General features: G+C 32.7%; 1 protein-coding gene across 1 annotated transcript; it reads left to right on the forward strand.

Moving 5' to 3' along the window:
* Positions 1 to 27,123: 27,123 nt before the first annotated feature.
* Positions 27,124 to 105,292, forward strand: LOC118195028 (uncharacterized). Its single transcript, XM_085827337.1, has 9 exons — positions 27,124 to 27,197; positions 46,220 to 46,281; positions 52,009 to 52,114; positions 53,190 to 53,313; positions 85,391 to 85,520; positions 87,958 to 88,037; positions 89,601 to 89,666; positions 92,999 to 93,271; positions 104,920 to 105,292. Exons 2-9 carry the CDS (start codon positions 46,224 to 46,226, stop codon positions 105,055 to 105,057), a joined length of 975 nt encoding a protein of 324 aa, XP_085683463.1. The 5' UTR covers positions 27,124 to 27,197; positions 46,220 to 46,223; the 3' UTR covers positions 105,058 to 105,292.
* Positions 105,293 to 127,794: the final 22,502 nt, after the last annotated feature.

Below are 127,794 nucleotides of genomic sequence, written 5' to 3' on the forward strand. Positions count from 1 at the left end.
GTAAATCTTGAATTCTTGCTAATTAAATCGTATTTTTTAGATACTAAGCGTGTATGTTGCCTTTCGACATCGAAATTGGCAAGTCGAAATCGTGATGATTTCTAATCTCTTACGTAAGAGGCGGAAGAACATGGATCTAATAAGAGATAGACTAACCCAGTGGGCGGAGCGCGCGTCACCGACATGTCGGCAAGAAAGAGTAGGGACGATCTGGTTTACTTTAACACTGAAACCTATGGCGTTTGTATCACATAACTCTTTTTAATTATTAAATGTGATCCGTTGTATAGTGATGAGATTATGAAAGCCACAGTTTTTTCCAAATAGGATTTAATATATATCATTAAAGCACCTTTTACTGCATTTCGCGCATTTTTTTCACGCGTAATTCTTGTGCAAACATCTTTACTTTGGTAAAAAGGTAAAAACTGTAAGCACAAAATTTATGAAATTAATTTTGCGTAACAATAAAGTAAAATTAAATAAGATTGATAGTAAGTGATGCTTTCAAATAAATAAAGTAAAATTAAACAAGATCTGAAACTTTTTTTAAAAAATTTAATGACCATTTTCAGGCAGTGATTTTCAAAACTATAATAACATTACAAAACAATCATTTATTTGATTTATATCATCATTAACTTATTAACATTAAAGTGGAATATTTATTTTAGTAATTTATAAAATTCGAAGCATAAAATTTTCTGAGTGTAATGAATGGAAAAATAAAAGGTAAAATAAAATCTAGAAGCATTCAGATTTTATATTACGCCCAAAAGGAACCCTTTTTTTAACGTTTTGTGTGTTACCTATAATTATTCAATATCATGTTCTTCTCCCGTAAACCACATATATTTGAAAACAGCATATCTTCAGAATTTCCGCACTGGAGATAAAACTTATTTTCCGTACAGTGCTCTCTGTGAACTCGTTGAGTTTGTTAATGAAAAATTCGTTAAAGTTTTACAAAATATGAAATAGATTAAAACAAACTCGAAATTCGGCCGTCCAGATGCCCATGTTCGGGTGGATGATTACATTATTTAAAATTTGAGGCTCTATAGATACTGTCGTTTCTGTCACAGTGCGAGAAACATACATGTATTCATGCAGATTCTTCATTATTTAATTTCTTTAAATATAATGCATGGCGATAATATTTGGTAACAACAATTTCCAAGAAGACACGGACGTTTGTAGTAAAATTGCGCAAAATGCCGCTTCGAAACTAACAGCCTTTCTAGGCTACTGCCCCTTTGAGTTAATAAATTAAATTAACGGTAAATAAAAAAAAATCTTATGCAGAACTAAAAATAAATAAAAAATTATCACTATAAAATACAAGTAAAATTAATTATTACGGTTAAATACAATTTTAATATTAGAATTAAATGTATAAAACTTTTTAAGGAGTCAAAAGTGTTTATCACTATGATGTCATATGAAATACAATTGAAATAAAATTTCTTTATAGAAATTGTGCTATAATACTCATATATAGAGTTAGTTTAAAGCAACACAAGAAACTCATATATAGAGTTAAAAAGCAGCACAATTTAGAATTTTAAACAAAACTTTCAAAAATTCGTTTTTAAATTTTTTACTTATTTACACCAATAAAAAGCATAAAATTGCAAGAGAAAATTGCTTGTTTAAAATTTTCTATTAGTGCAGATTTAAAATATTATTTTCTAAAAGAAGTACTTATAAATTTCCTAACAGCATAGGAAAAGCTAAAAACATATCCAGCCCTGAAAGCATGCAATAGCTTTATGATTATTTGGAACGTTAATTATGCTTGATAAATATGCTAAATTTTCAAAAATCGATCTGAATTTCAAAAATAAAAATATGGAGAAATTCTAATTTGTGAAATGAGGTGCTACAACCAGCTTTTTCTTGACAATTATACACGCTGAAATAGGCAACCACTGTTAAATTTCTGCAAGTCGTCCCTACTCCTTCGGATGTGGTCAAGGTGACAGCCGGGAACGCCTGAGACGAGGGAGAAAACCCATTTGGGTTAGTCTATTTCTTATAAGGTCCATGGAAAAGAAGTCATAGCCAAATGGAATGTGAGTTTTGATTGCCATTCCCTATTTTAATCGTTTAAAATTGCATTTTGGGATAAATTGATGCTAACTGATCATTAATTTTACCACAAATATATATTTTTATATTTCAATCGAAAAGTGACATATCACGATAATCAGAAGAATGCATATCTTATGGGCGGAAAATAGCGTAAGCTCTTTGTAAAATGTAAAAAGAAATCAAGTTTAAATTATCATTAATGCAAATGAGAATGGATAATTGCGCAAATCGGATCTCATCGAATATGAGATAAAAGGAAAAAGAATAACCGGAATAATCTTGAATCCGTCTATAACGAGCATTTCTTCTGTCTTCTTTCGAAAGGAAATGAGATTTTTTAAAAATAATGTTTAAGGAGGAGATATATTTCTATTTTTATTTTTTCTCCCATATTCGTAGATTGGAGAATTCATACCAACTTAGATTAAGATATTAAATTGACTAGGTATTTGTTTATTTGATCGTTTTGTTTATATTCGAACTCTTTATCTATTCACAAATATATTTTGGACATAACGCGTGATGCAGTTAAACCTCTTATAAAGAATACGGTTTATAACGAGCACCCGTATATAACGACTTGAAGTTTTGGCTGCATCCAGTTTCCTTAACAAATGTTGTTGTTTCATAAGGCTAAAAAAGTGATCCTCGAAATCCACAAAAATCGGATATAACGAAATTTATGGATGTTATAATGTTCCTCAGTACTTTGCCTATGTTAAATGTAGCGGAATCTTTAAGTAATAGTGTTAAATATTTGCATAGTCGCCTGTGGTAACGGCAACCGCCGGCAATAAAAGGAGGTGCTTTCCTTAGTGGCACCGCAGTTCCTTTTAGTTCGAGCCAGAATAGACCTGCCCGGGGAGAAGCCAGGGGATGAGAGATTCCGGTTTCCGCCCTGTTCCGGTTCCCGTCTTGTTGCGGATCCAGTCCTGTTCCGGTTCCCGTCTTGTTCCAGTCCAGTTCCGGTCCTGATCCAGTCCTATTCCAGTTCCAGCCGTGGCTGTTTAAGTCCAAAACACGTAGGAGCGGATGTCTGAATTCAGCGAAATGGAGATATACGCCGAAAGGGCTAGATGGATTCTGTCTTTTAAGGGAAAGTGTTCTTCACCGTGCCGGCATAGCTGTTACTTTAAAGCACTTTGAAGTTTTTCCACCCAAGATGTTAAGTTTTTGTTTGTGATGTTAAGTTTTCATCAGTGTTGAAGTTCCAGTTAAAAAAACCTTTAAGTTTTAGACAAGGTTTTTGTGTTCTTCAGAAAATTTTAGATTCGAAGTCAGATATAACACATAGGATTATTATCGGAAAATCAACATTTGGCATCAAGCGACAGGATATTGTCTGCAAGGTAAGCGACTTTTTTATTTTTGAATCATGGAAGCTTTAAAATTAGCAAGAACTCAATATAGAAGACTATTCAGTAAAGCTTGTAATGAATTTGACAATGAAGAAACTAAATTTAATCAGGAAGAAAAATTAATTAAAATAAAAGTTATTGCCGAGAAAGCTAAAGTTTTGTTTGATACTGAAATGAAAATACGAGAATTAATGTTTAAAGAAATTACAGATGAGACTTTACTTATTAAAGAAATAGATGAATCTGAATTATATTTTGATAGGTGGAGACTTCTGGAAAGTAAAGTAAAAGATCTTACTTCTGGAACCCCGAATGTAACTTTAATTGATCCGTCCTTTGTTCAGAATAAAATGTTACATTATCCGAAGATAAAATTGCCTATCTTTGACGGCAACGTGAAGAAATGGCTAGGATTTTGGGGGCAATTCCAAAAGATTGATAAAGATCCTACATTAGATAATAATGATAAATTTGCTTATTTAGCACAGGCTATGGAGAAGAATTCTCCTGCAGAGGAAATAGTTAAAAGTTTTCCGCCAACTGGCGATAGTTACAGGAGCGCAATCGAAGCATTGCAGACGCGTTTTGGTAACAAAGAATTACTAACGGAGATTTATATTCGTGATTTGCTAACCCTTGTTATTCAAAAACAAGGTACACGCTCTTTGCGGAAACTATACGATGAACTCGAATCTAATCTAAGAGCCTTGGAGATATTGGGAATAAATAGAGGCAAATATTGCGCGATATTATATCCATTGGTAGAATCAGCATTGCCGAATGAAGTCTTAAAAACGTGGGAGAGACTTAGGTTTTCGCGTAAAGGATCAGAAAGTTTAACCGGCGAAAACGCCCAGTTAAGAGAAAGGGAATCTGACCTTGAGCGCCTTTTATGTTTCTTGCGCGGTGAAGTTGAAAGTGAGGAAAGAATTTCTTTGGCAGCTAAATCTTTCAATGTTTTCGATCGATTGGCTCACGGTAATAAGAAAGGGAATTCGGGTTTAAAGATAAGAGAACCTCGCCTAAAACCTACGGCAGCTGAACTGTTTACTTCTTCTAATGAAGCTAGAAAAGGCTGCATATTTTGTTCCAGTATAAATCATGGTTCTGCGGAATGTTTTCAGGCGCGTAACTTATCGTTGTCGGAAAGAGAAGTTTTGGTCCAAAGGACACGCTCTTGTTATCTGTGTCTGAAATCTGGACATTCTGTCAGGAGGTGTAGATTAAAAACAGTTTGTTTTACATGCGGCAAAAGGCATCATATTTTTCTATGTAAGGGCCATTCACAAATGAGTGAGACAAGGGCAACGGAACAGCCTCCAAATCAGGCTGAAACACTTGCCAACATTTCTTCAAGGTCTCCTAAAGTTTTGCTGCAAACAATAAGAGTAATAATTAAAGGAGATAAAAAATCTCGTTCGGCTCGAGCTATAATTGATACTGGTTCTCAAAGGTCGTATATTCTGCAAAGCGCAGCTCAAGATATGGGTTTTAGGTATACGGTAAAGGAATACCTTAGCCACGCATTATTTGGCGGTACGACGACCAGTTTGTGTGAACATAAAGTTTACAAAATTCATTTATCTAATATGTCTGGCTCGTACAGTTGTAATTTTGATGCGTTAAGTCAGCCTGTCATTTGTAATAGTATACCTTTTATTGGACAAGGAATATGGCTTAAAGAGCTTGCTGACTGTGGAATAAGTTTAACAGATCGTTTAGAAGGACCCATAGAAATTTTAATAGGAGCCGATGTTGCAGGACGATTATTAACGGGGAATCGTAAACAAATTTCAAACGGTCTTGTAGCTATTGAAACAAAGTTAGGATGGACGGTTATGGGAAAAACCGGGGAGTTGAATAGTGAAGGTTCAACATTCTTAGTTACATCAATGTTGAATAAAGAGGCTTGTATTTCTGATTTATGGGCCCTCGACTCGCTTGGTATTACGGACCCATCCGAACAAAAGACTAAATTAGAATTGTATGAGGCTACCAGGCAACATTTTCTTGATACTGTAAAAATAGAAGATGACCGCTTTGTAGTGTCTTTGCCTTGGTTGGAAGGGCACCCTCCCCTGTCGGATAATTTTGAGTTATCGCTTAAAAGGTTGCACGGTACGATTAGGCAACTTGAAATAGATAATCTTCGCCAAGAGTATGAAAATATATTCCAAGAATGGCTCAAAGAGGGCATAATAGAGGAAGTACCCGTAAATGAATTAGATTTACCCCATCATTATTTGCCACATAGACATGTTGTTAAGGAACATAGTACTACGAAGTTACGGCCAGTATTTGACGCTTCGTCTAAAGTAAAGGGTTCTCCGAGTCTCAACGATTGTCTTGAAAAGGGATTAAACCTTATTTCATTTATTCCTACAATCTTAAATAGATTTCGCCAAGAAAAAATAGGGGTGATTTCTGATATTCGTAAGGCCTTTCTACAAATTGGCCTGAATTCTAGTGACAGAAACTTCCTCCGATTTCTTTGGATAAAGGGTGAAGATGGCTTGAAGCATTTTCGTCATTGTCGAGTCGTATTTGGTGTAACCAGTAGTCTATTTTTACTTGGAGCTGTTATTCAATATCACCTAAATTCAATTTTGGAGAGAAATGATGCAGATGTAAAATATTCTTCCAACATTATTGTTAAATTAATGAATAGTTTCTATGTTGATAACTGTGTAACAAGTGTCGGAAGTGAAGGTGAATTACAGCGCTTCATGAAAGTATCTTCAGATATTATGGCAGAACGAAAATTTGAATTACGGGGTTGGGAATATACCGACTGTAGTTTAGAAACAGAAACTATTGCGAATGTATTAGGTTTGTTGTGGGAAAGAAAAGGCGATACTCTTCAAATAAATGTTGCTAATTTACAAAATCTTTGTTTCGAGAAAGTTACGAAAAGAAGTATTTTGGCAATAGCCCATAAAGTATTTGATCCCATCGGTATAACATGTCCAGTCCTTATATTACCTAAGATGTTATTACAGCGTACATGGGAAACAAAAGTAAAATGGGACGAAGAAGTTAACACCGAAATTAAAAGTAAATTTTTGAAATGGGTAAAAGACATTTTTCTTTTGAAAAACATTAAAATTCCAAGGTGGATACGATATCAGCCAAAACAGTGTTCAATCCATGTTTTTTGTGACGCCAGTCAAGCAGCGTATGCGGCAGTAGTTTTTATTCGTGTAGAAGAACCTGAATTAGTTAAAGTACAGTTGCTTCAGGCTAGGTCTAGAGTTTCCCCTTGTGGTAAAAAGGAAAGTACTATTGTAAGATTAGAATTGTTAGCAGCAACTATAGCATCTCGTCTTGCTGCAGACGTTCTAAAAGACTTTGAGGCCAGAAGTATATTTTTCTGGACAGATTCAACTACTGTCCTTGCATGGATAAAAGGGGAAGAACAATGGGGGACATTTGTAGAAAATAGAGTACAGGAAATAAGGCTTTTGACACGTGTGGAGGATTGGAGGCATATACCTGGTCACCTTAACCCTGCAGATCTTCCAAGTAGAGGGTGTTCAGTTCGCCAACTCTCCCGGTCAAAATGGTGGGAGGGTCCGAGCTGGCTTTTAAAATCCCAAGAAAATTGGCCGAGTGCCGAATTTATAACTGATGAAGCGGAAATAGCCAGCGAGAAAAAAAAGGCAGTGGTTTCATCTCTAGTGTCTACTGAAAGGTTTAGTTTGAGTGAGCGATTTTCTAGCTATCGAAAAACAGTTAGAGTTGTTGGTTGGATTCAACGATTTTTCTTTAATTGCAGAAATAAGAAAAAAAGGAAAGGTGAACTCGCTGTTGATGAAATTGATTTTGCAGAAAAGGTTGTTATTCGCTTGATTCAATCGGAATCGTTTCAGGGTATAGAAGACGCACGCTTACAAGCTCTTAGTCCATTTTATGATGCGGGAATTGTAAGAATTAAAACTGGTGCGTTTCGAAGAGATGACACGTTAGAGTTAAGAACACCTATAATATTACCAGGAGAACATCCATTAGTTAGGAATTTAATTATGGAAGAACATAAAAAGAAAGGACATGCAGGTGTACAATATATACTGAATACCTTAAGGGAAAGGTTTTGGTTGTTATCTGGCAGAAGAACGGTGCGTTCTGTTTTGAGTAAATGCATTACTTGCAAGAGATATTCTGCTGCACCTGTTTACCACATATCAGCCCCACCGCCAATAGAGTGAGTAAATGATTCAGCAGTATTTCAGGTAACGGGTATAGACCTTTGTGGTCCTTTATTGTTGAGAAACAAAGAAAAGGCATGGATCTGTGTTTTTACATGCGCCGTTTATAGAGCGGTCCATTTGGAGTTGCTGACTTCTCTATCTACAGAAGTGTTTCTTCAGGCTTTTCATCGGTTCGTGTCACGAAGAGGTAAACCCACAACTGTGTACAGTGATAATGGAACTAATTTTGTAGGAGCTTCAAATGCATTTAAATTAATAGATTTTGAACAAATTAATCGGCAGGCAGCCAATGAGCGGATAACATGGAAATTTATTCCCCCTGGTGCTCCATGGTGTGGTGGTTGGTGGGAACGTCTGATCGGAATGATGAAGCAAGTCCTTAAAAAAGTTCTTAAACATGCTTGTTTAAATTATGAAGAAATGTACACGATACTGTGTGACTGTGAAGCGATTCTTAATGACCGACCGTTGACAGTAATTCCTTCCGATCCTGAATTTAAAGCTTTAACTCCTGCCGACTTTTTAAAAGAAATTAGAACTAGTAGTTTGCGGGATATAAAATACGGTATTAAATCAAGTAATTTACAAAGAAGATTTCAGTATATTCAAACTGTACGAGAAGCATTTAAAAATAGATTTCGTAAAGAATATTTGGGAATTCTCAAGGTTTCGCATAAAAGAGCTGAAAGGAAAGTTACTATTAAATTAGATGATATTGTTTTGATCGGTAGTAGTGACAAAAGACTTTTTTGGCAACTTGGTCGTGTCATAGAACTACTTCCAGGACCTGATGGAATAAATCGACTTGCAAGAGTAAAGACCCGAAATGGAATTTTGCTTAGAGCAGTTCGAACTCTGTATCCTTTAGAGGTAGCGCAAAATGATGTACCCGTGAAGCTGCAGAATGAAAAACAAGATTCTTTGTCTGAACTTAAACTCAACCTAGATGATAAATATGTCAGGCCTGTAACACGATCTGGTAGAACTGTAACTCTGCCGGACAGACTGGCATATTAAGGCTCTTTGGCATTGTTTTACTTTGATGTGAAAGTTCACTTTTTTTTCTCTTTTTTTTTTCCTTAGGTGGAAGGATGTTAAATATTTGCATAGTCGCCTGTGGTAACGGCAACCGCCGGCAATAAAAGGAGGTGCTTTCCTTAGTGGCACCGCAGTTCCTTTTAGTTCGAGCCAGAATAGACCTGCCCGGGGAGAAGCCAGGGGATGAGAGATTCCGGTTTCCGCCCTGTTCCGGTTCCCGTCTTGTTGCGGATCCAGTCCTGTTCCGGTTCCCGTCTTGTTCCAGTCCAGTTCCGGTCCTGATCCAGTCCTATTCCAGTTCCAGCCGTGGCTGTTTAAGTCCAAAACACGTAGGAGCGGATGTCTGAATTCAGCGAAATGGAGATATACGCCGAAAGGGCTAGATGGATTCTGTCTTTTAAGGGAAAGTGTTCTTCACCGTGCCGGCATAGCTGTTACTTTAAAGCACTTTGAAGTTTTTCCACCCAAGATGTTAAGTTTTTGTTTGTGATGTTAAGTTTTCATCAGTGTTGAAGTTCCAGTTAAAAAAACCTTTAAGTTTTAGACAAGGTTTTTGTGTTCTTCAGAAAATTTTAGATTCGAAGTCAGATATAACACATAGGATTATTATTGGAAAATCAACAAATAGCGACTTATCGCTGTAGAGGTAGTAGCGACTTATCGTTGAGTTCGAGTATTTATGAAAGAGTCTACAGAAGGGTTAAAATACTCTTTTATTCACTCGAGAAAGAATAACAGATGGTCCCCTTCTCGGGCTTACAAGAAAGCCTCTCCTCGGGATTTTAAACCAGGATAAGAAACTAATCTAATACTAAACTAAACAGACTTAGCCGAAGCTATACACAAATACCTAACGTAGTTGGTCCTTAACGTAGTTGGTCCTAGCCGCGATTATCAACTGGAACGTACAATATGGGCGAGCGCAGTAGATTTAAGAGCGAAGTAGAGAGACGGTAAACACGCCCCACTAAGGACTCCTAATCTCTCTCTCTCGAAGTAAGTTGATCCTTCCTTAAATGCTCCTTCTACACTCATGTCCATAAATTAAGGATAATTCGGAGTCACGCGGAAATCGAACTCTAAAATAAATATATCACCTGTAAAATCACTACACACATCTTCAAGAATCATATGCAAATTTCAGGAAGTAACCATATGACACCGATGGTACGTCACAATGGCGAGAGTGTAAGAGAGTGATATATAAGGAATACAGGCAAAGAAGTAAAATTGTTCGCAGGCGCTTTATAAGCATTTCAGTGCAATAACCGAATAGTTATGACACAAAGGACGCATTTGGATGATTTTTTACGTGGTAGAATTATCAGCTGTCTAGAATGTGGGCGTACCTAACTGGAAGTATCAGACGAATTTGGAATTGCCCAGAGTGTCATCTCTAGGCTTTGCCAACGATTCCAAGATGACTGTAATGTGAGTAGACGTTACAGCACAGGTCGCCCCAGAGTTACAACGCCGAATGAGGACCGGTATTTTTCAGTTACTGCCAAAAGAAACAGGCGGAGCACAGCCTCAGACCTGTCTCGTCAGCTCTCTTCAGCCACTGGTACGACAATTTCAAGGCAGACCATGTACAGCCGCTTAAAGTAGATTGGTCTATATGCTCGTAGACCTCTCAGATGCGTTCCACTTACTGCAGCTCACTGTCGCCTGCGGTTAGCCTGGAATAGAGATCATGCATTGTGTAACCGCAACAGTGAGCTTGTGTGATGTTTCCCGACGAGTCCAGGTTCAACTTGCAATCTGATTCTCGCCGGACTTTCATATGGAGAGCTCCAGGTACCCGTTACCACCAAGAAAACATCATTGAACGACACCGTTACGGTGGTGCAAGAGTGCTCGTTTGGGGTGGAATTATTCTGGGTTCCAGAACTGACCTGCATGTTCAAATTGGAACCATGACAAGCCAAATCTATCGGGACGTCATTCTGGAACAACATGTACGTTTGTTTCGGGCGCCATGGGCGCACAATTTGTGTTTATGGATGACAACGCCCGTCCTCACCGTGCAAACATCGTAAGCGAATGCCTTCAGTCGGAGAATATCACCCGTATGGACTGGCCAGCATTCTCTCCGGACTTGAATCCAATAGAGCACGTGTGGGACATGCTTGGCCGACGAGTTGCAGCCCGTCAACCTCCTCCTACATGTCTACCGGAACTTCGGAGAGCATTGCGTTTTGAGTGGTGTAATATCTCCCAAGATCATGCCTAGGCTTTGTATGGACTGTATTGCATCGTCTGGGAGACAAACAGTGTATTAACAATCATACCAATCGTGGAATATTGGTTTTTTGTAAATAGGTTTTTTTTTTGTAATTTGCTCCAGGGAGAAAAAATCGCTATTTTTTTAATAATATCAAACATATAGTACCTTTTTTTGCTCTTTACATTTTGTTTAATAAATAAGCTTTAAAAATAAGTCAAATTTGTTTTGCTTCTAACTCTTCGTTTGCGTGATTTTGCATTATCCTTAATTTATGGACATGAGTGTAGTTCAGTTGCATAAAACGCGATACTAAAAACTCATTCTGGTAGAGAATAGACAGTAAAGCATCTTTAAACTTAAAATAACTTTTACAAACTTAAAGTAAGCTCTAGAACAGGGGTTCTCAACCGGGTGGTACGCGTACCACTGGTGATACGCTTGAGAAAATAGGTGGTACGTAAAGAATCAAAGTATTTTTAACTACTAAATTGAAAAATTAAAACCTCAATATCCTGATTGAGGTTTTTCTTTGAAAATCGTAAATGTATGCGATATGAGCTTTGTTCAAGAGTGGTGGTGGTGGTAGTAGTAACTTTATAGTGGTGGTTTTCAATTTTTGTTTAGATGGTACGAGTTAGTTAAAAGGTTGAGAACCGCTGCTCTAGAGTGTCTTCGATTGAAAAATGTATTTTTCATAGCTTTTTCCAGAAATTCTATCCATTTTAAGTGAAAATTACTAACCTTTAAAATCATAAATGCTTAGTCTACTAGATAGCGAACATTCACCTTTATGTTGCTGTTCTTTTATCTTTCCCTTAATTTTCCTGAGTTCTAAATAAAGGCTAAGCACGAAACTTGAAATGTGTACATTTTGAAGGCTATATATTGGGAGATATACATTCTGAGGTAAGGGCCTGAAACATGTCTTCTGTGTTAATCTAATGTATTGTATGAGAATCGCAATCACACTGCACTGATCACTTTAAGTACTGTGTAGGTAAACTGCGGAAAAAATAGTAAATAAATACAATAAAATAAAAATAAAAATTCTGAAAGGTTTCAGATTTTAAATTACGTCCAAAGGTGCGTTCTTTGAGCATTTTGCCTGTTACCTCTATTTATTAAATATGACATTCTTCGTGCTTAAACCATAAAATTAAGTTCAAGAGCAATATCGCAAAATAGTTTTAAGTTGAGCCTATCTTTAGAATTTCCGATACAGAGACTCACGCGCTGGAGATAATTTTTTTCTTTTCTGTACAGCGTTGCCATCCCTCGCTTTGAAATCCTTGAGTTTGCTAATCAAAAATTCGTTAAAGCTCTACAAAATATGAAATTGATCATAAAGCAAATTCCAAATTTCAAATTTGGTCTTCCAGATGCCTATATTCGTAGCAAGATTACGTCATTCAAAATTCGATGGCTCTACGTACCGTGGTTTTATTGCAATATAATATATATATATATAAAATATGCATACATTTATGCAGATTTTTCATTACTTAATTTCTTCAAATATAATGCAGGACTCTAACATTTGGTGGCAACAGTTTGAAAAGTGAGACGGACATTTATAGTGACTCAACGCAAAATCGCAAAACGAAAACAATAGTCCTTCAGGGACAAAGCTCCTTTGGACTAAAAATTGGGACTCTGGACCGATTGACGAAATTCAGCTTGCGGTTTTCATGTTTCGAAAACAGGACTTAGGATATGTACTAGATTTATATATAGCATTATTCTAACATAGATATTTTGACGCAAAACAGGACGTTTTCTGAAATAACATGCCAATTTTTTCCATATTTCGATTCTGCGACTCAAATTATGCCAAACTGCCAAGTTTTGCAAAAATCGCACGAGTAGTTTTTAAAAAATTAGTTCTCAAAATTTTAGCTCCTCAATGTTAATTGAATTTTGATATGTATTTATTAATCTCTCTTTTTTTTTATTAAACGTACTTGATTCCTTCTTCCAGAATTCAAAAGTTAGGTTCATTTCAAACAAAATTTGCAAATTTTTTATGATTTATTTTTTTTAAATGATTATTTTTAAATAATATTTATCAATTTTTTTGAAAATAATTCTGAAGTATAACCTATAAAAGTTTTACCGTCTTCTTAAGGTAAGTGTATTTCTAAGCTTACCTGCAAAAAATTAGAGTTTTTATTCAAAATTTCCAATATATTGGCGAGGTTTTGATATTTGGCATATTTGTTATAATCGATAATAACGCCAAATGTTGCTTACGCACTTTGTTAAAATTATTTAAAAGAATAAGAGATGACCTATTTTCCCACTCCTATACAATGAAGAAAAGTATGTTGTTTCGGAAAAAGTTCGATTTTGTGTCAAAATATCTATATTAGAACAATTCTATATATAAATCTAATATATATCCTAAGTCGCGCTTTCGAGACATGAAAAACGCAATTTGAATTTCGTCAGTCCTCCCAGTAGAACGGTAGATATGGAACTGTCCCTTTTTATCTGGGGGGGGGAGGAGGGGCTCAGTGCATATGTGCGGGAAGATTGTATTGAATTTAATCTAAATTTTTGAAGCCTTCAGAAACCAATTTTCATGAGCCAAAAGCCATGTAGAATAATTTTTCCAAATTATTTCAGTAATTCTTTCAAAATCGTCCTCATTAGCATAAAGCACAGAATCAATCTTCTCATTTGTAGTCTGGAGTTCTCTGATATCATTAAGCGGGATATGGGAATTATTCCTATTATATGCACTGAACTATTCAACTTTCGCCTAGCACAGTTGATTGCGGAATTGTGAATTTTCGAGGGCAACATAATATTTATTCTAACATTAGGGTTATATCTATCAATTCATTTTAGGATAATTCAGCTCTGCGTCAATAATTATCGTTATCACTTGAGGGTCAAATGAAGATTCAAGTTTCATTTCCTGTTAATCTGTCGTATTTATTCCGGACATCCACGCTGAATGCCAGCATAATATTAATAATGGGAATTCATGTTCATTATTCTGAATTTTATGTATCTTATATATATGCGGCTAAGTGTTTGTCGCCGATAGTTTATTGGTTGTTTGCGTAACTGTAAATTGTTTTATTCTCCGTGCAGTGCAGCGCGTGACGAATATTATGAGGAAGCTAAGACGGAAAAATTAAAAATACAAGAGCACGTGCATTCTACATTTAAATAAATAAATTTAACATCTATATGTAATAGAATTCGGAAATATGCAACCGGCAAAAACGGCAACGATGGAAAAACAAATAAAGTGAAGTAAATAAATATCTTTATTATATGCGGCTTAAGTGTCTGTTTGTCGCCGATAGTTTATGTGTTGCTTGCGTAACTGTACTAGCCAATGGGGTGAGGCCCACCAGCGGCCGAGCGGTAAAGACGTCGAACACTCGTAGTTCGGTCCGAGGTGCGAATCCCGCGAACGGGCTGGCTGCATGAGCGTTTTTGTGGTTTTCCCCATGTGTAACGTGTATACGAGTCAGTTCCCCTTAGAAAGTCCTCCACGAAGGCATCCCTCCCTTTAGGCAGATAGCCCTCGTGTGCTTTGCCGTAATTGAATAATTCAATCCAATCCAATGGGGTGAAGTTGTCACGGCACAGGGTTGCCGTTTCAATTCAAACGTAGACAATTTCCTGTAAAACTTTCCTTTGCTATGACCATCCATAAGTCTCAGGGCCAAGTCTGCATTTGGACACGGTCAACTTTATGCTGCCATTTCAAGAGTTCGTGAAAGAACGGACGTAAAATTAAAAATAATGGATGGACTTCTGCAAGGCGAGCTTAAAAATGATAGAAAGATCTACACAAGAAATGTTGTGTACAAAGAAATTCTTTGACGTGTGAATTAACATTTTATTATTTAAATCACCTTTATTTATTGAGCTTAAGAAATGTATCACTAGTGGTTTCCTTCAATGCACTCTACTTTAAGCAGCTAAGCAAGTAGAAGGGAAAACCCCGTGGGGCAGTAAGCAAAGGGCGTCCTCGCTGCCTGGCTGGGCAATTCAGTTGGAATTAACAGACACCTTTGCACAAATCATTTTAATTACAATTTATAATATCTAGAACAGCGGTCATTTCGTATGACCGCTGGGCTTTCTAATGTTTTAATAAATGATAAACAGTTTGCCTTTATCTGAAATTAATTAATAGTCGCTCAGCAATTTTCAGAGCCTTTTCTTGGAAATGTGTTGAGCCTATTTTTATTAAAATTACCTTTTAACAAGGAAGAAATTAACACCAAATTAGAGCATGAGTTTCAAATGTATTCATCTGTTGCGTACATTCTCGTACATTATTTAATTAAAATTGCTATACAATTGTAGAGTCATTAAGCTATTTCGAAGCAGAAGAGATGAGAAATTTAGCAACGCCCTCGCCCGGACCCGAACGACGGACCTCTCGAATTCGCGTCGAGCATGCTCACCACTACACCACGAAGGCATGCTAAGAAGGAGATAGAGAAATACCTTATATATTCCCCCTTTTGAAGGGCGAATGGCGTTTAGGATTTGGCGACCAATCGCCAAATCCTGGTGGTGAACAATCATCATTCACTACCTTTTAGTTTGTGCGCCACTATAGAGAAGCAGAAGAGATGAAGCAGTGGCTTCGCCGGGACTCGAATAATATTTTTAAATATCAAGAAAAAGGGAAAAAAGTTTTTATACGACAAAAGGCTGACAAGACAATTTTTCTTGAAATCAAAATGTCTTCAAATTCTTCAATTCTTCTTCAAATTTAAATGTGGCGCCACTAAAATGTCTTCAGCCGGCCACCCGTGGCTCACGGGCCATGGCTTGAAAACCCCTACTGTAGAGTAATTTCTACTACTTGTTAATATCTTCAAATTTTTAGTTTAGTTCTTGTTATTTGAGTTATCGCCCAAGTGAGGCGTATTGTCTTAGAGTCAAGTCGTTGCATTTTGAATTTTAAAGTGTACTTTTAACCTTTCTCCTGTGTGTTTCTACACATACAGTTTTCACTTTAGAAGATAAACAAGTAGATCTTACATATGTAACATGAAAATCTAAAGAAACGAAGCTTTGCGAGAAAAATAAGGAAACAGGGGCAAGTCTATTTAAGACTAATTGCTAGCTCGCTAAATTGGAATCTGGCAACGGTTTTGGCGACTAATTTTTGTCGCAAAATTTAGCAAGAAATTTCGAAAATTTTCCAAACTTGGGGATCATTTGGCGACATTTTTGTCTGGTCTCTAGCACCGTTATAGGTATTGCAATTAAATAATTATAATTCATTTCCTATGCAACTGTAACCGTATTTCGCCCTCATATACCTTTCAGTAATTTAGAGAAGCAGAAAGTACTAGACATATATCGGCGGCCGGGTGAAAACTATATAAGACCTTTCAGATGGCAGGTTTCAGTTTTGATGACTAATTTTTGAGGTCTCGCAAATTTGGCGACAAAATTCGCCAAACTTAGCGACTATTTGGCTGAATGTTTAACCGTTTCCTGCATAACTGTAAAGGGTACTGTAACTGAAAAAATCTAATTGATCAAATAATGCAACTGTAACCATATCCGACCCTTATCTGCACTCGAGAAGTGGAAGGTTCTAGAAATCTCACGGCGCCAGGGAGAAAACTACATAAGATTGGAAAGAGCATCACTTTCTCAGAAGCAGTAGTTTAGTTCAGGTTGAGTTCGGAGTATTGAAATAACTCAATGTCAGCTTCGCTCTTTAGATGCGCTTTGCACTGCGTTGTGTTTAACCCATCAACGAGCCCGCCTCTCGGAACGAAATGCTTTGAAAACGGTCGCGTTGTTAGACAACAAACCCCTCCAAAAAAAAATCGCTTTCGTTTCCTGAAATCTCTCTAAGATGGCCCAGCCTAAGGCAGTATGTTTGCTTCCCCTTAGTGTGATGGATAAGCCATAAAATTGCCTCCCCGCTATTGAATGGCAAGAAGTACTTGTTGCGTTTAGTTTCGTTTCCCTCCTCTTTCTTTGTACTTGTAGCCTGTAGACTTGTTTCTTTTAACATGTGACGGCCGAATTTTCCGAAATCTTTTTAGAATTTTAGCTTCCAAGCTTATAAACTTTCAATTATTCGACATGTTTTATTGGGCAGTATTTTAAGAAAGATCATTACTTATTTTGTTACACAATTTTTTTACTATTTACTTATCTATTTTATTTAGTTTTAGTAGGCCAATTTATTTTGGGAAATTAAATTTTAATCCATTCTTTTACCGACTCAGTTTTTATCACATTATAAGTTCATATATGTTTACGATGAGAGTACAATATTTATCAGAAATTTTTGGAAAATTTGGCATATGCATTTATATTTTAGCGTTGAATTTTTTCCACGAGTTGTTCGTTAACAGTCGAGCTCATCTTCGTCTTTTCAGCGAGGAATTGGCAAGCAATAATCTTCCTAATATTTTTCGGGATTTTATAGCAATTTCTAGAATTTTGGCGGTTTTCTACAAATATTTTGGTAAGTTTAGCTATTATACAGTTGCTACTAATGTGGAATTTAAAGCCAAAAATGTATTCCTTCGTTGATTTGAGAGATCGCATTTCGAATTTAAACGAATTTGATACAATCTTACCACAGACTAGAAAGAATTATTTCTCTGTGTTGAATGGATTTTTCTCACTTTTCTGCATTTGATACATTAAATGCATAAAGCAGATACTCACAAACAGAATTTAAATAAATTTATTTAAATAAATTTCTATTTTCATTTAAAATTTGTCATTATTAGCACCTCCCGCAGTTTTATGCAATCATAGGATTTTCCGAATTCTATTAGGTCGTTAACATAATTTCAAGGCCTAATAGAAAAGTGATAATATGGAAAGACTATGTCTTGAGTACCAGTAGCCAAATATTTGTAATTAAATAAAAATAAATATTGAATACCAGCCGCTTTTTTATTTATTTTTAGTCATATAACAAAAGATAAACAAGAATACTATTACATCTAAGAATTATTTAGTAAATTATTTTGCTAATGTTTTATGAATGAGGAAACACGGTAAAAATGTTTTAATGATTGAATTCACCGTTAAAAATCAAACAAACCCCAAAATTCTTTTTTCCCATAACTTCGTAAAATGTTTTGATTAAACATGTTTTGAATGAGTTTTCCAATTCTGTTTTGAGTGATATAAATGAGGATATAAATATTATTAAATTAGGATATAAATATTAGGATATAAATTATTATTAGTAATAATTTTTGTATTATAACTTAGCAGAATATCGTTTACCGTTAAAAAATTATATCTAAAAGAATTAAATTTTGAAAAAGAATAAAAAATATAATTAACTGTTCCATTTTGTCTTCTATGCATCTATTTATATAAAAAAGGAATCTGGCTAGGGAATTTACGACTTGTATATGAACTAAAAATTGGTATCTTGACAAAACTTGTTAGAGCATAAAAAGCTTATATTCTGTGGTATTAGTGTATTAATCATACTTCTGTATGCGTAAATGCAGTTTATAATTACCAGCATAAGTATCATAATTGATTTTATTAAAACGACGAAAACTGAATGCATTATCAAAGTACGGCTCTTTATCCCGTTAAGTACTGCTTGGGTCGTAACCAACACGAGTTTTATTTTTGAAATATTATTCCAAATAAAACAGGAAGCGTTAAACTATATGCAATTTAAACAGTTTTACTTTTTTATATGCATACAATTGTTAAGTATCTTTAAATTGTACTTCACTTCTGAAACTTCTGCGGTATTACTTTTAGAACAGATCAAGGACTTTAAAGAACAAGTACATTTTAGTAATATGCAACGTTAATGATATAGTTCAAATGTTATTGAACAACTGTACGATTTGTAACTGGCACTGGAAAAAGCAAAATTTATCTACAACTTTCTCTTTCTTCTCAAATTCGTCTGATTAGCAAGAATTGAATAGATAATTGTAAACGTCTTTGTTAAAAGTAATAATAATCGGGAAGAATCCTTTCTACCCCTGCCTCCTGGGAAAAGAAAACGACTTGGAAGGGAACCTGACCTCCGCAGGCTAACTGATACTAAGGTTTCCAAAGACTCCAAAGGTCTCCAAAGACTCTCAAAGTCAATAGAGTTTTTTCATTGTAGAAATACTCATTATCTAGAGCTATCTTTTTTTCTAGCCATTGTAAGCTACAGGTATAGCGGGAAAAAATTCTCATTTTACATAATTTTCGGATAATTACATTTTACGTTAAATAATTTTAGATTTTGATTAACGCAATCTCTGAATATGACAGAATAATAGTTTGTTGTAAACATTGTAAATTTCAACGTTTTTTAAGTAAAGTTTTCAAGTAAACCAAACCAAAGATTATTAAATTAGTCTTATAATGTTTACTGTTTGGTTTTCAGTGTTCTGAATTTTCATTTTAAAAACATAATTTAAATAATCTTTCTTTACGCTAGTCGCTTTTAAAATGTTTACCTATGTAAACACTTACTAATGTTTAATGTAGCAACTTTGTATGTACTTAGCGAAAGACTTAGAGGAATTTATAAAGAAAACTAGTTCACATGGAAAAAATCACGAAATCTTCCCTACAGCCAACGTATTGACCAGAAACCAAAACCAGGTCAAAATACTTATGATCATCTCTTTTATCCACATAGCCATTGGTAAACTTTTCAAACTTATACTTGTTCTTATTGCAGTTATAAACAGAAATGTGAACACTCAGATACTGCGCTTGTTAAAGTTAGTACAGTCTGCGGCTGATTCTATATCTGCCGAGGTGTTTTCGAAAAAAACTTGAAAGATAATAAATTATGTTACCTGCTGAGTCATCGAAATATTATATATTTGTTTATTGAAACTGAAAATTTTATAATTTTCTATAAAACTGCAATGGAATTATTGCATTGAGTAATCTTCAGTGTGATGTAATTAGTGTCCTAAATATAAAAGTATGTAAAAATCAAATTGGAAATTGCAGCAAATCAGTCCCTAGAAATATGCTATACCTGTATTAATCTAGTAGCAATCAATTATTCATGAACATTATAGTATATATGCCATATAACAATTTGTCAGCAGTACAGGAAATAATTTCGATATGCGTGCCTTTTCTTTTAACATAGTTTTTCTCTCGTTACTTTTAAGATAAACATAAAACTTGAAATAGTTTTTCTTCCTTCAGCTTTCACTTATTTACTTCTTAAAATATCTCCACTAAAATCAGAGTGATATTATCAACGATTTTTCTTTATTATATAAATATTAAATTTATATTTTATAGTAAATATCTGAAAAATTTAACTTCTTTTAAAATGTATGAAAATGAATTAAATCATGTATTTTTTCCAGTCTTAATGATAAATTTTAGAATCATCAGTTATATATCCGTATTGATTATGAGAAATTATCTCATTCTTCTTTGAGCTGGAAATTGCTCAATGGAGCTTCTTCCAGCTAGAATTTGAACTCGGGGTGTAAGTGACAGTAGATCGGATCATCAGTCGGAATGACTATGGTTCGAATTCCGCTGATAGGATAACGGATTTTTCGTTTTTTTTTTTCTCGTAAAAACGCTATGTCTCTTCAATGGCACCCCCAACGAAAACATGTCAGACGATAATTCGTTAACACATGAATTATTCTGACAGTGCCTCGTGCTTCTTCTCTCTCGCCCTTTAAATGAAAACAAATAATAAGGAATTATGCCATTCTCACTATCTTGTTATAAATGGAAGTCCTTCCAGCTAGAATTTGGAAGACCTCCTTATTAGAAGCACAATGAGGGCACTGCTGAATTTTCGCATTTCTTGCTTCGAAAAAATTCCAATGTCTCTGCATGGTATCTTTCTGTTTGTGCAGCATTCGAAATTTATTCCGCTTTCGCAAATTTTTCAAATTTACTTTTTCTTGTATCGTTTTTCCATTTGTCGTATATTGATAGGTGAAACAATGCAGATTTCTGTCTATTTTTAAGTTTTCGTATCGGCAGAAAAATATACTGTCGCATTTAAAATTGGTTTTAATGCTGAAAATGATTTGATTGTTTGGTTCTATTTTTCCTTTTTCTTCCTTTAAAGATTTATTTTTCTTCCATATACTTATTTATTTACATTTTAATCTAATAGTCTCCCAAAAATTAAAGCGATAAAAAAGTTCTTTGATTCCAAGATAAAAGAAACTTTCATTATGCTTTGAATTTCTTCAGCAATCTTTCACCAGTAGGATTTATTTTCTTCTTTCACCTACTGATACTATGTAATTCTATATCTGAAATATATCTGATTATGTATGTGTGTGAGTGTGTCTAATGGTTTAATTGATATATATATGTCATAAATGATATATATATATATATAATCAATGATATATATATATGCATTCATATTTTAGCATATGTATATATTAGAATGCATATATATATATATATATTGCATTTTATAATTTCATTACACAAAAATTTTATACCTTAGGAAGTATATCTTTTATAGTAGATTTTGGGAATGCTTGAATTTTTGTGAAAAGGAAAGTCAAGATTTCTACTAATTTACCCCGTTCAGTGCTTTCTCTTTTACTAAGGAATTAACATCATAGGAGGGTTGTTTTTGCCCAAAGGTTCGGCCTTTCTGGGAACGGTTAGAGGAAACCGGAAAAGCAAGAAATAATTTTTCATTCATGAATTGACATCTTCAAGAAGCATTGACTCTCAGTGAGTAAAAGACAAACATCTGGAAAGATGTATTTAAGCATAAAATGGTTTTCGAATCCAAATAACATTAATTTAGAGAAATTTTTGTGGATGCAATATATAATATTGAGATAAAAGTAAGTAAAAGAGGGTGATGTAGGGTGATTTCACTGTTCGACTATTCGATACACTATTCGACTATGTTAGAGAAAGGCCTCAAACATAGTACTGTCTTCCCTGTGTTTAGATTTGCTAAATTTACTAAAGCACACGATATCTATCTACAAAGATAGAAATATTCTACTTCCGACGAGCTTTCTAAGAAACACTTACACGCATTTAGTTTACATGTTGAGAAAAATCATAAAAATTCCATGCAGTTGATCTATTTCGTCGCTGAAAATAGAAGCCAAGAAGAATCGATAGTGTTCTCTGGCTTCAGGCACCTAGATTTCTCACTTTGAATTTGGAACTAGAAATATAATTACAAATGTCTCTACTAGGGGAGATCAAAATTCATTATTTTTTCACACATGTAATATACTGTCTAAAATGTAAAAACTGGTTAAATACGTTTTCTCGTTTATAAATTACAGAAGATTTTTCAATAATTCCTGATATTTTAAAGGAAACTTTTGATGTATTTGTTTCCTATAACAGGTCTAAATAATCATTTATTAAAGCCACACTAATTTTAACGATCTGAAAATTAACAAATGAGTTGAACTCTTTCATAATTATAATAAAAAACTTAAAAGAATACCTCAGAAGTGAATTTTTTTTATTTCTTAATTTAGGTGCCTTGCGATCCAACAGTTATTTCCCCTATTAAACTACGGCCATATTAGTGGCCGGTAAATACTGGTAGTTCGACTTTTTACACCCTGACGAACGAATACGATGGCTGAATGGTATTTTTCCATGTTTTTTCCTATGTATAACATGAATATGAGACTTTTCTCGTTAAAAAGTCCTCTACGAAGGCATCTCTTTCCTTAAAAGCAGATAGTCCTCGGGCCCACCAGCGCCCGAGCGGTAAAGTCGCTGAACACTGGTAGTTCGGTCCGAGGTTCGAATCCCGCGAACGGGCTGGCTGCATGGGTGTTTTCGTGGTTTTCCCCATGTGTAACGTGTATACGAGCCAGTTTCCCTTAGAAAGTCCTCCACGAAGGCATCCCTCCCCTTAGGCAGATAGCCCTAGTGTGCTTTGCCATAATTAAATACACCACCACCACCAGATAGTCCTCGTGTGTTTTGCTGTATTCAAGTAATCCTAACCTTCAAACTACGGCACCTGTCACACTAAATCAAGATAAAAGGTTTCTAAACAAGATTTTTTAATCGGTCGGCGAGCCCCAGTGTCCAAGCGCTAAAACCGCTGAGTACTGGTAATCCTACATAAGTTCAAATCCTGGTGAACACGTTTGTTCGGTGAAAGTTTTCTACGTTCAATGTGAAGGAAATTTAGTTTTCCTTAGAAAGTCCTCCCTGATAGCTTCCGTCCTCTTGCGCAGATGCCAATTCCATTAAATTTTCTGCATTAAACACAATTGTAATTCTTTCTTTTTAAAGAAATCTTAGGGGAAATAATTGTAAACATCAGATTCAGTGCGATTATGAATTATTATTTTAAAGTAGTTAACATTTTGAGTGGGAAAAGCATTTTTAATACGCTCATAAACAACCCCTCCTCTAAATTGGCATTAAACTGTGTCGATTTCTACAACAATCTATATAAATACGTTTCCAAAAAAATTCTGCTAAAATATTAAAAGTTGTATTTGTAGAGCATTTATTAGTTAGATATGTGACTACCTACTCAACTTTTGGTTTTCATAACCTATAAGGTATTTTCTCCCGCCTTCTTAGCATACCTTCGTGGTGTAATGGTCAGCACGCACGGCGTGTATTCGAGAGGTTGGTGGTTCGAGTCCCGGCGACTCCTATTTCACATGTCCTGCTTCCAAATAACCTAATGTTTCTATAGTGGCACCCAAACCAAAAAAGGTGGTGGATGATGATTCTCCGCCGCAAGGATTTGGCGAGTCGGTCCCCTAATCCCCAGTCGCCCTTTAAAAGGGGGAGTATATACGGTATTTTCTCCCGCCCTTCTAGCATGCCTTCGGGGTCTCAGTACGCTCGGCGCGCATTCGAGAAGTCCGTGGTTCGCGTCCCGGGTAAGGCATTGCTCATTTTTCATGTCTCTTGCTGTTAAAAAAAATGTAATGTCTCTACAAACCTTCCATTCATCAGAATAGTAATAAAGTCATGAAGCACAGAGGGTAGGGGGGAAAAAGGAATTTTAAAGAAAAGATTATTTTTACGAAATGACTCAAAATTTCTTGAGACAGTATAAGTAGTTATATAACTCAAATAATTAAATATTTGACCTCTTAACTTTACCAGTATTTCTGTATAGAAATAAAACATAATTAAATATCTTTAATGAGTATCATAGATAGTGGAGCACATCGAGTGAGCTTCACAATATTTTCAAAAGCAGCCACTTTGACAAATGAACAGAACTGTCGGGAATCGCTTATGAATGTCACTTACACGTTTCATAATGCCAAGAATGTTATAAAAATAACGGTTATGCTATATCAACAACTTACCGATCTTTCCAAAGTGCTTAAAAATAGAGCTCTTCCAAAAATTGTATTCAATTCATTCACGGTGTTTAATCAAAAGCTCGTCGTCGATTTTTGAACTACTTCTCGATAAGCTATTGAATTCAAATTTTGTACACACACCGTTTACGGATGATAATAATTCGATTTAGAGTTTTTAAAATTTAATGTCGAAGAAATACATTACATTTACTAGGACATTTTATGCATATAATAACCTCTAAAATAAACACACTGTGAAGGATGTTAAACTTTAAACACATGAACATTCAGGGGCAGAATGAAAGTGAAGTTTCATGTTAAAAATAATAAGACAGACGCATTTTAAGAAAAATAAAATATGTCTCATTTTCCCTTTGTAACTATCGAAGTAAGTGGAAAAGAATGGTGTTGGAGGTGTTCGTAAACTTACAAAGAACCCCGTTTTATTACAGAAGATTTAAAAAAAATTTAAAAATAAAAAATTGATTTTTTTTTTTACTTTGACGTATATTATAAAATGAAAATCTAAGAGCTATTTACGTATACTATTATCGTGGGTAAGCATTTATATAATAATAGAAGAACAATTCCTAAGTTAATAACTTTTAAATTTATATCTCACGCCTCTTTCTTCTTATTCTTGCTGATAAAATTACTTAAAATAGTGAACTATATTTCCTAATACGTTTATGAAACCTGTCAAATTTCATTGAGGATGAACGTTTCACTTCTTCGAGTTCCAGAAGATTTTATGAAACTCATTTCGTATATTTAATTTTTCTTCCAGTTTTTCGTCTACTCTGATTGACCCACTTGGGACCGATCAGTTTAGGGTCTGAGTTCCAGTACACGCACATGCAGATATCGGCGGGACACCAAAATATCGTCATTGGTGGCACAGGTATAGGCCAGTCACATTAACTGAACTACCTGATTTTGATGTTCACCTTTAACGGATCTGAAGATCTCCCACCTTTCTTCCTTTACTATCAAACCTTTCGAAGGGATTTGAAGCTCGCCAGTATTTTAAGTGCCCCCAAGCTGCACAGATGTTGTACACTTACAAACTACTATACCTTCTCCAGGATTTGGCCCCGAGCTCAACGATATGGCTAACCACGTGACCAATCTGGGCGACAATAAACACTATTAGTTTTACTGAATTCTCTTCCTCATAACTTAAAAAGATTGCTACTTAGAAATTTCGTGGTTTTGCTAAGCATATTATAAATAGGCAGTTTCATTTAGAAGGGATTTCATGAAAGTAGCCTTTCATTCGTGCCGCATTCTATTGCACGTCACGGCACATAAAGGTTATCTGCTTGAAGAGAAAGATGTCTTGGTGGAGATTTTTCTGATGGAAATTAGCTTGTATTTACTGTACATAAGCAGAAATCCATGAAAAAAACGCTTCGGACTATATTTATTGAAAAGACAACCAGTGTTATGAACAAGAATGGTTGCAAAGATTCTTTGTCAGGACTTGTATGGCTTTTAGTTTGTTTCGGGAACCTTGCGTGCCCTGAATAGGAACAGGGAGTTTACTCAAGCTGTGTTCGGATATGTGTAGAACAAACAGCACATGTAAGAAAGGTTAACTTTACTCTTTATTCTCCACGATATTACAGGCGCTTCCGCACTTCGGGATACAAAGCCCAACCAGCGGTCTGAACGTAAAAATATAAAAACTACTAACTAACTAAAAACAAGAGTTAACTTCGAGTGCTTTACACAATTGACTAATACTAAGACTGGCCTTTTAAATTATTACGTATGTAGTACGCACACTGCCGAAACTACAATACGTTTTAAATAACAAGAAGACTAAAACTCTGGCCTTAAAGGCAGACAGCAGGTGATTGAAAACTCGTGAGGAATACAGTGGCAAAACGGCTCACTTTCTCTCTCTGAACTCTTGGTAAAAAGCCACAACTTAAATACATCGGCGTTAGGAAGTACAATTTGTATAAACAAGTTGACGCTGCGGCCCCTTCTGCCCTCGGTATTCGAACACTGAGTCAAACTACTAGTGTTCAGAAGTGTTCACTATTTAGCCGAAGATTTTTGAACTAGGCTTATGAATATGAGGAAGATTTCTTTGGAAAATTCTCCAGAAAATGTTTTTTTTAAGTCGTAGAATTCTCACTGACGTGGCCATAATCAACTAACCACCAAAGAAACAAATTAAATTATCTAAATTGTAATGAAGTTACCCAAAACATTCCAATACAACTCTTTTGGGAGAATGACTGGTTTTGTAAATAGTAACAAAAGAGGATTACTGCGTATGTCTTTCTTGGTTTTCAATTTGTAACCTAAATGTAAAACAATTTCCCTACTCTAACATCCCTGCCCTGCGGAGAAATTCCTGCCCTAACGCAGGTTGTCCTTGCGTGTTTCAACTTTATGTTTCATTATAATTTACAAAGTCAGATACGTTCCTGGAAGTTTTAATGATATCCTGCACTACAGTTGGGAAGCCTGAACTACTTCTGATCCTTGCACAGGATTATTTTGCTCCTGATGTACAGGGTCCCACTTTTGAATCACCCTGTATTTACTTTGCATACAAAGAGATAGATGTATTTTATACTATACGATAAACAAAACAATTACTAATCTTTAACCAAATGTTGAGTTACACTACATATTATTAGTTATGTAACTAGATCTAATTTAGTGCAAAATTACATCACATCTTCTCATTTTCTTCACAAGAAAAGAGAAAAGAGAAGAAATGCAGCTCGAATTCTCCTAAAATCAGCAACTATCGCTTTCCATTTGCTGATAACTCATTCCTCTGGAAGAGTTCAGGGCACATGTTTCTTCCCACGCTTCAACTGAGGTTTATGGTTGGAACGTAATGTTGATGGCTTCCTTCAATAACTGCTGGAAAAATTCACAAGGTCCAATAACATATGTGAGATAATGTTTGAGATATATAAAGTGCATACTTAGGAATCATATTTACGTAGTTGTATCAAGAGCATTGTGACAGGTAAGCTAAGATACGTTTTAAATTTATTTGCCTTTTTAAATCGTATTAATGTTTTGAAAAACAACAAATCGTGTAGTACTTATTAAGACCGTGAATGATAATAATACGGCATACTAATTCAATTTCTAATATAACATGCTTTTCATTTATGAAAATATGTTTTGTAAAAAAGTAGTTAATTCTTGCTGTAAAATTGACTGTAAATTATGAATGAAGGAATTAATTAATAGTTAATAATAAAATATTAGTTAATTCATTTTAAGTTTTCGTTTTTAATAGTACAAATAAATCTATTATTGATGCTATTTACTACTTAAAATAGGAGAAAACATATTATCAAATTATAAATTTTGCTTTTTCTTACATTTTGCTACTAAAACCATGAATGATAATAATACCGCATACTAATTCAATTCCTAATATAACATGCTTTTCATTTATGCAAATATGTTTTGTAAAAAAGTAGTTAATTCTTGCTGTAAAATAGACTTTGTAAAATATGAATGAATGAATTAATTAATAGTTAATAGTAAAATAGTAGTTAATTCATTTTAAGTTTTCATTTTTAATAGTACAAATAAATCTATTATTGATACTATTTACTACTTAAAATAGGAGAAAACATATTATCAAATTATAAATTTTGCTTTTTCTTACATTTTGGTACTAAAACCGTGAATGATAATAATACCGAATACTAATTCAATTTCTAATATAACATGGTTTTCATTTATGAAAATATGTTTTGTAAAAAGTAGTTAATTCTTGCTGTAAAATAGACTCTGTAAAATATGAGTGAATGAATTAATTAATAGTTAATAATAAAATATTAGTTAATTCATTTTAAGTTTTCGTTTTTAATAGTACAAATAAATCTATTATTGATGCTATTTACTACTTAAAATAGGAGAAAACATATCAAATTATAAATTTTGCTTTTTTCTTACATTTTGGTACTAAAACCGTGAATGATAATAATACCGCATACTAATTCAATTTCTAATATAACATGCTTTTCATTTATGCAAATATGTTTTGTAAAAAAGTAGTTAATTCTTGCTGTAAAATAGACTCTGTAAATTATGAATGAATGAATTAATTAATAGTTAATAATAAAATATTAGTTAATTCGTTTTAAGTTTTCATTTTTAATAATACAAATAAATCTATTATTGATGCTATTTACTACTTAAAATAGGAGAAAACATATCAAATAATAAATTTTGCTTTTTTCTTACATTTTGGTACTAAAACCGTGAATGATAATAATACCGCATACTAATTCAATTCCTAATATAACATGCTTTTCATTTATGCAAATATGTTTTGTAAAAAGTAGTTAATTCTTTCTGTAAAAATAGACTCTGTAAAATATGAATGAATGAATTAATTAATGATTAATAATAAAATAGTAGTTAATTCAAGTTTTCATTTTTAATAGTACAAATAAATCTATTATTGATGCTATTTACTTCTTAAAATAGGAGAAAACATATTATCAAATTAGAAATTTTGCTTTTTTCTTACATTTTGGTTTAAATATACATTAAACTTCAGTATTATTAGATATGTTCTCACAAAAATATTTATGAATATTTTATTTTTTGTCACTTATATTTACTAAGGAATAACCAAGATAAAGTAAAATGTCTATTAAATATACATGTTTGAATACTTGCACTAGCTATATTTCGCTGAATTTTTATCTTTTCATTTACAAAATTTTCCGAAAATATTTTATAAATCTATTATTGTTTTTATTTAGCAAATTACTACTTAAAATGATAAAAACGAGTGATAAACACTTAATCATAATATAATTTTTAGTTTTTTCTAACATTTTATGTTAAAAATATGTTAAACTTCAGGATTACTAGATATGTTCCCACAAAACTATTTATCAATATTTTATTTTTATTTTTGTCAATTATATTTATTAAGGAATAATGAATTAAATTGACTAAATTTTAAGTAATAAATTAAAATTTCTATTAAATATTCCTCTTTGAGTACAATAACTAGCTAATTTTCGTGAAATTTCCCTCTTTTCATTTACGAAATTGTGCGAAACAATTTTAGATACGTACATAAATCTAAACTTTTAATTAATCTAATTCTCAGTATTTCATAGAATATTGGTTGAAAGCTGGATAAAATTACTGTAGCAATATTCTAAGTTAAAGTTTTTTTTCGCAACAGAAAAGTTAAAAAAAAATAAGTTTTTCAAAAAATAAGTTTATTGTAATTCTAACACAAACGGAAGGAAAGACACATGTTGCCAAGTATGAAAACTAAATTCCGAAATTGATCTTGTCCCACAGCACTTAATAACAAATAGAAAGGTTCAAAAATCTTCTTTTGAATATTACCAAAAGTATTCTGATGAAAAACTCTCATTTTTAAGTTATTTAGAATAGTCTGCATACCTTCGAACACTGTAGCGAGACCTACTAGTCTGTAGACATCAACTTTCGGGTTTTTAAAATAGAAACTTCCAGTTCATGGCTTAGCGCAACAACAGCTATAATTCTGTTTTTAACGTCCGGAGACAAAATAAAAGTAATTCAAGGATGCTAAATGTATAAACCTTAAAATAAAGCAATAAATGATTTTTGAAATTTCATCAAAATTGACGATTAGAAGGTAGTCTGATATGTTAAATATCATGTACTGTATAACTACCGTATAAGTATTATGTACTAGTGAAGTTAAATAATTAATCCATTTTAAACGCCGAGTGTTAGTCAGATAAAAACATAAAATGCATTATGTCTTAGCAAAATAAGAAGTTTACAAAATTATGTGTGTTTGTTTTTTTCTAAAGTTTAGATCAGTCATTCTTAATTGTGACGTGTAGACTACCCCAAAGTTAATAATCAAGGGATTTTTGGAGCTAAAATTTAACTTTTTATTTGATTTTATAATGAATAACATAATAAAAACGTCATGTAATTTTGGTACTTAGAGACCAGGCTAAAGTGCACATAACAGAAATGAGATCTCCGTGTTTACAGAAAATACCATTTAAATTAATAATTAGAGGGTTAGTTGAATATAAATTATGTAAAAATGGTTCCGGATCTTTATTAAATATTATGTAAATTAATAGTTAAAAATTTGAACGAATGAGTATCATATGAAAGAGGTTCTAAAACATATAAAATTTACCGTAATAGTATTAATGGCTGGTAAAATATATATTATATAGCAGGAATCCTACAGTTTACTAAATGTAATGTAAATTAATAGTTAAGTTCCTGAATAAATGCACATCATAAATTAATGGCTAGGAACCTGGTTAAATAAGCAAAGGGGGTCCTCGAAATTATTAAAAATACTATGTAAATTATCATTTACTCGCCTAGCTAAATTCACATCATGTAAAAAGGGATCTCAAGCTTAAAAGTTATTGGTCTAGGTAAATGGTCTTCAAACTGGGTTCCGCGGAACCCTAGCATTCCGCAAATTAAAATAAAAATTCGTAAAGACACTTACAAAGCACTCACACCAGTGACTAGTATTTATTAACTGAAAAAAAAAACAGAAGAAAAATAAAAAGATTAAAAATGGATACATGCAGTTACACGTTAAGCTTAAAGGTTATTAGTCTAGGTCAGTGGTCTTCAAACTGTGTTCCGCAGAACCCTGGCATTCCGCAAATTAAAATAAAATTCGTAAAGACTCTTGCAAAGCACTCGCACCAGTGACTAGTATTTATTAACTGAAAAAACAGAAGAAAAATAAAAAGATTAAATGTAGTTACACGTTAAGCTTAAAAGTTATTGGTTTAGGTCAGTGGTCTTCAAACTGTGTTTCGCGGAACCTTGGCATTCCGCAAATAAAAATAAAAATTCGTAAAGACTCTTGCAAAGCACTCACACCAGTGACTAGTATTTATTAACTGAAAAAAAAAACAGAAGAAGAATAAAAAAGATTAAAAATGGATACATGCAGTTACACGTTAAGCTTAAAATTTATTGGTCTAGGTCAGTGGTCTTCAAACTGTGTTCCGCGGAACCCTGGCATTCCGCAAATTGAAATAAAAATTCGTAAAGACACTTACAAAGCACTCACACCAGTGACTAGTATTTATTAACTGAAAAAAAAACCAGAAGAAAAATAAAAAATTAAAAAAAGATACATGTAGTTACACGTTATCTTTAAAACTTAAAATGTGGTCTTCATATATCAAAAAAAAAAAAAAAAAAAAAAAAAAAAAATGTTGTACTATGCTGTCCAAATCAAAACAGGTTTCTATGGAAAAGGAACTGGATTTAGACGACAGTGTTAAAAGCTATGCAACAAAGAATCTTTTTAATTGGAGAAAACTATTAGATATTATTTCCCTGAGGAGTATCATGAAAAATCAGAAGGCTTTGAATGAAGGAAAAGAAAACACTTATTATTATAATTACTATTTATGTGTTCCACACTAAGGCACTACACGGAAGGGAGGAATGCCTTCCTAGAGAACTTTTTAAGGGAAACTAGCTCCTATTAACACATTACACATGAGGAAAACCACGAAAACCCCCATTCAAGCAGCCCTTATGCGAACCTCGGACCGAACTACCAGTGTTCAGGGACTTTACCTCTTGGCCGCTGGGAAGCCATCGATAATATCAATAGATTCGACATTAAAATCTACATTTAAGCAAGAACAACACATACATTTTTGATTGTAGGTTCATGCATGATATCTAGGTATTTCTTATAGGGGTACACATATTTTAACGCCATTCGGAACAACGTATTGAAGTGAAAAAACTTTCTCAACGCACAAGGCAACAGCAACAACAATATATATATATATAGAGAGAGAGAGAGAGAGAGATAAATTAAACGTAGGATATGAGATGTTACTGTAGATAACATGCATACAGCTGGACTTCTACAGTTTGTGTAAAACAAATGTAACCATACATCTGTCGCTAAATACTATGCAACGGTAGGTGACATCTGGAGCACGAGTTAATGCTATTAATGAGTAAATTACATTAATTTTATATTACAATTTGTAATAAAAATGCAAAACTTTTCTTCAGTTTCCTTTACGTAAATTACCTACACCAATTTGAGATAGTGGGTTGGCTCATAAGTTTTGACATTTGTTTTTTATGTTTAGATTTCTATAAAAATAAATAAGAATTGAACAACAAATCAATCAATAATGCATTCGCCCTGGTTTAGACGGACTGTCTTTTAATGGTCTATAAAGTTATAACTTTGAATTAAACTGAACATGCTTTTTGTGCTATGGTCTAGATTAACTTAAAATTAATTAATTTAGTTTAACAAAACACTATTCTAAATTAGATTTGAAATGTAAGCAGCGCGAGCTATATCCGAAGTTTTAACGTACAAAATTTATTTACACTTTACTACAGTTTTCAAGACTATAACTTACTTAAATCGGATAATCTTATTTAAAAAAGATGACAAATTTTAAACATAAAATCTTCCCAGGCTCAGATAATAAGATGACAGATATTTGCTGAGCCAATGATGTTTATTTTTTAATAATGGCATGTCAGTAAGCTCAAAAACGTCGTTTTTACAACTAAAAACTAATTACCATATTTACTTGTAATAATTCTTAAATAATAAATAATAAAGTATGGACAGATTAAAGGACCCTATATATATATATATATATATATATATATATATAAATCATATATATATAAATCATATATATATAAATCATATATATATATATATAAATTTAACAACATTCTTTATTCGTAAAAGGCAAATTAAAAGCAAATTTAAAGTTAATTTAAATGAAATTTAATGCGAACAAATAAATGATTAATTATTTTTGCGAACTAATCTACAATGTCATTTAAATTCTGAGAGCATATGTAAATCAAGTGCAAGTATCAAAATCCATGAATAAATATAAAATTCCAAAAATTATTTAATCCTAAAAAATTTATTTAGAAAAATGCATAAGTGAATGATTCTTGAGCAGGCAGGAGACTGACCTATCAAGGGGAAGTTACCTCCAAACCTAACTCTTCAATCATTAAATTCGTGTATCGTCATCCATGTAGACAAGGGTAAAAGTCAAAACCAAAAGTAATACCAAATGTGGTGAATTATTAAAAAGAAATTTAAACAAGTGGAAATTTGAGAAATTATCAATTAAAAGACAAGAATTAAAATTAAAGAATTTAAAAAATTAAAAAGTAAGAGTAGAAAGCCAAATTTTTAGAAAACCAAAGTTGTTTAGAAACTCTTGCTTACAGAAACTTCCCCTACACGAATTATACATATAATTCGAAAAGAAACTAGATATTATCTATAAAAACAATACATAAATTATACTTATATAATACTAAAAAGGCAAGTAAATAGTAAGTCTTAATTTCACTTACCAAATAGTTTTTTATCGGGGGGGGGGTGGAGAAGCATTGCCAAACTAAATTGATGTAAGTAGTGTGTTCTGCAAACTTTAAATAGAGGGCACGAATGTAAGGTTGAGTGTAAAGCTGCTATCTGTGATCAATTTATAAAATCCTATTCTGTAAACTTTTAAGTAATGTAAAATGTGCGTTCTGTTGTAAAAATGTGTAAAAAAAAATTGTAAAATACAAACTGTAACGTTATGTGAAAAAAATGTTGCAAATTATTAAGGAATGTAAAATATTAACGATGTAAAAATTGAAAAGTTTTTGAAAAAAAGTACTAATAAAATTATTTTGAAATAAAATTTAATTAGATTTTGAAAAACGTTCTTAAATGTTATATTTAAAGAAAGAAATTTATTGTAATATTCTTAATTTATTAAAACTGGGTTTCAAGTGGTTTAATTAAAACTTCACTAAATACTGGCCAAAAGTAAGGAAAATTAGAAAAAGATAAAAATCTTCACTCAGTTCGGACTATGATTGAGACTTTTGAAAAAAAAGTTGCCCATTTCATTAGTAAAAGGAAAGAATCCAGTATTGATTATATATACATATTTACAAATTAATTTTTACAATATTTACAAGATAATCCCTTAACTCTTCAAAATCTTCCATTACTCTTCAGTTAAGGTTTAAGGTAATGTAATACCATAAAGAGTCAAAAAATTACAAAGAAAGTTAATGCTTGCCTTGTAATTTAATGTTGGTAAATTTTACATGCTTTGCTTTCAGAGTAGTTGAATTACGTCATTTTTATGCTCCGATTAATGTTTTTATGCCTTTAATTAATCTTCACGGAACAGTTGTAGAATTATCAATTCAAAATTTTAAGTAGTGCTAAGCCTAACGAGCCACCATTTGTTTACATTTGAAATTTTTAGTAGAGTAGTGGACTAAGTCAGTTTATGTTTGGAAGCACAATTCGACGAGTATGCGAGAGTTCCAGAGTTCGAGCTCCGAGAAGGACGTTGCACATTTTTCACGCCTCCTGCTTAAAAAAAAACCTAATGACTCTGTTAACTTTCTGTAAACTGTCTTTTTGCATAGTAGAACCAAACGTTAGCTTTCAATTGTGTGCACCGAAATTTGGTCTTTCTGCTCGTTGACCTAATTTCTTGTTTCCTGGCATAAAAACTAATTTTTATTGTAAATTCTTTTTTTAATCTGATTTTAACTATATTTGGTATTTTACGTTTTTCTTTATTTTAGAATTTTAGTTTTGAGGTTTTATGTATGTATGCCTTGCCGCGAAATGAGAACTCAGTTGATTGAATGAGTAATATATCTCTAATGAGGTTCGGGGAAATAAGTTTAAATGAAGTGTAACAAAAAATGTGAATAATTTAATAGGCCTCGCAAGTCATGTGATGTCCATATCAGATATTTTTAACTGTGCAGTCCAACAATTATTTTTAAGTATTTTGTCTTCAAAGACTTCACTCTACTTCCTTCTAAAATTAGTATCAAATTAGTATATTAATTTCCTATTTAGGTACAGTAAATATAAAAAGTAATTAATATTTAATTGCATAGTATGTAATCGACTTGTGATGATGTGAATAACTGAGTGAGAAAACAGTTAAATTTTCACATGTTCGAGTCAGTAAATAAATAAATAAAATAAAAAAAATATCTGAAAGGTTTCCAATTTTAAATTACATCCAAAGGGGCGTTTTTTTAACGTTTTGTGTGTTACCTTTATTTATTAAATATCATGTTATTCGCATTTAAACCATAAATTTCAGCAATGTCGCAAAACACTTTTAAAATAAGCTTATCTTTATAATTTCCGATATACAGTTCCGCGCGCTGAAGATGAAAAGTCCACCCCCCCCCCGTAGATTGTTGCCATTACTCGCTTTGAAATCCGCGTGTTTGTTCATTAAAAATTCGTTAAAGTTTTACAAAATATGAAATCGATAATAAAACAAATTCCAAATTTCAAATTTGGGCTTCCACATGCCCATATTCGCAGTAGGATTACGTCTTTCAAAATCCGATGGCTCTATGTACCGTTGTTTTATCACAATGCGAGAAATAGTCCTACATTTAGGCAGATTTTTCATTATTCAATTTTTTCAAATATAATGCAGGACTCTAACATTTGGTGGCAATAGTTTGAAAAGTGCAACGGACATTTATAGTGATTCAATGCAAAATCGCAAAACGAAAACAATAGTCCTTCAGGGATAAAGTCCCAATGGACTAATAATAATTGAGAAACATAAAGAATAAAATAAACTAAAAGAGGATTTTAAAAGATATTCATGCGAAACAGTAAAGATAGGAAGGTAGAAGTATTTAAATTATATTATTTTTACAGCTATTGTTATTAAGCCTTAAGCTTCTAGACTTGGTTTCAAATTCTTTTTTGTGTCTTAATATTTTGAACAGGAAGTTTTCATAGCGTAGGGACACTTCAAATCTATCGAACCAAATCTCCTCTGGAGAGGTTGTGGTAAAGGAAAAGCGGATACGGGAACATCTATTTCTTTCCTGCCGGAATCCTCTGTCAAATTTAGTCTGAAGCTTAGTTAGATACTAAATAATACAATCAGATCTTCTTTTCTGAAATATGTCTTGAAAATATTCGATTGTTTTGAAATCATCAAAGATTTTCTAGGAATAAAATTCTGTCATGAATTGTCTAGCCAGAAAGTGGAAAAGAATATGAAATAGATTTTTAATATTCGATATTAAGGCAGTAGTGAACATTATTATGGATATTTCTGAATTACTGGAAAACGATTAATAACGTGATTAAATTCTAAATATTACTCACTTCCTGTCTCGGAGATTAATATCAGCGATTTCTGAACACTAACCTCATTTCAGTCAAATAAAGATATGGCCGCAAGCTGTCAAAAGGATCCGTTCAGCTTAAATGTATAAACGCGCGAAATTCATTATCTGTGTAACGATATTGCAATGTTTATCTTGCAGGAAGTGATAAGCTAAAGTAATTTAAGAATTGTAATTCCAGAAGTTGATTCTTGTAGCTAAATCATTAATAAATGAATTGAAATAACCAGATTTATCTCAAATGTGTAAAATATTTAAAATAGAAATATTTATTTAAATTTTTCTTAATCAGCATGAGATAATTATGAGTTATTCAAATTTTGAATAGAAACCTTACTTGTAGCAGATGGTTTCATGAATTCTGCGTGCAGTTCTCTCACAGTCTGCTGAGTTCGTAGTCTTATAACCATAAATTTAAAACAAAGAAGCGCATAATTAGATTTTAAGGAAAAAAATCTGAAACCTTTCAGTTTTTAGATTACGCTCAAGATTTAGAATCTTTATCTTTAGAATTTCCGATACATGAATATTTCAAGATTTTCTTTAGAATTTTCCATTAATGAATTCTGCGTGCAGCTCTCTCACAGTCTGCTAAGTTCGTAGTCTTATAACTATAAATTAAAAAAAAAAAAAAAAAAAAAAAAAAAACAAGTGCATAATTAGATTTTAAGAAAAAAATCTGAAACCTTTCAGATTTGGCAATACGCCCAAAATTTAGAATCTTTATCTTTAGAATTTCCGATACATGAGAGATTATCTTTAGAATTTCTGAAACATGAATTCTCTTACAGTTTGGAAAGTTTGTAGTCTTATAACCATAAATTTAAAACAAACAAGTGCATAATTAGATTTTAAGAAAAAAATGTGAAACCTTCCAGATTTTGCATTACGCCCAAAATTTAGAATCTTTATCTTTAGAATTTACGATACATGAGAGTTTATCTTTAGAATTTCCGATACATGAGAGATTATCTTTAGAATTTCCGATACATGAATTCTGCGTGCTGTTCTATCAAGTGTGCTAAGTTCGTAATCTTATAACCATAAATTTAAAACAAACAAGCGCATATTTAGATTTTAAGAAAAAAAATCTGAAACCTTTTTGATTTTACATTACGCCCAAGATTTAGAATCTTTATCTTTAGAATTTCCAACACATGAGAGTTTATCTTTAGAATTTCCGATACATGAATTCTGCGTGCTGTTCTCTCACAGTCTGCAAAGTTCGTAGTCTTCTAACCAAAAATTAAAAAAAAAAAGTGCATAATTAGATTTTAAGAAAAATCTGAAATCTTTCAGATTTTGCATTACGCCCATGATTTAGAATCTTTATCTTTAGAATTTCCGATACATGAGAGTTTATCTTTAGAATTTCCGATACATGAGAGTTTATCTTTAGAATTTCCGATACATGAATTCTGCGTGCAGTTCTCTCACAATCTGCTAAGTTTTTAGTCTTATAGCCATAAATTTAAAACAAAGAAGCGCATAATTAGATTTTAAGGAAAAAAATCTGAAACCTTTCAGTTTTTAGATTACGCTCAAGATTTAGAATCTTTATCTTTAGAATTTCCGATACATGAATATTTCAAGATTTTCTTTAGAATTTTCCATACATGAATTCTGCGTGCAGCTCTTTCACAGTCTGCTACGTTCGTAGCAACTATAAAATAAATAAATAAATAAATAAAAAAGTGCATAATTAGATTTTAAGAAAAAAATCTGAAACCTTTCAGATTTGGCAATACGCCCAAAATTTAGAATCTTTATCTTTAGAATTTCCGATACATGAGAGATTATCTTTAGAATTTCTGAAACATGAATTCTCTTACAGTTTGGAAAGTTTGTAGTCTTATAACCATAAATTTAAAACAAACAAGTGCATAATTAGATTTTAAGAAAAAAATGTGAAACCTTCCAGATTTTGCATTACGCCCAAAATTTAGAATCTTTATCTTTAGAATTTACGATACATGAGAGTTTATCTTTAGAATTTCCGATACATGAGAGATTATCTTTAGAATTTCCGATACATGAATTCTGCGTGCTGTTCTATCAAGTGTGCTAAGTTCGTAATCTTATAACCATAAATTTAAAACAAACAAGCGCATATTTAGATTTTAAGAAAAAAAATCTGAAACCTTTTTGATTTTACATTACGCCCAAGATTTAGAATCTTTATCTTTAGAATTTCCAACACATGAGAGTTTATCTTTAGAATTTCCGATACATGAATTCTGCGTGCTGTTCTCTCACAGTCTGCAAAGTTCGTAGTCTTCTAACCAAAAATTAAAAAAAAAAAGTGCATAATTAGATTTTAAGAAAAATCTGAAATCTTTCAGATTTTGCATTACGCCCATGATTTAGAATCTTTATCTTTAGAATTTCCGATACATGAGAGTTTATCTTTAGAATTTCCGATACATGAGAGTTTATCTTTAGAATTTCCGATACATGAATTCTGCGTGCAGTTCTCTCACAATCTGCTAAGTTTTTAGTCTTATAGCCATAAATTTAAAACAAAGAAGCGCATAATTAGATTTTAAGGAAAAAAATCTGAAACCTTTCAGTTTTTAGATTACGCTCAAGATTTAGAATCTTTATCTTTAGAATTTCCGATACATGAATATTTCAAGATTTTCTTTAGAATTTTCCATACATGAATTCTGCGTGCAGCTCTTTCACAGTCTGCTACGTTCGTAGCAACTATAAAATAAATAAATAAATAAATAAAAAAGTGCATAATTAGATTTTAAGAAAAAAATCTGAAACCTTTCAGATTTGGCAATACGCCCAAAATTTAGAATCTTTATCTTTAGAATTTCCGATACATGAGAGATTATCTTTAGAATTTCCGATACATGAGAGAATTTCTTTAAAATTTCCGATACATGAGAGTTTATCTTTAGAATTTCCGATACATGAGAGATTATCTTTAGAATTTCCGATACATGAATTCTGCGTGCTGTTCTCTTACAGTTTGGAAGGTTTGTGGTCTTATAACCATAAATTTAAAACAAACAAGTGCATAATTAGATTTTAAGAAAAAAATGTGAAACCTTCCAGATTTTGCATTACGCCCAAAATTTAGAATCTTTATCTTTAAAATTTACGATACATGACAGTTTATCTTTGGAATTTCCGATACATGAATTCTGCGTGCTGTTCTCTCCCAGTCTGCTAAGTTCGTAGTTTTATAACCATAAATTTAAAACAAACAAGCGCATATTTAGATTTTAAGAAAAATCTGAAACCTTTCAGATTTTGCATTACGCCCAAGATTTAGAATCTTTATCTTTAGAATTTTCGATACATGAGAGATTATGTTTAGAATTTCTGATATGTGAATACGATACACGAATTCTGCCTGCCTTTCTCTCACAGTCTGCTAAGTTCGTAGTCTTATAACCATAAATTTAAAACAAACAAGCGCATAATTAGATTTTAAAACCTTTCAGAAAAAAATTCTGAAACCTTTCAGATTTTACATAACGCGCAAAGGGAGGTTTTTTTAACGTTTTGTATGTTACCTTTATTTATTAAATATCATGTTCTTCTCACTTAAACCATAAACATTGAATTCAACAGCAACATCACAAAATAATTTGAAAAGAACCTATCTTTAGAATTTCCGATACACAGTCTTGCGCGTTGGAGATATGTTTTTTCCCGTACAGTGTTGTCATTGTTCTCTTTGAAATCATTGAGTTTCCAAAAACTCATAAATGCTTTATAAAATGTGAAATGGATAATAAAACAAATTCGAGATTCCAAATGTGGTATTCCAGATGCCCATATTCGGGTGGAGACATAAGTTATTCAAATTTTGATGGTACTAGGCACCGTTGTTTTATCGCAATGCGAGAAACATACATACATTCATGCAGATTCTTCACTATTTAATTTCTTTAAATATAACACAGGGCTGTAATATTTGGGGGCAATAACTTAAAAAGGGATTCAGCGTTTATAATTAATCAAAGCAAAATGCCAAAGCGAAATTAATAGCCCTTCTGATCCAGTGCCCTTTGGGCTAAAAATAATTCAAAAAGAGCATATCTTTAGAATTTCCGATACACAGTCTCGTGCGCTGGAGATAAAAATTCTTTTTTCCAGTATAGTGTTGCCGTTGCTCGCTTTGAAATCGTTGAGATTCTTAATCAAAACTGGGGTTTTAGGGGACCCAATCGGCCAATCCTAGGGGTGGAGAATCATCATCCTTTACCCTTTTAGTTCGGGCACAACTGTAGAGACATCAGGATTTTTTTGGAAGCAGGAAAGTTAAAAAATGAGCAACGTCTTCGCCGGGAATCGAACCGCGGACCTCTGGAATACGCGCCCATCATGCAGACCACCACACTACTAAGGCATGCTAAGAGAAATACCTTATAACACAAGTGCTGACTAAATTTCAGTGCTCTTATTTGTCCACATTTGGAGATTACAACCAAGGCGAGAATTTTCAACTTAATGGTCAATCATTTATCATCAGTAACTAGTACCCATTAGGTGACCTTCCTTGAAAGTTATAACTACTTAACATCCTATCTTTATCACTACCAAGTTTCTTAGTTAATGCTAATGAATACAGAAGAGGATTTTGCCATTTTCTGATGGCAATGACCTCAACGCAGCGTTCGGCCAATACTAAATCCTTTCTAATCATGTAGGTGCTTCGATATGATTAGAAAGGATTCAACAAAGCGATTCTTAAAATCTTATCTTTTTAATCTTTTAACAGCAACCAGTTCTTACATTACATTTACCATTTCCAAAGAAGCGGGCTAGTGGTAAAGTCGATGAATACTGCCAGTTCAACAAAGGTTACATTTTAGGCGAACGAGTTAGTTGCATCGGAGCTTTCCCCAATGTAAATACAAGCCAATTCTTCTTGCATGTTCTCCACGAAGGCATCTTCTTCTTAGGCAGATAGTCCTCAAGTGGTTTGACATAATTAAACAATAAGTCATTTCGTAGCTGTACATGACATCTGTTTTTAAAACATTAGCAGTAACTATTTTGCATTATTGCAAAATATTTATTTATGACTTTAATTCTGGACATCAATGTTGAAGTGTTTTCAGACATTATAGCTCTAACTACGTCATCGGACTTCCGTTGCGAAAAGTTCATAACTAGATTTTCTAAATTTTAGAGAATTAAGATTCACAGTATTTTTGTGACGGAAATTAGTAAAGTAAAAAAGGCAATATTGGCAAATAATTATTTTTGAGTACCTCATATCATTAGTATTTAGCGATTGTGATAAACCTGTGAATTTACTGCAAAAAACTATTCATTAATCTTTCTCCTGATATTTTCGTTATAACTAAATCAATGCAACATGTTCCGAAGTGCTTAATAAAACTACTGAAGAATTGCTAAAGAATTTTTAAGCAGATTTCCAGTTAAGACGACTTACTTTTTTTTCTTAATAAGTCTGAATGGGCATATATTGCTTAAGACTGAAAAAACGCTATTCAAGAGGCATCTTTTTAAGTCACAGCATTTCCTGAAATGAAAAAAATTCCATGAAATTCTGTTTGAAGTATGAACTAAGAGAGATTAATTTTACATACGAGAAACATGACTTAAGCAAGAGAAAAAGTTAGAAAGAACCAGAACCTTTTTTTTTTTTTTGCTGAAAAGAAAAGTGTAAAAGAATATGATCATTGCATTAAGGATATAAAAAGAAATGCGTTAAGAGCTACAGCTTTTATTGATCTAAAGTAAATCATCCTTTTAATATATAGCCATTTTTCACTTAAAGAATTGTTTGCACTCTCCATCATGGGCAAAATGACATAATTATATTCATTAATTGCTAACATAAATAAGAAATTATCTTTAATGCATTATCTAATTTGCTTGAAAAAACGAGAAGAATATTTTTTATACTCCACAATGTATGAAAAAGTACCTTATTTGCAAATTGATAAAATAATTTTTATAAAATTTAAATACACATTTTAAGCAGATTTTTATTTCTCTATTCATTAGAAAAGAAAGCAATTTATAGCTTTTAAAAAGGCCATAATTTTACATGCATCTGAAATTACGCTATCTTCAAAACTCATTAACTTAACATTTGAAGACTTACACGCAATGTTGAAGAGGTAATATAAACACTCAAAAACTTTTCTTTCTTTTTAATTTTGTTTTAATGTTTATTTATAGAACGAAGTATGCACATTGAAGTGTATTAGTATGTATAAATATTTACTTTCTTTAATCAAATATTTTCGGATATTCGTTTTCATTTCTGTAATTACTTCTTTATTTTATTAAGAACTATTTCCTACACTGATAAGTTTTCTTTAAGATTTATAGCAAAGTTTCTAATTTCTATTATTTGTTTTTAAATATAAAGTAAGACAAAATATTTTGGTACTATTCGGTTTTGAGGGCCGTAAAAAATCGCCAAGCTGTTGTTGATGCGACTGCTGCCAAAAATAATTGCGGCAACCCTAATAATTGCGGCAAGAGAGGAAGTATAATAATAAATAACTATCTAAGATTGATGTTTTAATTTAGATGAAAGGTTAATTTCATATAATACTTTTTTATTATTATAATTTATATGAAAAAGTCTAAACATGACTGAATGGAAGCATAAGAATAAATAACTATTTCAGACCATTATTATAATTTATATAAAAACTGCTAAACATAACTGAATGGATGCCTGCATCGCTATTTCGCTACCGACTTATCGCTAAAGCATAATTTCATCTCGTTGGTTGTTCAAACGTAATTTTCTATAATGAATGATGCCTTTTCTTTGAAAATATTCTCTGTAAAGTGCAGAATCGCTCACTTAATTGTTCGCCGCTTTTTACAAGAATAAAAACAATTGGATTTTTGTCAATTTTCTTTTACTTTTTAAGTGAAAATAGGTCGATGTGTACATAGATAATGTCAAGGATGTGCGCAGTGCCATTTTTGTGCAATTCTAGGATTTTTTTTTTTAAGAGAAAATAGGTCGATGTGCGTATGGATACCGAGTATGTGCAGTTCTTAAAAACGCGTCAAACAGTGGATGATTCTGCGCTTTACCCAAAATTCTATTGCCGACTTTTCGTCATAGGCAATTGCTAAATCCATAGAATATCAAAAAAGGATTTAAAATCAAAAAATTGTTTAAAAATTAAACTAGTATTTCAATGGCGTCTTATATAAAACTATATAAACTAACGCAATCTGAAATCAGCGCGTACGCTGGATTTGGCGCGCTGTTCAATGGTCGCTTTTGCTAGATTTGGCGCTTTTGCGCATACATTTTCGCTGCAATTTTTTTACGACCCTCAAAACAGAATAGTACCATTATTTTTAATGCATCGGTAGCTTCTTTAAGTTAAAAAGAATTGCTTGTTTTGAAATGTTTTCAAACGGACATTGCGAAGTGAAATAAATATGATTTATAAATTTTTGGTATGTCTTTTCAGAGACATGCATTTGGTAGCGATATTTACTTACATGCTTCCTTTTAATAAAGTTGTAATACGTATAAATGAATGTATACTAGTTTGCAAAATTAAAGCAATTTTGTAAATCCGCAGAAAATCATGTGAGAGACATAAAATTCAGAACACGATGTGGTATTTAAAAGATGAGGGAAGTATAATAGCGAAAAAATGAATAATTCTTTATAAGGTGTTTCTCCTTCCTTTCCGCATGCCTTCGTGGTGTAACTGGAAGCACACTCGACGCTTATTCGGGAGGTCTGGTGTTCGAATCCAGACGAGGCCATTGCACATTTTCTCGCCTCCAGCATCAAGAAACATAATGGCTCGATAAAGTGTATGTTACTGAATGAATAGAAAGAAGCTTTACTGACAGAATGGCGTTGATACATAAAACTATCTGGTCAAGAAGGAGCCTTATTAAGGACTTATGGCCAACAAAAAAGCCTTGGTAAGGGATATAACTTTCCCTAACTATAATAGTTGAGTTGCACCATCTGTGAATACTCAGCACCAGATTATCTACAAGTAAGAGCTTCCATTCGTCAAGCAGCATTGAGCCTCAGATTTAATAGAATTAAACTCACTTGGTTTACAATATAAGCGAGTCAAGTCAAGTTAGATTACAGTATAGTAGAGCATATAAGTCAGCTATTATATCGGAGCAACTAGCCAGACTATCGGCCAGTCTGCAAAGGGTCGCTCTTGCTTATCTCCTCTAGTAATTTAACGAACCAAAAGGCCATAGCTTTTGATTATTGATTATCTCTATCACGGGAATTAATGCTTTGTTAATTCTTTTTCTGGGATTGTGGTAAAACTATGTTTTTGTAACACCCATAGCTGAAACAAACGCCCATCAGGCCCTGGTACACTAGTCACTGGTACACTAGTAGCTCAGTGCAGGGCTCGAATCCCAGCCAATGATCTGGTTGCATGGGTGGATTTTGTTTCCCTAGGGTAACGTGTACACCAGCCAGTTTCTTTTAGAAAGTCCTCTACAAAGGCATTTTTTCCCTTAAGCAGATAGCCTTCCTATGCTTTGCTATAATAAAATGAACTAAACCAAATCAAACCTGAAACAAACTATTACTAATGTAATTGAAACAAGGCCTATTACTCAAGCCGATGAAACTGACACGAAATGAGCGATAGTTAGTGTAAATTACGGCATAAGTCTTTCCCACCTTACAAAAGCATGTAATGAAATTTACAAAGACTGTAAATAATTTGAGTATAGTTTGAACTTTTCATTTCCATTGACTATGTTACCGTTTCCAAGAATGATATGATAGTCAGTATGTCAAGACTATGTGTTCCTATGCATACTCTTGGTAAACATCAAGGTCCTGATCTCGAACAGTGAGCTGAAAAATATGCAACCGCCTTCGCAGGGAACAGAACCACGGACCTCTGGAATACCGGCCCAGTGTGCTACCGTTACACCACGAAGGTACGCTAGGTAAGTGGGAGAAATACCTTATATACTCCCCTTTTTAAAGGGCGACTAGGGTTTTAGGGAACCTAGTCGCCAAATCCTGGGTGCGGAGAATCATCACCCACAACCCTTTTAATTCGGGCGCCACTTGTAGAGTCATTAGGTTAATTGGAAGCCGAAAAGATGAAAAATATGCAACCGCCTTCGCCGGGAATCAAACCACGGACCTCTGGAATACCTGCCCAGCGTGCTACCGTTACATCACAAAGGCACGCTAGGGAAGTGGGAGAAATACCTTATATAGTACTCCCCTTTTTAAAGGGCAACTAGGATTTTTTGGAAAAGCCGGAGAGATGAAAACCCAACAACGCCTTCGCCGGGAATCGAACCACGGACTTCTGGAATACCGGCCCAGCATGCTACCGTTACACCACGAAGGCACGCTAGGGAAATGGGAGAAATACCTTATAAGTATTAACAAAATACCATAGAATTTTGTGATCCATCTTGTCTTGTTTCACTTCCGAAACGCATTAGCTTTAACATTTTATTTTTAGTTAGTTTATTTATTTATTTATTTATTTTTTTTTGCAAGTAGAAACGGCTATCGATAGCGTTTTCAGAGATATTTGCATCGCTTATAAAAATGAAAGGAGTATATTAATAAAGCTTTTTTCTTTTGAATCTAGTTTAAAGTTCTTTTTAATGCTATGCATAATGACCTCTAATTTTCAGCCAAGCAAAAAATCTTAGTTAGTAAATTCTTTACGAAATTTATGAAAGAAGTTTTCAAAGTTTACCTCAAACTGAAGTATTTCTTGTTAAATTATGAAAGAAATGTCATGTTACTTTATGATGAAAAATATTTTCTTCATACATTTTTTTTTTTTTTTTTTTTCTTTTCAGCAACATGAAGCTCCTACTTCTCGTTTGCTTTCTTGGCTTCGCCGCCGCCGACTTTCTTCAACGTAAGTTCTTCGTGCATTAAATTTACATTTCCGACTCATTTTTTACTTCGCCTCTGGGTTGTAAATGCTAATTCCTTGCTCTTCTGGGCATTTTATAGTTGCATTATGAGAAGAAAGAGATGATGAAATATTCATGAATCAAAGATTCTGATTTCCGACAGGGAGGGGGGAGAAAAGAGGATATTTAGATAAGATCCCATGAAAATGCCAATTATATTTTGAGAGAAATTTCCGCATATTTTCATTGCTTTCTGATAATTAGAAAAATAGGAAAAGACATATTTTAAATACCCAATTAAATATTCGTTTCAAAATTGGCGAGCTTACAGAAAATGGAAAAAGAGAAATTAGCTTCAGCAATTGGCAAAAATTTAAAAACCAATTATTTGATCTTGCTCAGCATTAGACAGCGTTGCTAATAACACTGTAATTATCTTTACATTGTTTGAGTAAAACCACTCTAGTTATCTTTGATTATTATATTAATCAAATTCAGAAGACTGCTGTAAAACATTTGGGTAAGTGCAGAATCGCGTACTTATTTCTTTGGCGTTTGTTTGGCGCTTTTTACAAGAGTAAGAAGAATTGGATTTTTGTCAATTTTCTTTGACTTTTTAAGTGAACATAGATCGATGTGTACATGGATAAAGTCAAGAGTGAGCGCAATGCCATTTTTTGTGCAATTCTGGGATGTTTTTTAAGTGAAAATAGGTCGACGTATACATGGATACCGAGTATGTGCAATTCTTAAAAACGCTCCAAGCAGTGGGCGATTCTGCACTTTCACCAAACATTTTCCTCTTACGTTATTAACAAATACATAATCAATAAACATGAACATTTTCATTCTTAATTACAGCAGGGCCCACCAGCGACCGAGCGGTAAAGTCGCTGAACACTGGTAGTTCGGTCCGAGGTTCGAATCCCGCGAACGGGCTGGCTGCATGGGCGTTTTCGTGGTTTTTCCCCATGTGTAACGTGTATACGAGCCAGTTTCCCTTAGAAAGTCCTCCACGAAGGCATCCCTTCCCTTAGGCAGATAGCCCTCGAGGCTTTGCCATAATTACACACACACACACACACACTTAATTACAGTTCTGATAAGTAACATATTAATAAACAGTTACCTATTAATACAGAATAACCTTAATTTAGAAGTCAAGCAACAAAAATCAGCGTTTACATTTTCAAATTTTCACAGGACTCATTTCGATGGTTTAACCGCTAACGAAATTTGCGCTTTTGCAGCTGAGGATGATGGTTCGGTAAAACCATCGAAACTAGTCCTGTGAAAATTTGAAAATATAACGCTGATTTTTGGTGTTTGACTTCAAATTAATGTTTGTTTGGCTTGTTATTGTGTCGTAATTACAGAATAACATATTAATACAGAGTAATCTATTAACTTCAGCTACTCATAAGCTGACAAAAATGCATTAATATAATGGGATATTTCATAATACTTCGAAAAAAGGTATATAGTTTCCTTCGGGTCTGCGTGGCGTAATTAGAAGTACATTTGGCTAGCATTCGAGAATTCCAGAATTCGAATCTCAGAGGAAGAATCGCTGAATTTTTGTGTTTTTTGGGTTTAGTATAATTCTAATACAATCAAAAATAGCGTCCAAATAAAGTGCTCTGTATCGTAATACTTCAACACAGGATTTGGTAATTAGATCACTCCTTTTCAGTCGCTTTTAAGTGGAGGAGAATGTAAGAAATTTTCTCCTTTCTTATGTAAGGCTTTAGCGGTGTAATTGGGAGCCTATAGGAGTCGAGAGCTTCAGAATTCAAATTCCGGTAAAGGCGTCGCTGATGTTTCATGTTTCCTTTCTCCCCCCTCCCGACAAAAAAAAAAAAAAAAAAAAAAAAAAAAAATTAAAATTTAAAATACAATAAGTATAAGGATAAAATTTAAATTTCTTTAATTTACACAAATTCTCTTGGTTTAGAAACTCCGATAAATAATTTTAAAAATGTGAATATAATATTATAGCTCTTAATATTATGAGATAGATATTTAGGCACGATTGATAAAAATGGAAACAAAGGAAACGGATTGAAACAATGGAATCCTTCGAGACATTATATAAGAGAATATAGAAAACTAACAGTCTGAAACCAACACGTGATAATTTTTGGAGAAGTTCGTTTAATACAATAAAATATTTGGATCGCTAGTAGATCTCCACTAAGAAATCTTCACCATCATAAAATATCGATTCTTTCCCTAACCAGTTCAAACTAGTAAAATGCAATTTTCGCCGGAAATCGAATTTAATTTATATTGATTAGTATAGTAGTAAGGCTTAATATTTGATCCCTCTGTTTCATAATCTTAGAAGCTTCAGTTTTTCAATAAAACTTTATTTGTTGGTGTTTGAAATTTATTTCTTTTCTTATTACAATTCTAACAGCCCTTTCGTTCGACCAGTATTGTAACAAACGAATTTATTTCTGCGAATTTAAGCTATTCTCTTTCTCGCTGGAACGGAGAAAGCTTTGGATTAATGTGAAAATTTTTCTTGAAAACCGATATATAGGTTCTAACATATGGCTGTCGGAAAAACAATACACTTAGCAAGAATTTGTCGATAACAATTGAAGTTTTCCAAAGGTTCAGAAATCAGAATAATGTTAAAACCCTTTTTATTGTATTTGTGTATTATAGGCGCATTATTTTAATGCACAGTTTCACTAGTTATTGTAACATTTCAGAAACCGAACACAAACATATGCGTTCGGATTATAGTTTCAAAAGCATTTCTCTCATTTTTACTTCCCATTACAAAACAAAGGAAGTATTGCAACTGCAAAAAATTTCGGGTACTAAAATATCCATTTTGACTGCTCTGAAAACCATATAAATGATGTTTCTGAGTGACATCTATACGTATGGACAAAATAAAGGACTCTATTACTCAAAACGGATTATAAAATGGATTTACAAGGGATTCAGAAGATATTTTTTGCGACATCACTACGTACGTACATACGTATGTATGTATCTCGCATGACTCAAAAACGAGTAGTGTCAGAACGTTTAAATTTTGTATATGGGATTATACACCATGTTCGGGTGGAGGATTACATTATTCAAAATTTGATGGCTCTAGATACTGTCGTTTTCGTCACAGTGCGAGAAACATACATGTATTCATGCAGATTCTTCATTATTTAATCTCTTTACATATAATACAGGGCGAGAATATTTGGTAACAACAATTTGCAAGGAGACACGGACATTTGTAGTAAAACAGCGCAAAATGCCGCTTCGAAACTAACAGCCTTTCTAGGCTACCGCCGCTTTGGGCTAATAAATTAAATGAACAGTAAATTAAAAAAATCTTATGCAAAACTAAAAATAAATTTAAAAAAATAATCATTATAAAATACAAGCAAAATTAATTATTACGGTTAAATACAATTTTAATATTAGAATTAAATGTTTAAATTTAAAAAAGCAGCCCAATTTAGAATTTTAAACAAAACTTTCAAAAATTCGTTTTTAAATATTTTAGTATTTTTTACTTATTTACACCAATAAAAAGCATAGAAATTGCAAGAGAAAATTGCTTTTTTGAAATTTTCTATTAGTTTAGATTTAAAATATTATTTTCTAAAAGAAGTAGTTACAAATTTCTTTACAGCATACGAAAAGCTAAAAATATATCCAGTCCTGAAAGCATGCAATAGCTTTATAATTATTTGGAACGTTAATTATGCTTGATAAATATGCTAAATTTTTAAAAATCAATCTCAATTTCAAAAATAAAACTACATAGAAATTCTAATTTGTGAAATGAGGCGCTACAACGAGCTTTTTCCTGACAATTAAACACGCTGCAATGGGCAACCAATGTTAAATATCTGCAAGTCGTCGCTACTCCTCCGGATGTGATCAAGGTGACAGCCGGCAACGCCTCAGACGAGGGAGAAAAACCTGTTTGGGTTAGTCTATTTCTTGTAAGGTCCATGCGTCAGCCATTCCAGTTCGCTTTAAATATCTCTAGAACATTCTATAACTGTACGTGTAGAAAAAGGCGGGAAAACCAAGTTGACTACGGGGCTGTGGATTTAATTCCACGTACTTTCAAATAAGAGACCGTCGCCATTAAAAAATGAAAAGAACATACAGTTAGAATTCTGAGTGTATTCTAGACTATGGAATTTTATTATTACAAATTTATGTATATATATTATTACATTTGGTATTATTAATATATATATATATTATTTACCTACTTAACCGAACTACGTAAAATTCGAGAAGCTAAGTTCTTCGATAATTGCGTTCGCCGGGTTACTGAGCGGAATCTTTAACCAGTTTAAATGTTAAAAAAATAAATGACCCGTATTGACAGACAAGTAATAACTCGATTGCTCCAAAAATAAAAAATCTATAGTTAAGACAAATAACGACGCAAATAACGATGCAGTAATCTGATCTCCTCTATGAGTTTCTTAAGAAACTTCCCGAGATAGGTCAAGAGAGATGTGTTGCGATACACATATACACATTATACGCGGATATGTGTAATGCAAACACTCATTCAAACATTCATTGCAAAGACTCAAACACTCATTGCAAAGACTCAAACACTCATTGCAAAGACTCAAACACTCATTGCAAAGACTCAAACACTCATTGCAAAGACTCATTGCAAAGAGAATCAAATACTGCAGAGATTATCAATACAGAGACTGGCAATGTATAGCTCAACCAAAAAAAGCGGAAGAGTGGTAAAAATGCTGAACACTGGTAGTTCGGTTCGAGATTTGAATCTTGCGAACGGGCTGGCTGCTTGGGAGTTTTCCTAGTTTTCTTTACGTGTAATGTATACACGAGCTAGTTTCACTTAGAAAGTCCTCCACGAAAGCATCCGTCTCCTTAGGCAGATAGCCTCCAGTGCTTTGCCGTTATCAAATAAACCAAACCCAACTGGCAAGATATAATTTGATAAGATGGATATCAAGACTAACGTTCATTACACCTTGAGTCCATCTAATTAAAATCCATGATCTAATTGAATTTATCTAGTCTAACTGAAATGATCAATTGATCCAACAGAACTAATTGAATTTGACATCTAACTGAAATCCACGATATGAAAACTGCTTTTTAAACTGTTAAAAGGTTAACTTAGAAGCTAAACAACAAAAAATCAGAGTTATATTTTCTCATTTTTCACAGGACTAGTTTCGATGGTTCGGTAAAACGATCGAAACTAGTCCTGTGGAAAATTTGAAAATATAACGCTGATTTTTTGTTGTTTGGCTTCTAAGTTAATATTTCTTCGGCGTGTTATTGTATCTTAAAAGGTTATTTATTACTATGATTATTTGAAATGCTTTTTTAAAGTAGTCATCGGGTCTTTTAATTAAACAGAAATCAGAAATCTCATTTTACAATTTACATAAATATACCCGGATTTAATTACGAATCACAATCCTCATCCTATATACGGAAAAAAAAATACTTCCCGGTGTTTATCCTTTTGGTTTTGAATAGATAATTCTTGTTTACATTACGTTCTGCCCTCTCGAGACCAGAGTCGGGATTTATGAAAAATTAGCATTTTCTGCTTTTTTGGAAACATCAAGTTCTACATTTTTCTGCTTCAAATATAACTGAATTGTTTGCATAACTAATAAACTTTATTTTCCTTTCGGTTTCATGTCAAGTTCTACAGATTTTTTCTCAGTTATGATACTTTCCTTTCGCAGAGGCTGAACCAGCCATTGATGAGTCCGTGTTGGCTTTCTTACAAGGGGCTGTTAAAGCTGGATCCCTTTCTGAAGCTCTTGGAATAAATGACCCCGAAATTGACCAGTAAGTTACCTTCTTTTAACAATTCCATAAATTGGTAAGACTATATAATATATATAGTCTATATAATATATATAGTCTTACCAATTTATGGAATAATTAAGAGCATAACAGAAAGAAATAATACTCTTAAATTAAAGGTAAATTACAAAACAAAATATTATTATTATTATTATTTGGTATCAGACAGTTTAAATAAAAAAAAACTGTTTTCACACCATTTGTTATTTTTTCAGCCTTTTCAATGCTGTTTTCCTCAACTTTCGATAACAAAACTTCTTTAAATACACTGATTTGTGTAAGAGTATTTTAAAATGCTTGTTAAAAGTAATGAATTTCAGAAAGTGAAAAGTGGAAATCAAGGTAGATGTAAGTTAAACTATAACAGTCTTCAACAAAATAATTACAGTAAATAAAACAATAAATGTTCTTACAAATAAAAAAAATTTAAAACCCATGAACAAGTTTAATTGCTAGAAATTATTGTTAACTAAAAATTTATTACAAATTTAATGTGAGAAATGTATAGATGATAGAATTAAAAAAAAAATAAATAATTGCATATTTATCTTTAGAGATATCTTTAGAGATAATCTTTATCTTTAGAGATAAATATGCAATTATTTAAGTTTTTTATATTTATCTTTAGAGATAAATACTTTAAATGATTTCAAAAAATGGAACAGGGAAAATTACTTACCAAAACTGTACTTTTCCCAAATTGTTATTAAATTTTAATATACAGTTCTACACAAAAAAGTTAATATTTATAAATTTCTAAAATGATTTGAATTGCAACTTTTGTTTCCAAAAATAATGCTAGTTAATTTTAATGTTATTAATTTTAATAAGTGCATTAAATACAAATAAAATTATAATGTTCCTTTTATATTAATTTTTGCAGTTTTAAAATTCATGATAAAATATTTTTAGACATGTCGAATTAATTCAAGTCTCCAATGATGTTATGATTAAAAATATTATTTTATTTCTAATTTGTTGCAACATAGCTTCAAACCATACAATATGTTATTATATTATCAAATTTTAGCCAATAAGGATTCTTTTTATACTGCAGAATGGCCGACGATGTGGAATCTGAAATTGGACGAACCATCCGTGAAGCACTAAAGGAAATGTTGGGAAAAATCAAGGAACACATCGAAAATGGCAAAGCTGTCGGTCAGGAACTTCTTGAGAAGGTCAGATATTCTTTCTCAAATAATTTCAGCATCAGGTTTTAATTACGACTTTTTATAAGCAATTTAGGGTTAGGTATATCACGAATTACAGAAAATGTAATGTAGTTTTATTAAATAAGTTAATGTTTCATAGCAATTATAATGAATAGAAACACCAAAGAACAATATTAATCCCACAAGCATGCAGAAGAATAAGCGTAAAGCACGTAAATTTGCAGATCAGTAGTTTCAAAGGTTAAACAGAAACTTCCTTTTCAGCTGCAAGAGTGAAAATAATGAAATGCAAACATGCATTCCCATAAGTATAAGAAAAATGAAAAAACGCAACCACTGGCGCCATCTAGTTAGATAACGTGAAAGCATAACTGCGTGTTAAAATGTGACTTCTAAACATTGGACTGAAAAATGAAAGTAAAGGAAGTGGTGTAATCGAGGAAAATTGTGGGTATCATATTTCAACTAAAATATCCATCCTCTCGAAACCATTTGAATGATGCTTTTGCCTGACCATCTGTACCCACGGACAGAATAAAGCATTGAAAAAGGATTGCAAAATGGATTTAAAATGAATTCAGAAGATATTTTTTCTTGTCGTCTGTACGTATCTATCTATGTATGTATATATGTAACTCGCATAACTCAAGAACGAGGAACCATAGAACGTTAAAATTTTGTATATGTTACTGCTATAATATGTAGTTATGCACCTCCCTTTCTCGTTGCAATCGTATATAAATATATATGTTCTTGCTCGTATATAAGCATTTTGTACCGCGCCAGGCGCATAGGGAAAATTCCGGACTTGTGACTGGATATACTTTGATATGGCATTGTTTTCTCTTGGTCTAATGACATTTAGGCGGGATTTTTACGGTTTTGTTTTCGTTGAATGGCGCATGCGTGACATGGAAGTATGAAAACATTTAGCTGCAGCGTTCTACAGATGGCTTCCTGTTTCATGAAGTAATAAAATTATAAAATCCTTCAAAGATGCTGTTATTATCAGAATCAATCTTAAGCACTTATGTTATATACACTCATGTCCATAAGTTAAGGATAATGCAAAATCAGGCAAAGGAAAAGTTAGAAACAAAACAAATTTGACTTATTTTTAAAGCTTATTTATTAAAGAAAAGTTAAAGAGCAAAAAAGATGCTATATGTTTGATATTATTAAAAAAATTAACGATTTTTTCTCCCTGGAGCAAATTACAAAAAAAAAAACCTATTTACAAAAAACCAATATTACATGGTTGGTATGATTGTTAATACGTTGTATGTCTCCCAGACGATGCAATACAGTCCGTGCAACACCTAGGCATGCTGAGTATCAAATTATCCATCTGATCTTGGGGGATATTACACCACTCAAAACGCAATGCTCTCCGAAGTTCCAGTAGACATGTAGGAGGAGGTTGACGGCATGCAACTCGTCGGTCAACCATGTTCCACGCGTGCTCTACTGGATTTAAGTCCAGCGAGAATGCTGGCCAGTCCATACGGGTGATATCCTTCGATTGAAGGCATTCGCTTACGATGTTTGCACGGTGAGCACGGGCGTTGTCATCCATAAACACAAATTGTGCGCCCATGGCGCCCCGAAACAAACGTACATGTTGTTCCAGAATGACGTCCCGATAGATTTGGCTTGTCATGGTTCCAATTTGAACATGCAGGTCAGTTCTGGAACCCAGAATAATTCCACCCCAAACGAGCACTCCTGCACCACCGTAACGGTGTCGTTCAATGATGTTTTCTTGGTGGTAACGGGTACCTGGAGCTCTCCATATGAAAGTCCGGCGAGGATCAGACTGCAAGCTAAAGCTGGACTCGTCGGAAAACACCACGCAAGCACACTGTTGCGGTGTCCACAATGCATGCTCTCTACTCCAGTCTAACCGCAGGCGACAGTGAGCTGCAGTAAGTGGAACGCATCTGACAGTTCTACGAGCATATAGAGCAATCTGCCCTAAGCGTCTGTACACGGTCTGCCTTGAAATTGTCGTATCAGTGGCTGAAGAGAGCTTACGAGACAGGTCTGAGGCTGTTCACCGCCTGTTTCTTTTGGCAGTAACTGCCAAATACCGGTCCTCATTCGGCGTTGTAACTCTGGGGCGACCTGTGCTGTAACGTCTACTCACATTATCATCATTTTAGAATCGTTGCCAAAGCTTGGAGATGATACTCTGGGCAATTCCAAGTTCGTCTAATACTTCCAGTTCGGTACGCCCACATTCCAGACGGCCGATAATTCTACCACGTAAAAAATCATCCAAATGCGTCCTTTGTGTCATAACTATTCAGTTATTGCACTGAAATGCATATAAAGCGCCTGCGAACAGTTTTACTTCTTTGCCTGTATTCCTTATATATCATTCTCTTACACTCTCGTCATTGTGACGTACCATCGGTGTCATCTGGGTACTTCCTGAAATTTGCATATGATTCTTGATGATGTGCGTAGTGATTTTACAGGTGATATGTTTATTTTAGAGTTCGATTTCCGCGTGACTCCGAATTATCCTTAATTTATGGACATGAGTGTAAATAGCTGAGTGTATGAATTTAGTGCAAAATCCAAAACATTACGATCTCGATCCAACTGTAAAAGCATTGTGTGCTAGTAAGTATATTATTATTATTGCAACATTGTTGTTTTCTGTTTCTTTCACATTGCAGAAAATATTTCCTTTACAAATATTATATTATTTCCTTGTTATTGTCCATGTCATTCCAATATTGTGCTGCCTTAAATGAAAGAAAAAAAGTGCATTCAATACTGTCTCTGAATTCAATTCACGTGTATAAGAAAGGATACTTCCTTCTCTGACAAACACCATTTTTATGCAAAGGTACAAAAGATGTTACACATTAAAATATGGGCAATATTCATAAAGTAATATTATTCAATTTAAACTACGTATCTCCATTTTTCTGTTCCAAATCAGTATTAGTCTAAGTTCAAAAACAAATTTTACTTTCTCAACTTGATTATAAATATTGCGAACTATGTCAGCTCCCAATGTCGTTTTTGCTATTTCCGAAAACTGACTTGCCTCATGCTTTCGCAGGCTGTATCAGCAGAGAATGGATATATAATGAATGCGAAATAATGAATTAACAATCACAACACCTTTAATATGAAGGGTTATAAATTAAGGATACATTTTTTAAAAATCTCTGCACTTCATATTTATACACATTTACGGAAATAGCACAAGAAGAAATAATACTTTTTCTCTCTAGGGGAAAAAAAAATCACTACAGTTTTTTATGTTAAATTCACCACACTACAGTGTTGTAAGAAGCGTAATCTCATAGCAACAAAAATACAACGCACATAACAATTTTTACTGCACTGCTATAAAAATGTAAACAAACAGTATGGAGCCTTCGAGCCCAAGCAAAGTCAAGGCATTCCTAAGCGTAGAGGAAATGATGTCATCAGAAGCTATATCCAATCATAAGGAGGGATTATCCCCTATGTGCTTGGCGCGGTACAGAATGCTTATATGCTTCCCGCTCTGTTACTTGTTGCCTGGTTCGGTGAGCTTAATTTCAGACAAAAATTTTAATTGTCTAAATTTTGCTTCCTATATATTAGTAAATTGTGTATCTTTTGCTTTAAAAGTAATTAAATTATGTCGTTTTTTTAAGTTCCGGTTAAGGTTTTATGCCTTTAGTTAATCTGCATGCAATAGTTGTAGAATTATCAACAATTTAAAAGTGGCAAGCTAAGCCTAACGAACCGTCACTTGTTTGCATTTGAAACTCAGTAGAGAATATTGAATTAAGAAATAAACTTTCAGTTTTGTGCACCAAAAAATCTGCCTTCTGGCTGGCCGAATTGCTTATTTTTGCGTAGCAGCTCTAATTTTAATTATAAAAATTTTCCTTTTTTAACTATTTTAAGTGAATTTGATGGTTTATGATTTTCTGTATTTTACAATTTTTAATGAAGATGTTTTGGATTTTTATGCATTGCTTTGCTGCGAAGTGAGAACTGAATAAACCGAATGAGAAATATATCCCTAATTAAATTCGAGGGAAAAAGTTCAAATGAAATGCAGCAAAAAATGTGTATAATTTATTAGGCCATACATGGAAGTCATATTGTATCCACATCAGATGTTTCCTTATGTAATGATACTGGTTTAAAAAGGAATTAAATTCAGATGCAAACTTAAAAAATCTTATTTTAACTCAGAAATAAATTAAGAAAATAGCCTTAAAATACCAAGATGAAATGACTAAAGCAAAAAACAGACATAATAAAATTTGAAGGAAGATTCGTGGTTTTGTTAATGAAAAATTTTTGATCTAAAACTAAAGTTGGGCTGTTACGTATATAGTGCAGATGGGCTTTTGCCAACGACAAGCACATTTCACCCCTTGTGATAATAAATATCATGGGCTTGTGCTGACCTATGTGTGTGTGTGATTATGGCAAAGCCTCGAGGGCTATCTGCCTAAGAGGAGGGATGCCTTCGTGGAGGACTTTCTAAGGGAAACTGACTCGTATACACGTTACACATGGGGAAAACCACGAAAACGCCCATGCAGTCAGCCCGTTCGCGGGATTCGAACCTCGGACCGAACTACCAGTGTTCAGCGACTTTACCGCTCGGCCGCTGGTGGGCTGTGCTGACCTATGTCAAACAAGTGAGATTGATAACAACAACAAAGCATTTTTATTCCTTAAATTCCATTGCGGAAACAAAATTTAATAGGTCTTCTTTGTTCAGTTAGATTTGAAACTTTGGGAAAGCCCCAAAACAAAATTCCTTTAATCATTACAACATAATTTATTAGCAAAGCATAAGAAGAAATTAAATAAATTTTATTGTCAGATACCGATGAAAGTCATACTTACTTCTGAAAACATTTTGCATGCAGTTTTTTTTTCATCTGTGCATCTTAAATTAATCCTATCAAACTTTTAATCAGAGTTGAACGTATATTAAAACGTTTTAATTCTTGTTAAGAGTTTAATTAAACGTTTTAATTCTTAAGTTTTGCCAAGCTCATCAGAATTTTATAAAATAATCTTCCTATAAAAAAGAGAATAACGTATAAGTAAACTATGCAAATATTTTTAAAATTATGATAATTAAAATTAATTGTATAAGGAATTAATATTTTATATAATTAATATTTTATATAATGAATATAATTATTTACAATAATTTATATAATTATATAAAATTAATGGATTTTTGTGGTTTATCTGATAAATCGCTAGTAATTAATAAGCATGATTGTAACTCATCATCACTTCCAGTATTAGGTATGTGACAGCTTGTTTTTTTTAAGATATTTGGCAGATACCATGATCTTTTACATTTTCTAAAAATTGCGTCAATATCGCCAATAAGAGAGATTTTCGCCAAAAGAAGATTTAATTTTATTATTATATTTTAGGTCTAGTACAACCCTATCTCATTATCTGCGACGATAAAATTTTCTAGGTTTGAAGTGCTTCAGATACCTTAAATTATGTGATCAAATTGCAAAAATTGAGGAAAAAAAGATTTTTTTTTTAAGGAAAAAGCGAACTAAGGCTGTTATTATGTAAGATTTTTTTTAATTTCTAGCATGAAACGAGAGAAGTATATTTGTAAAATAATTACCTTTATGCGAAATAAATTATATTCTAAATAATGTAAATTTTATGCAATTTTTGAAACGACCTATTATCCATCATTTTAAAAACAGCTCTTTTTCTTTAATTGACATCAAATACCATTCCCTTAAATTCTATACCTCTTAAAATAATTTCAAAAATGCCAAATTTTTTTTTTTTCCTTTAAGAATATTTACTGCAGTATTTGCAGTTTTAACATCGATCGCTGGTGCTTCCCAAAATCACACACAGTTTAAGATCATAGAACAGAAAATAGTAGGTAATGTTTAGTAAGGTTAATAATAAGTAATAATGTTTAGTAGGGTAATGTTTAGTAGGTAATGTAGGGTTAATAATGATAAAGTTATAAAAGTAGATAATGTAATAGTAGGATTTTAAAAGAAAAGAGCAAATGAGCTAAAATAATTTAATATAAAATGTAAATAAAAGAGAATAGTTCAGCAATGGACAAATTCTACACAAATAAAAGCGACGTGTTTGCTTTACGGGTCTGATATTTTAGGTTAACCTTTAGGAATATTAACATTCTAGAATTTTCATATTTATTTATTAATTTAATAATATTCATATTTTAAAAAAGTAATAAAATTTATTTAAATTTATTTCTGTAATCAGTTTCCTAACAAAGAAGTACTGAAGGTATCCGTATAGTTACAAATGTAAAAATTTCAAATCAATCTTCGGGATTAATTTTTGAGAAAAATATTAAAATTTAAAACATTAAATGTAGCATATGCTAGCAAAAACCCTCGTGTTTCAAAGAAACCGCTTTGCCAACATAATTTTCAGTTGTATGCTGTTATTTTATCAATGCATTTATGATAATGTATCCGTAATAATAAAATCTGCTCTCTCTAATCTGTACTACTAAAATCTGTGATAGTCTGTCTGTTTGTGGCATCATCTCCTCCGGAGCGGCGGCTCCGGCAAACATGAATACATTCTTTGAAGGAAGTGATTGTTTTTGATGAAATTGAATATGTATATAACTCATACACAGATACTAAAATTATTAAAAAATTAAGGTCACAGTACCTGTTCACAGCTCACAATCCCCCACGGAGTGTTCAAATTAGTAGTTTGTCAAACCGCCAGTGGCGGCAAGGAGTGGTAGAGGTTCCTTAATGTCATCTTGCGACACATTCTTACCGGCATTCATCAGTTGTCGCTTCAGATCTGCGATATTTCGCGGTGCCCGAATCTGGCGGTCTACTATGTCTCAGACATGCTTCATTAGTGAAAGCTCTTGTGACCTAGCTGGGCAAGGAAGAGTATCAACCGCACGGAGACAGTCCAGAGATATGCGAGTGGTATGCGGCCAGCCATTCATTATCTTGTTGGAAAATGGCCCCAGGATGACGTGCAATGAAGGGTAATGCAACCGGATGCAGGATGATATCAACATATAGTTGAGCTATTAAAGATGCAAGGAGGATGACTAAAGATGACATGCTGTCATAAGAAATAGCGCCCCACAGCATCATAGCAGGGGTTATGGGTGTGTGTGTGATTACGGCAAAGCCTCGAGGGCTATCCTCCTAAGGAGATGGATGCCTTTGTGGAGGACTTTCTAAGGGAAACTGGCTCGTATACACGTTACACATGGGGAAAACCACGAAAACTCTCATTCGAACCTCGGACCGAAGTACCAGTTTTCAGCGACTTTACCGCTCGGCCGCTGGTGGGTCACCAGGGGTTATGGCTGTATGCCTCTGTAAAACAAAGGCTGATTGAGACCGCTTGTCCAGTCCTCTCCAGACACGAACATGGTGGTCATCTGCTTCAAGAGTGAAGCGGGATTCATCGCTGAACATTACGATGCTAGTCTGACGGAAGCCATGATGATCGGCTGCGACACCGATCCAGACGACTCCGCCGATGTTGTGGGGTCAAAGGCAAACGTCTTAAAGGCCTCTGTGAATGTAACCCCGCCTCAGAGAAGCGCCGTGAGATGGTGGACGGTACCAAGGGATGTATAGACGTGGCTGTAGTGCGTTGAATAGTCGAAAAATGATACTTTTGGGGCGGTTAGAGCCTGGCGAACAATCATCCTATCTTGCCTCGCATTTGTGCTACTTGACCTTCCAGAACCTTCATTTCATCGGCAACTTTCTTATAGCAACCATTGCTGCCAACATAGCGCGTACGGTGTACGGGTTTGCACAGCGGTGTCTGTACGCTGCAGGTGGAGGCCTACTGCTTGGTATGACCACCCAGCTTCACGCAACCCTACAATGCGACCATGTTCAAAGTAATTTAGTTGTCTGTAAGGGCTTTGTCGTAATGGCATCTTTAGTTGCTTCCTTACGGAATTAAAATGGCAGCAACAAAAAAGATAAATTTTCCGCCTCTGTTACTGGTTTTCTACCTCGCGAATTGCGCAATAGAAATGTGCGCTATGATCGCAATTCCTTTTCATTTGCCTTGAAACATTGATCATTTGCATGTGCGATCAAGCTGTTTCTGCATACCAAATTTCGTCACTAACGCAAAAGTCCTTCTTGGTTCTTCGATGTTTTTGCAAAAGAGTGTAGTTCGCTGTACTGGGTGCCCGTGTGCAGTAGCTAGCCCAAAATATAACGCAGTGTTGACTTTCGATCACGTAAACGTTCCTAATATTTCGTAGATAAATGAACACATAAACATAATTTTTAACAATATACACAGAACGGGTAGCATAGTAGGTGGACATCGAAGCACATAGAGAGTTCGATCGAGAATAACACCTGGAACTGTCAGCCATTAAAGTGGAAGAAGAGGTTCGCAATCATCATATTTACCGGCCTATAAGACACATCCCCTTTTCTATACACATTTTTGAAGGATAAAATTTCATTACTGATAATTACAATGAATTTAGAGTATTTTATATATAAAGTAATACAAATACAAAGTGCTGCAAATACCTAATCTATGAGTTGCTTTTTTTAGATTCTCTTCCTGATTCCGCCAAGTTCTTATCACTTTCTCAGTTGGGGGTGGTTCAAAATGCCTTTCTGCAGCCATGTTTCCATGTTTTTTAGCATATGCAATCACACGTAGCTTGTATGCTATGCTATAGCAATGCCGACGTTGTTTTTGAGCCATAACTTGTCAAGAGAGTTAAGAAAATTGAATAGTAGAAATTCCACACAATAAGCGGCAAGGCCGTATATATACGGCTTAGAATATTTTTGTGATATCTGTAAGATCGTATATATACGTACATATTAAAATATGCCAAAGACATTAAGGCAATATAACGAAAGTACACAAATCCAGGTATGTAATACCAGGAGAGTTTTTACATTAAAATGAAAAAAATAATTTGTTCTTATAGTAGTTTTGGGAAATTTGTGCTTTGTTAGCAAAATCCCTGGTCTCTCAGATGGTTAAAAGTCGTTCACAAAAATTGTAAAGTTTAAACGAACCCAGCTGTGATCGTCGATGACAGCGCATGCGCATTCACTGAACTACGTAATATTCCCCCACTCCTCAAGGAAACAAGGAAAATATCGCATAACTCCAAATAGAGGAATGAATATAATCAAAAAATGAGTATCGATGTATAAGACGCACCCTGTTTTTCAGAACTATTTTTAAAGAAAAAAAGGGGGTCTTATATGCCAGCAAATACAGTATCTAGCAATTATTATATAGCAGTTATTGACAGGATTAAAAAAAATGCCAATATTTGCCAAAAACAGTCTCTGGAGGATCGTGTGTGTGTGTAGGTAGAAGTACAATATGAAATAAATAACAAACATAAATACAAAGCAAAACGCACATGAACAGAAAATATATACATAACAAATTGCAATGAGAGATAACATAAAAGTTATTGATTTAGGCCTCCTAGATTGTCATGACTATCACAGTCGTAGCTTAGTACAGGAATGGTGCTGTTTTGCACGTCTGGAATTTTCATAAAAAATGTTTCAGCAAGCACAGCAATATAAATCTGAATTTCAATAATTTTAAGCTCACGATGAATTGCCGAGTTCCTAATGAACCAACGACAATCCACCGCCTGTCTGAACACAACTTTTTGTACAACTTGCAGATTTTGCATACTGGTTATGCTGGTATAACCCCAAACAGGACAGACGGAGATGAGCATGGGACGCAAAAAGGGTCTTATAAATGAGTATTTTGTTGTCAATATAGACAACGCTGTTCCGAGCAATTAAGGTATCTGCCTACGTTCGGAGAACTTTTTTTAAAAACATAGAATTCTGATGAAATATATATTTATTTAGTTAAAATATGATATCAAATCATGAAAATAGGTAAATTTTTAGGAATATTTTCATAAATTTTTGAAATATATGCAATTTTATGCACATTTTTAGGAGAATTTAACACTTACGTTAAATGTCGTATATTTTTTCCCACAGTATATATTTCAATTTTATTTATACTGTATACTACTACAACACTCATCTGTGTTATGAACTAAAATGTTTATGATATTTCTAAAATTTACTAAAATATGTGTAATTACATGAAAAAACACAGTTTTTTGTAAAATATTTCTTATCGTTTTATATAGAAATACTTATAAAACAATCAAATTAATAAATATAACATAGATTGTAGCTTAAAACCTAGTAAATAATATAGAAAACGCTTTAGTGAAATTTAATAGAGATACCTTTAGAACATTTTGAGTAATTACATTTCTTGTATGTAAAAACACTAGAAAAATTAGTTTTCCAGAAAACGCATTTAAAGATTTCACATTAGCAGAAAAACTGTTCTGTTGTGTTTACACAATTAAAACTCTCCTCATTTGTACATCATACCCTCCATATCTTTATACCTAAGTAATTTTGATTTCCTATTTGATTTTAATTTTTTTCTGGCTATTTTCGAAATGAGCGACGAATGACGTTTCTAGTTCTTTCGTTATCAATTTATTCCTTCGTTATCAATTCCAAAGTAATTTTTAATAATTTCTTGTTCAATTGATATGTCTAAATGTTCAAACACAGGAAGTAATCCAAGATACCCTGAATTAAAAATTAAAACTGCTATATATGCACCCAGCAACAGAGTCTTTATACCTAATCGCAATGTTGCCAGACCCAGTTCAAAAAACCGCAATGTTGCCAGTCCCAGTTCAAGAAATTAAGGGAAATAATTATTGCCAGAAACAAAAAAAAGTACCCAGAATTAAAATGAAATGTTTTAGCACAAATTTTACACACAAACGGGTAAAAAAAAACACGGATAACAACATTGTTTACCTTTAAGTTGAGCCTTTTAAATGGCACTTCCGGTCTTTCTGCTTTCACTTCCAGTGCAGTTAATTGGCTATATCTTCTCTTCTAATTATCACAAACGTAAAAATGAACCATTTTCGGAATCCTACAAAACTGACCTTTCAAATTGGGCAATTAAAAAAAAATTGAATTTTTTCGCCGAAATCCTTTTTTACCTTAAAAGGGCTAGTTTATGTTTACTCACTCGGAATTTGGCTAGAAGCTGTGTAATATATGGGGACCATGTGAGAGAGTGATCTAAAGTAACTCTCCGAGGTAACGGGCTTGTTTGCTTCATGGGACAGGGGTGTCATACTGTCCCTTGAAGCAAACAAGCCCGTTACCTCGTACCGTTACCGTAGACAAACAGAATAGGATCAATATTCCTCTTTCTGGTAAATAGTACAGCATCAAGTTTTGAGACATTAATTTTTATTTTTCAGGCCGATAGCCAGGACTCTAATGCATGGATGTGTTTTTGTGGTGATTGGATGAGTGAACTTTAAGACCCATTTTTTGATAGAATTGTCGTGTCATCAGGGTACATAGAAGGAGTGGGGTGTGGTGTTTGTGGGATATCGTTGGGAACCGGAATGTCGGGGAGCTGAGTTTCGAAAAAGGTACTCTCGGATTCCAAAAACTCGTGGGAAGCCATTTCGATCATTGTAATCTTCATACGACTTTAGTCAGCCGATATATTAAATAGAAATTCCGAAAATTATAATTTTCGCTCTCATTTTCACGAGTTGCTTTATTTTCTCACAGGACTTTATTCCCATATCGATAAAATTCTAATTTCCATACTAAGGACCTCATTCCGGATATAAATTCCTGAGGTATTTACAGAATTCCTTGCCAGTGTGGTTTAGTTTAGATTGGTTAAACTAAGAGAGCCTTAAAATTTCGCGTTAAAGAATATGAGGTATATGTTAGGAAAAAAGAAACACATAAATCCTCTATTGCCCACCACTGTTGGTCCAAAAATCACACTTTCCATTTTTTGCAGCTAAAATTATTCAAAAAACATCTTCCATTGGTGAATTAGATTTTCTAGAGGCGTTTCACTTTCAAAAAAAAATCTTTTTGTTCTAGTTAACGACCTAAATTCCAATCCATTTTTACCTTAAGCCTCTAACGAAATTATGTTTTACTTTTCTTGTTTCATCAATAGATGGCGCCAGCAGCTAAACTCCTGTATAGACATTCTTTTTTTATCTTATCTTTTCATTATATCTTAGAATTTAAAAGTCAAACAAAAAAATCAGTGTTATATTAGCAAATTCTCACAGGACTTTATTCCCCTATCAATAAAATTTCGAGTTCGAATCCCATTCCGGATATGAATTCCTGGGTTATTTACAATATTCCTTGCCAGTGTGGTTTAATTTAGATTGGTAAAACTAAGAAAGCCTTAAAATTTCGCGTTAAAGGACATGAGGCATATGTTAAGAAAAAGGAAACACAGAGAAGTCCTCTGTTTAGCAGTACTGTAGGTCCGAAAATCACACTTTTCATTTTTCTGCAGCCAAAATTATTAAAAAATATCTTCCATTGGTGAATTAGATTTTCTAGAGGCGTTTCACATTCAAAAAAAAAAAAAAGAAAAAAGAAAAAAAAAAAAAAAAGAAAATTCTGTTCTAGTTAACGACCCTAATTGAAATCCATCTTTACCATCAGCCTTTAACGAAATTATGTTTTACGTTTCCTGTTTCATCAATAGATGGCGCCAGTAGCCCGTCTAGCCATTCTTGTTTTATCTTATCTTCTCACTATTTCTTATCTCGTTCATTTGCACTTTGGCAGCTGAGGATGATGGTTCGGTAAAACCCTGGAAATTAGTCCTGTCAGAATTTGCAAATATAACGCTGAAATTTGTTGTTTGACTTCTAAATTAATATTTGTTCGACGTGCTATTTTAACTTAAATTCAATGCCTATATATCTCCGTCTTTGCCAGTTCTACATCATCATTGGCTACTACCACACCTTCATCCCAGCTTCAATTTTAAACACTTTCAAAAACGTACAGTTATGCTTTAATTTTGAAACTTCAGAGGTAATTCTGCCACAAACAGATAACTCGAAATATACAGCAAAAAAGGACATATTAATGTATAACAGTAAAACCACTGATCCAACATCATTCTTGATAAAACTACTTTAATATAAATTCAGGGACATTACACTGTAGTAGAATATTCACATCTGAAATATAAAGCTAAGAATTACCGTGTTATTTCCTCTTCATTTTTAACATTTTCGTTTAAGCTAATGGCGTTTCCATATAGAGCATAATGGAGGAGAGAATTTAAACCCCCTTCCTAAAGTAATGATGTAGAATTTCTAATCTTTAACGAGCGAAAGTTAATTGGTGTTTTATCTAAATTGTTATTATAATTACAATTTAACTGTTTGAAAGTTTACTATGCTTTTTGCTTCAAATTCTACATTTAAATATCAAGATAAAATAGATAACAAAAACGAAAGGCTATTCTTAGTTCTGTTCATAGTAACAATAATCAGCGAAAACGTTTTTACGACTTCAGTCCAGTTCCTTTCGCTGTTATCTTAATGGCAGTTTGTTAGAAAACTCAGAACAAAACCAAAAATTCAACTTAATAAAGAAGGTAATTCCCAGTTAGGACACAAAAATGTATCTTATAATTACATTATAAGATACATTATATAATACTTATATAACACTATAATAATTTTCTGCGCTATTAATTGTAAAGTAATTAATAGTAAAGTAAAAATTTATAAAAATTTAACAACTTGTCTAATTTCTTTAAAGCAACATTTTGAAAGTGCTTCTTCACTGTTTCATACTTTATACACAGAAAATAATGCATTAGAATCATAAATTTAGATATGGCATCACTTAAACATGAATAAAATGTTTAAATCCAGAGTAAATTATTTTAGAAAAAAATTCACATTATGAAGTGAGCTTATTAAATTCAATTAAAATTTCCTCATTCTTTTTACTTCCTTGTACGAAGTAAAAAGGCTCAGTGATCTCAGTTTCTTTACTCTAATATGTTTGTAAATTGTACATTGTTTGCTTTAAAAATGATTGAATTATGTTGTTCTTATATTCCGGTTAAGGTTTTTATGCCTTAAGTAAATCTATATGCAATATTTTTAGAATTATCAACAATTTTAAAGTTGTTTAAGTGCCGCTAAGCCTAATAATTTCTTGATGGCGGCCATTGCTTGTTTACATTTGAAACAGCAGACTAGTGGATTTGTTGCCAATCTAGAGAAAGTAAGCTTCGAAATAACAAAGAAAACGCCTTCATTTATTATTGCGAATTAAATGATGCTTAATACTTTCTGGAATTTTTTTGGAGGAAATTAGTATTTAAGATTTACTTCGTAATTTTTAATACAGGTATTTTGAGTTTTTATCTATTTTTGTCTTATTTTTTCTAAGAACTGAATTAACTGAATGAGAAATACTCAATCGTCTGTGAAAAACTGTTTCTTTTTTGTTTTGTTTCCTTAATTTCTTTTAAACATCGTTCTAGCTTTATTATAGTATTTGAATAGAACATGTGGCAACGATTAGATAATTCTTTAAATAATATAAATTTTCTGCGTTCTGAGTTATAATAAGAACGAAATATAATACTGTTAAGTGAATCTTGCGCCAGAGTGTCGCTATGGCAAACAAATAGAGTGAATTTTAAAGAATGCATTTATTCTATTGTGATTTATGCTCTGTCGGCGAAGTAGATTTAATTCAATCCAATAAGTTTAAATAAAATGCAAGAAAAAATGCGTATAATTTAATATTCCGTACAAGGAAGTCCTGTGGTGTACACATCAGATTTTTTTATTTTCATTATTACATCCTATGTTATGCACGATTTTCAATAGTCCATAAGAAATGCAAACTATGCTCATCTGATGATTGATGAGTCATCTAAAATAACGTAATTTGTTAATTGCTTTTATTAATTTATAAATACTATAATTTAAAATCGAATGATTATTCAAAATAGGTTTAATTCTTTGTGTAAAACTACTTCTGCACATTTCTTCTAGTTTCTAATTTAGCTTGTGTCATGTATGATTGTCTCTATTATACCACGAAGAAGGAGTTCCTCCCCCTTTAATTTTAGGGAAGCCATATTTTATTTAATGCTAATATAAGCATGCTCACCCCCCCCCCAAAAAAAGCAAGCTGCTTTATAATACGAGCATGGTTAAATACACATAAACTCAAATACAAGCATGATTTTTTCATGAAAAGCAAGAACGCATCTGCATATATGTTGCATGGTAAACTCTGCACTAAAAAATGGGACAATTATATATACTTTGCTTTCTGCTGGGCCAACTGACGATATTAAACTTGTATTTTTCATATCTGAGAAGCGCAACTTATGATGCATATTAGATTTGCATATAGAATTGTTCTAACATAGGTATTTTGCCACAAAATTAGACATTATCTGAAAAAATCGACATACCGATTCTTTTCCTCATTTCAGTTCGGCGACTCAAATAACACTGAATTGCCTGGTTTTGTAAATTTCAAAATTTATGCTCTTCAGTGTTAATAGAATTCGGCATATATTTATCAGTATCTCCTTTTTTGATTAAAATTACTTGATTTTTCTTTTCTAATTCGAAATTTAGGTTCAATCCAAATAAAATTCGCGGATATTTTCTAAATTCTTTTTTTAATTTGTATGTTTTAGTAATTTTTGAGAATTTTCGGAAAATTTTGAATTATAAGCAATAAAAATTTTGCCATCACTTTATAGTAGATGCATTTCTAGGCAAAAAGGAAACACATGTATTAAAACTAAAGGTTTTATTCAAATTTCTCAAGAATGCATGAATATACATGAATTTATATATTGGTGCGTTTTATAATTTGACATATTTATTAAGCTATAATAACGTCAAATGTGGTTTACGTACTTTGTTAAAAACATTTGTAAGAATCAACGGTTATGCACAATGAAAGGGAAAGTGAAGTAGGTTACAATAAATTAAGAATTTGGTTAAGTGAATTAATCTTGGCGCAAAATAAAAAAAAATTTGTATGTATTGTAGAATCGAAATATTTAAAGAATCGGTGTGTCATTTTAGAGAAAGTCCGATTTGAGGTCAAAATACGTATGTTAAAAAAAATGCTATATATAAATATATAATATCAATATGCAATGTATATTCTAAGTCGCACTTTCAAGACATGAAAAACGAAAATTAAATTTCGTCAATCAGCCCAGTAGAACGGAAGGCATATTTCACAAGTGCACATCTGTGTAGCCATCGAGGGAGTGGCTTCTAGGATGGACCAATGAGCATGCATACAGTAATATTTCTGTCATGTCACATGACTTTTCGCGTGCTTTAAGATTTAAGCAAGGAGGTTGAAAATATTCTGCCACGTAATTTTCTGTACAAAACAATTAAAGCATCGTCGATTGCTTCTGAAACTTTGCATTGCAAATTTAGATAAAAAAATAGGCAATTATGAAGATTTTACTACCTGGTTGAAATAAATACAAACACATGTTCGATACTTTGCTAAAACATCGATGTGAAATATTACTTAATAAGTGGTAAATAAGATGCAGAAAGAAATATGTAATAAACATCTGAGCCCAAATGCAATCTTTATATAAAACTATGCGTATGAGAAAAATAATTACACCAGTTATTTATGTAAATAGAAGTCAGCACTTTTTATTGCAGTCTATATGAAAAAGATGTATAATAATAACCAAATTTTATTCAAAGTGAACTTTACTAATTTGCATTCGTATACATTTAGTGTGTTAAATTTCATATTTAATAACTTCTCATTCTTAAGTTCACTGTCTACACAAGAAATATTCATCAAACAGAGTGATTTTATCTTATTCACAACGAATATATTCAATTTATTTACATATAAATTTTAATGTTAGCAATGGATATAATCAGATTATATGTATTCTGAATCTTATATTAAAAATCAAAAGACTGAAATAAGAAAACATGAGATTCATTGTAACTCTTTCAGTCATTCTCAGCTCAATTAAAAAATATACACTTGAATTCTCTTAATCCACATACTATGCCGTGAACATCAATCCAAATATTAATGCGTGATAAAAATCGCGAAAGAGAAATGTCAGCAATTGATTAAACTCAGAAAACGAAACCACTACAAGATTTCTAATATTACGCCATATATTTATGACTGTGAAACAAATGCAAATTAAAACGTAAACAACATATGCTCACAAGCACGAAGATTTAGCGTCACAAGAGCAACAGCAGCTCATGGGTGCATTTTCGAAACCCCTCCCTCAGTGGCTACGCTGATGTGCACTTGTGAAGTATGCGAACGGAAGATATAGAACTGCTCCTCTCCTTTTTCGTGTGTTGAGTGTTTATGCATGAATGTACGTTACATGCTACTTACAATACCGACACGCTTAAAATATAAGCGTTTTCAAAGTATGTATGTCTCCTAACGTAAACTTGCTCACAATATAGACATTATTTGGGTTTCGAATTTAGTTCATCTAATGTGCAGATGCAGCTTAATTATATGTTATACTGGAAAAGGGAATTTATTTTATTTTAAAATTTTGGAGGCTCGTATTTTATTTAATGCTCAACCAACATGCCTATAATGCAAGCATGCTCAAATACATAAATACATGCAAACTCAAATACAAGAAGCTCATAATATAAGTAGGCTTCATAAAAAAGAGACTTGCCGCCAATAGTGGTTAACGTCGCTGACTGCCGGGTCGAAGGGTCCGGATTCGAATCCCGGAGAAGACATGGATGCTTGTAAATGTATAGTGTCGGTGCGGCATACCTTACAACCTGTTGTATATCTGACTTTCCACTGTGCATTTGTTCTGTGAGCAATGTGTATATAAAAAGTATTGTGTACCTATTTTAATCCAATAAATACTGTGCATCTAATATAATATAAAATAAGCTCAGCGCATTCTATAACATAGTGTCTCCACTACAGTTATTGCCTGCACATCATATCTGTATTACTCAAAGTATCTGTATTATATCTGCACTGTATCTGACATATGCATAATGTATAATTCATCTATATCTATCAATATTGTATCTGCATTACCTGTATAATCTCACAGCTTCGCATAGAAATATATAGCTTGGCAACATAGCATGCATGGTGCTGCGTACTTTAATTGTGTGTATACAATAGTATAGTTTTTTTTTTTAAATCTGTAAGTATAATTGTATTTATATAATTGTGCACAATTGTGTTATATACCGTAGTATAGTGTTTTATTCTGTGTTTTAATACGTTAATATAATTGTGTTTGCATAATTGTACACCATAACTGTGTTGTATATAGTAGTATAGTGTCTTATTTCGTTTGTACAATTGTGCGCAGTATAAATTCTAATATCTAATGCTTTACAAGCATATTGTATCTGTTTTTACATTGTGTATCAATTCTGCAAGCATTATGTATATAAGAAGCGCTGCATATCTATTCAAATTAAATAAAATAAGTATTGTGTAACTGATATAATGTATTGCATAATGTATTCTCCAGAGTAAAGTTTCATCTGTAATTACTATATCATCTAATAACAAAATTTAATATTCTACAGTGTGCCTGCATGCTTTATGTATGTTTATTTGCGCATTTTACATGTGATATGTGATCTAAATGTGTCTTTAGTGTAAGTGTATACTATATATTAGCTTAAATATGTTTCATTATAAGTATGTGTTTTACTTGTATAAGTGTGTGCAAACTAGTATCTAATTTCTATTTTTATATAATGTGCTTACATGTTTTATATGTGTTATATATGTGTTTTTATATGTGTTTTACAAGTGTTTTGTATGTATCTTTATATGTGCAAGTGTTTACTTGTATGTGTATGTATATGCTGTAATTAGTGTCTAACAGTGTCTAACAAACCAAGATGTAACAAATCATCCGCCTATCGATCAAAACTAATGTATTCCTAAGACGCCTCTGTATGGCCATGTACAATTACGTAAAATTCTTCAGTAAACTCCCAAGGTGGCCTCATGAGTCTCCTGGGAGTTGCTGCCACTAGATAGGGGATAGCGCGGGACATATGCCTGTTTACCTCTGTTAAACATCAGGCGTCCCCGTCCTCCGTCACCTGTCACCTGTCGGTGCGGCATGCTGGCACTCTAAATATGCGGCGAGCCGAAAGTCCTCTCGTGTGGTTTGGTGGAAGGGGAGAGGGGTGGAAGACCCTTTGACCCATCCCCCCTGGGTGCTCTCCATCGAAATTGGGGGGGGGTCTTAGCCAATCGCATTGTCCCCTGTTAGATGCTCAAGCCTGTTGCCAACCACAGGCGTAATTTAGCGCTGCTTGCCACGAGGAAGTTCGTGAGGTTGGACTGATTGCGTTAGACTAGTGAGCATAAGCATCAACAACAACCAAAATAGATTTGCACCGACATATATGCTACATAATACTCGTACATACATGAATGTATGCTGCATGCTGCATACAATACAAGCATACTCAACATAAACATGCTACTAATACAAGCATGCTCATAATATAAACATACTCAAAGAAGCATGTTCATGATTTAATAATGGATTAAAAATTGCGTTTTACACATAAAAAACATATAATATCATAAAAATAAGGATGTACAGAAAATATTATAAAAACTTATTTCATAACTATTTAAAATTTTCCCTTTGTGTTATGAAAAAAAAATTTTTTTACAGTCGATAAAAACAAGTAAAAATACACCATGCACCCTATTTCCTGCTTATTTAAAGTTTCGGTTCACGAGTAAGGTTTCAAAAGGCTTTTATTTCCTCTCGTAGGTTTTTGAGTCGGTATTAAGATTCTTGCAACCAGAAATTTAAACCCTTAAAATGTACTGATGTTATAAGAAAATAAAAGAGTGCCTTTTGATGTAAGTTTACTCGACGGAACATACAAAACTTAAAATATTTTACAGAAGACTAAAAAATTCTCTTTTGCCTTTAAAGCAGCTGAACATCCTTCGTCTAGTATTTAATGTAAAGTCTAAGCTTCTTAAAAGAATTCTTCTTAAGCCATGCGAATAATACGAAAAGTAAATAGAACTAAACTGAAATAAAAAGAAATCTCTCAAGGAGTAACTAAATTCGGAAAGTAAAGGCTGCATAGTATATAATTTAAATAACAATGGTAAAAGAAAATTTTATTTGATCAAATACAACTCAAATTCAATAAAAATACACATTTGATAGCTTAATAAAATAATCCTTTGTCAGAAGAATTTACAAGATGGGAAAAAATATATATATTAGCTTGATTTCAAGAAATGCCATTACGAAGTTTTCATTTCAAATTTATGCCACACAAGGGAGTTTAATATACTGGTAATATTACTTCACTGAAAAAAGTTATGATATTGTTACGAAATGTACAGGCGCGCTAAAATGACTTCCCTGAAAAGCAGTTTTAGGGTGCCATAAAACCGCAATAGAAGGCCACATTGGCGAGAAATCGCCCATTTGGCGACAAAATTGGCGATACGCCATGGACGGACGGAGAAATTTCTGGAACGGATTCTTACCGGTTTAACCCAGAATGTTCTCGAACACAAGCTGAAAGCTATATAAACCCTGCTGTTCGGCAGTCAGTGTGTCTCGTCGAGAGGACGAGTTAGACAGTGCCTCGTCTAGAGTGAGAGATAGTTAGTCAGTGCGTGCGGAGTCGATCGAGTTGACAGCCGGCCAGCGAGTGCGGAGTGGGTCGTCGTGTGCACCGAAAGAGTCTCTTCGTATATCGCGGTTAGTGCATCGTCGAGAGAGCGTGTTAAGCTCCGGAAACGACTGAACCGAGTCGAGAGCTGTGCTCTGTGTGTCGTTGAGTGCATCGCGAGTTGTAGCGTGGAGATTCTCGAGAGCACATGCAGTTCCGAGAACGACCGAGCAGAGTCGGGAGCAGAGTGGTGCTTTGCAGTGAAGCTGTCTTCACCGTGATAGCCTGATAGCCTAGAGGCTGTGTCGCTGATCGTGTCAGCTGTAAACGGGTTTTGGAGCTGTCCTGACAATACTGGCCAATAAAGTGTGTTTCGATACTTAATCAAGTAGTGTCGTCGTTATTCACTCCAAATCCATACGAACCCCGTACGAACGTGAAAGAAGAAAATAAAGTAACAACTGGTGTCACAAAAGAAAAACGCAACAATATTTTAAGTTCTTGGTTCGAGTGTAATGAAACATAAATAATGCGAATATCAGAAATATAACTTTAAGAAATTATTCTCAGAATATACAACTCCATATCAAACATTAAAAAAAATCCGCTATCATTGTAGAATCAATACAGTTAAAGAAAATGTTGATACGGAATCATTTATTGCGCTTGTTGAGATATATATAAGCCAGAGACGCCGGCTCTAGGCGAAAATCACACGCGATCGTTAGTTAAGATTCAACTGGATGGGCTGCGTAGCTGACAAGACTCGATCATTGGTTATTGAACTTCATCTTCTTACTGCTACGGAACTGAGTCTTATGAATATGATCTCGCAATAACATTCGTGAGTTGGAAAGTGTGACTAATTTAGTTAGTTCAGTTTAACTTTATGTCATTCTTGAAAGGAAATAAAATAAAACAAAGAGAAATTTATTTATTATAATATACAATAATTACTTCCTTTTGCAAAAATATATTGAAGAACGAGTAATTAATTAATAGATTCAAAAATGAGTAATTAATTTAGTTAGTTCAATCCAGCTTTATGTCATTCTCGGAAGGAAATATAATACAGGAAAGCCAATTTTTACTTATTTTTTCTAACATAGATTGAAGAACGAGTAACTAATTTAGTTAGTTCAATTTAGCTTTATGTTACTCTCGAAAGGAAACAAAATAAAACAAAGGGAATATTATGTATTATAAATAAAAAATAATTACTTCCATTTTCTAAAATAGATTCAAGAACGAGTAACTAATTTAGTCAGTTCAGATCACCTTTATGTCATTACCGAAAGGAAATAAAATAAAGGAAAGCGAATTTTATATATTATAAATACACAATAATTACTTCCTTTTTTAAAAATAGATTGAAGAATGAGTAATTAATTAATAGATTCAAAAATGAGTAATTAATTTAGTTAGTTCAGTCCAGCCTTATGTCATTCTCGGAAGGAAATATAATACAGGAAAGCAAATTTTTACTTATTTTTTCTAACATAGATTGAAGAACGAGTAACTAATTTAGTTAGTTCAATTTAGCTTTATGTTACTCTCGAAAGGAAACAAAATAAAACAAAGGGAATATTATGTATTATAAATAAAAAATAATTACTTCCATTTTCTAAAATAGATTCAAGAACGAGTAACTAATTTAGTCAGTTCAGATCACCTTTATGTCATTACCGAAAGGAAATAAAATAAAGGAAAGCGAATTTTATATATTATAAATACACAATAATTACTTCCTTTTTTAAAAATAGATTGAAGAATGAGTAATTAATTAATAGATTCAAAAATGAGTAATTAATTTAGTTAGTTCAGTCCAGCCTTATGTCATTCTCGGAAGGAAATATAATACAGGAAAGCAAATTTTTACTTATTTTTTCTAACATAGATTGAAGAACGAGTAACTAATTTAGTTAGTTCAATTTAGCTTTATGTTACTCTCAAAAGGAAACAAAATAAAACAAAGGGAATATTATGTATTATAAATATAAATAATTATTTCCATTTTCTAAAACAGATTGAGGAACGAGTAACAAATTTAGTTAGTTCAGTTCAGCTTTATGTCACTCTTGAAAGGAAATACAATAAAGGAAAGCAAATTTCTACTTCCTTTTTTCTAAAATACATTCAAGTACGAGTAACTAATTTAGTTCGTTCAGTTCAGCTTTATGTCACTCCCGAAAGAAAATATAATAAAGGAAAGCGAATTTCTACTTCCTTTTTCTAAAATAAATTGAACGAGTAACTAGTTAGTTCAGTTCAACTTTATGTCTCTCTCGAAAGGAAATACAATAAAGGAAAGCAAATTTCTACTTCCTTCTTTCTAAAATACATTGAAGAACGAGTAACTAATTTAGTTAGTTCAGTTCAACTTTATGTCACTCTCGAAAGAAAATATAATAAAGGAAAGCGAACTTCTACTTCCTTTTTCTAAAATAAATTGAAGAACGAGTAACTAATTTAGTTAGTTCAGTTCAGCTTTATGTCTCTCTCGAAAGGAAATACAATAAAGGAAAGCAAATTTCTGCTTTCTTTTTCTAAAACAGATTGAATGACTAGTAACTAATTTAGAGTTCAGTTCAGCTTTATGTCTCTCCCGAAATTAAATATAATAAAGGAAAGCAAATTTCTACTTCTTTTTTTCTAAAATAAATTGAAAAACGAGTAACTAATTTACTTAGTTCAGTTCAGCTTTATGTCACTCGCGAAACGAAATAAAGCAAATCGATATTTATATATATTTTAAATATAGAATAATTACTTCCTTTTCCTAAAATAAATTGTAAAATTGTCTAATGAAATAGATTTTCCAAAATAGAACCATGATCACTCATATCTGTGTACAGTTCAAAAACTTTTATTTTAAAAATTATATTTTTATAAATACTGAATTATCAAGATGGAAATCGAAACTTTTCTTTCTTGATGACTTTTTTAGTAAATTTACTAGTTCTAAGTGAAAGAGAAAGGATTTATAATAAAGAAATATTATTGCAGACATTTCATTTCATAAACATAATTCTTTAAAAAATATGCATCCTTGTATCTAAACTCTTTTTTTTAACTTCAAAATGAGTTTGGGTGCCTATCTTCTTCTTATAATTAACTCAAAATATATATTGTTTTAAAGAAATTGTTTCATCTACTAGAGGAAGACAAAATTAACATATCAGTACATCAATGAAAATGTTTTGAAACTTCAAATTTGCTTTTGAAACTTTTTTTACCTTGAATATGTTTAGAATTTCCGATACATTGTTAAGCGTTGACATGCATTTTATATTATTTTCGGACTTTTCTCAGTTTATCATATCAATATTAATTTTTTTAATAAGACAGCTTACGAAACATATTTTTGTCTTTTTATTATTAACGTTTTGTGAGTTAAGATTATTTATTAAATAGCACGTTCTTCGCCCTTACTCCACAATTCATTTACGCGACAATGGCAAAATCACAGAATATTTAAAAACAGCATATATTTAGAATTCTCGATGGAGCTTTAGAAGTTGCCATTTGTAATTTTATATTCACAATTTTATTTCTTTCAAAGATAGCCGCTCGCTCGGCCACCCGCCTAAAATAGTTACCATAAAAAATATAAGTATATAATAATTTTAAAGAGCCAGTGTAATTCATAAAAATGCTTAATTAGACATCTCATGATTTTAATGCATGTATATTTAAATGAATCAAATTAAAAAATAAATAAATAAAAAAAAATCTGAAATGTTTCAGATTTTAAATTACGTCCAAAGGGGCGTTTTTTAACATTTTGTGTGTTACCTTTCCTTATTAAATATCATGTTCCTCGCACTTAAACCATAAGATCCAGTGCAACAGCAATATCGCAAAATAGTTTTAAAACGAGCATATCTTTAGAATTTCCGATACAGAGACTCACGCGCTGGAGATAAAAATGTTTTTCCTGCACAACGTTGCCATTGCTCGCTTTGAAATCCTTGAGTTTGTTAATCAAAAATTCGTCAAAGCTTTAAAAAATAGGAAATCGATCATAAAACAAATTTCAAATTTCAAATTTGGTCTTCCACATGCTCATATTCGTTGGAGGATTACGTTATTCAAATTCGATGACTCTATGTACCGTTATTTTATGACAATGTGAGAAATATACATACATTTACGCAGATTTTCATTATTTAATTTCTTCAAATATAATGCAGGACTCTAACATTTTATGGCAACAGTTTGAAAAGTGAACCGACATTTATCCGTCCGACGCAAAATGCCAAAACGAAACTAAAAGTCCTTCGGGATTCAAATCCTTTTGGACTAAAAATATTTTTTCTTAAGAAATGTGTTTATTGTCTTTAAATCGCTTAGTTTATTACTCAGTAACATTTCACATTAAAAATGAAAGTATTTTAGGTTTACTGAACGGCAACAGACTGGCGCATAGAAGATAAACGTAGATTTCCATCAAATGCAACACATTGCTTCCATAGAGCTTTATTTGTCCATTAAAACTGAAAGATAAGTTTACACTTATCCGAATCACAATAAAACAACATCCGAATGGCAGCATCAAAAAGTGATTAAAGTTTTACAAAATATGAAATAAATAATAAAACAAATTCGAAATTCAAAAACCGGATTTCCGAGTACGTACTCTTGGCTGGAGGACCAAATTATTCAAAATTGGATGACTCTGGCCCGCCGTTGTTTTTTCAAAATACGAAGATACATACATACAGATTGTTCTTTAATTTCTATAAAATAATACAGGACGATAATATTTTTAGCAACAATTTGAAAAGCGATACCCGTTTATAATGAACCGTCGCTACATCTCATTTCAAGACAAAGTCTAGGGCTAATAAACAATATATATATATTTTCTAGATCTTCAAATCATTAACTACAAAAAAAATTTACTTTTAGACAAAACAAGAAACTTCAATCTTAATACTAACAAATTAATAAATTGGAACTCCAACATATCCAAAAAAGTAATTAACAATACTATAATTAATCAAATACAACGAATTAAAACTATATGCACAGATACAATAGATTTACAACGCGAAATTTTGATCCTTATCAAAATTCTCAAAAATAATCTAATTCCCTTTCAATTTATCAACCATTGCCTTAAAAGAGCAGGCGTTAAATACTCACTCTAAATCATTTAACTGATAGGGATATGATAATTTATTCCTAAACCTGAGAAGGCGGTATAAGTTGGATGACTGTCAGTTGAAAGATTTGTATATAGTGTAATTACTCAATTGTATATATTGTAAAAAGCTAATTGTCTTCAGACATATACTGTTACTAAAAAAATGGGCCTATTTCCCGCCTTTAGACTGTCTATTAGCTCTTGGACAGCTAAAATGCCTTTTTCCTTTCTTAAATTCTTAATCATTGCGACACGACAATTAGCCAGAAATTAATTAATTTCCATTCACTAGTATTTTCAAAAAAATCTTAACAGACGGTCTCTATCAGATAAGAACTCCACAAAATACATCCCTCAAGAATTCCAAGTCCCACCCACTACCATAAATTACTTCACCCAAGTCTTACCGACTGTTATTATTCAAAGCCCCTACTGCCGCTAAGAATTTTCGGACACCCTACACTTCTGAGTCAGACACGAAGAGAACACTTTGCCAACTCCCCCACTAGAAAGAATGTAAGTTACTTAATACCTTTCTGGCCTTTATATCTTCAAGTACATTCACTGATCTTATTTATATTATTTTCTATATTATTTTTATATTATTTTTATGTTTTCTTTGATTTGTTTTTACAAAGTTTGCATTATTTATCTTTTTTATAATCTTCTATGTTTATTTCAACTTTACTTTGAATTCGATTTCATGATGACAATTTCCAATGTTTAATTTCTGCAAATAATATAGTATTCAAATACATAAAGATGATAGTGTCGGGGACGGTTACTCGAGTTTTACAGGATTTCTCTACAGTAATTGATTTTTACTCCAAATTGAATTGACTAATATGCTTCATGAGAATAAGTTCTTTGAGTAGCAACTATTCGCGGAAATATTTGGCCTGACTAGAATTGCCGGTTTGGCTTTAACTTATAACTCGAGTAAAGACGAAACACTTTCATATTTACGTATTTTTATCAATTATTGTTCATTGAACGGGAGTTGGCTTGTTCCCCTTGAAAAGTCAACTAATTTCCGATCAATGACAATAATTACATGTTTTAATTTTTCCTTTTACAATTGAAATATTATTCTTCGTGATGATTTAACTCCAGTCCCCGTTAAAACATTATTAACATTTTGCTTTCAAATTACTTCAAAACATCTTTCAAAATATAACTTACCAATATGGATGCACACTTTTAAAATAATTCTACTTTAATTAAACTTAGGAGATAATATAATCAATTAATCAATACTGTTTAGGAAATGAATTATTATATATATATATATATATGATGTATCAGCTTTTGTCAGGAATAAATAGATTGTTGAAGAATGATAAATGTAGTCGTAGCTTAAATTATCAGAAGATAAGTTTAAAAAACAGGATCCATTTATTATTGGTCAGGAGAAATAGCAGTTACAAAATCAGATATCCGGAGTAAATAAAAAAGAACTACTAATAACATTTTGTATGAAGTTTACTGCATCGTGACATTTAAGAAAAAGCCCCGATATTCCTTTGCGAGTCCTTTTATAGCTTCTGAAAAGGCGGAGCTTCAAAGAAATGACGTCAGCGTCGTCAGCCAATCCAGTTCGCTTTAAATATTTCCAGAACATTCTATAACTGTACGTGTAGAAAAGGCGGGAAAAGCAACTTGACTACGGGGCTGTGGATTTAATTCCACGTACTTTCAAATAAGAGAACGTCGCCATTAAAAATGAAAAGAACATACATACAGTTAGAATTTTAAGTGTATTCTTGACTCTGGAATTTTATTATTACAAATATATATAATATAAGAATATTATATTCTTACAAAACAATTCTTTTGTAAACCAAATCTAAATATGCCTAGTATTTTCGTGCATTAAGCTGTAGAAAAAATTATCATTAAAGACAAAAAGTAAGAAATTTATAACTAATGTTTCACAAAGACCAAATATTGAAATTCATAATTAATAAATTTCAAATAGATGCAACAAAGAATTAAAAAATTCAAAACACTTTAAGTAAGGAAAACCCATTTAAAAAAATTAATGAAAATTTAAATAAAAATGAGCAAAAACAGAAGAGGAATTCAATCAACTTCAATCTTACTTCATCGGGGGAGAGGGAGGAACATTGAAATCTCTCTTCTACAACAATCCATGTTTTTCTGTATCCATATTTAGCCGATGAACTATTTCAATGTATTTTTATTATAATAGTTCATCCGAAACTTCTGGCCGTTTCCCCTAAGCCGTTTCCCCTTTTTTTCCCTAAGGAAAAAAAAAAGAATTAGGATAATTAGAAAAATCTTAAAAAAAAGACGGGAATTCTGTTTTATAAAAACAGAATTAAATTTTATTAAAACCGAAACCGAAAGTGAAAAAAACAAAATATTTCAAAGAGGAACTTAGGTTGCTTAAAGTGTTTTGGATTTATTTTTTTTTTAATTCTTTGTTACAATTATTTGAAATTTACTATTTATGAATTTCAATATTTAATCTTAGATATTGAAATATTTAATTTCAATATCTAATCTAATAATTAGAAATATTAATTCTAAATTTCTTACTTTATATATATATATAACGTCATTCTATGAAACTATTGAATATTTTTAATTAGACGGATCAGGAATCAAACACATTTTTCTTATTTAAATCAATGCGATTCAAAAATAAGAAATATTCTTAAAAACTGCATCTGTTGCTTTCAAGCAGCTTAGTTTGTTAATCTACAACAGACAGATTCAGTTTGAAAGATAAATATTTTATATTTTACCGTATGGCAACAGACTCGAATGAAAATTGAAACAATGCATTTATAGTCATCGGACGCATAATACCATTTCGAGAATAACAGTTCCTTTTAGACTAATAATAGGAGAAAATGGAGCTACAATTCTAACGCCATGTATCAAATAAAATATAAAATTAATAGTCAAAAATGATTACAGGGGGGATTTAAAAATTTTTGAAAGACAATGGTAATTAATTGATGTCATTAACTATAAAAAAAATTTATTTTCGTAAATACAGAATGTTTTATAAAAATCTAATTAATCAAGCTGTCTTTTGAATAAATTCTTAGGGAAATCCCTATGATTATGAAAGATTTATTTATTTCTCTTTTAATTTATTAGAGATTTTTGTTCCTCATAATTAAGTTTAACCTTTCGTCTTTTTCCACTTAGAGCTTTAACTATTAAATCAGAAACAAACATTTCATATTCATTAACTTTTAATGCATTATAAATGAAAAACCCAAGATTATTCTGAAAATATTTTAAATTTTTAAGCACTTTTCCCTTATTTTGTCTAATAAAATTCTTCTGCTTTATCAAGAAAATGGAAACTAGTTAATTTTATTTCTTTATTCTGGAATTCAGTTCCTGTAATTCACAGAGGAAAACACAGTTAAAATTAATATCAAATTTCTATTCCTTATTTAAAATGCATAATACAAAATGATTAGCAAAATTCCAATGTTCAGTTACTAATTTAAAACAAAAAGTATTGTTTACGTAAAATGCATTGAATTTAAATTAAAACAAGAACAAAACGCAATAACAAAAAGAACAGTTATTACAATTAATGATTCTTTTGCTCTGAAAATGTAATTTAAATATTTATAAACTAAATATTTATAAACTAAAATTTCATGTGAAAATACGTATAGCATCAGAAGCAAAAAAGAAAAAAATCTTCTGTTCTGAAAGATATTATGAATATTTAACAGGTGTTTTTCCACTTTCAGGGCTTAATTTATATATTTCATTATTAACTTAATCACCGCATTTTATATAAACAATATTCTGTAAAACTTTTTCTAGAATAATTAAAAGTTCTTAAATATTAAAAAGGGATATTTCAAAAAATTTTCCAAGAAGTTAATGTTTAAGTAAGATATTTTAAATAACTTAGAAGCCCTAAACTCTAGAAGACCTGCAAATAAACTTTAGAAGAACCTTAATGTTTAACTAAGATATTTTAAATAACTTAAAAGACCTTAACTTTAGAAGACCTGCTAATTTATTTGTATAAAATTGTTTTTGAACGAAAAATGAGCATTTAATTTATATACTTTGCATAATAGTGTACTCCAATGAAGTTTTATTGCATTAGCGGCCGAGCGGTAAAATCGCTGAACTCTGGCAGTTCGGTCTAGCGTTCGAATCCCAACGAACGGGATAACTATATGAGCGTTTTTGTGGTTTTTTTCCTTGTGTAATTTGTATATGAGCTAATTTGTCATAGAAAATCCTCCACGAAGGCATTCCTCCTCTTACACAGATGGCCCAACGGCGGTCGAGCGGTAAAGTCGCTGAACACTGATAGTTCGGTTCGATGTTCGAATCCCGCGAACGGACTGATTGCATGGGTGCTTTCGTGGTTTTTCCCATGTGTAAAGTTTACACGAGCCAGTTTCCCTTAGAATGTCCTCCACGAAGGCATCCCTCCCCTTAGGCAGATAACCATCGAGGCTTTGTCGTAATTAAGTAACCTAACCTAACCTAACCTCTTACGCAGATCGCCCTCGTGTGCTTTGCCGCAATCAAATACGCCAAACCAACTACAGAAAAATCAATTAACATTTTTGTTTCGTTTTTTTTTTTTTTTTTTTTTTTTTTTTTTTTTTTTTTTTCCCAGATGCGATTGCTAATATAGAAACGTGTTTCTTAATTATTATTATTACTTTTTTTTTTTTTTTGAAAAAAGGATCTTTTACATCCCGTGCTGTTATTTTTCCAGTTTATGCCTTCCTCTTCTGCTTCTTCCCAAAAGCAAAATTTACGGTATTTAAAAAAAAAAAAAAAAAACAGGTGTTTTATATTGAATGGTTCAAAAAAATGCAAATTCTGTAATTGATTTATTAGCCAAAATAAATTAATTCTAAAACTAATATTATATAAGCTTTATATAGCAAAAGCAACAAATCCTCTGGTTACGAAATCGCCGCTAGAGGCACTGTTAATGAAAACAACGTTATTCATGCAAGAGAAACCGCAACGTACTTTGGAATACGCCAAAACATCTTCGTTTATAGTTTTACAGAGACATTTTCGAACTACTGCATCGTCATAACATCGAACTGCTGGAGAAGCAGTCTCAGAACACAGACTGCTTGCGTAGCAAAGTTAGCCGAGGACGAACAGCAGACAAAGCCAAACTGGCTCAAAACACTAGTGAATATTTTTACAAACTTTTACAAAATCAACGTGTCCGGCGAGTTCTTGACTCAATGTGGCTCATATAACTGTGGCGTGTATTACCAAAACGTCTACAATTCCAGCCCTATATCTTTCAGATGGTACAGGCGTTAAAATATTCCAAGAAATCGATGTAAAGCTCTGAGTGAGAAACTGCAAGATAAACTAGTGGTAGATGGTTTCTCGAACAGACTTGTGTCTACGTATGAAGCCACTTATCACATTTCTCGCAAAGTTAATCGTCATAATTTAAGATTTGGGGACACGGAATAACTACATGGTGTAATGGAACATGAGCGTGACTCTCCCAAAGGGAATGTTTTCTGCGCGATTTCCATTTTTGGTCTTTTTTTCCTTCGCGTAAAAATCGATTAACGGGTGCATTTACCAAGACATGCTATGGTTGTTCCCTCAGTTGGAGGAAGCATTCCCTGTTTCATTCTGTCCACCACATTGGCATAAAGGTGTCCACCACATTGGCATAAAGGTGTCCACCACATTGGCATAAAGGTGTCCACCACATTGGCATAAAGGTGTCCACCACATTGGCATAAAGGTGTCCACCACATTGGCGTAAAGGTGTCCACCACATTGGCATAAAAACGTACGTGAGTAGCTGAAGGATAGCTTACCCTATCGCTGGACTTGCAGTGCTGGGTCAAACGAACTGACATTGCTTTGTTGGCCACCGAGATCCTCAGATCTAACCCCTTGTGATTTTTCTTATGGAGTTCTGTAAAAGGCAAAGTATTCGTGTTTCTTTCTCAAGGACTCACAGCAACTGAAGCAACGGGTAACTGGAGAGCTCAAAACACTAACAAAGGCTATTCCATCAGGTGCGCGACAGGTATGGAATACCGCGGAGATATTTGCCGTGTCACCAGATGGGCATACACAGAGTATCTACAGAGACTTGTATAACTATGGTTTCAGTGTAAATTTGATTTATCAAAACTAATTAGTTACTGAGTTCACAGGTATGCTTTCCTTTTGTGTTTACTTTTGGGGATACGATGTATATCTAGAATCAGTCTGTATGTAGCTGAATTAACACCACTTTGTGCACTAGTGGATATCCTGTGTACATTTAAAATAACTTATTTTTAATAATTACTAAATATCTGTCTAATTCTTTATAGGTGAAAGAACTCCGCGAGAAGATGAAGGATCTCGGTGTGGATAATGGAGAAAAAGTGAAAGAGTATCTGCGTAAAATCCGTGAAAAAGCAAAGGAAGCCTTGAAAAATATCCTTGAAAAACTGGGTCTTGGTACGTAACATTTCTCTTGAACAGGAATCTCTTAAAAAAAGTGCTTTTAATTATTTTGAAGTAACTTGCTTATTCCTTCAATAAGCTTCATTAAATGGAGTTGCTTTTCGTTTTTTTATTTAACAATTACTTAAATAAAGTGAATCATATTCTGCAAGTTAATGCAAAACACTTATAGTAGAAAAGCAATTTCTACAGTTTTTTTATGCTTTTCAAAATATTTTGAAGTAACTTGTTTGTTCCTTCAATAAGCTTCATTAAATGGAGTTGCTTTTCGTTTTTTTATTTAACAATTACTTAAATAAAGTGAATCATATTCTGCAAGTTAATGCAAAACACTTATAGTAGAAAAGCAATTTCTACAGTTTTTTTATGCTTTTCAAAATATTTTGAAGTAACTTGTTTGTTCCTTCAATAAGCTTCATTAAATGGAGTTGCTTTTCGTTTTTTTATTTAACAATTACTTAAATAAAGTGAATCATATTCTGCAAGTTAATGCAAAACACTTATAGTAGAAAAGCAATTTCTACAGTTTTTTTATGCTTTTCAAAATATTTTGAAGTAAACTTGTTTGTTCCTTCAATAAGCTTCATTAAATGGAGTTGCTTTTCGTTTTTTTATTTAACAATTACTTAAATAAAGTGAATCATATTCTGCAAGTTAATGCAAAACACTTATAGTAGAAAAGCAATTTCTACAGTTTTTTTATGCTTTTCAAAATATTTTGAAGTAACTTGTTTGTTCCTTCAATAAGCTTCATTAAATGGAGTTGCTTTTCGTTTTTTTATTTAACAATTACTTAAATAAAGTGAATCATATTCTGCAAGTTAATGCAAAACGCTTATAGTAGAAAAGCAATTTCTACAGTTTTTTTATGCTTTTCAAAATATTTTGAAGTAACTTGTTTGTTCCTTCAATAAGCTTCATTAAATGGAGTTGCTTTTCGTTTTTTTATTTAACAATTACTTAAATAAAGTGAATCATATTCTGCAAGTTAATGCAAAACGCTTATAGTAGAAAAGCAATTTCTACAGTTTTTTTATGCTTTTCAAAATATTTTGAAGTAACTTGTTTGTTCCTTCAATAAGCTTCATTAAATGGAGTTGCTTTTCGTTTTTTTATTTAACAATTACTTAAATAAAGTGAATCATATTCTGCAAGTTAATGCAAAACACTTATAGTAGAAAAGCAATTTCTACAGTTTTTTTATGCTTTTCAAAATATTTTGAAGTAACTTGTTTGTTCCTTCAATAAGCTTCATTAAATGGAGTTGCTTTTCGTTTTTTTATTTAACAATTACTTAAATAAAGTGAATCATATTCTGCAAGTTAATGCAAAACGCTTATAGTAGAAAAGCAATTTCTACAGTTTTTTTATGCTTTTCAAAATATTTTGAAGTAACTTGTTTGTTCCTTCAATAAGCTTCATTAAATGGAGTTGCTTTTCGTTTTTTTATTTAACAATTACTTAAATAAAGTGAATCATATTCTGCAAGTTAATGCAAAACGCTTATAGTAGAAAAGCAATTTCTACAGTTTTTTTATGCTTTTCAAAATATTTTGAAGTAACTTGTTTGTTCCTTCAATAAGCTTCATTAAATGGAGTTGCTTTTCGTTTTTTTATTTAACAATTACTTAAATAAAGTGAATCATATTCTGCAAGTTAATGCAAAACGCTTATAGTAGAAAAGCAATTTCTACAGTTTTTTTATGCTTTTCAAAATATTTTGAAGTAACTTGTTTGTTCCTTCAATAAGCTTCATTAAATGGAGTTGCTTTTCGTTTTTTTATTTAACAATTACTTAAATAAAGTGAATCATATTCTGCAAGTTAATGCAAAACGCTTATAGTAGAAAAGCAATTTCTACAGTTTTTTTATGCTTTTCAAAATATTTTGAAGTAACTTGTTTGTTCCTTCAATAAGCTTCATTAAATGGAGTTGCTTTTCGTTTTTTTATTTAACAATTACTTAAATAAAGTGAATCATATTCTGCAAGTTAATGCAAAACGCTTATAGTAGAAAAGCAATTTCTACAGTTTTTTTATGCTTTTCAAAATATTTTGAAGTAACTTGTTTGTTCCTGCAGAGCTTCATTAAATGGAATTACTTTTTGATTTTCTTTCCAAATTCGTGCGGGAAATTATGATTTACGCCAGCAGAACGCTTTTGTCTACCTCTCATTTGCGCCCTGTACCACTTAAACCCACCATTCCAACACACATATTCCATTTCAAAATCTGTTTATATCAGCTTCTTCTACTTGCCTTTTTATTAGTGCCAGATATTTTTGAATCATACCGAAAACAGTTACCTTTTTGCCCAATTTTAAACTTCACACTGCCGTGTTCCTTTCTAACTGCATATGATTTGGCCTAGTAGTATCTGTTGTTCAACAATGTTTCCAGATAACTCTTAATCCACTCATTTATATTCATAGGCAAAAGGAACATGGATGACTCTATGGATCAGCTTGCTCGTATGAAATTCCGAGAGTTGGTTGAGAAGATTAGAGAAAAGGTGAGAGACGAACTCAGTTTTATTATTCTTATATGTTGGTAAATTGTACCTTTTTTTGCTTTAAAAGTGATTGAATTATGTTGTTCTTATGTTAGGCTGCGTTCAGACAACAACGTAAATGTCACAGAGGTATACTCACAAGGAATAAATGCGGGAATTCCGTTCACACCTGCGACACAGGGTCTAAGCCGCACTCACTTATAAGAAGCTAAATTTGCGCATACTTGAATTTGTGTCTACAGCTTTCCCGCTCTGTTTTCCAGTTAGGTTTCATGCGTTCGCTCTGATTGGTCGACTCTAATACGTAGTCGGCATAAAGTTGAAAACTTCGAACTCCGAAACCTAAACCAGATTTTGTGATTTAGCGCAGACTGGTTGCCTGGCAACGCAGCTCGGCTTAAACCACTTATGCCCTTTATATCATCGTCTGAACGCAGCTAGCTGTATGGTTATGGTTTTTATGCCTTTAGTTAATCTGCATGCAGTAGTTGTAGAATTAACAAGAATTTAAAAGTTCAAGCCAAACGTGGCAGCGATTTGTTTGAAATTTGAAACTTTTAGTAGAATAGTGAATTAAGTCAGTTTGTGCACCAACTTCAATGTCTTTTTACCGGGTGGTACCAAAATTAAACTTTCAATTTTGTGCATCGAGAACTTTGTTTTCGTACTCTCCGGTCGAACCGCTTGTTTTTGCTTAGAAACGCTAATCTTAATTGTAAAAAATGTTTTTTTAAACTGTTTTAACTGTGTTTCGTGTTTTTTAAATACGTGTAGAGCATGTAAAAATATTCTTAATTGTAAAAATTGTTTTTTAAACTGTTTTAACTGTATTTCGTGTTTTTTTAATATGTGTAGAGCATGTAAAAATATTCTTAATTGTAAAAAATGTTTTTTTATCTGTTTTAACTGTATCTAGTGTTTTCTGTCTTTCTATATTTTTCAATTTTTACTGAAGATGTTTTGAGTTTTTATGCATTTTTACCTTGTCGCGATTTGGGAACTGAATTAATTGAATGAGAAATATATCTCTAATGAAATTCGATGAAATAAGTTTAAATGAAATGCAACAACAAATGTGCATAATTTAACAGACCATCCAAAGAAGTCTTGAAGTGTCAACATCAGATTTTTTTGTAAACGGTTTATGCATTTTTGCACATGCGCAGAAGCATCGTAGGGATCAGCTTAATGTGGGTAGAGCATAAATGAAACACTATTTAGTCAAGCAGTGATTTTTAGTATTGCATATATTTAAAAAATAACTAAAAAATTAATTTTTATTTGTTTTTTGATTTATCTTAGAAGACCGAAATATTATTAAATTTTTCGACGCCAAGCCATTTGAGAAAACAAATTTTCGTATCATTCCTATTAATTTTCCGAATATATGCAAAATAAAAGAATGCGTGTGCAACTAAATCAAATCCATTTACTAATTATTAAAACTGACTTGTATTTTTCGTACATTGTTAGTAAAATGAGCTTATCAATTTAATAAATATTAGACTGTACTTTCTTAAAATTTTTGTCTTTATTTTAGTAATAAAATTTCCCTTTTCTTAGCTCTTGTCTAATGAAACGATCCAGAAAATCAGGGAATACATCAAGAACCATCTAGGCCAAAGCCCAGTAAGTTTGTAATTCTTTAATATAAAATTTATTTGATTTTGTAAAGCATATATTTTCAGTTACTTTTTACCCATACCAATACCATCTTCAGTTATTATTGTTTTATCGTGTCAAGAGCGATGTTATAAGTTCTCATAAGATAACAGACGTAAATGAATATACAAAGAATTGGGGCTGGCAGTATCCGAAGCATGGAAGCAGTGAGAAGGAAACTTTCGTCGGTATACTGGCTTGCAGCAGGAGATATTTTTTCCTGCTCTCACCAGTACCTTAGAGATTCCCGTTTAGGTCCTGACCTTTGTGAAATCGGCAGTTAAATACATCCTAAGGTGAATTTTTCGGGGAAAATGTTTTGAACACTTTGTCTCTTGAAAGCAGATCGGGTCTTGGAAGCTAGGCAGGTGAGTTTCTTCGACAAATCCCGAGATGTGGGCTTATTTGCAAACTATATACAACGACTACTCAAAATGCACAGAAAATTACGTTTCATATGATGGAGACGAGAAAGAGTTTTTCAGAGTCATAAATTTGAGGAAATACAGAAAATTGTCATCTCACAGAAGTATTGTGTTGTCATTGGCTATCATGGTAGTTACGTTTTAAAGAAGGAAAATATTGTTATATATTCGTTTTTAACAGTAAAAGTGCTTCCTAGCAAAAATTTAAACGTAAATTTTAATGGAGAATTACATAATTAGAAATTTTTTATCGCAAAGTAATTAAAACCTTGTTTCATTTTAAAAAAATTAATCATATTTGCTCAACAATATTGCTTAAAATATTTTCTTTTGGGTAATTAATACCGTTCTTTAAAAATTTAACTTTCCTTTCTCATTTTTAACTTTCCTTTATTAAGTCATTTTATTAACAGCTATGAAAATGATAGTTTCATTATTTTTTTTAATTAATGAATTATATTGTTGCGAAATTCGCAGCTGCGATAGCTTCCCTCCAAAGCGGAGTTAGTGTTGCCAGAATGTAGCAGGTAAAGGCAGAGTTGCTACATTTAGAGCGAAATCGCCCGTTTGGCGTGAAGTATTTATATTTGCCATCAAAAGTAGGGATATACCATAGACGGAGCGAGAACAATCTAGAACGCAGTCTTAGCAGTTATCTCTGGAATATTCTCGAAGGTAGGGCAAAACTATACATACCCTGCCTGTACGCGTAGGTAGCAGTTATCTCTGGAATATTCTCGAAGGTAGGGCAAAACTATACATACCCTGCCTGTACGCGTAGGTAGTGTCTTGAGTAGTAGAGTAGGTAGTGTCTTGCGTTCAGAGATTAGCTTGAGAGCTATCGACTGAGTCGGGAGCTGTGCTTTAGTGCTTCGCCGAGAAGCTGTCTTCACCGTTATAGCCTGAAGGCTGTGTTGCTGATTGTTTCAGCGTGTTTATCGTAGTTTTCCGATGGCTGTAAACGTGTCTTTTGTGTAATACTGGCAAATATATTGTGTTTTGATTCTTCATCAATTGTTATCATCAATTACTCCAAATCCATGAACCCGTAGAATGCAACAATATCAAAGCACTGTTTTGAAAATTATTTCAGCGCTTATCTAAAGATCTAATAAATATTTTATGAAATAATGCAAGTAATAACAACATAAGTTTTAAAAATGACTTGTTGAATTTTGAAATCGTATAATTTCCAAATTGCTGATCGGATGTATATTTAATATTCACGTGACGAAGGAATATAGCTCCATTTTCAAATTGTATCACCCAACTTTTTTGGGACTTTTCTTGAAGCAAATACAAGTTCTGTTTTCAAGTCAGCGAATTTAGAGAAGAAAATATTTTATATTTTAGAATATGCATACTGTTTACTTTTTTTTTTTTTTTTTTTTTTTTTTGCTGTGAGACATGTTTTTTGAAAGCACTACGATTCAGATCCACGAAGCGACCAGAGCTTTCTATGATAGTGTCGAATAAATCAAGGATATTGATTGCCTATGTGAAATTAATAAACCTAGACGGATTTTTTTTTTGTCTTAAATAACAGTGTGAAGAGTACTTCATATTTCAATACAATACAAGTGTGGTTATTTCTTCAAATGAAAATTTATTCAAAAGTTTCCATAGTCCTAAGGCTAAAGTCATTAGCACATTGAGGTGTACCGCTTGAGCACATTGCTTGAAACTCGTTGAGCTAATAGGCATAAGGATATTATTTAGATGGTCACTACGGTCTCCGGACTTATGCCTAGTGGATGTAACCTTTGATAGCATAACACTATTTATGTGTCTTAGAGGAGCCCTAGGATCTAATTACAGATGATTTTATGACTATGACTAAATGTCACAACACGTGTGAACAGAATAGGAGTACCACGCTTGGACGAGTAAAGAGGAACACACTTTGAATATTTAAAGTGTTAAGATAATAGTTTGGAAGATTTTTATTTTATTTCATGTTATTTAAATTTTTTATTTGCAGTACTTAACGAAATACAGCGTTCTGAAGCCCGATCAATCATTTGTTAAAACCTTATACTTGAGCATATTTCTGCATTTTTTATAAGTAACAGAAGCTCCGATCCACATGGTAACGCGTTATTCTAACGCGTTACTTTATTGTTTTGAAGCAAGTCGGGAATCCACATTAATGTATTTAAATTAGTTATTACTCAACTGCTCATTTGCAAAAATTTTAAAAGAATATTTTAATTTTTTTTTTAAATTTGAGGACCAGCATATAAGAGCTAAATGGTCTTTAATTAAGGAACATCTGTAATAATTTACTTCCTTTAATTATAAAGATAAATTTATCATAAAATGTTTTACATCTTAGTAAAGAGTTCTTGACCATTAGCAGCTAAATTAATGAACTTTTTCATCTTTCAAGTAACTAAATATTGTATTTCAAGTATCTATAACTAACTATTGAAATTTTTTGTTATGAACACCATGGAACAGGGTATAATTTCCCCTTATCTCTAAACGTTTTGAGAAAAGTTTCTTTTGATTTTTTATTAGTATTTGAATAGAACATGTGGCAACGATTAGATAATTCTATTCTTTAAATGATATAAATTTTGTGCATTTTGAGTTATAATATGAACGAAATATAATACTGTTAAGTGAATCCAGTGGCAGAGTGTCGCTATGGTAAACAAATACTAGAGTGAATTTTAAAGAATGCATTTAATCTATTGTGGTTTATGCGCTGTCGGCGAAGTAGATTTAATTCAATCCAATAAGTTTAAATGAAATGCAAGAAAAATGCATATAATTTAATATTCCGTACAAGGAAGTCATGTGGTGTACACATGAGATTTTTTTATTTTATTTTTGTGTTTTACAATAACACAATTAATTCTTTTTAATTAGCTTGTTAAGAAACTGAAGGAACTCATTGAGAAACTGCGTGATGTCGATATCCGGGAAATCCTCAAACATCTATTCGAATACAAACCAGGACAAAAGATTGACAAGAGAGCCATGAGCGAGACCTGGGACAAGATCAGGAATTTCTTCAAGGACCTCAATGTCAAGATCCAAGAACACAGCAAGAGATTCGGTGAGTGGGTGAAAAACATGTGGAGCAAGGGTCTCGACAAACTCAAGGAGAAATACGGAACCGTCAAAGCTATTGCTATGGAGGTAAGATCTCCAAAACTTAGAATCTTCTCCTCAGAATACTTTTATTGCTGTTATTTGTTTGTTATTTATATTTGCGAACGAATGGAATTTGGCTGCAAAGATCAGTTTTCTAAGTGCATGTTTGTTTAGAAGTATATTTTCTATGTATAAACAAATTTCTACTATTAAAATTCAGAAACCGACTTATATATATACAGCGATATGCAGATACACAGAGGCTGTTCACACATTTTTTAGACAATGTATATTGTATTTACAAAACTAAATTACATAAAATTTTTCTGTTTTAAATGTTTTATTTGACATCCCTTATTCTGAACTATCTTTCGACACCTCAATTTCCAAGATAATAATGCCTTTTGAAGTGGCAGAAGGGATATTTTATCCCATTCCTACTGAACAGCTTTCCAGAGTCCTGTTAGGGTTTTTGGGACAACGTTTAGATAATGCAGTTTTTAACAGTCCGAAAACACAAAAATCCATAGGTGACACATCGGGAGATTTAGCAAGAATATCAGTGATACCAGATTTTTGTTCCATTTATTTTAGAAAATTTACAGTGGATTTTTGATGTGTGACTGCTAGCTTTGTCCTGATGGAGTCTCACAGATTGATGGCACTGTGGGTAAAGCGATGGTTTTCATTCGGAAAAATTGGCGATAAAATATATTCCTGATTGATAGTGTTTGGAGTTAATCTTGACATTTTTTTGCACTATCTTAATTTTTAACTTGCCATTATAAGAAAAACCAGCAACAATCATGAATCCCTTAGAAAAACTTTCTTTCGATTCTTTGAACCTTGTACTTAAATTTTTTCTCTCCTTTTATGATAATAAATGGCTCTTTTTAGTTACAATCATTTAAATACACCCATGCTTCATTTATTGTGACAATTGTTTTCCATTTTTCTTTGGATAAGTGTTTCTCATATAGAATTCTGCAGCGTGTCCTGCGTTGAGCGATATGCTTTGGAAGAAGACACATTGCGTTTTTTCGCTTTCTTAAGACTTCTTTCTTTTCCAATTTGACGTTTTTTTCCTTTCTTGTTGATAATATTACCTATCGACGCCTTAGATATCACAAAACCATGACTTTCACATCGTTTTTTGATAACGGAGTATGCATATTTCTCTTCGGAAAGAGCGTAAATGTAGCCTTCGAACCACTGCTTTGTTAAATTCGCCATTTTGAATAAAAACAAATTTTTCAAGCCACAGACGACAATTTTAACTTTTAAAAACATAGTACAATTGCAATTACTTCATTTGCAGCAAACTAGTTTTTATTACCGCTTACCAAAATCATCTAACAAATGTGAGAACAGCCTCTGTATATACACTAACTCTTTTTATTTAATGTTTCAAATAATTAACCCCTGATGAATTTATTTGAAGCTTTAAACTATGAATAATTAAAATGATATTAATCATTTATGGTTATAAATTTTTTAAAAAATTTAGGAACTTTTTCCTTCTAATTTTTTAATTTTTGTTTCTAATTTTTTAATTAGTGCTCATATTTTAAAAGCGCTTATATTAAAATATATTTAAAGTACTTTGTTTCTATTGCTTAAATATTTCTTGCTATTTTTTTCTTTTTCAGTTACACTAGTTTTCACAATTTACAGGATAATATAATATTTTTGAGTAAAACATTTTTTTAGTAAAATTAATATTTCAGTCTAAGCTGCTAAAACGCTAAGTGTTATAATTTTAAGCCCTAATTTCTACAATTTATATATATATATATATATTTAAACAAATTTAAATTCTTAACAAATACGTATAAAAGTAAAAAAGTAAAAAAGCAAATTTAAATTCTAAAAAAGAAAAAAGCCAAAATAATTTAAAAATATGCAAACATGTAAAAGATTTAATTCTCGAACTAATCTACAATATCATTTAAATTCATAAGCATAAGCAAATCAAGTGCAAAATCTATCCATGAAAATAAATCTACTAATTTAATAAATTAAAATTAAATTAAACATTTTTTTTAAAAAATGCATATGTGAATGATCGCAGAGTAGGCAGGAGACAGACTTATCAAGGGGAAGTTGCCTCCAAACCTAACTCTCCAATCATTCAATTCGTGTTTCGTCATTCATGCAGGCAAGGGTAAAAGTCAAAACCAAAAGTAATTCCAATAAAGTGGTACCCTTAGAATTTAACATTTAAGTATTAACATTTAAGAATTAAAGTTCAAAAAGGAAAATACTAATTAAGTCTTTTGAGAAACAAGCAAGTAAAGTCAATTAAACTTTTTCTTAAAAAATTAAATTTTTAAAAATTAATTTTTTATAAAATAATAAAAAAATCTAGAAACCAATGTATTTTAGAAATCCTTGTCTACAGAAACTTCCCCTACACGAATATGCATACCATTAAAAAGAAACTATAAAAGAACTATACATAATCCATATAAACCAATAAGAAATAAAAAACAAAAAGAAACAAAAAGAACTAATTCACAATTTTTAAAATAAATATATATTTAAAAATATAATTTCATATTTAGAAAATACTTAGATACTACATAAAAAATCTTTTAAAAAATACTTAAAGCAAGTAAATAGTAAGTTTTAATTCTAACTTACCTACTATATGAGTGTTGGGGTCTGCAAAAGTGTTGTGAAAGAGAAGTAAGTGTGTTCTTCAAATTATATAGATGGCGCTTATGTAGGTAAAGTTGAGTGTCAAGCTGCTATCTTTGTTATAGTACAAAATTTTTTGTAAATATTAATTAAATTAAATTAAATTAAAAATCCTAAAGGTAGTAATATCAATTATTTAGAGAGTTAAGTAACTGAGCCAATCAAGAGATGTATGTTTGCTTGAAGGAAATTAAATTGTTTATAAGAATAAATTGAGTTTAATTAAAAAATTAAATTTAAATACATATTTAATTAAATATTCTTTGCGCCATTGCTGCAAGGAATGAAATTTAAATTTAAACAAATTTAAATTCTTAACAAATACGTAAATTAAATATGTATTTAAATTTAATTTTTTTAATTAAACTCAATTTATTCTTATGAAACAATATATATATATATATATATATTTACTAAAGAAATATTCATTATATTATCTCCTAATATAAATTTAGTAAAAGTATCAAAAAGAGTGAACCCATATGTAGGAAGTTTAATTCCGAAAATTGTGTTTTAAAGTAACTTGGATGTAAATTATTAAAAATGTTTTACGGGGACTTGAAATGAATCATGAGTAACTAAATTTCAAACTTTGAAAAAGAAATTAAATTAAAAGCAAGTAATTATCGCTTTAAATAATAATGTTGTAATAATTCGTAGTAGTTAATTAAATAATAAAGTTGTTAATTAATTACTTTATTATGAATTTATTTGGATTATGTTTATATGAATACTTAAAAGAATATTGTTACGAAATGTCCAGGCGCGGTAAGATAGCTTTTCCGCCAACCAGTTTTAGGGTTGCCATAAAATGGCAAAGGAAGAAAGGGTTTCCACATTTGGCGAAAAATGAAAATACTGGAAACTATTATAAATATAGTTTGCAATGTTTAATGACTTTATTTTTATAACCTCACATTTATTTACCTACTTACTTCTAATGTATCAATATGATCAGAGTACTATTCTGATTAGGAACAGTACAATCCAACTATATACTTATTCATCCTTGCTCTAACATTACAAAATATATTTATACTTTACAGTAGCAGAACACAACTACACCTGCATTACTAAAGCTCTGATACATACTGTTCAATTAACTTCTAACCCGTAGTGCTTAGTTTCGCCGATATCTTAGTATTGAAACTACCGTTCCGCAAAATATTGTTACATTATTTTTCTTCTTTTCACGTTCGTAAGCACGGGTTCGTGTGGATTTGGAGTGAATAAGGACAACAGCGCTTATCAAAACAGCTCCAGTACGATGTTTACACAGTCGTCGAAGAACTATAATAAACACGCTGACACAATCAGCGACACAGCCTTCACACCATCAGACTATAACGGTGGAGACAGCTTCACGGCAAAGCACCAGAGTACAGTTCCCGACTCTTCTAGGTCGTTCTCGGAACTCCGCGTACTCTCCAGACTCTCCACGCTGCTACTCGCGATGCACTCAACGATACACAGCTCCCGACTCCTCGGTTCAGTCGTTCCCGGAGCTCAACACACTCTCTCGACGATGCACGAACCCCGATACACGAAGAACCTCTTTCGGTGCACTCGGCACTTGATGGACTCCACACGGACTAACTCCGCGTACCAGCAGGATTTATATAGCTTTTCGCTTGTGTTCGAGAACATTCTGAGCTAAACCTGTAACAATTCATTCCAGAAGGCTCTCCAGCCGTGTATGGCCTATCGTCAATTTTGTCGCCAAATGGGTGATTTCTCGCCAAATATAGAAACCCTTTCTTCATTTGCCATTTTATGGCAACCCTAAAACTGGTTGACGGGAAAGCTATCTTACCGCGCCTGGACATTTCGTAACAATATTCTTTTAAGTATTCATATAAACATAACTCAATAATTCGTGTAATCTTAAATAATTTAAATTTGCTAAATAACTTGAATGTGGTTATATTATCTGCTATCTCACTAGTCTAGCTGAAAGTCTATATATTTCGTAGGAAATCTTCTGCGGTCCTTTTACTTTCGCTGATCTTTATTGGCCATTAGGTAATGAAACATGCATACTTCTGTAGTTCATGACGACCTCTGGGTACAATTTACTTTCGCAGGCCATGGTCGTTATCTTGACATCTAACAAAATTCCTATCTTAATGAGATCTAATAGAAAGGAATTCCCTGCTGTTAAAATGCATTTTATCCCAGAGAAATGAGTTTATACGAAGGCAGGCATTAGATAAAATAGCTGAGAGTGACAAACGTGAAAACTTTCGTGCAGTAACGAAAGCGATATTGTATTACCCATTTATGTCTCTCATGTGGCAAAATCAATTAATTATAAGCTTCACTACGAGCATTATAAGAAGGACTAGAGAAATTAATTAGAGATAAAACTACCAAGGAGAAAAAGTTTAGATGAAATTATTAGATTGCTATTTTCGAAAGTGTTTTGGAAACGTGCTCGTCAAGAATGCTCGAATAATGCTTGTTATATTTTATATTCATTTGAAAAAACAAACTTTGGTAAAACTTTGACTATTAAGAAAAGTAATGACGGACTTCACCATATTTGCCCATTTACTTTAAATATTTGTAGCACATCAATGCATCCTACCACCCTTCCCTGGCATAATAAATCGCATATCTAGCTAAATTTTATCGCCTATACTTTAAAAATGCTTTACTTTTAAAGATATTGTTGCACGGTTTTATAAATATTTATATTTATATGCTTAAAATATTAGTGCAATATTATGTATTTACTTATTTATTTTTATTTAGTACATTTTATTAGCCCAAAGCAGTGTTAACCCACAGGGTTATTAGTGTCAAAACGGGATTTTACCTTGAATCACTATAAAAGTTGGAATTACTTTTCAACTTGCTGCCACCGAATATTATCGCTCTGTATTATATTTAAAGAAATTAAATAACGAAGAATCTGCATGAATGTATGCATTATTCTCGCATTGTTAAAAAACAACGGTACCTAGAGCCATCAAATTGTGAATAACGAAGTCTTCTTCGAAGAATAACGAATACAGATGTTACCGTGAAAGACCGAAATTGGAGAATGTCGACTTTCACCGGAGATTATCAACATTCACCAAATACGTCGGTGAAAGACCGAATATTTCACTACATTCTTGTATATTCGGACCCTCACCGGTGTATGTCGACAATCACAGATATGCTCTGGTGAAAGTCGAAAAGAGAGGTCATAAAGTACCATAATAGTTTAAGTTGTTGCAATAAATAAAATTTGAATCACATAATTAAGTTTTTTATTACTGCTATTTTATTTTCTCATTTAGAACGTACTGTATAATTAAGTAAGTTTTTAACTTCTATTACTTTCCTTTCTCATTTTGAATGTATTGTGTGTTTTAGGTTCTCATGTTTTTAAGTTCTTATTTCAAGTCTTAAGTGCGTTTATTCGCGACTGAATTACGGAGAAGAAAATATAATATTGTTATATGTTCAGCATTCACCATTAGTACATGGTGAATGTCGACATTGACCGGTGTAAGTCAGAAATAAGAGTATTTGGAAAATATTTCGGACATACACCAAGAGACTATGTGAATGTTGACATTCACCGGTGAAAGCCGACATTCTCCAGATTTCGGTATTTCACCGAAACAGACACCTGGAAGCCCGAATTTAAAATTTCGAATTTCGTTACTTTGTAAAACTTTAACAAATATTTGATTAAGAAACTGAATAATTTCAAAGCGAGTAATGGCAACACTATACGAGAAAAAATATTTTTATCCCCAGCCAGCGAGACTGTCTACCGGAAATTCTAAAGATACTACTATTTATAAATATTTTATTGTGTATTTTAAATTTTGTAAAACTTGAACGAATTTTCATTTAATAAACTAAACGATTTCAAAGCAAACAGTGGCAACACTGTTCAGAAAAAAAAATGTATCTCCAGCGCGCGAGACTGCCTATTCAAAATTCTAAAGATAGGATGTTTTAAAATATTTTTAGTCCAAAGGAGCATTAGCCCAAATGCTCTTGAAAAGTGTATGTGAATGTAAATGGAAAAAACGCTCCCTTTGGACGTAATATAAAATCTGAAAGCTTTTTAGTTTTTCATTTATAGTAATTCTATGGTTATTTGCGTATTTTATTTAATCTTACATTTGTTGTTCTTTATTACTTTTGTATGCGTTTATTCCTTGTATTACCTTGTAAATTTTTAAATTCTGTCTGTTGACTTTGAAAATAGTGAAGGTAGCAAAAACTGGCGATATTAATGCAGATTCTTCGTTATTTAATTTCTTTAAAAGTAATATATAACGATAATATCTCGTGGCAACGATCTGAAAAGCGGTTCAGATATTTAAAGTGATACGTCGCCAAATCTCGGTTCGAGACTTATAGCCAGCCCATTCGTGTTAACGCTCTTTTGGGACTAAAAATAGAAATTTAGGAGACTACGGCAAATTAAAACTAGAAGTTTGATTTATATCGACAAATAAAATTATATAAGATATGATAAATAATGAAGAAATTAAACAACAAAAATCAGCTTAATATTTGTAATTTTTGCATGATTAGTTTCGAAGTTTCAAAAACAGAACCATCCTTCTCAGTTGCCTAAGTGCAAATGAACGAGATAAGATAAAAATGGCTGGAAAGAAATCAAGCTAATGCTGCCATCTATTTAATATCTTATTATATCTCGTTCTTATCTTAATATATCTTATCCTTGTCTTGCCTTAATATATCTTATCACCTTACATAATCTCGTTCATTTGCACTTAGGCGACTGAGGAAAATGGTTCTGTGTTTAAACTATCGAAACTAGTCCTGCAAAATATACAAATATTATGTTCATTCTTGCTGTTTAACTTTTCGATAATCGTTATTTTAACCTTATTTATTTAACGGTGTGTTATTTTAACCTAAATGATCGATAATGCCTTGAAATAAAATAATGGCTGGCAATGTGAGCAGAACTTTCATTTTAAATTATGGCAACATCTTTTTGTCGCCAAGAGGGCAATATATAACGATATTTCGCAAGCTTCTGAAAAAACACGGTAACGTTCACGGTTTGATTCCTTGTAACACAAATTAATGTTTAAAGATTTCTTGCTCCAAATTACTCTTTGATACTTTGGTGCTTGCTTGGTATACTGGTTTGCAGCATGTGATAGTGCCAGTTATTAAAATTATTACTCTTGCCAGTTATTGAAAGAATCTCATAAGGGCCTGAGTTGTGATACAACCGTAAAGAATATTCTCCAAACGAGATAAGTACCTTGACGGGTCCAAATTGTTCTTGACGGGTCCAAATTTCTCCACGACCATATTAAATGTACACTGCGAAAAAAAGGGGGACAGTTCTGTATCCCCTTTTCTGTTGTGCCGATTGACGAAATTCCAATTGCATTTTCCATGTCTCGAAAGCGCGACTTAGGATATGTATTAGATTTATATATAGCATTGTTTTAATATAGGTATTTTGACACAGAATCGGACTTTTTCTGAAATAACATACACATTTTTTTCCATATTTCGATTCTACCATTCAAGTTATGCCAAATTGCCAAGTTTTGTAGAAATCGCACGAGTAGTTTTAAAAAATTTGCTCTCAAAATTTTAGCTCTTCAATGTCAATTCAATTTGGTATGTATTTATTAATCTCTCTTTTTTATTACACTTACTTGGTTCCTTCTTTCACAGTTCAAAATTTAGGTTCATTCCAAATAAAATTCAAAAATTTTTTATGATTTATTTTTTAAATTTGTATTTTTAAATAAGTTTTGAATCGTAACCTATAAGAGATTTATCAGCATCTTAAAGTAAATGTATTTCTAAATATACCTGCAAAACATTAGAGGTTTTTATTCAAAATTTCCGAAGATAGACGTGAATTTATATATTAGCGCATTTTGAAATTTGGCATATTTGTTGAAAACGATAATAGCAGCTAACGTGGTTTACGCACTTTGTTAAAATTATTTGAACTTAGAAACTTTTTTTCCGCTCATGCACAATGTTAAAAAGGTAGAAACGATGTGTCTTTTCTCCTGCTCCTGCACAATGGAAGGGAAAGAAAATTAGGTTGCCATAAATTATTAAGAAATTCACCAAGTGTATTATTCTTGGCGCAAACTGAAAAACAAATTCCACCGAAATGAATTTTTGCATTTCAACGTAAATTTCGCACACAAAATTTAATATTTAGGCATAATTTGAGTCGGAGAATCGAAATACGAAAAAAAAAAAAAAAAAAAAAAAAACTTGGTATGCTGTTTAAGAAAATGTGCCACTTTGTGTCAAAATACCTATGTCAGAACAATGCTATATATAAATCTAATAAATCTAATATATATCTTAAGTCGCGCTTTCAAAACATGAAAAACGCAATTTGAATATCGCCCATCGGCCCAATAGAATGGGAGTTATAGAATTGCCCCCCCCCTCTTTTTTTTTTTTTTTTTTTTTTTTTTTTAGTCCAAAGGGATTTGAATCCCGAAGGACTATTAGTTTCGTTTTGGCATTTTGCGTCGGACTCATAAATGTCGGTTCACTTTTCAAACTGTTGCCACAAAATGTTAGAGTCCTGCATTATATTTGAAGAAATTAAATAATGAAAAGTCTGCATAAATGTATGTATATTTCTCGTATTGTGATAAAACAACGGTACATAGAGTCATCGAATTTTGAATAACGTAATCCTCCAACGAATATGAACATGTGGAAGACAAAATTTGAAATTTGAAATTTGTTTTATGATCGATTTCCTATTTTTTAAAACTTTGACGAATTTTTGATTAACAAACTCAAGGATTTAAAAGCGAGCAATGGCAACGTTGTGCAGAAAAAACATTTTTATCTCCAGCGCGTGAGTCTCTGTATCGGAAATTCTAAAGATATGCTCGTTTTAAAACTATTTTGCGATATTGCTGTTGCACTGGATCTTATGGTTTAAGTGCGAGGAACATGATATTTAATAAAGAAAGGTAACACACAAAATGTTAAAAAAACGCCCCTTTGGACGTAATTTAAAATCTGAAACATTTCAGATTTTTTTTTTTTTTTTTTTTTTTTTTTGCTCAATGTATTTTACTTTTATAACAGTAGTTTTAGAATATTTTATAAAGTACTTTCTATCTGGATAATAAATTAATATACAGGGTGATTATAATTAAAGTTTAAGTTTCAAAACGCTATAAAAAAAGAACCACTCTTGAAAATGACGTCAAATTTGAAAGGAATGTTATTGAAGAAGGCGGAAAGCGTATGGCAGAAGAAAAAATTTAGTTTCAAAAGTTAGCAACAGATGGCGCTGCAAGCGGAAGAAGACGTAAATTAAAATGTTAGTTAAATTTCAGTGTTATAAAGCCGCCAGGTACCAGGCTGTTCCTCATTTCGCGTCTCAGACGTTCGCCATGGGTGTTTCACTGCAGGACCGCGCTCTGCTGGTAAAGCTGTATTACAAGAATGATGATTGTGCAAGAGTAGCTCTGCAAAAATTCAGTACACTGAAGGGTATAAAAGAAAGCGTTGGTCCAATGAGTGTCTTATGTCTAAAGAAAATGATGCAAAAATTCGAAACGACAGGTTCGTTTGATGTGCAATCTGGTAGAGGGAGAAAACGAGTGCATTCGACGGTAGTTGAAGAGTGGCCACAGCATTACAGGAGGGGTCGGCCGGTGGTGTGCAACCGTGCAGTGCACGAGGAATTGCCCGAACATTGGACAGGCCTACGAGCACGGTGCTGAAAATTATACGAAACATCCTGCAATGCTATCCGTACAAAATTGGCCATGTGCAGGAGTTGCTTCCGCCTGACCTGACAGCTAGGGAGACGTTTGCGTTAGAATTCCTGGCTCGCATGGAAGTGGATAATGAATGGCCGTGGAAAATTTTGTGGACAGATGAAGCCCATTTCCATCTGACAGGGTACGTGAATACCCAGAATTTTCGAATATGGGCAACAGAAAATCCACTGGCAACGCACCCCGTACCACTTCATTCTGAAAAGGTCACGGTATGGTGTGGCTTTACGGCACCATTCATCCTAAAACCATATTTTTTCGAGCAGACGGCTGCTTTCGGTCCTGTTACCGCAACCGTCACTGGTCAGAGGTATGCGTCTCTTTTGCGCAACCACGTGATTCCAGCTCTGCAACAGCGTGGATGTGTGGATGAAATCATTTTTATGCAAGATGGCGTTCCTCTGCACATTGCACATCCCGTGAAGCAGCTGCTGAGGCGCCATTTTGGAAATGCTCGAATTATCAGCCGTCATTTCCCTATAGCCTGGCTGTCCCGATCGCCTGATCTTACTCCGTGTGATTTCTGGCTGTGGGGATATCTGAAGGATGTTGTGTTCCGTGCTCCAATTGCAAATTTAGCGGAATTAAAGGCACGCATTTCGCAACACATTCTGAACATCACCCCGGAGACACTGCGATCCGTTGCGGAACATGCTGTTTGTCGCTTTCAACTTGTTGCACACAACGGTGGATACCATATTGAACATGTTTTGTGCCAGTCTCGCGACAGTTCCGAACTTCTTTGATGAATGGTTCTTATGCGGTATGTCGCCGCAAAACTCTTGAAACCGATTTGTCCCTTTCGATGTGATATGTACAGTCATGCAAATAAAATTATTCAACAATTCTAATTTCTCAATGCGTTTTAATGTGTAACTTCTACCTTAGCCATTGTTTTACGAATCGTTTCTCGTCGTGATTCTGCCGCTTACAGCGCCATCTGTTGCTAACTTTTGAAACTAAATTTTTTCTTCTGCCATACGCTTTCCGCCTTCTTCAATAACATTCCTTTCAAATTTCACATCATTTTCATCAGTGGTTCTTTTTTTATAGCGTTTTGAAACTTAAACTTTAATTATAATCACCCTGTACTTTCGAGGAAAATATGTTGAAATCTAGTGTTAAAACTTCCAAGCACGTTTATGTTTATTCACTGAAAATTACATTCTCAATATTTTTACAAATTTATTGCACACTAAAATACTTTCTTTACAGTTTATTGCCAACTCCAAGGATATGAGTGCAGAAATGGCCCGTGAAGCCCTAGACTTTTTCCGTCCATACAAAGATGACCTCGGAAACCTCTGGAAACAGATAGTCGATGCAGCTAAAGAAGCTATTGGAAGGTTTTAAACACACAATTGTTGTGATTTACCAAAAACGTTTATATAAACTTTGATTGTGAGATATGTCACCATTGTTTTAATCCAAGCCTCGTCAGCTGAAATCTGTTACTTGCTCTGTTAAAAATAAAGCTTTAAAAGTGTAACATTTCATTTCTATAAATTTGTTATGCAAAAGTTTCAAAGGAATTTAAATATGTAAATGTTTTACTCATGCATTTAATAAAGGCCTCCGATAATAGAAATTGGAAAGTGATTCTTTAAATTCTTGTTCTTACGAGTACAATTAATTAATTAACGGATTTTTTATATTAGTAAATGGAGATCTACAGACACATATTTATTTCCATTTATAGAATTATATTTGTGTATATATATATATATATACAAATATAACAAATATATATATCTATATATATATATAATTTATTTCCTAAACAGTATTGATTAATTGATTATATTATAACCTAAGTTTAATTAAAGTAGAATTATTTTAAAAGTGTGCATTATTCGCACTAAATGGATTTTAGTTCATACAACATTATATATATATATATATGTGTGTGTGTGTGTGTGTGTGTGTGAATATATATATATATGTAACAATAAAATTCCATAGTCAAGAATACACTTAAAATTCTAACTGTATGTTCTTTTTATTTTTAATGGCGACGTTCTCTTATTTGAAAGTACGTGGAATTAAATCCACAGCCCCGTAGTCAAGTTGTTTTTCCCGCCTTTTTTACACGTACAGTTATAGAATGTTCTGGAAATATTTAAAGCGAACTGGATTGGCTGACGAGGCTGACGTCATTTCTTTGAAGCTCAGCCTTTCCAGAGGCTATAAAAGGACTCGCAAAGGAATATCGGGGGCTTTTTCTTAAATATAACGATGCAGTAAACTTCATACAAAAAAGTTATTAGTAATTCTTTTTTATTTACTCCGGAAATATGATTTTGCAACTGCTATTTCTCCTGACCAATAATAAATGGATCCTGTTTTTTAAACTTATCGTCTGATAATTTAAGCCACGACTACATTTATGATTCTTCAGCATTCTATTTATTCCGGACAAGGTGCATCACACACACACACACACACACACACACACATATATATATATATATATATATATATATATTATGTGTGTGTCTGTTAATGATTTAGAAACTGATACCATAAAAAGTAGTTGCAGACATTATTGCCAGTTTAATACTTCTTTTTATTGTCTTTCATAAACATATTGTTGCGTCCGTACGGGTTCTTAATAAATTAGATGCTCCCCTCCGTACGAGTTTTGTACGGGTTCTTTAATAGATTGGATGCACCCTTCCGTACGGGTTCTTTAATAGATTGGATAATAATACACCGGGTCCGGTGGTAGGTTAATAAAAATTTATTCTATCAAAATAAACTGGGGATCTAAGAGCAGATGTTTTTCTGGCCTTATGTAGGTTTCATCCGGCCGCCGAGATATTTCTAGTACTTTCTGCTTCTCGAAATTACTAGAAAGCAATACGAGGATAGAATTACGGTTACAGCTAACATAGTTTTCAATTACATTTATTCAATTTCAATACATATTACGGTGATACAATGACCAGACCAAAATGTCGTCAAATGGTCGCCAAATTTGGCGACTTCTGGGGATTTATCTCTAAATTTTAAAACGAAACAAGTCGGAGAAACCATTGTCAGCTTGGCGATATCTCTCCAAATTACCGAGATACCCATTTACTCAATGTTAAAATTTGCTTCGCGTTACATTACACGGAGAAATACAATTTCACACACACAATTCTACTAAAACGACCTATCTAAATGCAAACTTCATAACAATATTTAGACTAACACAGATAATGTTTTCATTTTTTTGATTTATTTAATTACGGCAAAGCTTGAGAGGCAAAGCCTCTTCCCAAGGAGAGAGACATCTTTATAGAGGGCTTTCTATGAGAAACTGGGTCTTATACACTTTACACGTGTGGAAAAACACGGAAACGTCCATGCAGCCAGCTAGTTAGCTTTGAGTCGAACCCAGATAAGAACTACCAGCGTTCAGCGACTTTACCGCTCGACCGCTGATAGACTGCTAACACAAAAAACGTGGCGAAGTAATCGCGTTTGAAGGACTCCACAGATACTCTTAGAAATTTCAAATGTGTTCGAAGATAGACGGAGAAACAAGCCGCAAGGGAATTCACAAAATAGAAACTGTAGAGAGAATCAGGTGCATCCAAGATGAAAGCTTTGGTCAGAATGAATTAGTTTCAATTCAGCATTATTATTTTGATTGGGTAATTAATGGCATGGATTAATTTTGTAATCTTGCAGTTTAAAGCGATTTATTAAGCTGTCACTGTTTTAGGATGGAAATTGGAAGTAAATAATTTTTTAAAAATTAAAAAAGAAATATCTGAAAAGAGCTCAAATTTTAACGTCACCCAAAAGGTTTGTTAAATTATTCTACGCTCTCGTTCAGTTCGTTGTTATACTCACTGTTATATGCATTCGGTCTTCTGTTACACTCACTTCATCTAAGCCATTTCTTTTAGTCTTTTAAGCTTTATTATTAAGCATCATTTTCTTTGCACTCTCGCCATATACAATTCAACAACAAAATTACAAACATTTAAAACCAGCAACTGTTTAGAATTCTCGATGAAGTGTTTACATACATTTTTATATAATTTTTTAGTCTTTTCTCAGCTCATCATATTAATGTACAGTGTTTTTAGTAAAATAGATTTGCGAAACGTTTTCCTGGTTTTTAGTCCAAAGGGATTTGAATCCCGAAGGACTATTAGTTTCGTTTTGGCATTTCGCGTCGGACTCATAAATGTCGGTTCACTTTTCAAACTGTTGCCACAAAATGTTAGAGTCCTGCATTATATTTGAAGAAATTAAATAATGAAAAGTCTGCATAAATGTATGTATATTTCTCGTATTGTGATAAAACAACGGTACATAGAGTCATCGAATTTCGAATAACGTAATCCTCCAACGAATATGAGCATGTGGAAGACCAAATTTGAAATTTGAAATTTGTTTTATGATCGATTTCCTATTTTTTAAAACTTTGACGAATTTTTGATTAACAAACTCAATGATTTCAAAGCGAGCAATGGCAACGTTGTGCAGAAAAAACCTTTTTATCTCCAGCGCGTGAGTCTCTGTATCGGAAATTCTAAAGATATGCTCGTTTTAAAACTATTTTGCGATATTGCTGTTGCACTGGATCTTATGGTTTAAGTGCGAGGAACATGATATTTAATAAAGAAAGGTAACACACAAAATATTAAAAAACGCCCCTTTGGACGTAATTTAAAATCTGAAACATTTCAATTTTTTTTTTAATATTAACGTTTTGTGTGTTAAATTATTTAATTAAATATCCTGTTCTTAGCGATTACGCCACAGTCACAAAATACATTCGGTCACAAAAAATATGCACCCAGAAGAAATCAAGTCATAATCACGAAACTCAGCAAGAATCTAGTCTGCTAAAAAGATAGTCAAATGATTTAAATTTTGACGCCAACGAGACAAGAATCGGCGAGCTATGCGTATATGAGATGCCCAGCAGGGAGAGTTTAAAAGCACGGTTGCTCGTGCTATAGGACCATTCAAACGAATCTGTCCCAACTTGGATGGATGGTACTGTGACTAGAGATGCTTCTGAGGTGTAATCGACGGTAGTACTAACAGCTGTCGGACTTAACTAACAGTTGCTAACAGTACTAACATTTACTACTTTTGTACTAACAGTTGTCGGAAAAGGGGTATATAGTAGGCCTCAGAAAAGCACGTTGGTCAAACAGGGGTTTCAGCCACCACCTCAGTCGGAGCAAGTTGGTAATTGCTGGGTGTTGGCGATAATGGATGACAGAAGGGATAGTCTGCCGTCACGGAGGTCAGGGCGCCCCAGAAGCGCAAATGAGCGCAATCATAACAACGGCACTTCCGCACCAACAACGTAGCTTAGCATTGATTCGACGCCGTTTACTACCTGCCAATCATCCCGTGGCATCAAGCGAAACCATTTGGAGATAACTCGCCGACGCTGGTCTGTGCTGCTGACGTCCATTAAGGCGCTTACCACTAACCCACATTATAAGCAGTGTCGACTGGCTTTTCGCCGAAGGGCAAGCTGGAGTGTGCCTGGCTGGAGGAGACTGGAGGCAATGAATCCCGATTCGGTATTAGTGCTGATGACCAACGCACACGCGTGTGAAGGCCAGGCCAGCGGTTCGATCCAGCATTTGTTGTCCAGCAGCGTACGGCGATTAAACAAGTTGTGACAGTGTGGAGAGCAATTTGTTGGGACTCACGATCACCTCTAGACGTCCTTCAAAGCGTCTTGCAGTTACGTGTGCGACATTTAAAAGCCGGTTGTAGTGCCCGTGCTATAAAGTCGTCCAAGTGCTATTTATCAGCAAGACAATGGTCTTCTACGTACAGCACGAATCTCCCAACGATGTCTTGAGGGATGTGACATACACCCGTGGCTTGCCAGGTAACCAGACCTCTTCCCAATTAGAGCACGTTTAAAACATGCTTGGAAGGCATTTACAGCCGCCCTGGAATATTTGTGAATTAACTGTCCAGTTGCAAACATTTTGGCATGACCTTCCGTAGGGGGTCATAGGAAACCTACTTGATCCGATGCAACGCCGTATTTCGGCTTATATAGCTCCCGGTGGTCTATACTACTTACTGATTTGTAACCATGTTCATGCCGTAACTTCTTAATAAAACGATTTTTTGTTCTGAATTTGTAATCATTTGTTTATCTCCTCATTCACTACTTACATGTTAAGTTTCGTGATAGTAATTCCTTTCCTTCTGAGTGCATATATTGTTTGTGACAGAGTATATCTAAGAACAGTATATGTTTAGAATTTCCCATAGATAAACAAGCACTCTAGAGATGAATTTTTTTTCTTACGGTATTGTTACCTCTTGTTGTTTGGTTGGTTGGGTTTGTTCAACTTTCATTAAAGTTTTGCAAAATATGCAATATAATATTGGGAATCCAAAATTCGGGCTTCCAGGGGCATATGCTCGGGTGGAAGAGTAGGTTATTCAAAATTGTTTGTCCTTAGGTACCCTTGTTTTTTCATAGGGCGAGAAGCATACATACATAGTACATGTAGATTCTTCATTATTTAATTTCTTTAAAAGTAATGGAAGGGGATAACATTTCCTGGCAACAATTTGAAAAGTGATTCAGACATTAAAAGTGATGGGCCGCCAAATCCCGTTTAGACTAATGCTCCATTTGGGTTAATGACCTTTCTGGGCTAATGTGGAAATTTAAGAGACTACGGCAAATTAAAGTTCAAAATCTGATTTAGATAAACAGATAAAATCATCTAAACTATAATAAATAATGCTGAGAAATAAAATAATAGTAATTTATCATTGGTAAAATAGTAAAAATAACAAGTAAACCTAAAATGAACTAACGTATCTGAAATGTGTAAAACTTAGCACGTTGACAGCCACAACAAAATCGAGTCAATAGTCTGTCGGTCCATTTTTTTAATTGCAGAGTTTTCTTGTTACATTCGTCGTAAAATTCAATTCAGTATCCAGTTTTCTTTTGAACACGCGATTTGTTTTAACATTTCATTTTCAATTACATGATTCTAAACTTCTGTATTTTTTTGTATTTATATAAATGGATTAGAACTTTGTTTATCTTAAAGTAACACAAGAGTTCTTGTCTTTATAGTGAAATTTAGAAAAATAATATGTTGCTATACTATAAAGTCTGGTAGGCTTAGCTATCATAAACTGAGCTCGACTTTAGAAAATTGTTTAGTGAGTAATCACTAAGTTACAGAAAAGTAAGGAGAAGGCTGCAAAGGACCCATTATTATCACATACAAAGTTCACAGATGGGACCAACTAGTGTTTACAGAAGCCAGCACTTTTGGCTTCACTCAAAAGTTAATGAATACCTTAAGAGTAATGAAGCTAAAGATAGGCTAACTGCTTCACACTTCACAGGTTTGCTATCGCGCAAATTGGTCCCACCAAAAAGTCGCGTAAACAAGCCTAATGACAAAAATAGCTCAATGCCACAGAAATCTAATCGCTTGAGAATCAGAGGTATCAACGTGGCCCTCAAGCAGGAAGAACACGTTCTGATTTCACCTTCCAAAAACCTTCTCTTAAGTACTAACTTCTTTCTACCTCATTTGAATACACTTGCGCTAGTTAATATTCATTCTGCCGAGACATTTGAAAGTAAGAGGGATAGGAAAGCTCTTTAAACATAAAATAAATGTTAAGTAAAATAAATAACAGCATGTATAACCAAAAATGAATAATTTAATGAATGTAAAAACATCTGAAAATGTACCATTAATGTTGTATTCTTTGAATAAACAACACAATTTCCTTTAGTTTCCGATATTTTGTTAAATCCCGCCCATTTTAACATTTTTGGCCTTAGGAGTCTCTGTTTAGAACGCTATAGGTGAAAACTTCCACCAAATAAATTGTTTTAAATCCATTACTTTATCGGCTATAATATCGTCCATTAATTTTCGGCCATTATTCCATTCCATTATTTTTTCGGCTGCTATATTTTAACTGATCATATCTCATTCTCTGTTTAGAACGCTATAAGTGAAATAAATTGTTTTAAATCCATTATTTTATCGGCTATCATATCGTCCATTACTTTTTGGCCATTATTCCATTCCATTATTTTTTCGGCTGCCATATTTTAACTGATCATATCTCATTCTCTGTTTAGAACGCTATAAGTGAAAACTTCCACCAAATAAATTGTTTTAAATCCATTATTTTATCGGCTATCATATCGTCCATTACTTTTCGGCCATTATTCCATTCCATTATTTTTTCGGCTACCATATTTTAACTGATCATATCGTGCCCATTAATAGACACTTTTTAATAGTAGGATCCCATAACTTGAAAATAATTCACTACATCCTGTAGAAAGCAGATTCCTAGTTTTAATCATTTTTTTTTTTTTTTCAAAATGGAAGAAAACAATATAGCCATAGCAATTAATTATACCCTTGCTCATTAAAATGAACGTGGGTTCTCCAGAATTAATGGCCTACCAGCATAAGCAGCAAAATCGCTGAATGCTGGTATTTCGGTCAAGGTTTCGAATCCCAACCTGCACGGGCTGGGATTGCTCCGTAGTTTATCCCATGTGTAACCAGCCAATTTCCTTTAGAAAGTACAAGGTATCCTTCCTCTTAAGAAGACAGCAGTCGAGTACATTGCCACAATTAAATAAACCAAGCCAGAATCTATCGGGGTTACATCAAACCAAAGCGCAGATTTTATGATTGTGTTCTTAGACCACGCTCATCCATAAGGCACCAAATCGCACTGCTTGGCGACAGTTTGATGGCCTATGTAATAATACGTAAGTACCTTATTATCAATTTTAAAATATACGTCTATCTTAAACTCAAAATTAAATAAAAAATTAACTAAACTATTAGTGGAGCATGAACTGAAGAAGAAGATGCCAATGTAAAATATGGAATTATGTAAAAGTGAGGTGATTGCAAAGTAAAGCTATTATTAGCAGTCTACCTCCAAATATTGGCAGTCTATAGTGGAAGAGAAATTCGCTTATGTGAAATGTAAAATTAAGTGAAACAAAAATGCTTCAAAATCCTCTCGCTTCGAAGCACAACTGACACACGTCCGTTTCTTTCAGATACAAAAACATATTGCGAAAAGGTCCCGTAAGTGGCTGAGTGATAGATTCTGCTGAATGTTAGTAGTTCGACCTAGATTAGAATGTACATGAACAGGCTAATTGCATGTTTCACTTTTACGGTTTTGTTCATGTGCAACATAAATACAAACCAGTTTTCCTTAGAAAGCCCTGTATGAATCTATCGTTACCCTTACCCTCATATGAGAGCCCTCATGAGGTTTGCCATATTCAAATAACTTAACTTTAAATAACATTTTGCAAAACCTAAATTCCCTTCAAAATTTTATAATTTTGGCAGTATTAAACATTATTCAGTCAGTAAAGTCAATAATTAATCGGAAATAAAAATAATTAGTGAAACAGATTTAAGATAATAGATGTATTTAAAAATGTATTTTTTGCTTCCGTTATGTAACGACATCAATAGATAAACAAATATGCCAGTATGCATTGAAAACAGTTTGCCTAGACGAATGGGTTTTTCTTTATTAGCATCTGAATAACTATACAATAACAATCTAATATGCATTGGGTACTTTTGTGACTTTTAAATAGAAATTATTAATCCTACGTTAAAATTTATTCGATTTTTTCCAGTCGTACGAAATTTCAGCGGTATTTTGTATTTCATTGATTTTGTTTCCTGATGCATTTCCATTCATTAATACTGGAATTAAATAAAATTAAGGGAAAATCCCGTTTCCTCCGAAATTAAAACGGACTTATCGTCTTTATGATATATTTAAATACCTCCTTATTGAACGAGAATTAATGCAACACTTAAATAAAGAATTCCTTCTATTTTACATGTGCATTGAATAAATATTCGTTTATCAATGTATCACAAACAACTTTAAACATAATGCATGAAAAATAAAATTCAAAATCATAGCTTTAATTAAGTATTATTATTGAAAAAATTTTCGGGTATGTTATCTTCAAAGCTCTGCGTTCACAACCAAATTTAACCTTCCAGAAATTGATACAAAAATCATTTGAAGCTTTGTAAGCATTTTTTAAAAACAGCAGTTTTGTATATGTTTGGCATTTCTTTTACGTACAGCTCATGGGCAGACAGGATGATGAATATAATGAAACAAAATGTGGGCAGTGATTTCATCTGCTACTGGCCATAAATCTCGGCACCGGGGACATTAGCCAGTGATGACAAGAATTTTTCAAAGCTACTTCCTCCTTTTTCTCAAGAGCTGTTGGGGGATGGAATCCGAGGGTCTTCTAATTCCTCCTCACTTCTGCCTTTAATTTTTTTTTAAAAACTTTAGCGGGGACAGATTTTAGATTCTCTTACATATAGGCACTATGATTTAGTCCCTATACAGTAGTCTATGCACTACTCTAATATAGTCCATATACAGTAACCTATACATTACTATAATATAGTCTATATACAGCACTATAGTCCATATACAGTAACCTATACATTACTATAATATAGTTTATATACAGCACAATAGTCCATATACAGTAACCTGTACATTACTATAATATAGTCTATATACAGTAACCTGTACATTACTATAATATAGTCTATATACAGCACTGGCTTTCCTATATCGGCACTACAGTTACAAACGGTAAGTATCACCTTAATTAAAGCTCGATACATATTTTTCGACATAGGATAAGCCTAATGATTACTATCTATAGTGACAAGTTGGGTTTTTTTAGTTCGTTTGTAAACTTATCTCTAGAATTCTACACGAATTAAGAAATTTAATAAAGCTTTATCGTAGGAACATACTTTCGATTATTCTGTTGCGATTATCCGTGCGTTGTGGTGCCCAGCACTTACACACAACATTACGTGTTAAGTTTATATAAAAAAAAAAAAAATACGCACCTCCAAGCATGCTCAGAAAACAGCCAAATTGTGTCTTTAGGTTTAGTTCCAATGATTAGTTAGTTAAAGGTCTTTCAAAATTCTTTCAGTTCTTTCAAATTCAAAACATTGAGACTATCGATCGCAGGAATCGATCGCAAACATCGAGGAATGGTTGAATGATGATTTGACTGAGCCGTTCTTTTAATATCTGATGATGCGGATATTGTTTCAAATGTAAGAACAGAAGAGGCAGAGACTGACACTGAAGATAGAAGCAAAGAAGATACTGACAAATACATTAGTCCCGAGCCAGCAATGAATTCTGTTAAAACTCTGTTAGACTCCGTCGGCAAAAGAGAATTTGAATGTAATGATAAAATGGCATTCCGAAAATACGCAGTGAAATTTGAAATTGTACGACTATTTTTGTGGAAATTTCTAGATCTCTGAAGAGTTCTTTTCCATAAAACAAATTTATTTAATCTATAGCATAGGACTTTGCATTCAATCTATTACGAAACCCTACGCACGCAACTATATCAATAGTATATAAAAAAAGCATTCATTGCTGACAAAAGTAAAACCCAAAATAAAGAAATAAAAAAAGAAAATCTAAAAGGTTTCAGATTTTAAATTACGTCCAAAGGGGAGTTTTTTTTTACATTTTGTGTGTTATCTGAATGTATTAAATATTATGGTTTTCGCACTTAAACCATAAAATTCAGTTCAAGAGCAATATCGCAAAAGAGTTTTAAATTGAGCATATCCTTTAGAATTTCCGAAACACAATCTCACATGCTGGAGATAACTGTTTTTTAAATTGCTCGATTTGAAATCCTTGAGTTTGTTAATCAAAAATTCGTTAAAGTTTTACAAAATGTTAAATCGATAATAAAACAAATTCCAAATTTCAAATTTGGGCTTCCACATGCCCATATTCGCAGTAGGATTACGTCATTCAAAATTGGATGGCTCTGGATACCGTTGTTTTATCACAATGCCATAAACATACATACATTTATGCAGATCAGATTCTTCATTATTTAATTTCTTCAAATATAATTACAGAGTGATAATATTTGATGGCAACAGTTTGAAAAATGAAAAGGGTATTCAGAGTGATTCGTCGCAAAAAGAAAACAGCAGTCTCTCAGGGTACAAAGCGCCTTTGGACTAAAAAAAGGAAAAAAAAAAGTAAATATCTTTCTGTATTGCAGTAAGAGAAGGAAGTAAAATGAGGTGAATAAAAATAGCTGAAGAAGAATAAATGTTTTTTTAGAAATTTAATTTTTGAAATTTTCTAACAGAAAGAAAAGTTTAGGAAATATACCGTCTTTCTCTATAGAGATTTTATGAAAAATATGTTGTATACTTCCAGTGTATAAAAACAAAAAGAAAACAAAGGTAGTATTTCAAAACTCGGCCTTTTCTAAAGCATAACAAACTAATTTCGTTATAAAGAAGATAGTATTCAGATGCATAAAAATCATTTTTGTTGATTTTTCTGTTATAAGTTCAACAGCAAACATTTCTCAACTATTTAGTCTGAAAATTCAGATTTAAATATTTATTTTATGCATAAAATGTTTACCTTAAGCGAGCCATTAGAAAATTTGCGAAGAAAAGTTATGATACTAAGAAGGTAAATTGAAAGTATTTTATTCAAAGAAAAAATAGCAATATTTTGGTAGAACTCTCACATTATCTTTCCTGGAATTAATGAAAACAATTCTGACAATAAACATCTGTATGAAACTTTCCAATTAAGAAAATAACAAATAAAAGCGCTGGTCCCCTGAGGGTTAGAGCTCTGCTGCATGTATTAGCTCTAGAATCCAGATGCAGGGAACATTTGCAGTCCTTAAAGGAAGCAATATTTAAAAAAACTTACTACAAACTTCTTGCAATATCTAAGAAAGAGATTTGAGAGTAAACCGTGCTGAATCGGCAGCGATACAATACCTAGTTGTTAAATGGCATTTTACAACAGTCTACAGTTTGAATCATAAAAAAGCTTCTGTTTTGAAACTTATGTATGTAAGATAAAAAATATATAAATCAACTTTACATTTTAATTTATTAATAGCTTCTTAATTTCTTATTTTTAATTTGGTTATGTAGCCTCTCTATTCTAAAAATAGAGACGTAAACGTAACGTCTCTATTTTTAGAATAGAGAAACTGCATAACGTAATGCTGATGACGTAGTTATTTCGGTACCTAAACTTTTGAGAAGTGAAACTTTTGTAAACCAAAACCAAAACCGTCCGCTTTGGTGAGCTGCCATATTGGATAAATACGTACTTCGCTTGTGTCTCTGTTGCTGCTTGGACGTAATTTCATTTCGCTGTGTTCTCTTCCTATAGCAATAGTATTCAAACATGTTCTGAAAATAGGCACAATTAGAGTGTCAAGTGAACTGTGGCGCTATATATGTGATTTTAAATAAAAATGGAATCAAAACTGCCTCAACTGGCAAATTTCTTATTCATTGCGTATCTGCCTTTCAGTATTCTACGCAATCAGTATTCATCCTCTTAAAGATGGATCTGCGTTCTACACCTAATAACATTGCCAAGTCTTTTACTCTTTTTTATACCATGTATATGTAGGCTATTCTTGTTAAACTGCCTACTTTCATTTGTATTTTGACTAACATTACAGCACTGTTGCTATAATTTTACAGTACATGTCGCAATGTCATGACTTTATTAATAAAACTTAATTTCTCGTCTCTACTTTTTTTTTACTACTTGGAGCCATGAACGTCAGTTAAACGTGTGATTCCTGCATTTCGAAACTAAGGAAAGCTAAACACATTTACTTTGACATTTCATTTTTCGAGTTGTTTCCCTGTGGGAACTTACGAACGATATATATATATAATCTTAAATTCCTTTAATTCGAAAACAAGTCTTTCTATTACTTGCGCAATAGCTGCAAAGTAAGATAATAATAATTTATTTACTAAAGAAATTCCCCTGTATCCCCATTGCTTTCATATCTTCATGTACATTTCACATTTGTTTCTTATTATATATATATTAATTTTTTAATTTTTATTATTTGATTTGTTTTTGCAAAGATAGCATTATGTTTCTTAATTTTCTAATGTTTATTTCAATTACTTTGAGTCCTATTTCATAATTCCAATTAAGATTACCACTATTTAATTTTTATACAAATAGTTTTGAACTAACATGCATAAAAGCGAAGGTGTCGGGGGACATTTACTCAAGTATTTTATCAATTTTACTACATAAATTGCTTTTCACTCAAAATTTGTATTAGCAAAAATGCTTAATTCAGAATGAGTTCTTTGGTACTCTATTTTGGTTCTAAATCCTATCACTTCATGGAACTATTTGGCCTAACCTCATTTGCCAGTTTGGCATAACCATTCTTACTTGACTAAAAGACGAAACACCTTCGTATTTATTAATTATTGTTCATTGAACGGGAGTTGGTTTGTTCCACTTGAAAAGTCAACTAACTTCCGATCAATAGCGATAATTACTTGCTTTTAATTTAATTTCTTTATCAAAGTTTGAAATTTTGTTATTCATGATTTAATTCAAGTCCCCGTAAAACATTTTTAATAATTTACATTCAAGTTACTTTAAAACACAATTTTCGGAATTAAACTTTCTACATATGAGTTCAATCTTTTTTTGATACTTCAACTAAATTGATATTAGGAGATAATATAATCAATATTTCGTTAGTAAATAAATTATATATTTATATATATATTGTTTCATATATATATATATATATATATATATATATTGTTTCATATATATATATATTGTTTCATATATATATATATATATTGTTTCATATATATATACATATTGTTTCATATATATATATGTTACATATATACATATATATTGTAGATTAGTTCGAAAATTAAATCTTTTATATGTTTGCACATTTTTTAATTATTTTAACTTTAAATTTGCTTTTTTACGTATATACATGTTTGTTAAAATTTAAATTTGTTTATATATATATATATATAATAATAATTTATTTCCTAAACAATATTGATTAATTGATTATATTATCTCCTAAGTTTAATTAAAGTGGAATTATTTTAAAAGAGCGAATCCATACTGGTAATTTATATTTTGAAAGATGTTTTGAAGTAATTTTAAGCAAAATGTTAATAATGTTTTAACGGGGACTGGGGTTAAATTATCATGAAGAATAAAATTTCAATTGTAAAAGGAAAAATTAAAAACATGTAATCATTGTCACTGATCGGAAATTAGTTGACTTTTCAAGGGGAACAAACCATATATATATATATACATATATATAATTGCAAGATTTTTAAAAGACTAGTTAAGATATGACCCTAACTTTAATTTTCTATAATACTTTAAATCTAATTTTTAATTTGGTTATTCCTCCTTTCTTTTCTAAAAATAGTAACTGCTTATAATAATTTTCTGTAAACTCCGCATCTCAAAATTAAAGTTCTTCACAGGAATTTTTCATAGCGTAACGGAGTAATACTTTAGCCAATAATTATAAAGGAAATATGAATAATCTTTTTCAGTAATCACTGAAAGAGATGCTGTCTAGCAAACCGATCGCAAATTTGAACGAATCAACCAAACTAAGTTATAACTCACTCACTGTTCCAATGCAGCCGATATTTAAGCATCATGTTGCCCAGTGTAAAAGGTAAGCATTTCTGGAAGCCTCCAGAAAAAGCATACTCTCTGGAAATTTCCAGAATGTCACCAAGCTGACGAGACTTCAAATGCCTGCAAGCCCGGTAAAGAACTATAATATAATACGCAAAATAAGCATTTATAAACGAAATAAGTTGGTACAAGTTCGCTGGAAAAAAAGAGACAAAGTTATTGTCTCCAATGCCTTAAATAGATAAAACAAATAAACACAGTACATGACTCAATAAAAAATACATAATATTATATTACAAGCAAACAAACGCATAGTTATTAAAATTTTAATAGTAATGAACAGTAACTATACTGCAGAGAACTGCTGTTATCATTTTCGCTAAATTAATTAGTTTTCTTTTGACCTTAATTCACTTCATGGACTTTTCAGGCTTTTATCTGTATATAACGTAATTACAAGCCAGCTTTCTTTTAAAAAGTTTTCTTTTAAAGTATTCCTCATACGAAGAAAATTTTCCCTCCTTAGTTTCCCTATTGTAAACAATTTTAGCCTTACGGATAAATATTAAATTTACATCTAAAAATGCCTGTTATAGCCAAATTTATAGGAAAAGGCTTATTTCAGTGTGAGACTAGGAATTCTAACCAATTTAAAGCATTAAAAGTTATTTCCTTAGATACCATTTGCTAAAAAACTGGAAATCAAATTTACCCTAAGTAAAAGGGAAAAAATATTCATTCGCATTGTGTGTCTGGAACTTTAATGAATATTTTTTCAAGAAAAGTACTATTGAAGTTGGAATGTTTTTTATTTGATTAAAATTATTATAAAAAAGATGAAGAATTCTCTCTTTTGTGTAACTTTCTACTATATTTTCTTCACTAATTTAATTTATTAAAAAAGATTTATTGCCGTTTCAAATAATCAAATAATTCCCTAAAGTGAATATCTTATCAGATCAACTGCAAGAGCAGCTACCAAATAATTTTCAATATTTTTGCAAAGTTTCTTCTTCTGTTATCTTAGTTTCACGAAAAGACACCAGAAATATTCGTTAGGAATTACGAAGATGTTATCATTTTACTGAGCTCCTTATCGTTGCTTGATCCTTTCCGAGCAAGAATTTTTTTTTTTAATCTCACAAACGTTATATTTTTGCCAATTTTTATTACCTTTTTATTGATTTTAGAAAGAACTGAAAACTTTTATTGATTTAGGAAAAAGATCTGGAATTAAAATTCATAGTAAAAAGGATGCATATTTTACTACAGTAAATATTTGAATCCTTGTCACTACATTTTTGTGATATCATATTGTTGCGGTTTTTTTTTCTGACACCAGTTGTTACGTTATTTTCTTCCTTCACGTTCGTACGGGGCTTATCGAAACACACTTTATTTAGCCAATTTTAATCAGGACAGCTCCAAAATCACGTTTTGCAGTCGTCGAAGATCTACTATAAACACGCTGACACGATCAGCGACACAGCCTTCATACTAACAGACTATAACGCTGGAGACAGCTTCGCTACAAAGCACCAGAATACAGCTCCAGACTCTGCTTGGTCGTTCTCGGAACTCAAAGTACTCTCGAGACTCTCCACGTTGATACTCGCGATGCACTCAACGAAACACAGAGCACAGCTCCCGACTCTTCGGTTCAGTCGTTCCCGCAGCTTAAGACACACTCTCTCTCCACGATGCACTAACCACGATACACTAAGAGATTCTTCGATGCACTCGACACTCTCTGCTCGGCTGTCAACTCGATCGACTCCGCACGGACTAACTCGAGACTAACTATCTTGCACTCGCTCTCGGCGTACCAGCAGGGTTTATATAGCTTTCGGCTTGTGTTCGAGAACATTCTGGGCTAAACCGATAAGAATTCGTTCCAGAAGGTTCTTTATCCGTCCATGGCACATTGGCAATTTTGTCGCCAAATGATCTATTTCTCTCCAAATGCTTTGTCTTCCCTTGCCATTTTATGGCAACCCTAAACCTGTTTTGCGGGAAAATTATCTTACCGTACCTGTACATTTCGTAACAGTATTTTGTTTCATATATTTAGTAGCCCAAGGGGCGTTAGAAGAGAAAGGCTATTAATATCGTTTCGGCATTTCGCTTCGAAAACTTTAAATGTTCCACTTTTCAGATTGTTGCCGCCAGTGTTATATTTAAAGTGTTATCGCCCAGTGTTATATTTAAAGAAATTAAATAATGAAGAATCTGCATTAAATGTATGTATGTTTCTCGCACTGGCATAAAACAACGGTACCTGGAGCCATCCAATTCTGAATAACGTAATCCTCTTCCGGGCATCTGGAAGTCCTCATTTGGAATTTATTTTATTATCGATTTCATATTTTGTAACAGTTTAAAGAATCTTAACGATTTCAAAGCGTGCTGTGGCAACACTGTACGAAAAAAAAAAAACATTTTTATCTCCAGAGTGCGAGACTGTGTATCGGAAATTCTAAGGATATGCTCATTTTAAAATTATTTTGCGATATTGCTGTTGAATTGAATTTTAGGGTCTAAGTTCGAAGAACATGATATTTAATAAATAAAGGTAACATATTTAATAAATAAAGGTAACATATTTAATAAATAAACGTAACAGAATTTAATAAATAAAGGTAACACGCAAAATTAAGAAAACTTTGGACTTAATTTAAAATCTGAAACCTTTCAGATTTTTTCACTTTTTCTTTTAATTTATTTTTTTGAATTTCGGTATGCTATAGTAAACGTAATAATGTAATAATGAGGAACAGGTGACGGAGGACGGGGACGCCTGGTGTTTAACAGAGGTAAACAGGCATATGTCCCGCGCCCTCCCCTATTTAGTGACAGCAATTCCCTGGAGCTTCGTGAGGCCACCTCGGGAGTTTAATGAAGAATTTTACGTAACTGTGCATGGCCATACAGGGGCGTCTTAAGAATGCATTAGTTTTGATCGATAGGCGGATGATTTGTTACGTCTTGGTTTGTTAGACTCTAATTACAGCACATACACTTATACTTGCACATATAAAGACACAAAACACGTGTAAAACACATATAAAAGCACATATAAAACATGTAAACACATTATAGAATAATAGAAATTAGATATTAGTTTGCACACACTTATACAAGTAAAAAATATACTTATAAAGAAACATAATTAAGCTAATATATACTATACACGTACACATTTAAGAATACATATAGATCACATATAAAATGAGCATATAAAACATACATAAAGCATGCAAACACACTGTAGAATATTAGTAGATTGCTTGCACTTGTACAAGCAATATACACAATGCTTATATACCTTGAGTAGTTACGTAGTGCTTATATTAGATATATCCGTGCGATTTTTACAAAATTAATAGTTTGGCATAATTTGAGTCATGGAATCGAAATATGGAAAAACATTGGCATGTCATTTCAGAAAAAGTCCAATTTTTTGTCAAAATACCTATGTTAGAATAATGCTGTATATAAATCTAATATGTATCCTAAGTCGCGCTTTCGAGATAAGGAAAACGCAGGTTGAATTTCGTCAATCGGCCCGGTAGATCGGGAGATATAGAACTGTCCCATTTTTTTTCCCTCCGCAGTATATATATCTTGAAACCCTCAATAAAATCCTACCCAGACAAACAGATATATCAAGATCCGTACGAACGAGACAACGATCTTTGTCTCCTTCGGACTGATTTTTAATAACCTGCATCAGTTTTGAAATATCTTCAAGACATTTTTGAATTGAGAAAGAATGGGAAGCCCTTAGCATAAACACATGTTTTCTTGTTTAGCTTGTACTTCAGTACTGGAGGTCTTTAAATCTCCATTTTCGTAACAGATATGTATCCCTTATCTATAACAGTGATTTAAGAGGAATTTATCTATCCAAAGACGAAATTAATAGGTGCCAGCAGCAGGCTAATATCGACACATTCATCAGAGGTAGCAACCAGACAGCATTTCACTTGCAATTTCTCAGCTATGTTCTGTCACTGCCACATGGCTGCTATAAGTGGATAAGTTAAGTGTCATTAATTTAGCATAAATTAGTAATGGCATTTCTTTTATACTCTCTTGTACAGTTTTTAATATTTTTATCTTCTATAAAACAATATTTTTAAGCAATTTTAAACGGGGTTATTGGAATAAATTTCCCTTACATAATAAAATGTTTCTAGTTAAAAAGAAACAAATATATTCCAATAAATTGAAATTTTCCGGTACAGGTCAGTTCGACGTCAACGTTTCGACGCCAACGGTTCGACGCCAGCGTTTCGACGCGTGGTCAATTCGACACGGGGTCAGTTCGACGCCATACTTTTCTTGCTTTTGTTTGACGTCATACTTTTCGCATTTTTATTTATTTTTAGAATAAGCTTGCATCATCATTCAAATAAATTTGGTGTCATCATCATTTGATGTTTCACACCCCACACTATGGGAATTCATAGATGTTCTCGGGCGTGTTCAAAAATCAATTGATCAATGTTATGAACAATTTGTACGTGGAGATGAACCGCCGCACAAGCGGAATAGGTATCTGCGAGCTGATATGAGAATTAAATTAATAGTTGAAGATTTTGAAAATCGAGAAATAATGGAATACCTGAAAGGTGTGGTGCATAATTTTGCAATGGATTAGTATAATAACAGTTCTGTGATGTAATCTTATTTATCTCTAATCTTATTTATGTGTAATCTTATTTATCTGTAATTATATTTGTCTGCAATATAATATAACTACTTACCATATATTTATTTACCATTTGTGTATTTTGCTCTTTTGGTAACCATGTGTTTATTTACCATTTGTGTATTTTGCCCTTTGGTAACCATATATTTATTTACCATTTCTGTATTTTGCTCTTTTGGTAACCATATATTTATTTACCATTTGTGTATTTTGCCCTTTTGGTAACCATATATTTATTTACCATTTGTGTATTTTGCCCTTTTGGTAACCATGTGTTTATTTACCATTTGTGTATTTTGCCCTTTTGGTAACCATATATTTATTTACCATTTCTGTATTTTGCTCTTTTGGTAACCATATATTTATTTACCATTTGTGTATTTTGCCCTTTTGGTAACCATATATTTATTTACCATTTGTGTATTTTGCCCTTTTGGTAACCATATCTTTATTTACCATTTGTGTATTTTGCCCTTTTGGTAACCATATCTTTATTTACCATTTGTGTATTTTGCCCTTTTGGTAACCGTATATTTATTTACCATTTGTGTATTTTGCCCTTTTGGTAACCATATATTTATTTACCATTTGTGTATTTTGCCCTTTTGGTAACCATATGTTTATTTACCATTTGTGTATTTTGGCCTTTTGGTAACCATATATTTATTTACCATTTGTGTATTTTGGCCTTTTGGTAACCATATATTTATTTACCATTTGTGTATTTTGCCCTTTCGGTAACCATATATTTATTTACCATTTGTGTATTTTGCCCTTTTGGTAACCATATGTTTATTTACCATTTGTGTATTTTGCCCTTTTGGTAACCATATATTTATTTACCATTTGTGTATTTTGCCCTTTTGGTAACCATATATTTATTTACCATTTGTGTATTTTGCCCTTTTGGTAACCATATATTTATTTACCATTTGTGTATTTTGCCCTTTTGGTAACCATATGTTTATTTACCATTTGTGTATTTTGCCCTTTTGATGCTGTTTTGTGAAATAAATAAATAAAAAAACCCTCCCTCATGTCCCGGAACCTTGACGTTGGCGAGGGAGCTTCTCATTAATCTGAGACACAAACAAAAATCTAGAACACTTTCACACATATACACACATATATTTATTTCAAATATGCATGCAAACAATCGCTAATTCAATAAATTAAAATCAGTCATATTACTTATTTATATTACTTCATATTTATTCTAAAAATAAATAAAAATACGAAATAAAATATGGCGTCGAACTGCCCCGGCGTCGAAACGTTGGCGTCGAATCGTCGGCGTCGAAACGACCTGCTTCGGAAAATTTCAGTCTTTTAATTAGAAGATGAATTAATCTCACTGATAGTAGTAAATATTCCCATATCAAAGAAATATCAACTACTTTCAGTGGGAATATTTCTTCCCAGAGAAACATTTTAAATATTCAGAGTTACATACGCATTATAATTTTATGAATATTATTAAAAGTAAAAAAAAAATATGATTATAATTTTTATTACTTAAGTATATCTAAAAGGGAAGGTTGTTAAAACTTAACCTAGCAAATTTTCATAAAATTATGAAACAGTTTTATCAACGAGTTTCAAATTAAAATAATAAAATACATGCACCAAAATATCGTTTATTATAAAAAGAGAAGAATATAATCCCCTTAATAAAAGCAATGAATGAAACTTTAAGCTATAATGACAATAAAAATTTGAAAAAATGAAATCTGAAAGCTTTCATATTTTATATTACGCCCAAAGGGGCTTTCTTAACATTTTGTGTGTTACCTTTATTTAATAAATATCCTGTTCTTCGCACTTAATCCATAAAATCCAATTCAACAGCAATATCACAAAAAAAGAAACTTTGCGCATAAAATATCCGTACTCTTGGATGATGCACGCGATACGAATATTAATAGAGCACTTTGAAATCGTTGAGTTTGTTAATCAAAAATCGGTTAAAGTTTTACAAAATATGAAATATAAATAAAACAAATTACAAATTACAAATGCCCATATTCGGGTGGAGGACTACGTTATTCAAAATTTGATGTCTCTAGGTACCGTTGTTTTTCCACAGTGTGAAAAACATACATAAATTCATGTGGATTCTTCATTATTTAATTTGTTTAAATACGAGGGATGGAACTTTAATAGTGGCAACACAGCTGAAAAAACGCTACGCAACAAAACCAAAGAATATCGCGTATACCACACGTAAAGTACATACCTACCTTACCTCTCAGCAAAAAGATTCGTCCTGTCTACGTCACGCGCATGCGGAGTGACGCGAAGAACGAATCCTTGTATTAGCTCGCGGTCAAAGTGTGGTCAGGATGTTTCCAAAACAAGAACAACGATGTTGGATAAAAATTGAATGTGCCAGAGGTCGTACAGCACGACAGTGTCATCAAGGGCTTCAAGAGGCTTGCGGCGAATCTGCATTGCCTTACAGAACCGTAGCAAGATGGATGAAAACATTCAATGAAGGACGCCAAAACGTGGCAGACATGCTGCGGCCAGGTCGTCCGAGTGTGAGCGATGCAGACGTGCAAGCTGTTGCCGCACTAATGGACAGTGATCGCCGCCAAACGATTCGTCAGCTGGCCGGACAAACAGGATTAGCGCATGCGACTGTGCTGCACATTCTGAAGGAACGCCTGTCCATGAGAAAAATTGCTTCACGATGGGTTCCACATCAATTGACGGAAATGCAGAAATGGCTATGATACGATGCTGCCCGAACCCACCTGGAGCGCTATGAGCGCGAAGGAGATGCTTTTTTACGCTGGATGAGACTTGGGCCCGATCGTACCAGCCAGAACTGAAACGCCAATCAAACGAATAGCGTCATCACGGGTAACCACGACGTTCGAAATTTCGTCAGAACCCCAGCAAGGTGAAAGTTATGGTGATTCTCGTGTACGACTGTGATGGTGTCAACCTAACGCATACCGTTCCCCCACAGCAGACCGTCACTGCGCAGTATTACTGCTCATTTTTGGAGCACAATCTCCGACCAGCTTTGGAAAAAAAAAAAAAAAAAAAAACGGCGACACTTTCTGCAGAATACTCCTCTCATTTTGCATGACAATGCTCGGCCGCATGCAGCGCAAGCTGTGACTGATTTGTTCAAGCGATGGGGCTGGGAAGTGCTTTACCATCCACCATACTCCCCATATCTAAGCCCTTGTGTCTATGACTTAATTCATAATATGAAGGAACCACTTCGTGGCACTCGCTTCCAAACTGTTCCTGAGATTCTTGCGGCAGTAGACCGGTCCATTCAATTTATCAACAAAACAGGCGCTGCTACAGGTATTCTGCGACTTCCACATCGTTGGAAACGGGTTGTACACAATGCTGGCGACTAGATTGAAGGACTGTAAAACATGGTGACATGAATCACTTTTGTATTTCTTGTAAATAAATAGTTGCCACTATTAAAGTTCCAACCCTCGTATAATGCAGGTCTCTAGTATTTGGTGGCAACAATTTGAAAAGTAAAACACCGTTTATAGTGAACCATCGCAAAATACCAAAACGAAATTAATAGCTCTTCCGTGCAAATTGGCCCTTTGTGTCAAAACTTTCTTTAAGCATTTTAGAGAAAAGCGAAAGATACTCATCTATGGAGAAACATAGTCAAGAGGAAACGTTTAAGTCTTAAAGTTCGCTGAAACAATTCCAGAAATTTTCTTGGAAATGTGAATTAAAAACAAATTATACAAGAGAAATAAACTTCCGTAAATTATGTTACGAAATTTCGAAATACAGTTTTAAAGGCGATAGGTTTATTTTCTTTC

Source organism: Stegodyphus dumicola, chromosome 11, assembly GCF_044657685.1.
Source record: "Stegodyphus dumicola isolate Sdum_Otavi_A_Nest chromosome 11, ASM4465768v1".
NCBI lineage: Eukaryota > Metazoa > Arthropoda > Arachnida > Araneae > Eresidae > Stegodyphus > Stegodyphus dumicola.

Bases quoted from the DNA above. Each gene is read 5' to 3' on its own strand.
- LOC118195028 (XM_085827337.1), top strand. From the start codon at position 46,224: ATGAAGCTCCTACTTCTCGTTTGCTTTCTTGGCTTCGCCGCCGCCGAC. The intron at 85,521-87,957 runs GTACGTAACATT...TTATATTCATAG, and splicing joins CCTTGAAAAACTGGGTCTTG to GCAAAAGGAACATGGATGAC. The intron at 93,272-104,919 runs GTAAGATCTCCA...CTTTCTTTACAG, and splicing joins TCAAAGCTATTGCTATGGAG to TTTATTGCCAACTCCAAGGA.